At 35.8% G+C, this 144,179-nt stretch overlaps 3 protein-coding genes, 1 long non-coding RNA gene and 2 pseudogenes across 4 annotated transcripts; all 6 read right to left on the reverse strand.

Annotated features, from left to right (window-relative positions):
• Nucleotides 1-1,857: 1,857 nt before the first annotated feature.
• On the reverse strand, nucleotides 1,858-4,431 carry LOC121426546. The gene is made up of 3 exons (XR_005971611.1): nucleotides 4,274-4,431; nucleotides 3,136-3,262; nucleotides 1,858-2,680 (listed from the first exon to the last, which is right to left on the reverse strand). It is a non-coding gene; the product is annotated as an uncharacterized LOC121426546 (long non-coding RNA).
• Nucleotides 4,432-12,913: 8,482 nt separating this feature from the next.
• On the reverse strand, nucleotides 12,914-22,481 carry LOC121426515 (annotated as a pseudogene).
• Nucleotides 22,482-41,135: 18,654 nt separating this feature from the next.
• Nucleotides 41,136-49,516, reverse strand: LOC121426911. The gene is made up of 2 exons (XM_041623323.1): nucleotides 49,390-49,516; nucleotides 41,136-43,026 (listed from the first exon to the last, which is right to left on the reverse strand). The coding sequence occupies exon 2, from the start codon at nucleotides 43,007-43,009 to the stop codon at nucleotides 41,252-41,254; it is 1,758 nt and encodes a 585-aa protein (XP_041479257.1). The 5' UTR covers nucleotides 43,010-43,026; nucleotides 49,390-49,516; the 3' UTR covers nucleotides 41,136-41,251.
• Nucleotides 49,517-63,845: 14,329 nt separating this feature from the next.
• LOC121426846 lies at nucleotides 63,846-65,689 on the reverse strand. Its single transcript, XM_041623246.1, has one exon. The coding sequence runs from the start codon at nucleotides 65,687-65,689 to the stop codon at nucleotides 63,875-63,877; it is 1,815 nt and encodes a 604-aa protein (XP_041479180.1). The 3' UTR covers nucleotides 63,846-63,874.
• Nucleotides 65,690-84,669: 18,980 nt separating this feature from the next.
• LOC121426668 lies at nucleotides 84,670-86,518 on the reverse strand. The gene has a single exon (XM_041623039.1). It carries the CDS (start codon nucleotides 86,503-86,505, stop codon nucleotides 84,670-84,672), a length of 1,836 nt encoding a protein of 611 aa, XP_041478973.1. The 5' UTR covers nucleotides 86,506-86,518.
• Nucleotides 86,519-105,629: 19,111 nt separating this feature from the next.
• LOC121426756 lies at nucleotides 105,630-107,690 on the reverse strand (annotated as a pseudogene).
• Between the last annotated feature and the right edge of the window lie 36,489 nt (nucleotides 107,691-144,179).

Consider the following 144,179-nt stretch of genomic DNA (forward strand, 5'->3'; position numbering starts at 1 on the left):
AAATATGTAAATGAGCATTTGGTCACTAATTAGCATAATGCGCGACCTGATTTAATATCGTTTGTGATTATGACATCATTACACTCATTCATTCTTAAGGTCACGATTATTACTGCACCTTTGATTTATTTTAGCTGCATGTTGCCAGGATCTTTGCGAAAGCAATAACTGGAAACTTTATGGGAGGGAATTTAATTGAGCTTGATTTGCCCTCTTTTCATATAATTTTCTTTCTACTAATTACATTCACTATTACAGAAGAAGATCCCAAAGAAAATGTTGCCATAATATTTTTTCCCCTTAAATCGTGTAAGTGTTCCTCGGTTGACAATAATGGTTGAATGTAATTACCATGGCATCTCTTTATGTTTCTGAAGCCCTTATTTGAAGAGCTCACTTGCAAAAGGGGTAAGGTCCATTTGTCATCAAATTTGATTTTTTTTTCGCAATGTATAGATTTTTAGATGATACCAAAGAAAATTTGAAATTCACATGAAAACGTGAATAAAAGTGGCAAAGAAAAATCATTTTTTAAATCAAAATTGATTGGATTCATTTCAGTATAGTTGCAAAAGGGTTTAGGTCCAAAATGGTAATGTTTTAAAGAATATATAGAAAAAAAATTAAAACAGGTAGATTTCTTTTCTACCCGGCCAACTTTATGTTCACATGATGGGCTAGTACATGACAATTTAGTTGAGTAATGCAATAGGTGAGAATAAAAAAAACCATGGATTTTCTTGGAATGGTAAAAAGTGGACCTAACCCCTTTTGCAACCAAACTCTTCTCTTTTCTTTTTATTTTTAATTACAGAAAACAAAATGAACCTTTATTTCATATATTTTAGATATTATAATTCTAAAAAATAATAAGAACAAATCAAATACTTTTACATAATTATTGTAGTCCCCAATATAGATCCTATTATAGCAGTCGGGAGCACTTAATTTTAAATGGCGACTTCTATGTCATTATATCAATAACCATGACCTAGGTACAATATTTTAGGGGGATTCTCAAAATTATCTAGGCAGGAGAGAAAACCGATCGTAGGGTATAGGATATTTATTTTTTTTATTTTCAACTGGAAATGAATCTGGTATAATTTTTATATTGAAAGAAAAATACATTTTATATAAAGGTTCCAAATTTCGTAGAAATAATTCCCATCCCCGTATATCCATCGTGAACAGTAAGGTCTTATGATTGCTTGTTCTAAAACAAACAACTTTCTCTAACTGCCCCCATCTCCTGCCCCTTCTCTCTCTTTCTCTCTCAGAAACTGACACACACAAATATAAGCAAAAAGGCAATTAATTCTCCTGTCATTTTACATTCTTTCCCACACTTATCCTTATTTCTCTTGAATAATATTTTGATTAACTGCTGTTTGCTCTCATGATGTCACAGTAGTATCACATTTGAGTACAAGGTGCAACATCTTGTGCCATTTGTGCATAAAAAAATTTGGTAGCAATATATCATCACAAATTGGTGATTAATAAACGAAAATGACCAAGATCAGATAATTTAATTCAAAATTAACATGTTTATTACGAAATCCATTTTCTGAAACATTGACAATAACATAACTAGAGTCTACAAGCATTAAATTAGATTTAAAAAAATAAAGGATTTAGTACATTTTCTACACTTAAGTCAAAATATACAATGTTTATTAGAATTTCACTCAAAATATGTTGATGAGCCTAATAATCAATATGAGGGATGTATCCAAGATTTCATAAAAAGAGCATAAAAAATCTGAGATATTCTGTTTATTCTTTCCACACAAGTTTGTCACTCAAAAAAAGAGTAAATTCCTTTTAAATTTGGGAACAAGAAATATTCTACTAATGTGAGAGCACTCCACATAAAAGGGGGGGGGCATAATTCAAGAATCTCCCTAAACAGTGCCTTTCCAAGTCAGTGAATTACTAACAAATTTTGATATTGTCTACTGTCACTGTGGGTAGAATTCAATCTATTTTTAAAAATATAGTCTATTTATATTTGCAGAGGAAACCCATTTCAAAACTTTGAGTAAGATAACAATAAATGCAATTTAATATCCCTATAATTATTGAGCCATTATGATGACGACTTGCAATTATGGTAACTTTGTCCAAGCCCATTGCAGCTACCATAAAGACCTTGATTTCTTGCTCAGCCCTGTTACCATGGTAATTGTCATAGTGACAAGATTACAATAGTAATAACTTGTTTATGGAATGAGGTCCAGGAGTGATACTAAAATTATTTCTTAATCCTCTGATCACCTTTATTAACATTTATCTACGCATGATTTTTATTTCAAAACATAGATTTTTGTCTTGTATACAATAGTCCTTTAAACTGGAAATTATATTTAATTTCACAAAAACTTCTAAGAACTAGTAGAAATATCAAATATTAATAAAAGGTGATACATTTGCCCATTGGAAAAAAAATATTTCTTTCTTGTATTTTGTGTGAAATTTTGTATACTTTAATGTCATTGCCCGCTGATGAACCTGAACTCTTTTCTACAGATGTGCAGTTTAAAGAACATTCACTGCTTTGTTGATATATCTATTCAAATTAATTTGAAGTAACTACTTATTAGCTTGGCCTTCATATATCTCCCGTCTTGGTACTTGCTGTGATACCAGTACTTAAACAGCTTGGGCAGTGGGAAACCTGCATTGTAAAAAATAGAGAAAGAACAAAATGAGCTGCTGATGTAAATCATTTTTACTCATCTAGTCCAGTTTTATTAAGAAGATTTAAACTCTATTTAATACTTTTGTCCTACATCCAGATAAATTGATATATCAATATAACTATTTACAGTATGTTTTGATAATAAAGAGTCCAAATTAATTCAAATAGTTATCAGATGATAACTGTTAATATCATGTTTTTTATGTACATGTACATAGACAGAAGGAATGGTCGGTGAAAATGGAAATACTGGTGAATCTGAATTCAAGCAAATATTAACTATCAATGGAGCTTTAATTGTACATGATATCTTATCTTGATTCAGCTTAATTAGCCATACCCCCTCCCCCCGAAAGAGGGAATATTTATTTATTTAGATTTAGACTTTAGCTTAGATACAGCCTGTATTATTATTAAAACAACAAGCATACCTTGAAATTTTCCAATTCAGATATCCTGTTCCTCATTAGAGTGTAACCCACACTTGCTGATCTGCATGGTTCTCAATTTTGTCCCTCTGACCGGGTGTGAACTGCTAAAATCTTGGTCCTATTGGATCTGCAATAAACATTTTTTTTTAAGTTTGAGAGTACGGTATTAGACATAAATAAACTAACCCCAATATCTACTCTTCTTAAACAATATTTAAAAAATTTCAAGCTGCCCATATCTTTGACCTATTAATATTCCAAAATTGATTATCTGGTCGGTCCAAAAACTTCATTCTCTCTCTATCATAAAGTTTCACAGAGAAGCATACGCATACCAGGTACCCGACTGCTTCTTAAAGTAAAATGATTCCAACCAATATTGCTCCAGCTGTATAGCTGAATCAGGACCTGGTCTATACTGGTCCTGTATATAACTAAAGAATCACAACACATTTGAATGAAGTAAACACTAAGAATTTTTCAGAATACCACCCCAGGCCAGGCCCAGGGCATCCTGTTCAAATGGAAACTTGATTTGCGTCTAAGACATTTCATTCAAATCTAACACTAAATCAATTGGATTTCATTCATGATTACTCTGAAGTAAAAAGTTTTTGAATAAAAGAAGCTGCTGAGAATTACACTTATTCATATAAAGATGAAATAGCGTGACGGACTAGACCTAAACTTCAACTTTCAAGCTTGAACTTAAGTTTGGGCCTAGTCCGTCCCCGCTATTTTCATACCCCATGACTACATCGACAATCTCGCTAGCCGGCTAGCACCGGCGATATCAAGACCGGATCCCGCTCTGACCAAAATCGAGTTTCTCGTTACTAAAACAGGTCTGAAACAAGTCCACATCTACCCCTGATAATTGACAATAAAACTGAAATGCAGGTTTACTTTTTGCCTACATGAAGCATATTCCGATGAAGGTCTACGACAAATGGTAAGTTAGGCCTATTTTTTCTGAGAAACTAACTGACAGATGATTTATTTGGAAGTCAGGCAAAAGAAATGGGAGTGTATGGAAATGGAGGTTTACGTAGTAAAGTAATACGGGATGGGCCCCGAACCCCAGCGAACACATCACCATTGCAAGTGAGATCAAAACATGAAAATGAAATTAACTTACTTTTATTCTTATGGAATGTCATTAAATTAATATTGATGTTCCCTCCAAGATTTTCTGCTCCAGTGAAGTTTACTCAGAAATCACGATTTCGAACATCAATTCTATAAACAGATGATTAGTCGAGCTATTTCATTGTAGAAACTGGAAATCGCAGAGTCCGAAAGAACAACACTTCGCACAGATCTCGTAGGGAATTGTGGGAAGGTAAAAACGTGTTTAATTCATAATATATGAATAAAACACGCATACATTCGTAATTCCGAAGCTTCGTAATTCCGAAGGTTCGGTTATTCCGAAGGTTCGTATTTCCGAAGGTTCGTAATTCCGAAGGTTCGTAATTCCGAAGGTTCGTCAATCCGAAAACGAAATAAGGTTCGTAATTCCGAAGGTTCGTTAATCCGAAAACAAAATAAGGTTCGTAATTCCGAAGGTTCGTTAATCCGAAAACGGAATAAGGTTCGTAATTCCGAAGGTTCGTTAATCCGAAAACGAAATAAGGTTCGTTAATCCGAAAACGAAATAAGGTTCGTTAATCCGAAAACGAAATAAGGTTCGTTAATCCGAAAATTAAATAAGGTTCGTATTTCCGAAAATGAAAATAATTCATTTTGGTAACAAAAACGATGTTGTCATTACAAGATTACACGATATTATGCAATGATAGTAATAACGATCGATGATGTGTGTTGGGGCCAAAGCATGTATTTCATTAAGAATGGCGCCATGATCAAGCATAGGCTAATTTCGATTTTATCTGAGCAATTGCTGCCTATAAGCAAACGGTTTAATTAAAGATGCAGGGGATCAAGTGTGTTGGAAGCGTGCGAGCAACCTCTAGATAATAGGATTTGTATTGGAGGGGATGTCATTTTTAATAACAGCTTCTGCTGGTAATAAAAATAAAAATAATACTAATAATGATCCTTGTGAGATGTTAAAGCGCGAATCGCAAGCTGAAACTAGTAGACATTTCATGTAACAAGACGTGAAGTGAGCATTCGGAGCATTTTTTGTAATCGTGAGAAAGATGTGTATCTTTCTAAAGAATTAAAGCGAGGGCGAGTTGTAATTTGTTTATATACTGACCTGGGGCCCGTTGCATGAAACTTTTTACCTGAGAAAACTCAGGTTGTTTTTACAGGAGTTTTTGCCCTGTGCTAAAGTAATTGGCGGAAATCAGACTAACCTTAGTTTTCAGTTTTTACCAGAGTTTCTCAGGTAAAAAGTTTTATGCAACAGGCTTCAGTAAGTAATCTTTTAAGGACTGCATTTAGTGACTCATGAATAGAATATATATCTCACGAACTAAATAATGAGAGCGCGAACCGCAAGCTTAAAATTTGTGATATTCCAACCTGAAAACTGGACATTTCATACTTCTTTTTTGTAACCAGGAATAGAATGAGTTCCTCAATAAACAATACTTGATGCGAGCGATAAACGTGAGCCAAATTTTTCCGATTTTCCAACCTGAAAACTGGACATTCTATAGCATTCTTGTAAAAAAAAATAATAATAGCTGGGAGAATAGTTTTCAGAACTGAAGTGGCTTCCCTGGGTAAATGATATCTATATCAATATCATCATTCTAGGCCCACATGAAATTTCCAAAAGTTTGAGCACGTGATTCGCTCGCAACATCTCACAAGGATGCCCTTCACAGTATTGACCAAAAAGGTGAATTTTACATCTTCAGATTTGACTTTTTCCCCCAAACCGCTTGCTCTCTACGCTCGCAGAAATGAAACGTAAATATATAACTTTAGCATGTTTAGTGATCAATTTAGTTACTACAAAAACACACAACCTCTTTACACAGATGATAATCTAATGGTGAAAATATCCGTTTGCACCAAATTGCCCCTATTGGCCCCCTTTTTTTTACTTTGCCCCCCCCAAAAAAAAAAATACGTTCCGCCGCCATTGGCTAAAACACGCATCGTCTTCATGGCTAACTGCAAAAAGTTCTTAAAATGTCCCCTTTAGATCAGATCAGAGCTTATATATTTAAAAATTCTGTTCGCGCTTCTTGCTAGCAGTTATTATCTAAATTTAGTTACATAGGCATCTCGCTTTGAAGATCACAAACATATTGCCCATCATATTAACAAAAATATAGCTCGCGCTCGCATTATTTAAAAAGGGTTTATCATGTTATTACATATTTACTTTATTTTATAAGGATAAAGCTAATTATTGACTGTTAGGACTACCCTTTCAAAGAAACAAACAAAAATCAACTTTAAACTGCCGATCAAGGAAAATATGGCTAAAAAAAAATCCCCCCCCCCTCCTCTATTTGACGAAAGTTGGATCCGCCGGGAGGGAGGCAGGGGGCATCAAAAATGGAATAAAAAACAAGGGAATTAATATTTTCCAAAATGGGAAAGTTCCTTTTTCAAAAATAAATATGCCGTTTTTCATGTTTTTTCGAAATAAAATACTCTTTTTAAAGTATACAAGTTAAGTTAAGTTTTCAGGCTGGGATATTGAAAAATTTCAGCTTGCGCTTCGCACTCTCATTCGATTGGTGAAATATGCATCCTAAAGAGGTCACTAAATGCTTTCTTTAACAGGTTCCTTTTCTGGTCAGTATGTTTAAGCTCGCGTTTTGCGCTCGTGTTAATTCTTTAGTTAGATGCACATCTTTTTAATGACAGCAGAAATCTGCTCGGATTTTTAAAAACTAATTTTCATTTTTTATTGAAATAACCTAAAGTTTAGCTTGTGATTCACGCTCGCAACACCTCGCAATAATGCCATTTTAAGAATAACTGACCACAAAAACCGTTATACAACTTCACCTTGGAATTTGTTTTACCAAGCCGCTCGCTCATTATACTCTCTCCCGAAAAATAAAGCCTAAATATACATTTTGCCATAATAAGAAGTCACTTCAAAAAAGTTATTCTCTACTGAATCACTATCAAACAGACAATGACTTCAATCAGATGATAATCTTAAGGTGAAAATATCACCACAGTCCCAATTTTGACGTATGAGTTTCATTTTTTGGCTTTACCCCCAACGAAAATTCGTTCGGCCGCCTTGCCTTCCATCCTCATATGATAATTGAACGGCAACAGTGTCCCCCGCCCCCCTCCCCTTGCCTCTGCCTCTGCTTTCCCGGTTTTCATTTTTCGGATAAACGAACCTTATTGTGTTTTCGGATTAACGAACCTTATTTTGTTTTCGGATTAACGAACCTTATTTCGTTTTCGGATTAACGAACCTTCGGAAAAACGAACCTTATTTTGTTTTCGGATTAACGAACCTTATTTCGTTTTCGGATTAACGAACCTTCGGAAAAACGAACCTTAATTCGTTTTCGGATCAACGAACCTTCGGAATAACGAACCTTTTTTCGTTTTCGGATTAACGAACCTTCGGAACAACGAACCTTATTTCGTTTTCGGATTAACGAACCTTCGGAACAACGAACCTTATTTCGTTTTCGGATTATCGAACCTTCGGAATAACGAATCGTCGGAATTACGCCACAAATGTTCGGATTAACGAACCCTTTTTCGTTTTCGGATTAACGAACATCGAGGTATAGGCAATTTACGTGTTTCGGAATTACGAACCTTCGGAATAAAGAACCTTCGGAATTACGAAGCTTCGGAAATACGAAGTGTAACCAATAAAACATTAGCGTCTTAGCCAATCATAGAAGTGCATTTTGCGTAATTTGACGTCATTTTATGAATAAAACATTGACCCTCCAAAATCACCCTTCAAATTGTCCGCCGGCAGCCATGTTGGCTGTGTACAAAACCTATGGGAAATAAAAACGCGCGAAAAGAGTTACCTCTCTAGCTCCCTTCGGGAGCTTACGTATACGTAAGATCGTATCTCTGTGTTTTCACTCTGAAACAGCCGTGTGCCCCCCTTCTCCTTTACACGCACGCCCAATCACCCACCCACGTATTCACTCACACCCAATCGTGTATGCGCACCAACTCCAGCACACCTGACTTTTTATCACTCTCTATCGTCATCTTGCAATAACGCAATAGCTTTTATACTTTAAAGATAGGGTTTTCGTATTATTGTCATGGGAATTGCAATGAAAATCCACCTATCTCACTTCCGACATCATTCTTTCTCGCGCTATCTCTCTCTCTTCACTGATCTCTCTACCCTTCTCTCTCTCTCTCAATTATCCTCTTTCAATCATTTGTTATCTAGTACTTATAATGCATTTCTCGCTTTCTATTTCCCTCCCCTCTTCTCTCAGTCACCTCGACCTCCCATCTCTCCCACCCTCTCTCTCTCTCTCTCTCTCTCATCGTCTCTCAAATCATTCACAGTATTTTTACTCTTGAAATCACGAGATTGTGTGGCTTCTATTGTGAACAATAAATGCTTTTACTGAAACATGAAAATCATCTAGCGTGAAGAGAATAGAAACCTTGGAATAAAAGGATCTAATTTTTCTTATACAAACATTACTCATGAGTATCCTATTCAGGTTTGACTAAAAGAAGAATCATGTGGTTTTACCTAGCTTTTTCAAAATGTATTCTTGTTTTGGGTTTCCGCTACTGTTTACGAAATTCATGAAAGCAAAAAAAAAAAAAAATAAGAAATGGATTTCGCAATCATTTTAGCACATAGTCAAGTTACAAGGCATTTCATACTTCAATGTTTTATCACCAGTCCGTATAAATAACCATTCTGGGCTGAGTTATTATTTAGCCAATTGAGCACTTTATGTAATGTCGAGTTTGGCCATTCCCATATCGTCTTATATATCCACTTGATCTAACAGCATTTATGGTATATCATTATATGAATTAATTATGGATCACATTTCCATTATGTAAGTACAATATACTTAATAAAAGCTATACCCAATCTGGGCATTACACTAGATGATATTTAAGACCAAGGGATGGTTGTACCAAACTAATACTAGACCACATTGATGGTAGACCAAGTGCATGAAGTGGGTTTGATGATGATCGGAGAATAGAAATACGTCAACTTCACTACAACCCCCTCTCCTGTCTCTCTCCCCTTTCTGCTTGTCACATTCTCTCACTACCCCCCTCTCTCTATCTATCTCTCTGGTGTTCCTTCTCTGTCTCTGAATGTTCATTTGCCATCTCTCCTCTCCCTATATTACTTTCTTTCTGTCTCATTCCTTGAATAAATTCGTCCGATTCTTCATCTCTCCCTCTCTGTCTCTTCCCTCTATTTTGTTTCATGTGTCTCTATTTCTGTCTCTCTCCCTCTCTTCCCCTTCCCCCCTGTTTCCCTTCCTTTTCTGTCTTTTCACTGCTTGCGTCTTTGTTTCCCTGTCTCTCTCCCCCTCTCTTTACCTCTCTCTGCACGTCTCTCTTCCTGCTGATTCTTATTGGTCACATATTAACTTCTGAAATAATTCGTCTTACAGGATTCCTTGAGGAGCGATGAAATTTATTAAAGCGGAAACCAAAGCATGGCAACAATAGACACCCATTTTCATTGTATTTATTATTTTCTCTTTTTTAAGGTCAAGCCCACCCCAAAATAATGATTTGAATCAATGTAGAAAAGTCAAGCAAGCATAACCCTTACAAATTTTTATCAAAATCGTGTTGAAAATAAAAACTGTTATGACATGTTACAGTTTGCTCAGTAATCCCCAAACAGTCATATGCTTAACTCGGTGATATGCAAATGAGAGAGTCAATAATATCCCTCACTAACTTTTATTTTCTTTATTGTTTGAACTTTTACAATGTTCAATGTTTACAGATTTGACAACAATAACAAGCTTGAACGAAATTGACTTTTTTTTTCTCATTTTACCTAAATCTACTTTTTTTAGGTTGAATTTTCCTTCATTAGATATTTAAATTATCTAGTATAAAGTAGATGAAAAAATAAATGTACTTTTAAAACAGCCCCAAAAAAGATGATCGGATAATACGTTCGAATTTTTTTTTCCAACCTTTACTAGTATTCTAACTTAAAAAAAAACTTTTGAAAGCAGATTGAATACAGATTAAAATGATATTGTGTGAGTAATATGTTAATGATCGGTAACTCGGTTACCTCCTGGTTAGTAGTAAAGATAATGTATGAAAATAATGTTAAGAAAGGTGTTTGGATTCGTGTTTGAAAAAAAAATGTATATATATATATATATATATATATATATATATATATATATATTCTAGCTATCGCTAACATCCCAAAATTCTTTTTTTTTAATCTCCTTTGGTAAAACATATATACAGGTTAATGATTAAGTGTAACGTATATGCAATTGTTTTGCTTACTCATGGTTAATAGTAAAATATTCATGTAAACAATAAAAAGACGATCTCAGAAAGCGTTTACAACCCCTTTGCAGACTAATTCGCTAACATCCTACTTCATTTCATGCTCCTAAAAATTAATACAAAATCGTTTCAGTTAGTATGAAACATGAAACGAATTTAATCGAGTACAAACACAACTTTTCAGGAATACTATGTGATAACATATCATCATATTCACAGTACTAGAACATTTTCATAGTGGTTCATACATATTTGAAAATTTAAATTTTATACATAATATTTCATACTGTCATGTTTTGGCGATCCAGCCTTACAGGGTTTTTTCATAAACTCATGGAAAGCCAAGCAATTGATTTTGTATCTACTCACATTTGATGTTTCTTTGTATTTTTATCTTATTTTCAAAATAAAGATTGAATTGAATTTGAATGTAATTATTTAAACAAAATATTCTTGTAAAGTGAATGAAGTTAATGGATTCAAATAAAAATTCAGTTAGACAAGATAAAAGAGTCTGTAAAGCATTTTCCTTGAAAAGAACCAAATAATACATAACTCTAAAATGTTTCCATGATATTTTTTACAGTTGATTTCGATATTAAATTGATTTAGTTGTAGTATATACAAATGATCTTCTCTAATCTTTGGTTAATATTAAAATATGATACATGAAAACATCAAAAGATGATTGAATAAATCATGTTAATAAACAACGACTGTCGCATACATCCCACAGTCCACAGTTTTGATCACCGTTCCCAATCGAGTTCATTTACGTTCTAGATGAAAAGATGTCAAAACAATGCTAAATGAACAAAGAATTGATAGCAATAATTTCTGTAAGCATGGAAAACGATTCAAATCCAACCGATTTCATTTGTTCAGGTGATCGTAATAATGCGCCTGTGAATAAATAATTTCAGCCGTCATTCATAGATTAATGAACATAAATTTCCAACAACACAGTCACTGCCCGATATAGTATTGAAATAAACGTATTTACATCAGCCTACCACAAACATCTAAGTGATCATGTTTTTAAGCGAATGAATCAATCTCTCTATACCTATATATATAAAAATCGACCAGCAATCAACGACACATTTTCTGTTAAACTCTTGTAGATATTCATATATATATATATATATATATAAAACCATATATGTAATTGTAAGCTTGTAAAATAATTAAATTCAACGTTATTTTCTGCTTCTTCATCGACAGCCTGATGATTGCTTCTTAAGCATGAAACTGGCAGTAGCCGTGTTGATTTAACCATCCTACCTCGGATTATATAGATAGATATATATATATATATATATTCTTAAGAAGAAAACATGTAGGCATAACAGTTTCGATTACACAAAGCATTATTAAAACCATTTCAGGAGGATGAAAATTCAGGAAATCAAAAAAAATTGATTAGAGTTATCGTTTTATTGGGCCTGCAACTACATCTTAATTGAACATAAATTTCATAAATATTTTAGCAAGCAAAACAGTCATTGACGTAGGCCTACTTGAATGGAACGTATTAAAAATATCATAAATATGCAACTGTTCATTAAAAGCAATTTAATTTATATATACATGGATATTCACAATATAATAAAAAAGAATCATGTTTAGCTCTTGCAGAAGCACATATTCATATAGTAATTATATAAAAAAATAATAAGCAAAACATTTTCCTGTAATAAAAAAAATAAAAAAAACATAGCTATACATGACCCAAATGTAATAAATTACCATCAAATGCGCATTCTGTTAACAGCAGATCCAGTTTAGTAAATAAACACTGTACTGGTACATTTTGGTTACCAAGTCCCAATTGTAAAATTATACACTACTGCTTATACGTTATGTACAATGTAGGCCCGCTATTTTTTTGCAAGACACAAAGTGCAATTTACCCAAATGTATCGTAATCATTGTAACAGCCCCCTCTCTCGGTAAATCCAGGTGATTATAATCATATCATGATCGAGATCATTCCAGGGCTGTTTCGTATAGCCACATCAAAATACTTCGTTTGTTTATGCTGATCTAATGTTGGAAGTGAAAATATACAAACAAGCAAGCAATGTTTAGATGTAATGCGCATCGAGGTATAGCAAACGTGACCACGATCCGAATCGCAACATTATTATGAAAACAATTATGGTCTAATATAACGTGCTTTCAAAGGAGTCAAAAGTACACAATTTTAATGTAAAGAAGTATAGCGCTTCGTGTAATTTTAATTTTCATTACGGAATCAAGATACCACTGAACATTCATTTAGAGTAACAACTACTGATTCATTGGCATGATAAGACTTTGGTAGCTATAATACACGCGATGGACCTATAAAAGGATGATTTTTTTTAACCAGCATGATTACATAAATGAGGAACATTTTGACTGTTCAGTTTTACATATGGAACTGAGCTAAAATGAAATATACCCGGGTATAGTGATAAAAAGCTTCTATGCAGACATAATTAATATTAATGTTTACTCACGCCAACAAAGCGACGGCGTAGTCTGGTATAAGATATTCTGAGACAACGTGTACAATAAAAGAGCATAACCCTGATAGGTTTCCAATATGACTACGAAGCTTACCCACAATCAAGCCATGGATTACAATGCGTTTCCATCGTTGTTTTTCTTTTCAATTTGAAAGCATATAATGGTAAGATGTAGCAACATTCCCAATATCATTTGTTTGTTCGGTATTATCATCTGTCATGGATCTAGGGGATGAATCGCTTTTTGAATATGAGAATATTATCTCCATCACATGCAATCATATTCCCTGATGACGTCATCATCACTCGAGAAAAGACAAGTTGATTGAATCTATTATATGTATTCGGTCTAGTTGATAAAGGGAATGATGCTACTCTTCTCTTCTTCATATCACCCTCACTCATCACCTGATCAATCACACACGTCTTGTACTCATCATCTGATGTCACGATGTAGAGGTCGTCTGTCATACAATCAACACACACATTCAAGATGACATCACTGTGGGGGATTTCCCTATGATTACCCTCTCTGTCAATGATGAGTGCTCTGCGATCAGGTGGTGAAGGTCGAGCGATGATGTGACCTGATGACAGCACATCATGCATTGCTATCTTCTCTTTACACGTGATGGTGTTGATAATCTCATCATTAGCTGGGTTGATGACGTATATCATAGACTGACTCCCTTCAGCAGCGATGATCATCCCATCCTGATCGATTGCAACGCGCACCCCTGCATAAGTACACTTCGTGTTTCTTGGTATTGTGGCGTCATTGATGTGATTCCACTGTCTGTCGTATACACTGATGCACCCAGGCAGACTGTCTCCTTTACAACCTTTGATGAATCTACCACATACTATCTTGTCATCATTCAGTACTGCACATGAGATTATCCATGATGTACCACTACCGTTGATCACTCTCTGTGTGGTTTTACTGTTCAAATCTAACATGTAGGTACATGTATGCCTTTCACCAACATGACCAATCAGTGCATCTCTGATCATCACCTTATCTTCATCTATACATCCAACAATGCCCGGGCATTTGATTTTATCTGTGACATTGATTGTTTCAATGAGCTTCCACTCTCCATCATACCCATCAATTCTTCCATCACACGTTTCTCTCCCAACACCCTTCACAAACCTCACACCTGATACAACACGATTTATTTATTTCACCTCACCCTCATTCAGTTCCTTCTTTAGTTCCTCGCTCACTGATGCATGCACACGATGTCCATCTGTGACAATATTTTTATCATCTTCAAGAATTCTGTCCAGTGTCTCTTTTGCTTTCTCTGCTGATTTGATGTCGTCTTGCCATGATTTCTCAAGCTCTTCAATCTTTCTCTCGATCTCTTGAGCAATCTTCTGAATGTCATTCTGAAGAATGCGCTGTTTATCAATTATCGTTTTTCGTCTCTTCTCCGCATTTAAACGATTTTCATTGTGTCGCTCCTCTCTCTTCGCTTTGTTCTGTTTAATTTTATCCTGTAGCTTTCGAATCTCATCTTGATGTTGCTCATTTTCCTCATCAACCTCCTTGTCGATTTTATCAGCATCCTCTTTTTCCTTGGCTCTGTCCCTTTCGATCTCCTCTTCGATTTCGGAATCAACCTCATTCTGAATAGTTTTAAAATGTTCGTCTGGGACTTGTTTACCCTGATGAATCTCAATCCCATAAGCTTGTAATAGCTCCAATTTGTCCATCACTGCTTTATGAAGGTTGCTGAGCTTTGCTTTGTTTTCCCGTAGTGCGTCCTCTATGTCCTGCCGTACACAAGGTTTTTCATGATGATCTATCACAGCGCAAGAAAGACATAAAACTTCGCCGTGCGTCTTGCAGTACATATCCATGATTTTCTCGTGTTTCTCACAGAAGAGATTAGGTACACCTCTCCGTACTATTCCGATGCATTCTTTTTTCAAGGCGCAGTCACGACAGAGCTTCTTCTTCTCCTTCACATAGAAGGTGACGTCAGTAATCGATTCGCAGTCGGCTTCTTCACAAACAGCGCCATCTTCATCTGAGCTGAGTTTAGACGCCATCGTGAGAAGAATTTATAGGGATTCAAGGCTGCGGGCTGTAAATAAAAAGGGCATACAAAGGTAGGATTGAGGGCGAGAAGCATTTGGAAAAATATAATATAAATTCATTAGCTAATGTTGTTTTATTCACTGTTATCGGGAAAACAGCATCATTTCATAAAGTAATGCCATGAACAAAGAAATAAACGAAAGACACTGCTGCATTTCAGGAAAACTAGATTACAACATGCATGGTACTTGTTTATCAGTAAAGAAATGTATGAAATATTTGTGACGATCTTAGCAGAAGCCTCACCACCATGCCCGCCAACCATGCATGCATGCAAGCAATTTTTTTTTCTCCCACTTAAGCCAAATTCTAAAATTTGTTTATTTAACATAGAATATGTTAACAGGAAAAAAATGTTTGATGGTGTAATCCTGAAAGTTGTGTTTAAATAGAGTACATTATCTAAATTAAAAAAAGGTAATGATGAATTACTCATCTTGGTCTTGTGATGGCAATATTATCGATTGAGTTGTGTAATGAAAACCAATGTACTAAATTACTTTAAATAGAAAGGGCTACAATGTATTCATCTCTTGCAGGTTCTTCTGTTGTAGGTTCCAGGTTCTAGTAACAGGTGGAATAACACTTAACATTCCAAGACCCGCCCGAGGTATATTGATTGTACAGTCATGGCAGTAGGATCACTTTCACTTTGTTACTCTTTGAGAGAGGTTGTGTTCTGAGGAGCAAGCAAGAAATGACACACAGTTTTAATTAATTTTGGAGTTTTTACTACCCATAATGATGTGAGTCTATTTTATATTTTATCAGTATATTTCAGCTTAAAAAAGAGTATTATTAGATTCTTCAATCTAAAAGGTTATTTTGACTGAATTTTGATCCAGATTTTGTTGTAATAATTCAATCAGCTTGTTTTCTGTTACTTTAATAGGCATAATTGTACGTTGTGAGCTTTTTTATCACTTTCCGGCTTTAAATAATTATCGCAAAAATATTGCAATGAGGGAATGGTTGTATTTCAATATTTTCCAGGAGTGAATTTATGTCAATTTTTCAAGGATTGATACATTTATGCTAATGAATTAATACTATCTAGATATTCTTTTGATGCTTATTAAATTATATGAAAGACATGTATTGATCAAATGATTTATAAATCATTGAAATTTAAAAACTAGGATTGTCATTATATACAATTGGAATTTATTCAATTTTCAAGGGTCCTTTGGTCAGGGAGCTTTTACCAAGGACATCAATTTTATTTTGGGGCTACACCAATAGACGTCTTCAGTTTTCGTCACTCCTGAGCCAAGATCATAATGTCCTGAGTTTTCAACCTGAGTTTTCAACCCTGAGTTCTGCTTAAGTTCTTCTTGACGTCATGCGACAGGTCGAAAGCGCCTAGACATAGGTGACGCCGTTCTTCGACAGACTTCGTGGATCTCCGATAACCCCCGACACACGTCATTCTACAGTCTTCAAGGTCATCGGAGACCCGCTACTCCAGTCGACTCGTCACAATTTTTTCATCGACATCATATGAACTGCATCCACGAATAATCAGGGAGGTCATTTAATTTAATGAACATTTAATATTGTTCGGACAAATTCTTATTTCTCCCATCCACTACATTTTTTTATTCGAAAAATGAAATTCTAAATTGATAAAATCAAATTTAACTTTGTTGTTCTTTTGGAAGTCAGTACCATTTACATTTATAATATATGTATAGTATTTATAGTATACAGGTTAGGTAGAGACATGCAGTCGATATTGTTCAGGAAGGGGAATCGGACGAGCATCTGGTCGAAGAGGAAAGGGACAGAGGCCAGATGAGAGAGGAATATAACAGGATATGGTATAAAATATCACACTTTGAGGTTATTTAGAAAAAAATGTTACACTTTTGTAAGTACTGATAAACTCCCGCCTTCTTTGGACCTTTCATGAGCCTAAATGACATGAAAGGTGACCTTGGCATGTGTTTTATTTTTGTATAAATGTACATTCCATTTTCCATAAGCGTTAGTTTGATACCAAACATGATATGTTAATTTCGTATACTAGATAAGAGATTAATGAGAATTAACAGGCTGACCTATGTGAAAAGGACGGTCAGAAAACGAAGTTGTCCCTGTCAGATTCAAGATTCAAGGAGTTTATTTCATTTCCATGACAAATATAAATCAAATACAGATAACAGTCAAAGTATGAGTTCAAGATGAATTTTACCTCAACATAACTATACAGTGCGTCCCAGAAAAAACGAAACCGAGATTTAGCGATCATTATCATAACTTAATCATAAATAGAATAGACAAATCACCTACCAGTTCAAAGCTTAGAATCTCCTCTTTCATCTGATATTACTTAGATTATTTCTTATTCACGCATGAGTGAGCAAAAACAATTTGAAGAAAGAATTCCAAAAACTCATTTGGCTGGGGGTATCTGGGTTTCAAACGGAAAACCACATTTCTGAAAAGTTCAATATCTGCTCTTTAATTTGGTACCTAAATTACAGAAAATGGTCAAGAAATAACAAAGTTCTGGTCATTTGAAATAAGGCTTGAATTTCAATAATTTCATAAAATGAAGAGGTTCTCCAGGCTGGCTTTCAAACTCACTCGACACGTTTTGTTGACGATCAGCCATGCATTAAATCTTTTGTTCACCATGCGAAAGCTTCTGTGGGAAAGCGGTGAAAACACGTTATCTCATGAAATTATGGAAATGCAAGCCTTATTTCAAATGACCACAACTTTTTTATTTCTTGACCATTTTTTGTAGTTGAGGTACCAAAATAAAGAGCAGATATTGAACTTTTCAGAAATGTGGTTTTCTTTTTGAAACCCAGATACCCCCGCCAAATGAGATTTTGGTATCCTTTCTTCAAATTGTTTTTGCTCACTCATGCGTGAATAAGAAATAACCTTACTAATATCAGATGAAAGAGGAGATTCTAAGCTTTAAATTGGTAGGTCGTTTGTCTATTCTATTTATGATTAAGCTATGATAAATGATCGCTAAATCTCGGTTTCGTTTATTCTGGGACGCACTGTATAATAAAAGTTTGTATAAAATGGTTATAAGCGTGTGGAAATGAAGAGATCCACTAAGACGTATTGATTGTAGAGCGTGGATCCAATAAAGCGAGTTGAAGAAATAATTTGTTTTAAGCAATTGAGAAAAGTAATCAGAGTTAATGAAATGTGGAAATTCATTCGATTTTACAAATGTACAAATATACAATATTATATACTGTGAAAGTAAAATGTGATAAATATAATAGGAAAAATATCTTAAAGAAAAAATGAAACGATATGGAAATGGAAATATGGTGACAGAAGTACGGTACGACATGCACTATTAACATGATTAAAGACGGTTACACTTCGTAATTCCGAAGCTTCGTAATTCCGAAGGTTCTTTATTCCGAAGGTTCGTATTTCCGAAACACGTAAATTGCCTATACCTCGATGTTCGTTAATCCGAAAACGAAAAAGGGTTCGTTAATCCGAACATTTGTGGCGTTATTCCCACGGTTCGTTATTCCGAAGGTTCGATAACCCGAAAACGAAATAAGGTTCGTTGTTCCGAAGGTTCGTTAATCCGAAAACGAAATAAGGTTCGTTGTTCCGAAGGTTCGATAATCCGAAAACGAAATAAGGTTCGTTGTTCCGAAGGTTCGTTAATCCGAAAACGAAATAAGATTCGTTGTTCCGAAGGTTCGTTGATCCGAAAACGAAATAAGGTTCGTTGTTCCGAAGGTTCGTTAATCCGAAAACGAAATAAGGTTCGTTAATCCGAAAACGAAATAAGGTTCATTAATCCGAAAACGAAATAAGGTTCGTTAATCCGAAAACAAAATAAGGTTCGTTAATCCGAAAAATGAAAACCGGGAAAGCAGAGGCAAGGGGGAGGGGGCGGGGGACACTGTTGCCGTTCAATTGTTATGAGGATGGGAAGGCAAGGGCGGCCGAACGAATTTTCGTTTGGGGGTAAAGCCAAAAAATGAAACTCATACGTCAAAATGGACACTGGTGATATTTTCCCTTTAAGATTATCATCTGCTTGAAGTCATTGTGTTTGATAGTGTATAAAGTAGAGAAAAACCTTTTTTGAAGTAATTTCTTATTATGGCAAAACGTATATTTAGGCTTTATTTTTCGAGAGAGAATGTAATGAGCGAGCGGCTTGGTAAAATAAATTCAAAGGTGAAGTTGTAAAACGTTTTTGGGGGTCAATTATTCTTAAAATGGCATAATTGCGAGGTGTTGCGAGCGTGAATCACAAGCTAAAACTTTAGGGTATTTCAATAAAAAATGAAAATAAGTTTTTAAAAATCCGAGCAGATTTCTGCTGTCATTAAAAAGATGTGCATCTAACTAAAAATTAACACGAGCGCAAAACGCAGCTTAAACATACTGACCAGAAAATTAACCTGTTAAAGAAAGCATTTAGTGACCTCTTTAGGATGCATATTTCACCAATCGAATGAAAGTGCGAAGCGCAAGCTGAAAATTTGCAATATTCCAGCCTGAAAACTTAACTTGTATACTTTAAAAAGATTATTTTATTTCGAAAAAACACGAAAAACCGCATATTTATTTTTTGAAAAATGAACTTTCCCATTTTGGAAAATATTCATTTCCCTGTTTTTTTATTTCATTTTGGGGGTGCAAGTGCCCCCTGCCTCCCTCCCGGCGGATCCAACTTTCGTCAAATGGGGGGGGGGGCAATATTTTTTTCAGCCACATTTTCCTCGATCGGCAGCTTAAAGTTGATTTTTGTTTGTTTCTTTGAAAGGGTGGTCCTAACAGTCAATAATTAGCTTTATACTTATAAAAAAGTAAATATGTAATACCATGATAAACCCTTTTTAAATAATGCGAGCGCGAGCTATATATATTTTTTTAATATAATGGGCAATATGTTTGCGATCTTCAAAACGAAATGCCTATGTAACTAACTTTAGATAATAACTGCGAGCAAGGTCGCAAACAGAAATTTTAAATATATAAGCTCTGACCTGATCAAAAGGGGACATTTAAAGATTTTTTTGCAGTAAGCCAAGAAGACGATGCGTGTTTCAACCAGTGGCGGCGGAATATATTTTCCTGGGGGGGGGGGGCAAAGCCAAAAAAGGGGACCAATAGGGGCAATTTGGTGCAAACGTATATTTTCACCATGAGATTATCATCTGTGTAAAGAGGTTGTGTGTTTTGTAGTAATTGAATTGAGCAAAAAAATTAAGTGATCATTGATCGATAAATTATATATTTACGTTTCATTTCTGCGAGCGTAGCGAGCAAGCGGTTGGGGGGGGGGAAGAAATCAAATCTGAAGATGTAAAATTCGCCTTTTTGGTCAATTACTGTTAAAAGGGTATCCTTGTGAGATGTTGCGAGCGAATCACGTGCTCAAACTTTTGGAAATTTCATGTAGGCCTAGAATGATAATAATGATATAGATAGGGAAGCCACTTCAGTTCTGAAAACTGTTCTCCCAGCTATTCAGGTTGGAAATCGGAAAATTTTGGCTCACGTTTCTCGCTCGCATCAAGTATTGTTTATTGAGGAACTCATTCTATTCCTGGTTACAAAACAAATATAAAATGTCCAGTTTTCAGGTGGAATATCACAAATTTTAAGCTTGCGGTTCGCGCTCTCATTATTTGGTTCGTGAGATATATATTCTATTCATGAGTCACCAAATACAGTCCTTAAAAGATTACTTAGGTCACTATATAAACAAATTACTGCTCTCCCTCGGGTAAATTCTTTAGAAAGATACACATCTTTCTCACGATTAAAAAAAACTGCTCAGAATATGTTTAAGTTCACGTCTTGTTACATGAAATGTCTATTAGTTTAAGCTTGCGATTCGCGCTTTCAACATCTCACAAGGATCATTATTATAGTATTATTTGTTATTAACAGCAGAAACTGTTATTAAAAATGACATCCCCTCCAATACAAATCCTATTGTCTAGAGGCTACTCGCACGCGACCAACACACTTGGTCCCCTGCATCTTTAAACCATTTGCTTAGGCAGCAATTGCTCAGATAAAATCGAAATTAGCCTATGCTTGATCAGGGCGCCTATTCTTAATGAAATACATGCTTTTGGCCACAACACATGCATGTATCATCGATCGTCATTGCATAATATCGTGTAATCTTGTAATGACAACACCGTTTTTGTTACCAAAATGAATAATTTTTCATTTTCGGAAATACGAACCTTATTTAATTTTCGGATTAACGAACCTTATTTCGTTTTCGGATTAACGAACCTTCGGAATTACGAACCTTATTTCGTTTTCGGATGAACGAACCTTATTTTGTTTTCGGATTAACGAACCTTATTTCGTTTTCGGATTGACGAACCTTCGGAATTACGAACCTCATTTTGTTTTCGGATTAACGAACCTTCCGAATTACGAACCTTATTTCGTTTTCGGATTAACGAACCTTCGGAATTACGAACCTTATTTCGTTTTCGGATTGACGAACCTTCGGAATTACGAACCGTATTTCGTTTTCGGATTGACGAACCTTCGGAATTACGAACCTCCGGAATTACGAACCTTAGGAAATACGAACCTTCGGAATAACCGAACCTTCGGAATTACGAATGTATGCGATTAAAGACACGCACACACGAAACAAAAAAGAAAACAAAAGAATACAAATTAGAGGATGGAGGAGAGAGTGAAGAAATAGGCTGACCGATAAAGAGGGAGAAAAGAGAGTGTGTGCGACTGGGAGGGAGGCAGAAAGACAGAGATAGATGAACAGACAGACACACATAGGGAGAGAAAGAGAGATTCTAAATATACATGTCCTCAACATAACTATCAGCCAAAAATACATTTAACATGTTTAATGCTCAACTTGTAACTATTCCAAACATTGGAAAGTCCGCACTATATGTTGCATTGCTTACATTTGTGACCTGTGCGTGCGTTCAAGAGTTGTACACGATTTTCTGTCCCATTTAGTCAGAAATCTTTCATAAAAACATGTGGAAGAGAGAGAGAGGAAGCCAGGGGAAGAGGGGGGGGGTGATAGCGGGGTTACTGTTCACTTATATTTAAAGTTCTAAGTACGCGTACCTTCATTTTTACCTACATGTATAATAGATTATCTTCTGATATTCGTTCTTACAAAAAAAAAATGTGCTTCTTACACAAACACGTAAATGTGACCAAAATCACGCACTCTTTACAATTCCACCACATGACGAAAACACTATATCGAACAAACACATACATGACATAAGTGATGTTCTTACCTTTGTAAGTCACATGTGTAGCCGAGCCAGTTAAATAACCGATAGTTGACAATTTGTAGAAACAAAAACTAGTTCAAAGGTACAAGTAAATCTTGCAACAAACATGGAGTCTATTATGATAGTTGTGCCAATGAACTTATCTAGTGACGTGGCATGTAGAATCACTGCACGCTCACAACTGAATCATTTGACATGCTTGAATACATAGTTTGATAAAGTAATGCCATGAGCAAAGAAATAAATGAATAGCACTGCTGCACTTCATGAATATAATAATAATGAAATGAAACTAGATTACAACTTGTCTGGTACGTTCTTTAGCAGTAGCCTCACCACCATGCCAGCCATACATGTTTGGTTTGTTTTCTTGTCTGTTTTGATATGTTTTTAGGCCATCTCTCGTTGGGTCATTCAGCTTATTCAATGAGTATAGATTTTTCTTGAAGACAGTCCTTAACAGTTTACAAAATTTTGAATAATGTTGATACATAACTGCCATAATTATATCAAGTATCATTTTAGTGACAGTGGGGTAAAATGACTGAGTTGACTTGAAATTATATGTTCAAACCTACAAAATTGTATAAGAAATTAATACTATTAAGTTACTAGCTGAAGGTTAGAATGACATGTAAGTATAAACCTAGAATTTCAACATTCAACTTTAAGCCCTTCTAAATTAAATAGTAGAAGAAGAAAAAATAAAAATTAAAGAAGTACTACAAGAAGATGAAAAAGAAGAAAAAAATAACAAGAAGAAAATGAAGAAAATGATAATAGTAATATTCGTAATACTAATAAGAAGAAAGAGAAAAGGAAAAATAAGAAGGAAAAGAGAAGTAAAGAGGTACTACTACCACTACTACTACTACTACAAGTACTAATACTACTACTACTTCTACTGCTACTACTACTACTACTACTACTACTACTACTACTACTACTACTACTACTACTACTAGTACTACTACTACTAGTAGTAGTAGGTGTAGAGAAGAAAGAGAAGAGAATTGATATACAAGGATATATATAGTAGATGGTCGTGGCACCTCAAAAGGTTAAATGGTTTACTAATCACACCAAGGAATTAATAATTACTGTATCAAGCTTATAATATGTAGCATAATTATTCAAACTGAAATAAAAGATTTATGCAGCAATGGGGAGGGGGGGGGGGGGGAATTGGTCTTGATCCTGCTATGCCTCTAAAGAGAAGGGGGTGGATCCATCATTAAGCTTAGAATTAGATAGCTATCAAATCATTCTAACGTCTAAATATCCGTCTATCGCTTTTTGAAAGGGTCAATAATTTCAATCTCATAACTCGGGTATCAGAAGTGTCGGGAAGAGCCGTGGTGTAGTGGTTCTGAGTCTCGCCGTGAAAATAGAGGGTCGTGTGTTCGAATCCCACCGTGGTCTAGTGTCCTCAGGCAAGACGTTAATCCACACTTTGCCACTCTCGACCCAGATGCTGTCATGAATATTATTAGGGGGCCATTGCATCCTTGTCCAGTTGTTATAATTTGAACCTGGAATCGTTTCATTTATCGGGCCCTCTCATGGTGATGTTTGTCATCTTTCTAACGACAGAAAAAAACTCTCCAGCCTTTGTCCGAATGAAAAATGACAATTAGTCTTGTCTCAATAAAAGTAGTGCTAATTACCAACTACATCAATTCTTCAGTTCATTATGTTCATTGATATTCTTAATATTACATTAACATAGGTGTAGGTGTATCCTTGTCCAATCGTTAGAATTTGAATTTGATATCGTTTATTTTATCGGGCCCTCTCATGGTAATGTTTATCATTTTTCTAAAGAAAAAAAAAAAGAACTCTCCAGCCTTCGTCAGAATGAAAAATGTCAATTATTTATTATTATTATTATTATTATTTATATACTGCGCTTTTCCCAGAATGGCCCAAAGCGCTTACAAGAAGAAAAGGAGATTATTACAACTATACAAATGAAAACGTACAATCCTAAAAATCTGGATTGGAAAAAAGAAAGGTTTTAAGTCCCTTTTTAAATGAAGGAACAGATGGTGATTGTCTAAGAGTAAAAGGTAAGCGATTCCAATATTTTGAAGCGGTTATGGTAAAAGTCCTATCTCCAGCCAGTTTCTTAGTGATTTTATATGTGAGACGGAATGGGTCACTGGAGGCTCGTACATTCCTGCGAGGGGTGTATAGGGTCAAACAATCACGCAGATATAAAGGTGCCTGCTTATTGAGAGACTTAAAAACTAACAAAAGTAACTTAAAAACTATACGATGTCGTATGGGAAGCCAGTGTAACGATTCAAGGAGTGGTTTAGAGAAGTGAAATCTTGTTACTTGATAAATTATTCGAGCTGCCCAATTTTGAAGCCTTTGAATGCGATCTACTTGAGTAACAGGAATGTTAGAGAGAAGACCATTGCAGTAATCTAAACGGGACAGAACTAGAGAACGAATTGCATTGTTACAGGCAGATTGAGTAATATATCTTCTAATTCGAGAAATATTCCTTAAATGAAAAGTTACAGTAGTGCATATTTGAGAAACACGGTCAACCATTGACATTTCTATATCAAAAATTACACCAAGATTTTTAACAGTAACTGAAGGGCTTATGGATATATCGCCGACTGTTAACTTCAGATCTGGCAGATTGCGTAGACTGTGTGGAGAGGCCGCTATGAAGAATTCTGTTTTTGAGTCATTTAACTTCAATTTATTAACTGTCATCCAGTTTCTAATATCTGAGATACAGTTCTGAAGTCGAAACAGAGCGACAACTAAATCTCCTGGGATTTTCGGATTAAATGAAATATACAATTGGGTGTCATCGGCATAAAGATGGTAGTTGATACAATGATGTGTAATAATATTACCAACTGGTAGGGTGTATATAGAATACCCGATGGGCCTACTACCGAACCTTGCGGAAGACCAAAATCAAGGTTAGTGGGTTTGGATAGTTTACCAGTAATGTTAACTCTGGAGGACCATCCTGTGAGGTACGACTCAAACCATGACAGAGCTGTAGATCTCACACCTATTCTGCTGTAAAGACGAGATAAAAGAATTTTGTGGTCGATCGTGTCGAAAGCAGCAGATGAATCTAAAAGTGCGATCAAAACAACTCTGTTACAGTCAAGGGAAAACATGATATCATTTTTAACTTTAACCAATGCCGACTCTGTGCTATGATGCGACCTGTAAGCAGATTGAACAGAATCAAACATATTATTGCTTTCGATGTGTTGAACTAGTTGTACGCCGATACCACCTCCTCGAGTACTAGAGATTCTGGGATAACTTATGAATGTATAACCTGGTGGTGTACACTCCCCAATCACTACATCATCTGTTTCACTTAACCATGTTTCGGTAATAAACAGCATATCAACATCATTTTCTTGTACATACTCTGTTATCTCGGTTGATTTGTTACGAATAGAATGTGCATTCCATAGACATACATTATTATTGGATTGTACTACAGAGCTACATACAATAGGGACTGCCTTAAGATTATCACAATTGATTTCTCTTGAAACCAGAGACTTTGGTTTCCTTTGCCTTGTTATAACAACCGGTATAGGTGAAGGAATACAACTAGGTGGATCAAGAGATGTGATGTAGCTATCGGTCTGTGTTCTGACTCTATTCTTTTTCGATCTTTTCTTTCCTCGAAGATGAGCCTGGATGCCTAACTCCTTGATGTTCCTCCATACGTCGGGATGAACCTTTCCTCTGTTCTTTGAAGTTTTATTAACAATCCTTGACAAGTCATAATTATAAGTCATTGGATTCAAATGGGCCCATGCAGGATTGCTTCGAAGCAAAATCGACCTGTCGTACTTAATACTCTCTCTAGTTCCGTCAGAGTTCCGCTGAATAGGAACACTACGACATCTGGTGATGTATTCACTAGTTGGTCCTGGATTAGGACTAACATCGCCAGACTGAAGTATCTTGAGCTGAAATGTCGCAGACGAATTGTAGTAATAAGAAACTCGAAGTTTTGAGTACTTACAGTGAATCTCCTTAGCTGGGTGTCCTGTGTTGTATTCAATTTCACAAGGTAGACTTGCAGTTGACACTTGAAAAGCTAACACAGTGAGAGTGAATAGGCACAGTGTCAATGGCTCCATTGTGCTTCTAATGCAGGCATTCAATAGATAGAAACTGTCCGTTCAAGTTGAGCGACCTTGAATGGTGATAGCTGGACATATAACACACATGTACAAAATGGCTTACAGATTTACAAGCTCAAATCAAAACCATGTACAAGAACATCCAGTAATATCTCATCAATACAAGCAAGATACAGTTGCAAATTTGGCTACAAGTATCCTTGCAAATAACAAACCTATCTGGTACAATTATTAATGAGAAACAATATATGTAAACAGTAGAAATTATACACAGCTCAGAGAGCACCAAAAACCATGTCAGCCACGCAGGGCGACTTACAATAATATATATTAGTCTTGTCTCAATAAAAGTAGTGCTAATTAAAAAACTGCATCAATTCTTCGGTTCAATCTGTTCCTTGATATTCTTAATATTATATTAACATAAGTGTAGGTGCCATTGTATCCTTGTCCAATCGTTAGAATTTGAATTTGATCTCGTTTCTTTTATCGGGCCCTCTCACTGTGTTTTTTTAATAAGAAAAGAACTCTCAAGCCTCTTGTCCAAAAACATAGGCCTATTGGTCTTGTCTCAATAGAAATAGTGCTTAATACCAACTACATCAGTTATTCAGTTCAATCTGTTCATTGATTAGTAGAAAAATGATATTCTTAATATAATATTAACATAGGTGTAGGTGCCATTGTATCCTTGTCCAATCGTTAGAATTTGAATTTGATATCGTTTATTTTATCAGGCCCTCTCACTGTGTTTTTTTTAATAAGAAAAGAACTCTCAGGCCTCTTGGTCTTGTCTCAATAGAAATAGTTCTTAATACCATCTACATCAGTTATTCAGTTCAATCTGTTCATTGATTGGTAGTAAGATGATATTCTTAATATTATATTAACATGGGTGTAGGTGCCATTGTATCCTTGTTCAATCGTTAGAATTTGAATTTGTTATCGTTTCTTTTATCGGGCCCTCCAACGGTGTTTTTTTTTATAAGAAAAGAACTCTCAAGTCTCTTGTCCAAAAACATAGGCCTATTGGTCTTGTCTCAATAAAAATAGTGCTTAATACCAACTACATCAGTTATGCAGTTCTATCTGTTCATTGATATGATATTCTTAATATTATATTAACATAGGTGTAGGTGCCATTGTATCCTTGTCCAATCGTTAGAATTTGAATTTGATATCGTTTCTTTTATTACGCCCTCTCACGGTGATGTTTTTCTTAATTAAAAAGAGAACACTTCAGCATTTTGTTCAAATGACAGATGCCAATTGGTCTTGTCTCAATAGAAATAGTGTTTAATACCAAATACATCAATTACTCAATTCATTCTGTTCATTGATTTAATAGTAGCAAGATGAAATTCTCAATATTTCATTAATGGGATGTGAACGAACTAGTTATGCTGTTTATGTAATTTTGTACTCTAATTGTCGGGATACGTGTTATATGGTTAGTCACGCGGATACCCACAAACAGGTCTTGGATCTTGCTACAAGGCTAGCACGGGTTACAAATAACTCGTGTCAACGGTGTGTCAAGGCACGCAATGGATTAGTCCATGGTACTATGCTAGGCTCAGATTTCAGACCACTTTAATCCTTCTAAGACAAAAATATGAGATTGCGCCTAGACGGAAGATGTTATGTGACTACACCACGTACACGTTAGCCGTTTGGCTGCCGCGGCAACAACAACTTCTCCAATAAATAATATTTTTGATAAAAGGACGCGAATTGGTATATTTTGGACATTATGAAAAATACGAGACATTTGGCTTCCTCCTGCTCGTACGCACGGGCGTCCGTCGATATAACACATGATATTTTTATTAAAATATGCACCCTTTTTCTTAAAAGTTGATGGAGAGGGGGAAAAATTAATCGTATCAAATCGGGGTATTCAGTAATGAGTACAGGAGAAAGTATATTTCACTGATTTTCATGATTCATTCCATTTGATTAACTCATCTATTCGTGTTTTGGGGCTAATCTTTCCCTTACGCATTGCTTTTTGGCAGAAGTTCTATGGAAAATGCACCTTTTTTCACACAAACTTTGAGACACTCTGTATTCATTCCCCCATTGCTCGAGAATGAATGGGAAGTTAACGACGGGGTTAAAGATTTATTGAGGAACGGAATGTATATTTCATGAAAATGAAAGCCATTTCCCCATTGGATGTTATCTTCAATACGTGTTTTTTAGATGAAGTTAGTTGTCGAATAGGCTCTCCTGGCATTTGAGGTCTCTATCGGTGACGTCACTCAGGATCGTCATGCCTGAACCATCGGCCGGGCAGGGGTCGCAATGGTAGTGTGATTTATGCATAATGCACTCGATTATACAATAATCTTGTCCTCCCGTTCAAATGAATGTGAAACTCATATAATTTTCATCAGAGCATTCAACAGGAGTACTGTAGTACACATTTCTTTGTTATAAGTGAATTAAAGTCCCTCCAGTGAGTTTGATCACCCCTATCATGAAAATGTATCACCCCTACATTGAAACACAGTCAGCTGTTTGCACTCAGGGTCACTCCGTGACCTGTGTGTGCGTTCAAGAGTTGTACACGATTTTCTGTCTCATTTCGGCAGAAATCTTTCATAATGTGCATGGGAGTGTAATCGGAATGTCTTTTTTAAATTCTAAATTACATGTAAAAAACATAAGGTATACAACTTAGCTATTTCTCGTCCTTTGCGCTTTTTTCTTCCATTGACTCTCCTATTTCTGATCATTGGCTCAGATTGCCCATGAATGTATGTGATAACAATGTATAAATCTGAAATCAAATATTTTTTTTTCAAAATAACATCACACATGATCGAGCGCGATAAATTGAGCTGGCAAACGTTGCCTTATTATGTTTTTACCATGAATGACAAAGTGCATTTTGTTAAATTCATTTTGATATATATTTGAACCCCGGGGGCCACTTCCAATGACGAGTGGATACCGGGCGCGACCAAAGTAACGCGTAAAAAGGATTTCGTTCTCAAAAATTGGCACGTTACGTATGCAAGAAGCATGATAAGGGTGTCAAAAGCACTAAAATTTTCACAAAAGGGGTATACGTTTCGCTGTTAAAGCGAGCTACGTCAAATTTGGAAGGGTAAAAAACGAGACTAAAATTCTCTATTAAGAAAATTCTCTGTGCCCCAACACTACGTATTTAGAGTCCGATTTGAGCGAGGTGTGGGATCGAGATGTGCGGCGCTAAACCCAATGTACAGTGTAAGTAAAGGTAAAGCCGATGTTCGTCACAAAATAATATTGCAGTACGTGTTTAGGGGGTCGATTCAGGGAATACTTGTTAAGGGTATCGTTTTGTTTTCAATACTTTTAAAGGGTAGGCTTTCATACGCCAAAACTTGTTAAGGGGGGACATTTTCACAAAATGGAAAATACCTGCATGTGGAGGGTGCCTTTTGAAATCTCGCGGTCGCACTTAGTACCCACTCGTCAATGGAAGTGCCCCGTGGAATTTTAGCACAAGATGGGGGGGGGGGGGTGATGATTATCGATGCTAAACCTTTCTATCTTTCGAGACAGACAAAAACCGACCCCGAAATTGCATTGGCGTCTTGAAGTAAAACAAAAAAAATGGATCAAAATCGAAATTTGTTACATTTCAGAGAGAAAATACTGATTACGTTTTTTTTTCAACATGCAGATATAAAAATGCATACATAAATAATAGCCCACATTATACACTATTAAATTTCTCTCGTCACTGCCCCCCCCCTCTCGCTTTTACACACACGCCCACCCACCCACAAACGTATTCACTCACACCCAATCGTGCATGCGCACCAACTCCAGCACACCTGACTTTTTTATCACTCTCAATCGTCATCTTGCAATAATGCAATTGCTTTCATACTTTAAAGATCTCACTTCCGACATCATTTTTTCTCTCTCTCTTCACTGAGCTCTCTCCCCTTCTCGCCCTCTCTCTCTCTCTCTCAATTATCCTCTTTCAATCATTTATTATCTAGGACTTATAATTCAATGAATGCATTTCTCGCTTTCTAGTTCCCTCCTCTCTTCTCTCAGTCACCTCCAATCTCTCTCTCTCTCTCTCTCATCGTCTCTCAAATCATTCACAGTATTTTTACTCTTGAAATCACGAGATTGTGCGGCTTCTATTGTGAAAGATGAATGCTTTTATTGAAACATGAAAATCATCTAGCATGAAGAGAATAAATACCCTGGAATATGTGATCTAATTTTTCCTATACAAACATTACTCACGTCACAGACTATCCTATTCAGGTTTGACTAAAAGAAGAATCATGGGTTTTTACCTAGATTTTCCAAAATGTCTTGTTTACGAAATTGATGAAAGTAAAAAAAAAGCAATGGATTTCGCTATCATTTTAGTACATAATCTAGTTGCAAAGCGTTTCATACTTCAATGTGTTATCACTAGTCGTATGAATAACCATTCTGGGTTAAGTTATTATTTAGCCAATCGAGCACTTTGTGTAATGTCGAGTTTGGCCATTCCCATATCGTCTTATATATCCACTAGATCTAACAGCATTTATGGTATATCATTATATGAATTATGTATCACATTTCCATTATGTAAGTACAATAGACTTAATAAAAGCTATACCCAATCTGGGCATTATACTAAATGACATTTATTTATTTATTTATTGATATATTCATATTCCACAATCATCAAAGTACATTTCGTAATCATGTTTACAATGAAAAAAAATGCATAACATATGCAGGATTGAAACGTAGCAATGAAATGAAAAAAGTGGAGGGGCCTACTAAAAAGCAGAGCTTGTAAAATGTAGACCCCCTATCAAAACTTTATACAAGGGTAGTATGATACAAATAGAGTAAAATAATCAGCACAATTCTATAAAATTATATAGATATAAACACTGTAACACAGATGTATTTACACTATATACAAAAGTAAATATGGACTTTCCTTTTCTGTCTCTTTCACTGCTTGTGTCTTTGCTTCCCCCCCCCCCTCCCCCTGTCTCCCTTTCTCCCTCTAACTAAAGTCTAACTTCTTGCTGATTCTTATTGGTCCCATTTAATTCCTGAAATAATTCGTCTTACATGATTCCTTGAGGAGCGATGAAATTTATTAAAGCGGAAACCCAAGCATGGCAATGATAGAGACCAATTTTCATTTTATTGATTGTTTTTATTAAGGTCAAGCCCACCCAAAATAATGATTTGAATCAAGAGAGAAAGGTCAAGCAAGCATAACGCTTACAGATTCTTTTAAAATCTGATTGAAAATTAAAAAAAAATAAATGACATGTTACAGTTTCTCAGTTTTTCGGAAGACAGTCATATGCTTACATGTAAAATAATAACTCAGTGATATGCAAATGAGAGAGTCAATGATATCCCTCACCCACTTTTCTCTTTTATTATTGTTTGACATTTTACAACTTTCAATGTTTACAGATTTGACAATAACCAGCTTAAACGAAATTGACTTGTTTGCTTTTTCTTATTACGTAAATCTACTTTTTTGTTCGGGTGGACTTTTCCTTTAACATGATGAAGCAGATTAAGATATTAAAATTATCTAATATAAAGTATATGAATAAAATACATTTTAAACAGCCCCAAAATGAAAGAATACCGGATAATACGTTCAATAAACTTTCCCAACCTTCACTAATATTCTAACTTTATTTAGAAAATCTTTTGAAAGCAGATTAAAAAGATGTTAAAGTTAAGTAGTGTGAAGAATATGCTAATGATCAGTAAATCGGTTACCTCCCGGTTAATAGTAAAAAATATATTCTAATTATAGCTAACATCCCAAATTTACTTTAAAAATCTCCTTTGGTAATACAAATATACAGGTTTGTATTGAAATGATTTAGTCTAACGTATATGCAAATATTTTGCTTACTCATGGTTAATAGAAAAATATAATTCATAAAAACAATAGACGGTCTCAGAAAGCGTTTACAACCCCTTTTGCAGACTATAGCGCTAATATCCTATTTTCATTTAATACTGCTAAGTATTGATACAAAATCATTTCAGGGGGCCGTTTCATAAAGTGTTCGTAAGTATAGCAAGTTAAGAGTGACTCTAAGAACGACTGGTGAACTTTTCTTACGCGTTATAAACCATCGCCAATGGTGTTTACCATTTACCAAAAGAAAGGATAACCAGTCGTTCTTACAGTCGCTCTTAACTTACGAACATGTTTATGAAACACCCACCTCGGCCGTCACATGGCAAAACGATGTATCTGAAAATTTTGACTTTTTCAGGTTTTGACATTTGGGGGGGGGGGGGGGTTTTCAGGGAGCTCTTTTCATTTATCTTACTCTCATAATTACAGGTATTTTCATTTTCAAGATAGCATGGGCTATCTGCAGTACTTTTTTCAAATTTGCCAACTCGTTTGATGGTAGAATGATGTATCTTACAGATACACTCCAAAAATGCCGCAGTAGAGCGCAATGTTTTTCGGTAAAAAGGTGTATCTGTTAGTTACACCTTTCTGCCATCAAATGAGTGAGCGCACCCCAGCTTCGTGAAATATGGCAAAAGGGTGCATCTGCAACATACATCTTTTTACCATAATCGGTGAGCCACGAACTTCATAGACTAGTTTATGGCAAAATAGTGTATCTGCAACATACATCTTTTTCCACAAATTGTGCGCCACGAAAGTCAGAGACTAGTTTATGGCAAAATAGTGTATCTGCAACATACATCTTTTTCCACAAGTTGTGCGCCCCGAAAGTCAGAGACTAGTTTATGGTAAAAGAGTGCAGGCGCGGATCCATGGGGGGCCGAGGGGGCCTTGCCCCCCCCCCTTCGGCGAAAAAAAAAGAGAGAGGGAAAGAAAGAGAAAAAGAGGGGAAGAGGGGAAAGAAAAGAAGAAAAAGAAGAAAGGAAGAAAAAAAGAGAGGAAAAGGAGGGAAAGAAAAAAGGAAAAGAGAGAGAGAAGAGGGGGAAAAGAGGAGGGGGAAAGAGAGAGGAAAGGGGGAAAGAAAAGAAAAAGGGAAGAGGGGGAAGGAAGGGAAGGAAAAGAGAGAGGAAAAGGGGAAAGAAAGAGAAGGAAAAAGAGAGGGAAAGGAAAAGGAAAAAAAAGAGAGAGGGAAAGAGGGGAAAGGAAGAGAAGAAAAAGAGAGAGAGGAAAAAGAGGAAAGAAAAGGAGGAAGAGAAGAAAAGAAAGGGGGAGGGAGAGGGAGGAAAGAAGAGAAGAAAAAAGAGAGGGGAAAGAAAAGAAGAAGGGAAAGAAAAAAGAGGGGAAAGAAAGAGTAAAAAGAGGAAGAGGGGGAAGGAAGAGAAGAAAAGGGAGGGGGAGAAGAAAAAAGAGGAAGAGGGGGAAGAGAGAGGAAAAGGAGAAAAAGGAAAGAGAGGAAGAGGGAAGAAAGAAGAGGATAATAGAGAGAGAAGGGGAAGAAAAAGGGGAAAGGAAGAGAAGAAAAGGGAGGGGGAGAGGGGGAAAAGAGGAAGAGGGGAAAGAAAAGGAGAGAGGAGGAGGGAGGAAAGAAGAGAATAAAAAAGAGAATGAGGAGGAAAGAAGAGAAGAAAAGGGGAAGGACGAGAAGAAAAAAAAGAGGAAGAGGAGGAAAGAAATGATGTTCGAACAAAAAGGGCGCTGAAATGATGTTCGAAGGAATGTCAAAATGTTGTTCGAACTGGGGGCAGAATTGATGTTTGAACGGGGGGGGGGGGGGCGAATACATGTTCGACGTAGGGGCGCCAAATTGATGTTGGAACTGGGGGAGCCAAATTGATACTCGAGCTAGGGGTGGGGGGCGAAATGGTATTCGAACTAGGGGCGCCAAACTGATGTTGGACCTACATGTAGGGGCGCCGAATCGATATTCGAACTAGGAGGGCGCCGAAATGATGTTCGAAGGGATGCCAAAATGATGTTCGAACTGGGGGCCGAATTAATGTTCGAACGGCGGGGCCGAAGTGATGATCGTCCTACATGTAGGGGCGCCGAATTGATATTCGAACTAGGAGGGCGCCGAAATGATGTTCGAGGGGATGTTAAAATGATGTTCGAACTGGGGGCGCCAAATTATTACTCGATCTGGGGAGGGGGGCCGAATCGATTTTCGAGCTAGGGGGCGCCTATGATACTCAAACTAGGGGGGCGCCGAATTGATGTTCGAACTAGGGGGGTGCAAAATTGATACTCGAGCTAGGGGGGATGATATTCGAACTAGGGAAGGCAAATTGAGTTCGAAGGGATGCCAAAATTATGTTGGAAGGGGGGGGCAAATTGATGATCGACCTACATGTAGGGCCGCCGAACTGATATTCGAACTGCCGCCTTGTCGTTGGCTCATTGTTCCATATATTGAAAGTTTGAAATGCCTTGGCCTTGAGGTTTTTAGGCATGGCCTTGGGGATTGAAGCCTTGGTCTTGGGTATTAAAGCCTTGGCCTTGGAGGTTTGAGCCTTGACTACAACACTGATGGATATATTGATAAATATTATTTACAGAAATTTTAAAGTTTATTTTCACACACTAAGAAATAAATGTTCAAAATTGAACCCCGAAAGGTTGATGCAAAATCAGCACCCTATGGGTTAAAAAATTGAACCCTGCGGTTGGGGTTCATTTTTGCACCCTGCAGGTTCAAAACTGCACCCCTAAATTTCAAACCCCTAGGAGAATATGCAGAATATATAATTTAGTTATTGCACAACCAGTTTTCATACGCGGCGATACAGGGGCGTCATCCCCGTAAGATTTTTCAACCCCTGAACCATAAAAAAGAAAAGAAAAAAATAATGGGAGTACCCACAAGAACGAAGAATGCCTACAATGCAAGAGAGGTTTCTGTGAGAAGTAACTGAACTAGACATTACCCATTCGGCAATGGGAGTCAATATTTCGGAACGATTATTACTTGACTTGAAATTAGGGAACCCTAAGAAATCCTGGATCCGCGCCTCACTGGCGGCACCTGGCTCCCGCTCACATAATTCTAGCAGAGCCGACTCTGACGAAATTGAAAGCATCAAATGGTTAAAATAGAAATCGCTCGAGTTTCCCGCTCGCATTGATTATTTTTAAAGTGATATTACATTTATTCATGAACACATCATTATAAAACCATTATTCAATTGCCTCTTCTTCATGCATAGGCGGATCCAGGTGGGGACCCGAGGGGTCCGAACCCCCCTATTGGTAGAGCAAAAAAAAGGGGGGAAGAAAGAAAAAGGAAGGAAAAGAAAAGAGAAAAAAGAAGAGGGAGACGAATGAATAAAATAAGATGAGAGGAAGACTTGGACAAAATATTTTATGTCACTATATAAAATTTTCGCTCGCGCTTCGCGCTCGCATTACCTGACATATTTCTCCTTGGAAATCGAACTTTCATAAATTTTTGTGATTTACATATTGATTTTTAAAAAGTGCTCTGTAAAAATGTCAGTTTTATGGTCTGAATATTAACATTTTCCAATTGCGCTGCGCGTTCGCGAATTTTGATTTATCAGGTACCTATTATTTTCATGTAGGACTATTCCATAAAGTTTTCAAAATACCCCTTTTCAGGTCTGATTGTCAAAACGCATCAGCTAGCGCTGCTATGCTTGCATTTTTGATTGGCGGGTTATGTATGTCTCAATATTGATTATATAACAAACTACTTAAAATCCCCTTTTCATGACAGTTTATCAAAAATTTCGGCTCGCGATTTGCGCTCGCATTAATGGTTAAAACTATATCAACTAATTAATGATGCATCCTATTCATGAATAAAAAGGTGCTTGAAATGTTCAGTGTTCAGGCCATAATATCATCAGATTCCGCGCCCTCATTATGCATTAATACTAAGATATCAATTTAATAATTAAATTGTCACTTTTGTTTTATCTCGCGCTTAGCAAGATGAATAGGAAGATATATAGTCATCATATTCAAATGATTACATGGATGTCAAGGTCCTATGTCTCAAAATTAAAGTAATAATGAAACATATCAGCTCTTTATCAAGTGCGATTTATATCCACCTTACAAGTTTCCTACAAACATGACAAAGTGTTTGAAATATCAGATCGGAATATCAAATATTTTAAGCTCGCGCTTCGCGCTCGCTTTTTTTTCATGATAAAAGATTGTTTAGAATGCCTAGATTCTAGGTCTAAATCTGAAACACGCGCGCGCATTTTCATTCAGTTATCCAGTTTCAGATTACAATATCAAAAAAAATCTGCTCGCCCTTTGTGCTCGTATTATTAATGTAGGAAGATCCCCTTTCTCATCCCTTTCATGATTTACAAAACACGAATAGAGTATCCCGTTCAAGTTCGAAATCTCGATTTTTTTATGCTCGCGCTTCGCGCTCGCATTTATTTGATTGTGAAATTTAATGTCTTCATGGCTAAATGCAAGCAGTCCTTAAAAGGCACTTTTCAATCAGTTAAAAACGTGTACAAACATTTTCTGCTCGCGCTTTGCGCTCGCATTATTAATGTAGGAAGATCCCCTCTTACTCATCTTTTTCATGATTTAGGAAACATGAATAGAGTGTCCCGTTCTAGGTCTAAATCTAGAATTTTTCTCATTTATATGTCTTGTCCTGGGCATTCTATTGTGATGTGTAGTGTACTGATATTTATTTTGTATTGTAATGTATTATGTATTTCTTTGTTGTTTATATACGACAGTAAAGTGATGATTAAAGAAAATGTTCTTATTTGTACACTTATTGCACGTATACGTTCTAAATATGACATGAATTATATAAAACATCTCCATTGCTTTAAATGATAATTAATTTCCTCAAATTATTCTAATTTAATCATTTTTTTCATTGAAGAATTTGCCTAATTAATGAAGTTTATTGAAATCAATGAATCAAATGAATGATCATTCCTTCAGTATTTTGAATTTATGTATAAAATGATTATTTACAAGGTTTCCAAATAAATAGAATTAAGGCATTTTAAAGCTCGTGTCTTATTTTTTTCAATTTGTACCAATATTATGAGATATGACGTGAGCGATATGATACTGTTGTTTGAAAATAGGTTACAATTATGTAGAATTGTAGACCAAAGAGAAGAAATGCATTTCGCAACATATCACCTGGGTTTCTCTTAGACCAATCGAAACGTTACGAATCAAACACAGAGGCACACACCAACACGCACACACCCCCAAAAGCACACAAACGCATTAATTCATACAATGAATACACATATATCAAAGCAATAATTATCTGATAAAGAATACTGATCAATTTGGACTAATTACAGAATTTGATATAGTCCTTAATCCCAATCATGAACAAATGATCTATACATCATCACTTTGCCATAGTTCGTCCAAAATGAACGAATGGTGTTTCTGCAGATACACCCTTTTACCATGATTTGACCATGAAAACCAATTGGTGTATCTGCAGATACATCATTTTGCCATGATTCGACCACAGAAACTAATCAATGTATCTGCAGATACACCTTTTTGCCATGATATCGCCGTAGAAACTGTATGATGTAACTTCAGATACACCATTTTGCCATAATCGTAGGACTAATATGGACAGTTGGATATTTTGGCTAAATGCTGTATCTACATAAAAACAGTTATTTTGATGAAAATAACAAGTTAAATATGATGAAAACTATTAAGGAAGATGATTTAAATGACATTCTAATGAATCTAACTAAATTCAATACTGGGAAATTTTCTTTTGAAGAAAGACAAAAGCTGTAACTTCAAAGTGATTTTTCTACGAATGTGCATTTTGCAGATACATCGTTTTGCCATGTAACGGCCGACCTGTTAGCACGAAACATGAAACGAATGAAATCGATTACAAACCAAACTTATCAGGACCCCTATGTGATTACATGTAGGATCATCATAGTCACAGTATAAAAATACTACATCATTTTCTTACTGGTTTATACATATTTGAAAATTCAAATTTCATACATAATATTTCATACTGTCATGTTTTGGCGATCCAGCCTTACAGGGTTTTTTCATAACCTCATGGAAAGCCACGGAATAGATTTTGTATCTACTCACATTTTATGTTTCTTTGCATTTTTATCTTATTTGCGAAAAACAAATTATACAACAATTGCGGCAAAATAATCTCCTTCAAGCCAATGCATCTACAATTATAGGCCATGTTTAAAAAAAATATAGCAGCAATTGATAGATTTTTAGACTATATATTATAGCAAAATCACCTGTTAAATCTACCAAGTTAGATTAAATAGAAGTACAAGTAAAGCATTATCCGTGTAAAGAACCAAATCATACATAACTGTAAAAATGTGTCCATGTTTTTTACAGTAGATTTAGATATTCTAATGATATAGTTGTAGTATGTACAAATGATCTTCTATAATTGTTGGTTAATAGTAAAATATGATACATGAAAACAACAAAAGATGCATGGATAAATCGTGTATAAAACAACAACTATGGCAAACATCCCATATTCCCCATTAAGTTTTGATCGTCTTTCCCAATTAAGTTAATTTACATTCTTTATATATGAAAAGATGTATAGTCACAACAATCTTGAATAAACAAATCATTGATAGAAATAACTTCAGTACGCATGAAAAATGAAAGAAATCTAACCGATTTTAGATCTTATAGGTGATTATAATAAATGCGCCTGCGAATACACAATTTCCTCCGTCCGTGTCATTCATACATAACTGAACATAAATTTACAGCAAAGCAGTCACTGCCCGATATACTATTGAAATAAACGTATTTACATCAGCCAACCACAAACATCTAACTGATCATGTTTTTAAAGCGAATGAATCAATCTTTATTTGAATGTGTTGATGTAAAAACCGACAAGCAATCAGCGAAACATTTTTTTGTTAAACTCTTGCATATATTCATTTAGATTCTTAATAAGAAAAGATGTAGGCAAAACAGTTTCGATTACACAAAGCATTATTAAAACAATTTTCGATAAGATAAAAATGAAAGAAATCCAACAAATTGCAGTTATCATTTTTGAACATAAATCTAATAAACATTCCAGCAAGCAAAGACCCCCATAGTACACCCAAATTTCCGTTCCAAGGCATAGCAATTTTGTCTTATTGAGAAAAAAACAAAGAAAGCCGCTCCAAGGCATAGCATTTTGTTCTTATCGAGAAAAAAAAGAAGAAGGAAATCCGCTCCAAAGCTTCGCACATCTTTCGTTACGCCGTTCCGGTCGTATTGGTCTGCTGTAATTTTGGTGAAAAGCGGCCGCCGAGCGCTGTCCGACCATCGTCTCTGGGCGAGCGCACCCGGCGGAGGCCGCACTAGCTGCATCATGCACGCATACCCGTTCCATAGGGGTGCCTACGCACGTACTCACACGCTGGCGATCCGTTCTAAGGACCCCCGTTTTCACAAAATTGTAGTTCTGAAGCCCGTTCCGAGGACCCTCCTTTTTACAATAAGCCCGCTCCAAGGCCTCCGTTTTTTATCTCGCCCGCGGCACATCCCTACCACTTTTTTGGTCGAGTGCCCCCTGTAAAATGGATATTGGACCAACTGAAAAAATACAATTAGACTAACTAAATAAACACAACGGCTATTAGACCAACTGGCTATTAGACGAGATGGTAATTAGACGAAATGGCTATTGGACTATGTTGATAGTTGACTAACTAATGGTAGACGAAATTATATCAGACCATGCGATAGTGGGGAAAAGACAGTAGACGAAATGGCAATAAAGGGACAAATATCCATACAAAGAGTAATCCTGATTTCAAAATAATTTCATTCTCTTTTTCGTGTCTCAAAATACTAAGTCAAAGCATGTTTTATATCTTATCTGTAGCTCGAGTCCTGAAGAAAATACCGCTGCGACATTATGCGTTGCGACATGTGACATTATGCGTTAGAAAAACTACATTATGCGTTGACTGCGACAAGTATGCGTCGGTTGTAACACCCCCCCCCCCCGGGGGATGTAATGCGCATCAAGATACAGCAAACGTGACCACGATCCTCTTTCAAATCGCAACATTATTATGAGAACAATCATAATTGATATAACTTGTTTTGAAAGTGGTCAAAAGTACACAATATCAATGTATAAAGGGGTATAGCGCTTCCTGTAATTTCAATTATCATTAATGAATCAAGATATCACTGAACATGCATTCATTGTAGCGACTACTGATTCATTACCATGATAAGACCTTGGTAGCTATAATACACGCGATGGACTATTAATTTTATTTTAAACGGCATGATAACGTAAATGGGGAACAGTTTAACTTTTCAATTTAACATATGGAACTGAAATTAAAGAAATATGCACGGGTACAGTAATATAGAGCTGCTATGCAGGTACAATTAATATCAATGTTTACTCAATCGAACAAAGCAACAGCGTATAGTCTGGTATAAAATATTCTGACACAATGAGTATAATAAAAAAGCATACCCCTGATTGGTTTTCAATATAAATATGAAGCCTACCCAAAAAGAAACCATGGATTACAATGAATGTTGCGTTTTCATTTTTTTTTTTCTTTTCGATTTGAAAGCACATAGTAATAAGATGCAGCAACATTCCCAATATCACTTGTTTGTTCGGTATTATTATCTGTCATGGATCTAGAGGATGAATCGCTTTTTGAATATGAGAATATTATCTCCATCACATGCAATCATATTCCCTGATGACGTCATCATCACTCGAGATAAGACAAGATAATTGAATCCATCCCCAGTCTAGTTGATAAAGGGAATGATGCTACTCTTCTCTTCTTCATATCACCCTCACTCATCACCTGATCAATCACACACGTCTTGTACTCATCATCTGATGTCACGACGTAGAGGTCGTCTGTCATACAATCAACACACACATTCAAGATGACATCACTGTGGGGGATTTCCCTATGATCACCCTCTCTGTCAATGATGAGTGCTCTGCGATCAGGTGGTGAAGGTCGAGCGATGATGTGACCTGATGACAGTACATCGCACATTACTATCTTCTCTTTACACGTGATGGTATTGATAATCTCATCATTAGCTGGGTTGATGACGTATATCATAGACTGACCATCTTCAGCAGCGATGATCATCCCATCCTGATCGATTGCAACGCGCACCGCTACATCAGTACGCGTCGTGTTTCTTGGTATTGTGACGTCATTGATGTGATTCCACTGTCTGTCGTATACACTGATGCACCCAGGTAGACTGTCTCCTGTACAACCTATGATGCATCTACCACATACTACCTTGTCATCATTCAGTACTGCACATGAGATTATACATGATGTATCACTACCGTTGATCACTCTCTGTGTGGTTTTACTGTTCAAATCTAACATGTAGGTATGTGTTCCACCAATAGTAAAATCTGTGATCATCACCTTATCTTCATCTATACATCCAACAATGCGCGGATATTTCATTTTATCTGTGACATTGATTGTATCAATGAGCTTCCACTCTCCATCATACCCATCAATTCTTCCATCATACTTCTCTCTCCCAACACCCTTCACAAACCTCACACCTGATACAACACGATTTATTTCTTTCACCTCACCCTCATTCAGTTGCTTCTTTAGTTCCTCACTCACTGATGCATGCACACGATGTCCATCTGTGACAATATTTTTATCGTCTTTAAGAATTCTGTCCAGTGTCTCTTTTGCTTTCTCTGCTGATTTGGTGTCGTCTTGCCATGATTTTTCAAGCTCTCCAATCTTTCTCTCGATCATTTGAGCGATGTTGTGAATGTCTCCATGAAGAATGCGTTGTTTATCAATTATCGGTTTTCGTCTTTTCTCTGCAATCGAACGATTTTCTTCATGCCGTGTCCCCCTCTCTTCATTGTTCTTTTCAATTTTATCCTCGAGCTTTCGAATCTCCTCCTGGAGCTTTCGAATCTCATCTTGAAAATCTTCATTTTCCCCATCAATCTCGCTATTGATTTTATCAGCATCTTCCTTTTCCCTGTCTCTGTCTCTTTCGATCGCGTTTTCGATTTCGGAATCAATATAATTCTGAATAGTTTGTAGATGTTCGTCTTTAGCGTGTCTGGTCTTATGAATCTCATTCCCATAGATGCGACATAACTCTGATTTATCACTCGCTCTATTCTTTAGGATGCTGAGATCTTCTCTATTGTTCTTCAGTGCGATCATGATATCCTCTTGAACGCACTGTTCTCGGCGATGATCTGTCAATGCACATGAATAACATAATGCTACGTTATGTGTTCTGCAGTACAAGTCCATGATTTTCTCGTGTTTTTCACAGAAGAGATTAGGTGCACCTCTTCGTACTATTCCGATGCATTCTTTTTTCAAGGCGCAGTCATGACAGAGCTTCTTCTTTTCCTTCACGTAGAACGTGACGTCAGTAATCGATTCACAGTCGGCTTCTTCACAAACAGCGCCCTTTTCTACTGAGCTGAACTTAGACGCCATAGTGATCAATGTTTTACCTACAGAAGGGATAAGGAAAAGGATAAGCTAAACTGGAAAACAAAAACTGTGTTTCATGAAAAAAATATAAAGAGCGTAGCAAAAACGGTAAAAGGGAAGAAAATGAATTAAGAAGGGAAGGATAACGTGTCTTATTTCCTCGTTATTGATTACTCTCCGCCCCTCCCTATTTTACATTCTGCAGATAAAACTGTATATTCAGATTTGATTAGATTGATTTATTTCCGTTTCACAATTGTTCATAATATGATAAACATAACATAACAAGGTTGGAAATGCTACAAGCAAAAATATAATATGTATTATTATAGAATTAATGAACACAATTCATTAAATAAAGATATCTCAAATGACATTTGTATTAAAAGTAAAACGGAGGGACTTGCTGAAAAATGGAAAGCTTGTATAAGAGGCAAGCACCTTACTTCAATTAAAAATTTATTTCAATCAGTCAATCGATCATAAAAATACAGGTATATACAAATTAGATACAAACATGGGATTGGCAGCCCCTATAAATTTTCATTAAAAAAACCCTGTGGGTGGGGCAACACCGGGTACAATTAAATACAAATTACATACATAAAGAGTGAACAAGAAATAACATTGAAATACAATATACAAAAAAGAAAGAAATAAACGAAACAATGGGCTAATATAGGGGAAATAAACAAACAAGTAAACTAGAAGTAATAATTATAAATCATAGTGACCTACAGTGTGCTATTGGCAGGAGTTTTATACTGAGCGGAAAATTCAACTTTTAAGAGTTTTTTTAAAGTCATGCAGAGTTTTACTTTGTTTAAAGGGGAATGAAACCTTTAAAATAAGTAGGCTTGTGTCGAAACAGAAAAATCAAAGAATAAGAACAAAGAAAGTTTGAGAAAAATCGGACAAATAATGAGATAGTTATGAACATTTGAGTATTGCATTCATTAACGCTATGGAGATCCTCCCATTGGCAATGTGAGAAGGATTTGATGACTACAATAATACTATTGTAAACTGTGAGAAAGAAATTCGGGTACCCGAAAACATTCCAGAGCCAAATTTACAACAAAAAAACTCGAAGGATTCAAGTTTACTTTATCAAGATTTTGAAAACATATTTGCTGTAAAAGGTCTTCACTTTGTACATCTAAATGTTAGATCTATTCTACCAAAAATTTCAGAACTTTTCAGACCCAGGTGAGGTGAATGGGTACCCGGTAGAATTAATTCCTTGAATGCATGAGCGCTGAGAGGCAGCTCGAGCTAAAGCCGGGGTAATAATAATAATAACAACGCGCCTCGGAATAGAATATTTCTAGATAGATGGCGCTATATAAATGCCTATTATTATTATTATTAACTTCGAATTCTTTTTAAGAGAAAGAATCTTGCAGTCATTGCTTTCACAGAAACATGGCTAAATGACTCGGTGAACGATGAAGAAATCAATATAGATGGATACAAAGTAATACGCAATGATAGATTATTAGGCTCTGGGGGTGGTGTATGTTTTTATGTCAGAAATGATATTGCATTCAATATCATAGATGTTTTAAGTACAAGTGATTCTGAATCACTGTGGATTAATTTGCTTCTACCAAGATCAAAACCAATTATTGCTGGCGTCATTTATAGGCCTCCGAAAAGCAATCAATTTATTGAGAAGATGTCAAATATTCTCGATACATTAAAGAAAGATGATGAAATTATACTTTTAGGCGATATGAATGTTTGTCTATTTCAGAAATCTCCACTGGCAAAAAAATATACTGACTTATTGAGTCTTCATGGATTTAGCCAACTCATCAAAGATGCAACCCGTGTCACACACACATGTTCTTCTTTATTGGACCATGTGATTTGTAATAACGAACAAAAAATAAGTCAAAGTGGTGTTATTGATCTTGGTATAAGTGACCATTCTTTTACTTTCTCTACACGAAAGAAAATTAGGCTGGCTATAGGTGTTCACAGAACCACTGATATTAGATCGTTGAAAAAATATAGCGAAGAATCTTTCAATCTTAAATTGTCTGCCGTTGATTGGTCAGATTTAACCCAATGCACTGACGTAAATAAGGCTTGGTCAATTTTTCAAAATACTTTTATTTCAACGTTGAATATGATAGCGCCTCAAAAACGGATTAGACTTAAACAGAGATCAGAAAACTGGATGACTAAAGATATTATTTCTCTTATTCGAGAAAGAAATGTGGCGTATAGAAAAATGAAGAAAAATCTAAGCGATCAGGATTATGACACGCTTTCCAAAAGATACAAGAAATTAAGAAATATGGTTCAAAGAGAGGTGAAAAAGGCCAAATTAGAGTACCTTCAAAATAAAATAGAAGAAAATAAAAATGATTCTATAAGACTTTGGCAGAATCTAAAAAGTTTGGGATTAAAAAAGAAAAATGGAAAGGACCAAGAATTAGTCGTTTCAATTGATGGAGAATTATGTCATGATAAGATAACTATTTCCAATGAATTCAATTCCTATTTTACAAATGTCGCAGCTACGTTGGTAGATAAACTTCCATCTTGCAAAGACATTTTTAGTGCAGACAGAGAAAAGATTCGTGAATTTTATGAAAAAAAAATATAAGCCAAGATAAATTTGAATTATTACCTGTTAGTGATCAATTCATTTTTAATGAGTTGCGCAAATTAAATGTATCAAAAAGCACTGGTTTAGATTTGATACCTGCTAAATTTCTAAAAGAAGGAGCAAAGAGTTTGTACAAACCATTAAATTTCTTGATAAATCTATCTATCTTTACTAGCACTTTCCCAGAGGATATGAAAATTGCAAAAGTAACTCCTATTCATAAGAAGAAAGATAAAACTGCTGTTGAAAACTATAGACCTATCAGTGTTTTAAGCATAGTATCCAAAATTCTTGAAAAGGCGGTATGTGTTCAGATCGAAAAATATTTTAAAGAAACTGATATGATTTACGAATATCAGTCAGGTTTTCGACATGACTATTCGACCGAGACATGCCTTATTCACTTGACTGATTATCTGAGAACAAATATTTCTAAGGGACAATTCGTTGGGATGGTACTTCTAGATCTTCAAAAAGCATTTGATACAGTTAATCACGGCATCTTATTAAAAAAATTACAAATATTGGGTTTTAACCAGGCTACTGTAGCATGGTTCAAATCCTACTTGTCGAATCGACATCAAGTAGTGGCTATTCGCGATATTCGTTCCAAAATTATGCCTATAACGTGTGGAGTTCCATAGGGAAGTATTTTAGGCCCAATCCTATTTTCAACTTATATCAATGACATGTCTATTTGTATAAAAGCTGGCTGTAAATTATTATTGTATGCAGATGATAGCGTACTACTTTGTTCAAATTCCAACCCAAAATTTGTTGAGGAAAAACTTAGCGAACAGCTGTCTACATGTGTCGATTGGATGACTGATAATAGATTATCGTTACACTTAGGCAAAACCGAAAGCATTCTGTTTTGTTCTAAAAGTAATCATAAAACTTCATTTGAATTTGAAGTATCATACAATAATAAGATAATTCAGAGGAAAGAATCTGTAAAGTATTTAGGCATTGAGTTGACTAGCTCCCTTTCATTTTCATCTTTAATAGAATCAATCGTAAAAAAGGCGAATGCCCGTTTGAAATTTTTGTACAGGTATCAAAGTTGTATGGATCAAAAAGCAAGGCGTATTCTCTGTTTTGCACTTATTCAGAGTTTATTTGACTATGCTAACCCTGCTTGGTATAGTGGCATAAGCGAACTCGATAAAAAGAAGTTGAAAATTATACAGAATAAAATTGTTTGATTCATTAACTGTTCTGGTCCCAGAACCCATGTTGGCTATACCGAACTCACTGGAGCAGGTTTTCTTGAAGTCAACAAAAGATCAAAGCAGCTTATTTTGCACCACGTGCATAAAATCTATCACAATAGATCGAACCATTACATTGGATCAAACTTTAATCTCGTTACCGAAATACATAACTATAATACAAGAAACAGCCATTTCAACTTTTGCTTACCAGAAAGGATAGGGAGTATTGGTAACTCATTTTATTACAATGCTATAAAACATTGGAATTCCCTTCCCAGTTATATAAAGGAAATAGGAAACTTTTTGCATTTTAAGAGGAAATTGAAAGAATATCTTTCACTTGAGAGTCAAAAAGAAGATGCAAATGATATGTTATACGGTTGATTAAGCCTGAATACTGACCTAGGTCTTTTCTCTTCTCTACCAGGTATTATTATGTATTTTACATAGTGTGATTGAAGCTTCGATATGTTCTTTCTTCTATTTCTATTTCTTTTATCTCTTCCTATTCTCCTCTTCGTGTTGTTATTGTCGTCAACGTTTTTGCTGTTGTTCTTCTCCTTATTTTCTTCTTCTTCTTCGTTATATTCTTGTATATATCTAATTTATTGTCTATATATATTATTTATTGGTAATACTAAATTCTGATTTTTTTCCGTCATTTTTAATATGTAAATAGTATAATTGAACCATTTTATTATCTTAATTCAGGACCCCACTGGAAATAAGCTTTCGAGCTTTCGTGGGTCATCCTGTGCAAGCCTGTTGTTTTAATGCTACTGTATATATGTTATGGTGACTTGCCAAATAAAATCAATCAATCAATGTGTAATGTCACATGTGATCAACTTTCCCTTTGATGAACTATAAAATACCCTCAAAATTCCTGCTTTTTCTTGTGGTGATACAAACTCTTTATCCATGATGTATTCTTTAAAAATATGTATTACACGCCCTCCTATATAGAAGAACACATGATCAACTGATATATGTGATAAAAGGGGCAATTTAAGGGAAATATATACTAAAGTAATGGGGAGAATTGTTCACGAGTGATATCACACATCTTTGTCGCATTGCCAATTTGAGGATCTCCATAGCATAAGTGATCGCAACATTCAAATGCGCATAACTTTCTCATTATTATTTTATTTCTCAAACTTTCGTTGATCTGTTTCTTTGATTTTTCTGTTTTCACACAAGCTGTCTTGTTCCAAAAGTTTCATTCTCCTTTGATATCACTATTCAAATGATTCCACAGCTTAATAATTCCTCTACAACGTAAATAATTTTGGGTGATTTCAGTTTTTGGAAGATATTGGTGAAGATCTGCTGGATGACGCGTAAAGTATGAATGGAAAGAGGCATTTGTATTGAAGAGATTTTTCAGTGCATTAAAAATTTACAACAAATAAATATTGGGTCTTAATGATAATTTTGTTTAAAAATAAATACAAAAAAATGTTGTGCACTTGAGAAAAACGTAACCGATGGATCGTGTGAGAAAATATTACTTTTACGATATTATAAGAGATGTGGAGGTGAGACAGGAGGGACAGAGGAGTGCAGTACACTAAGTAGAAAGAAAGAAGGCGGGCAGCAGGAGCACATTGGCTAATTGCAATTTTAAGAAGAAAAAATAATCAAACAAAGCATGACTATGTATATGAATGTAACGTCTTCTTCCTTTCGGATGTGCGAGATCTTGTAGTATAATTTTAAGAGGGGAGGTGTGTGTGTGCGTGAGAGAGAGGGATAGAGGGGGGGGGGGGGGGCTGTAATACCTACATTGCCATCACTACATTCTATTTAATTGTTTCGTGTATGGATATTTTGATATTTTTCATATCAATAAAACTTGCACCGAAATATAGTCTCATTACAATATAACAGTCGAGTTTATTAGCACGGTAAGATATGCCCATATTCATGATGTTCACTTGAAAAGCTTTATAGATGGAGTTGCATCAACATGTTTTCAAGATCTTGCCATGCCTAATACACATCATCAGCTCAGACCATGACACCAGGGGCCTATTGCATAAGACTTTTAACCTGAGAAAACTCTGGTAAAACTGAAAACTAAGGTTAGTCTGATTTCTACCATTGAATTTAACACAGGCCAAAAACTCCGGTAAAAACAACCTGAGTTTTCTCCGGTAAAAAGTTTTATGCAACGGGCCCCAGCTTCTTCGTAAGACCCCACATGATTAGCCCTTAACAGTGAATAGACATTCTATTACACAACAACAAGAGTATGTTAGGGTGAGTGAGCTTTCTTTGCAGGAGCACCTTCTCTTACTAAACATTAAATTCAAGAATCATTTCATCATAAGGAATGCTCAAATTATACTGATCTTTACTACCAGTTATTGACACTGAGACACTCGTCCAAAAACTCTCGCATTCTTTATTTTCTCGTCTGCGCCTCGAAATGGTACATTTCGAGATGGATCGCGATATACAAAGGCACGTTATCGTTATTACTGCAATCTCGATTATAATTATTCTAAATTCTAATGACGTATACACTTTAGATTTATTCTTACCCTTTTCTTATGTAAATCCGATCTGAAATTGCGGATAGTTGGTTCTTCCAACGCCTGTTGAAATAGCAAAGGCTGACAACACCCCCAGATACTAATCACGATGACATGATCATACCACTCAACCTTATATTGCACTTTGACGTCTGTTTAATCTTAATTTGCATACAATTTATTTCGTTATGCACAATTTTATTAACTATTAATGCCAAAGGTGTGTATACTCTTCACGTATAAATAAGATATATCAAAATAGAATAAATATTAATATCATCGAACAGGATTTAGATGCAATAAACAAGCCCTTTGGACATTGTCGTAATCTTGGTAGGAGATGCAGGAGGTAAATTAGTGGGCTGAGGGTAGAATATGTAAATATTAAAGATAGCAATATAAATATACATGTATATTTACATGACATAAATGCAATAAACAAGCTCTTTTGATAGTGTCGTTATCTCGGAGAGAGAGAGAGGTGAATTAGTGGGCTAAGGGTAGAATGTAAAAAAAAAATCCGTATAGGGGTTGGGGTGGGGTCGTCATGGCAATTAAATGGTGGGAGAAAGGCGGGCAGCAGCACCCAAGAGCTGATGATATTTTTGAAATTATTTTTCTTATCAAGCAATTGTGTTTATAGATGTCCAGCAATTTATGTTTTTTTTCTTTTGTCTTCCCCTTCTTGTCCAATCATCTATCTTTAATTAAATTTTTCTTCTTCCTTTTCCCCTTTCTATTTCCTCCCTCTTGTCCTGTTTTATTTTCATATCACATAAAGAAATCTTAAAGACGTTGCCCCAACCCTCTTTGCATGGTTCCTCTTCCTCTTTTTCTCTGGGAGGAGAGGGGGGGGGGGGGGGGGGGGGGGTCGTGGTCTAGTGGTTACCACTCTAGCAAAATATTTCATTCCGGAATTTGCATAAAGGTTGTTCCTACATGTACCTCAAATCGTAAAATGTGACATTTTGCGAAATGTCACGTATATGACATCCTAGTTGAAAAACAAGCCATTTCTCAGGAGGTTTTTCATGTAGGAATCTGATATGGCTCCTACATAATCCTGATATATATTCTTTTTTCATGTGAAAGGGTTCAAATGAGATAAAAGACACCTTTTAAGAGGTTTATATCATGATTTTTCCTCGAAATAGGCTGAAAAATCCATGTTTTTTGCATTTACAATAGAATCGTTTAGATTTCCGTGAATTTCCGTCTAAATTCTATAAGCATCACTTTAACCATGTCTAAGCGTTAAGTCGATACCAAATTTAGCTGCCCGTTTTTGCCATTTTTTATGTAAAAGCCGATTTTACTTGCCACAACACCCCAAAAACCTGTTCGAAAACGGTAATTTTTTATACCTCGCAGTCATCGCAGCGCACCGCATGTGGGTACATTGCCGTTCGCTTTTGCACGGCGAGTACGATTCCCCTTCAACTCCATGACAGTGACATGAATTCCGGGCATAATGTAAAGAAAAATGGTTGCTAAGGAAATAAGGGCTATACCCACAACTTTTCCAGGGATAAAACTGACTTGTAGAATAATCTCAGCCCCAAATCATCTTCACAGTGATACATTCATGGTATTATATATTCTGCGTTTTACACATGTCAACACAGCGCAATTAGATAAAGAGGAAACTACAGACGATTTGAATAGGTTGTGAGACATTTATTGATCGTGGCAGAGTCGCCGCATACATATATGGGAAGCCACTTGTGGTGGCACAATTAAACTATAAACCATAATGGCGTGATTACGTTTCATTCTTTTCTCTCTTTTTTTTCCTTTAAACAGATCCAAAGTCAAGCTTCAATTTGACTGTATGAAATCATATTCAAAACGTATGAACACCAATAAAAATATTCAAGTAACAGAATAACATAAGTAAACAGTAGGTATATCAAAAATGGCCATAACTGTTTCAGTCTAAATATGATTTGTGCAAATGATAAGGATCAAATCCATTCCCCTATACGAATAATTAATAACAAACCTCAAATAATAGCCATATACGTATAGTATGGATAAAGGACATATAACAATTCCACTATACAGGTCATTAATATAAAACCTCAAAATATATTAAAACAATACACTAATCCCAACTACCTTCGCTTTGTTTTAAACAATAAAAGAGAAATTGACTGCCTGGTCAAATTGCGTACATAATGTACAACAGCACGCATACATGCCACTTCTAACAAATCAAAGGCATAAATAATACCACAAAAGCACTCTTTAATCACGACCATATACAAAAAAACAAGAAAAATGTGACCAAATGAAACAAGTCATGTGGATTCACTACTGAATATAAAAAACAAAAAAAGGCTTGTTTCCAAATATGGTCAGTACACTACTAATAATCTTAAACGGCCGAAAGTATGCACACACGGCATAAAAAAAAATTACTCAAAAACGAAACAAAGACTATAGTATGCCGTAATACAAATTTACCCAACGTCCTGCATCCAATCAGTGTAGTAACACATTGATATTTGTTGTGTGGTAAAACCATGACAAATTTAAAACCAACTGCAACTTGTATATACCTATAAATAAAAAATAAGCACAAAAATAGCGAAACCATACCTGTATCCCCAAGCAAAACATGAGTAACAATACAGGGAATGAATAATAAAAAACATAATACAACAGTGGTAAAATGTAGACACTTTATACATTATTGTCACTCCTGCAGATATTACCAAGGGACACGGGGGGGGGGGGGGGGGGGGCTGTGGGCCACCGTGCATGCTGAAGTGGGAAAAAAAACTTAAAGCCACGGGGCAGTCACCAAACACGGCGAAAATCGTTGTGTGCGAAGTCATCAGATGAGCCTGAAAGAGTCCAGAAAGCCAAGGTCGCATGACAACCACACTCCGACCAGAAAAGTGAGTTTCATCAGGGGTTGGGAATCATGCGAGGTACATCATGGGATTGGGGATCATGCGAGTTCCATCAGAAAAGGGCGACGGTGGGCGAGGTCCACAAGTCCATAGAAGCCAATCCTGGTGTTCAATGGTCGCGACGCATCTAGGCCAAGATCCAACGGGGGGTTGGATCCTCAAGGGCTGATCAACAACAGCAGGGGTACGGACTGGGTCGGACACCGGTAATACGGTGCGTGACGAACTTCCGTGAACATGGAGTAAGGGTGTGCTACTGTGGGCCGCTTTTCCGTCCTCAAAGAGCCATGAGGTGGGAAGACTAGTCATGACATCATATGCAGAGGACTGGTTACCAGAACAGATGTAGTCACACAGGTAAGATAGCAGCAAAATCACATCAGGATCAGTAGCGTGATGGACAACAGGCAATATCAATCGATCAGCAGGATTCTGTAGGAGAGTAGGCGTCTTGGGACTAAGGCAAGGTGCCAAATCCTTGTCTATTGTACTATAAGCTATACAGTCCATGTAGGGCGACCAGATGATACTAGCTACAGAATGCATGTAAGCTGTGCATCCATAGAACACCTCATAAGGTAAGAGACTCGTATAGTGATGGTTACTATTGATGAGAGAGGAACACAGCGCAATATCAAGGTAAGCGTCTGTGCGGTGACACGGCTCACCACAAACATGCCGGGGCATATCATGATCGCGTGTACAATGAACGAAGACGAAATGCCGAAAACGATCTGTGTTGCAGACACCACAAACATGTCTGGGCATATCATGATCACGTGTACAACGAACGAAACCGAAATAACGATTTGTACTGCGGATACTCTCATTGATGTACTCTATGTCTGACGGGTAGTCAGCGGTTCGGTTTTCAAGCCGATCATGGATTTCGCGAATACTGTTCTCTACTGTAGCGAAAGGAGAATAAAGGTCATGCGAAAGCGATCGAATGATGGCACATTGCTCTATTGAAGTGATGTCAGCACTGTGTATATAACCTACAACAGCAAGGCTAGGCGCCGCTTCCGAAACATGAGTAGCGATGAAACAAGAGCATACTACCACTAGAGCTATGTTCACGACAAGACACAAGAGAGCTAACGCAAGGCTCATTACCAAGACACTACAGGAAGCCTTAGTATTAGAGCTAAGCTCAGTATCAGGAATGTCAAAGCTTGGCTCGTTACCGGGAATGCCAGAGCTATGCTCAGTACCGGGAACACCAGAGCTAGGCTCAGTATCAAGAACGCCATAGCTACATGTAGGCTCAGTGTCGGGAACAACAGAGCTAAGCTCAGTATCAGGAACGCCAGAGCTAGGCTCAGTATCAGGAACAACAGAGCTAGGCTCAGTACCAGGAACACCAGAGCTAGGCTCAATATCAGGAATGTCAGAGCTACATGTAGGCTCAGTACCAGGAACACCAGATGCAGAGCTAGGCTCAGTATCAGGAACACTGTAAAATTGTGTATGTTGGTAATTTTCCTGATTGTTGTTATGTGACCTAATTTCACCTACGACCTTTACACACGATAGGTCACCGCTGCAACTAATATCATGTTCATGTCGATGTTTTACCTGACAATTGTAATGTGACCCAACTGCACCTACTGTCTTTACGCATAGCTTAGCGCGATCACAGCAATTATCGTCAGTACTCACAGCAGGCTTACAGCTTTTGGATTCTGTGACTGTCACTATCTCAACGCTTTCACTCAACGTCTCACCAATCTCACCATCCATCTTCGACTCACGTAGTGGTGACGTAAATCCCAAGTCTGGGTTTCCAACATCATACTCAGTCATAACACTTTCAGTCTCCACACTGGTCATCAATCCAAACTCACTGTGCATGTTAATGTCATTGAACTTGTGAATGTGTGGATGGTCAGCTTCATTCCCATTCACCTCTACATTACACTCAACATCCATGACCTCATTGTGTATGTTATTGTCATTGGACTTGTGAATGTGTGGATGGTCAGCTTCAGTCTCATTCACCTCTACATTACACTCAACATCCATGACCTCATTGTGTATGTTATTGTCATTGGACTTGTGAATGTGTGGATGGTCAGCTTCAGTCTCATTCACCTCTACATTACACTCAACATCCATGACCTCATTGTGTATGTTATCATTGTCGCTAGACTGGTGAATGTGTGGATGCTCAGCTTCAGTCTCAGTCACCTCTACATTACACCCAACAACCATGATCTCTCTGTATACTCGAGAACAGTCATGTAGTGGGAGAGTGTGTTTACACTCACTGTCAAATCCAGGATTAGTGTGTTTGCACTCACTCTCAGATCCTTGCATTATCATACCCACTGCACAATCCAGCTCATCTAACTCATTCATACTAGTGGGATTAGATTGGAATTGATCAGATGATGGCATGTAAGAAAAAGTATGGTAGTCCCCAAACATGATTTGGCGTTTAGAAGGTCGAATGGAAACATCATTCTTCTCCATAAAGGGAGCCCCAGCCATCACATCAAAGTTCACCACACTGTCTTCAACCACGAAACCATCATAATACAACTCACATCCATCATAGAAAAGAGAAAAAGATGTAATGCCAACAATACCAGATGGTAAGGCAAACGACACTTCAGGGTCAACATAGTCACTGTAACCAAACGTATCGATTACAACTTCAAGGCCAAAGAAATCAGCAGTAGACTCACTTATCAAATTCAAAGGAGAACCACTATGCAATTCCACTGTCAACTGTTCGGGGGTTCCCCTAACACTGGCAGGGAAAAATGGGGTGTCATTCTTAGATTTAGTCACGATAGACTCATGCTCTACAGCAGGAGGACACCTACGCTGAGGTGCCTCAGCGACGGCTACACATCTCTGTATAGATGCAAGCCCGACGCGGGTGGGCTCCGCCACGACCGTGCATCGCTTCGTCGATGCGGCGCGCATTGCAGTACAGTACATAATATATATGGGACTACGTACGCTTTATAAATACTCAACTCTGTATGCCTACCCAAACTATCACACCACATTTAGACCTGGTGAGCGCCTGTCCCCAAGTTTCTGAGCGAGATTTCCTCCAATCCGGATTCTTTGTTCCTGGCAGCGAAAGTTAGCCGCGGAATTCTGATCACACCGTAAGCCACCACGCAATTAGATAAAGAGGAAACTACAGACGATTTGAATAGGTTGTGAGACATTTATTGATCGTGGCAGAGTCGCCGCATACATATATGGGAAGCCACTTGTGGTGGCACAATTAAACTATAAACCATAATGGCGCAGCTTGATAAAGCACGGTTAATATTTTTTAGATTTTGAAGTTTATTTTTTGATAAATGTAATTAATGATAATTTTGATTCAATAAAAATATTTTCGGCATCTCATAAACACTTTTTAGGTATAACCAAACATTCACTCTGGCCAGTTTTGAAGTAGCACATAACCCAAAGTTTATAGACTACACAATTTGCTTCGCGTAATTTGTCTTTTCACAGATATTTTAAGTAGCCAATCAAAATATGATATCAAGGTGACGTCATATCGGCTTTAGATTATGTTCAGTCGATTCTACGCCCAAAATTACCCATAATCAACATGTTAAGGTAAAAATCTAACACGGAATATAATTTTGGCGCACTTTCAACTCATTGTGGCCCACTGTGCGTGGGTTCAAAACCCAGCCATAACGTGTATTCCTTCAGCAAGAAATTTACCCACATTGTGCTGCACTCAACCAAGTTTGGGTGCTGGGGCAGCTCGGGCTATAGCCGGTGTAATAATAACAACAACAATGCAACTCGGTATAGATTATTTCTAGATAGATGGCGCTACCATCTTTATTCTATATCAGTGATTAACCTACATACATGTGTGCCATTAATGAAATTGCTCCTAAATCACTGGTAAAGAGCATAAATGGTCTATGAACGGGCAACGTTGTCATCGTTGTGTGAAAATGCTAACGAAGTGTTTTGAAATAATGCCCGAATTTAAATCATGAAGATACATGCTGAGAAAGCTCTCCTTGTATTGAAAGAGTGGAGTTTATATCAAGTGCCCCCTCTTTGATTTTCTTATCTTTTGTTAGGCCTGTACGTCAGAGAATGGTTTGGAAGCTTATAGTAAAGACAATGTATGCGCACGTTCATATGAAACTAATGAGAGAAAAAAAAGCCTCTATTTTCCTATGACATTTTTATGCTGAAGGATCATAAAAGTTACAGATTGGTTGAGGGGGTTGTCCTGTATTCCTTTTTTTATTTCCCCTCCTCCTATTAGAGATTAAAATATGCACTGTCTATGAGCAGAACACTTATCTAAACCAATGTCCACGCAGATGATAAGACAAAATTCTTGTGCAAGCAAGAATAAGATAATAGTAAACAAATAAAATGATTTTATATCACGCTTCAAAGTTCAGGACGCTACGGTGTTACGATTTGTTATTTATAATGTTAAAGCAAAATGAAATCTGATGATGAAAAGGTTAATTCTAAAGAAAAAGGGGAAGGAATGGGTTAAGAAATGAAAACGAATGGAAAGTTTGAACGTTTTGATATACTTTCCATGGTATTCCTCGACTGGCTAATAGGGAGTTTACAAACGTTTAAATTACCTAACCGTTTTTTTTATTTGTATAGGCCTACCTGTAACTCTCTATTTATTTCATATTTTTATCCCATGTTTATTAGAAATAATGATAAATTCAGTCAGTGGCGTACCTTACACAGTTCGTACAGAAATTACAAACAAAAAAAAGGCCATCACGATTATGTCAGGGGACACCCCCCCCCCCTCCTCCTCAGCTACGCTGGTAATATTGACATGATTGAAGTCCGATGTCGTGTCGGCTCATGGTCGTTATGATGTTTATGCTTAATTAAAAAAAATGATATTTGATTTCATGATGCTTGTGAATATAGGGTCATCCCGATAATATGCCAGAGTGATTTCCAACCACACTATTTCACTCGTTCTCAAACTGATTTTTTTTTCAGTTCAGTGATTACATTTTAAAAATATGTATTTGTAGTGTCGCTTTCAAGCGAACATGTTTATCTTTTCACAATCGGTAAGGAACATTATAACGGCAACTTTACAACTTTACGTTTCCATTCACCCTTTCTTTCTCATCGTCATTCAAATCACTCGCAGTATTTATCTCATGAAATCACAAGACTGTGGCGATTCTTTTGTAAAATAATGAATGAATTTATTGAATAAATCAAAAGCTTCTAAGCATGAAGAGAATAAACACCATGAAATGTGTGATCTAATTCTACCTATACAAATATTAATCACGTCACAGACTGTCCTATTCAGGTTTTACTAAAAGAAGACAAAATTGGTTTTTACCTAGCTTTTCCAAAATGTATAGATGTTTGGGGTTTCTGCTACTGTTTATAAAATTCATGAAAGCAAAAAAACATAAGCAATAGATTTTGCTATCTTTTTAGCACATAATTAAGTGGCAAATCGTTTACTAGTCAGTATCCGGCCGAGGGCAGGCATAGGGGAACGTGGATCAAAATCGAAATTTGTTACATTTCAGAGAGAAGACACTGATTACGGTTTTTTCAACATGCAGATATAAAAATGCATACATAAATAGTAGCCCACATATACGCTATTAAACTTCTCTCCTCAGTGCCCTCCCCCCTCTTTCTCTCCTTTACACACACGCCCACCCACACATTCACTCACACCCAATTGTGCATGCGCACCAACTCCAGCACACCTGACTTTTTATCTTGCAATAATGCAATTGCTTTCATACTTTAAAGATAGGGTGTCTTCGTATTATTGTCATGGGAATTGTAATGAAAATCCACCTATCTCACTTCCGACATCATTCTTTCCTCCGCTATCTCTCTCTTCACTGATCTCTCTCCCCTTCTCTCTCTCTCATCGTCTCTCAAATCATTCACAGTATTTTTACTCTTGAAATCATGAGATTGTGCGGCTTCTATTGTGAGAGATGAATGTTTTTATTGAAACATGAAAACCATCTAGCATGACGAGAATAGGTACCCTGGAATATGTGATCTAATTTTTCAGATACAAACATTACTCACGTCACAGACTATTAAGATTTGACTAAAAGAAGAATCATGGGTTTTTACCTAGCTTTTCCAAAATGTATATTTGTTTGGGGCTTCCGCTACTGTTTACGAAATTTATGAAAGCAAAAAAAAAAGCAATGGATTTCGCTATCACTTTTAATTAGCACATAATCAAGTTGCAAGGCATTTCATACCTCAATGTGTTATCACTAGTCCGTATAAATAACCATTCTGGGCCAAGTTATTATTTAGCCAATTGAGCACTTTATGTAATGTCGAGTTTGGCCATTCCCATATCGTCTTATATATCCATTTGATCTAACAGCATTTATGGTATATCATTATATGAATTAATTATGGATCACATTTCCATTATGTAAGTACAACAGATAACAGATAATAGACTTAATAAAAGCGAGACCCAATCTGGGCATTAGACTAGATGACATTTAAGACCAAGGGATGGTTGTACCAAACTAATACCAGACCACATTGATGGTAGACCCAATATGCTTTTCACATTGCATTTCCTTAACCCCATACTATCTTTTTTTCGATTCACACTGTCTTTCTCAACCCCATACTATCTGCCCAACCGTGGTTAATGCCTTAACCCCGGACTATCCCTCAGCTCATGAATACTAAGCGTGGTTAACGTGCAATTCGACTTCTGTGATTGGTTAATGCTTAGCCCCACTTTCCTTAGCCCTGTTTCGTTTTCACACTGCATCTCTTAGCACCACAATAAGCCGGCTAACCCTGCTTTTTTGCAGGGCTAGATAGTACCGTACTATTTACCGTGCAAGCCCACTTTGCTAAAACGTAGTGTGAAAACGAAGTGGGCTAAGCTTAACCCCGGGAAATTGGTGGGGCTAAGACCCCCCCCCCCCCCCCCTTAGCCCCACCAATTAAGGACAAAAAGTGCAGTGTGAAAAGCATACAAGTGGGTTTAATGATGATCAGAGAATAATAATACGTCAACTTCACTACAACCCCCTCTCCTGTCTCTCTCTCTCCTTTCTGCTTTCCACATTCACTATTCCCCCCCCCTCTCTATCTATCTCTCTGGTGTTCCTTCTCTGTCTCTTAATGTTCATTTGCCCTCTCCCCTCTCCCTATATTTTACTTTCTTTCTGTCTCATTCATTGAATAAATTCGTTCGATTCTTCATCTCTCCCTCTCTGTCTTCCCTTCCCTCTCCCATCTATTTTGTTTCATGTGTCTCTCTTTCTGTCTCTCCCTCTCTTCCCCTCTCCCCCTGTTTCCCTTCCTTTTCTGTCTCTTTCACTACCTGTGTCTTGTTTCCCCGTCTCTCCCCCTCTCTTTACCTCTCTCTGCAAGTCTCTCTTTTGCTGATTCTTATTTGTCACTTATTAACTTCTGAAATAATTAGTCTTACAGGATTCTTTGAGGAGCGATGAAATTTAATTAAAGCGGAAACCAAAGCATGGCAATGATAGACACCCATTTTCATTTCATCAATTGTTTTTTAAAGGTCAAGCCCACCCAAAATAATAGCAAGCATGACGCTTACAAATTTTATCAAAATCGGATGAAATATAAAAAAAAGGTATGACATGTTACAGTTTCTCAGTTTTTCCGAAGACAGTCATATGCTTACATGTAAAATAATAACTCAGTGATATGCAAACGAGAGAGTCAATGATATCCCTCACCCACTTTTCTCTTTTATTATTGTTTGACATTTTACAACTCTCAATGTTTACAGATTTGACAATAACCAGCTTTAACGAAATTGACTTGTTTGCTTTTTCGTATTTTACGTAAATCTACTTTTTTTGCTCGGGTGGAATTTTCCTTTAACATGTTTAAGCAGATTTAGATATTAAAATTATCTAATATAAAGAATATGAAAAAACAGCCCCCAAAAAGAAAGAATACCGGATAATACGTTCAATAAACTTTCCCAACCTTCGCTAATATTCTAACTTTATTTAGAAAATCTTTTGAAAGCAGATTAAAAAGATGTTCAAGTTAAGTAGAGTGAAGAATCCCGGGGGGCCACTTCCATTCACGAGTGGATACCATGCGCGACCATGGGGTCTCGAAAAGCACCCTAAACACGTAATTTCCATATTCTGAAAATGCACCCCTTAACAAGTATTGGCGTGTGAAACCCTACCCTTAACAAGTATTGGAAACAAAACGATACTCTTGGCAAATATTCCCTGAAATGAACCCCTAAACAAGTACAGGAAAGTTTTATTGTCACGGGTCCTTCGGTCGTCGGCTTTACCTATTTTGGTTTAGTACGACCCCACCTTCTACACCTCGCGCAAAAGGACATCCTTTATAAAACATTTAATTTTGTTTTATCATCCCCGCAAATTCGACCCTAAACACGTAATTTTCCTAGCGAAATAGATACCCTTTTTTCATTATTTTTGTGTTTTTGACACCCTTATCACGTTACGTACGTAACGTGCCCTATCGTGAAAAAGACATCCTTTTTACGTGTTTTTTTTGGTCGCGCATGGTATCCACTCGTCAATGTAAGTGCCCCCCCCCCCCCGGGTGAAGAATATACTAATAATCAGTAACTCGGTTACCTCACGGTTAATAATAAAGATAATGCATGAAAATGATAATAAAAAAGGTGTTTGGATTTTTGTTTGAAAAAAATATACTCTAATTATCGCTAACATCCCAAATTTACTTTTAACAATTCCTTTGGTAATACAAATATACAGGTTTGTATTGAAATGATTTAGTGTAATGTGATATGCAAATATTTTGCTAACTCATGGTCAACAGTAAAATATAATTCATAAAAACGACAATAGACAATCTCAGAAAGCGTTTACAACCACTTTTGCTATAGCGCTAGCATCCTATTTTCATTTTATACTCCTAAGTATTAATACAAACTCATTACAGGGGGCCGTTTCATTAAGCTGTTCGTATGTATGGTGACTTAAGCGTGACTCTAAGAACGACTGGTGAACTTTTCTTACGCGCTAGACCATCGCCAATGGTGAATAACATTTACCAAAAGAAAGGATCACCAGTCGTTCTTAAAGTCGCTCTTAACTTACGAACAGGTTTATGAAACACCCACCTGTTAGTACGAAACATGAAACGAATTTTATCGATTACAAACAAAACTTGTCAGGACTCCTATGGGATTACATGTATGATCATCATAATCACAGTATAAAATACTACATCATTTTCTTACTGGTTTATACATATTTGAAAATTCAAATTTCATACATAATATTTCATACTGTCATGTTTTGGCGATCCAGCCTTACAGGTTTTTTCATAACCTCATGGAAAGCCACGCAATAGATTTTGTATCTACTCACATTTTATGTTTCTTTGCATTTTTATCTTATTTGCAAAAAAAAAAATACAACAATTGCGGCAAAATAATCTCCTTCAAGAAAGTGCATCTACAATATAGGCCATGTTTAAAAAAAAATATAGCAGCAATCGATATATTTTTAGACTATAGCAAAATCACCTGTTAAATCTACTAAAATAGAAGTAGGCCTATAAGTAAAGCATTATCCGTGTAAAGAACCATATCATACATAACTCTAAAATGTTTCCATGGCTTTTTTTTTACAGATCTTCAAATGATATATTTGTATTATGTACAAATGATATTTTTATAACTTTTTGTTAATAGTAGAATATGATACATGAAAACAGCAAAAGATGCATGAATAAATCGTGTATAAAACAACAACTATCGCAAACATCCCAGATTCCCAATTAAGTTTTGATCCTCTTTCCCAATCAAGTTAATTTACATTCTTAAGATGAAAAGATGTAGTCAAAACAATCTTAAATGAACAAATCATTGATAGATGTAACTTAGTACGCATGAAAAATAAAAAAATCTAACAGATTTTAGATCTTTAGGTGTTTATAATAAATGTGCCTGCGAATACACAATTTTCCTCCGTCCTTGTCATTCATACATAACTGAACATAAATTTCCAGCAAAACAGACACTGCCCGATATAGTATTGACATAAACGTATTTACACCAGACTACCTCGAACATCTAACTGATCAGTGTTTATTAAATCGAATGAATCAGTCTTTATGTATGTGGATGTCTTGATAGAAAACCAACCAGCGATCAACGACAACTTTTCTGTTAAACTTTCTGTTAAATATTCATTCAATTCTTAAGAAGAAATAATGAAGTCAAGACAGTCTCGATTACACAAAGCATTATTAAAACCATTTTCGGTAGGATGAATTTTTTTTTAAATCCAACAAATTGCAGTCTTGTTTTATTGTACCTGCAAGTAAATCGTAATTGAACATAAATTTAATAAACATTCTAGCAAGCAAAACAGTCATTGACGTAGGCCTACTTGAATGGAACTTATTAAAAAAAAAACGTCATAAATAAGCAACCGTTCATTAAAGGCAATATAATCTTTATACACGTGGACATTCAAAATCAAACCAGACATCATTTTCATTAAATTTCCAGTTCACTCTTGTCCTGTTATGGACCAAAGAAAATATAACATAGCTATACGTGACCAACATGTAATAAATCATTTTCAAATGCGCATTCTGGTAACAACAGATCCCGTTGGGTAATGTGCACTATACTGGTTACTATACTGGCTACGAATTCCCAATTGTGAAGTTATACACTACTGCTTATAAATGTATGTTATGTACAATGTAGGCCCCCTGTTTTGTTTTTGCAAGAGCAAAAATAATCATTGTAACAGCCCCCTCTCTCAGTAAATCCGGTTGATTATAATCATATCATGATCGAGATCATTCCAGGGGCTGTTGTAGCAACATAAAATACTTTGTTGATTTATGTTGATCTTATGTTGGAAGTGAAAATATACAAACAAGCAAGCAATGCTTAGATGTAATGCGCATCGAGGTATAGCGAACGTGACCTCGCAATCCTCTCTAAAATCGCAACATTATTATGAGAACAATTATAATTTAAACGTATAACGTGTTTTCAAAGGAGTCAAAAGTACACAATTTCAATGTATAAAGGACTATATAGCGCTTCTTTTAATCTTAATTTTCATTACTGAATCAAGACATCACTGAACATTCATTTGAAGTAACAACTACTGTTTCATTAGCATGATAAGACTTTGGTAGCTATAATACACGCGATGGATATTTTTTTTAACCGGCATGATTACATAATGAGGAACATTCTAACTGTTCAATTTAACATATGGAACTGAACTCAAATAAAATATGCACGGGTACAGTAATTTAGAGCTGCCATGCAGACACACTTAATATTAATGTTTACTCACGCCAACAAAGCGACGGCGTAGTCTGGTATAAAATATTCTGACACAACGTGTACAATAAAAGAGCATAACCCTGATAGGTTTTCAATATGACTATGAAGCTTACCCACAATCAAACCATGGATTACAATGCGTTTTCATCGTTTTTTTTTCTTTTCAATTTGAAAGCATAATAATGGAAATAAAAATCTACATTCCCAATATCATTTGTTTGTTCAGTATTATCATGTCATGGATCTAGAGGATGAATTGCTTTTTGAATATGAGAATATTATCTCCATCACAAGCAATCATATTCCCTGATGACGTCAACATCACTCGAGATAAGGCAAGGTAACTGCTTGCATACTCAAGACTAGTTGATAAAGGGAATGATGCTACTCTTCTCTTCTTCATATCACCCTCACTCATCACCTGATCAATCACACACGTCTTACCCTCATCATTTGATGTCACGACGTAGAGGTCGTCTGTCATACGATCAACACACACATTCAAGATGACATCACTGTGGGGGATTTCCTTATGATCATAGTCTCTGTCAATGATGAGCGCTCTGCGATCTCTTGGTAAGGGTTGAGCGATGATGTGACCTGATGACAGCACATCGCGCATTACTATTTTCTCTTTACACGTGATGGTATTGATAATCTCATCATTAGCTGGGTTGATGACGTATATCATAGACTGACCCGCTTCAGCAGCGATGATCATCCCATCCTGATCGATTGCAACGCGCACCGCTACATCAGTACGCGTCGTGTTTCTTGGTATTGTGACGTCATTGATGTGATTCCACTGTCTGTCGTATACACTGATGCACCCAGGTAGACTGTCTCCTCTACAACCTGTGATGTATCTACCACATACTATCTTGTCATCATTCAGTACTGCACATGAGATTATAAATGATGTATCACTACCGTTGATCACTCTCTGTGTGGTTTTACTGTTCAAATCTAACATGTAGGTATGTAATCTACCAATCATCCTATCTGTGATCATCACCTTATCTTCATCTATACATCCAACAATGCGCGGGTATTTGATTTTATCTCTGACATTGATTGTATCAATGAGCTTCCACTCTCCATCATACCCATCAATTCTTCCATCATACTTCTCTCTCCCAACGCCCTTCACAAACCTCACACCTGATACAACATGATTGATTTCTTTCACCTCACCCTCATTCAGTTGCTTCTTTAGTTCTTCACTCACTGATGCATGCACACGATGTCCATCTATGACAATATTTTTATCGTCTTCAAGAATTCTGTCCAGTGTCTCTTTTGCTTTCTCTGCTGACTTGGTGTCGTCTTGCCATGATTTCTCAAGCTCTCCAATCTTTCTCTCGATCTCTTGAGCGATGTTCTGAATGTCATTCTGAAGAATGCGCTGTTTATCAATTATCGGTTTTCGTCTCTTCTCTGCGTTTAAACGATTTTCATTATGTCGCTCCTCTCTCTTCGCGTTGTTCTGTTTAATTTTATCCTGGAGCTTTCGAATCTCCTCTTGATGCTGCTCATTTTCCCCATCAACCTCCTTGTCGATTTCATCAGCATCTTCCTTTTCCTTGGCTTTGTCTATTTCGATCTGTGCTTCGATTTTGGAATCAAACTCATTCTGAATAGTTTTCAAATGTTCGCCCGGGACTTGTTTACCCTGATGAATCTCAATTCCATAAACTCGTAATAGCTCCAATTTGTCCATCACTGCTTTATGAAGGTTGCTGAGCTTTGCTTTGTTTTCCTGTAGTGCGTCCTCTATGTCCTGCCGTACGCAAGGCTTTTCATGGTGATCTATTACAGCGCAAGAAAGACATAAAACTTCGCCATGTGTCTTACAGTACAGATCCATGACTTTCTCGTGTTTCTCACAGAAGAGATTAGGTGCACCTCTTCGTGCTGTTCCGATGCAATCTTTTTTCAAGGCGCAGTCATGACAGAGTTTCTTCTTCTCCTTCACATAGAACGTGACGTCAGTAATTGATTCGCAGTCAGCTTCTTCACAAACAGCGCCCTCTTCATCTGAGCTGAGTTTAGACGCCATCGTGAAAATAATTCAAAGGGAGTTAAGGCTGGGAGCTGTAAAGGCATTAAAAAGGCACAAAAATGGGATTGAGGGCGAGTGGCATAGGAAATCTCACAATATTAATTTATCAGGGGAGCGTTTCATCAACATTTTTGTCTGACAAGTTGTCAGGTCTGACAACTTTTCTTGATGATTGGCTGAGAGACTCCATTACCATAGTAACTTTCGGATAAAACAGTACATGTTGGATAAAACGTCTGACAAGTCCTTTCATGAAACGCTTCCCTGATAATGTTATTTTATGCACTGTTATATGGAAAACTGCAAGCGAGAGAGAGAGAGCTACAGAGAGGGAGAGATGGGAAGGAGGGCACATTGCAGACTATAGGGTAGTAGAAAGGTCAAGTCCACCTCAGAAAAAGTTGTTTTAAATCAACAGGGAAAAATCAGACTAGCATGATGCTGAAAATTTCATCAAACTCTGTTGTAAAATGAGAAAGTTATGACATTTTGAAATTTTGCTTATTTTTCACAAAATAGTTATATGCACAATTTAGTGACATCCATATGAGAGAATCGATGATGTCCCTCACTCACTTTTTCTTTTTTTTATTGTTTGAAATTATACAATATTTCATTTTTTACAGATTTGACAATAAGGACCTCCTTGACTTAACCATATAATTATAAGCAATGGTAACTCCACATGTTTAGTGAGAAAAAGAATGTTTCACAGGAAAATGATGAGAAAATTAGAATTTTTCATATTTCAAATAAAAAATACAAAAGAAAAAGTGAGTGAGTGATGTCATCAGTTCCCTCATTTGCACACACAGGATGTACATATAACTATTATGTGAAATTAAGCGAAACATACAAATGTCATAACTTTCTTATTTTACTTCCGATTTTGATGAAATTTTTAGTTATGCTTGTTGGATTTTCCTCTTTTTATTCAAATCAACTTTTGGTTGGGGTGGAGTTCTCCTTTAAGATAGTCTAGGAGATTCAGATTTATTTCCAACAGAAATAACATACATGTAAATATTGATACAAATCATTTTCATAGATTTTAACAAATATTTACAATACATTAATAATTATCATGATAACATATAAAAAAATAATCCAAAATATTTTATAGACAAATAATATATAGTTTGGATCCATCCTACCCAGAAAAGTATCTGTGGAAATGGGGGATTCACTAAAAAGCATAGCTTGTATAATATGAACCCCCCTAAAGGAAGAGAATAGAGGAGAGAGGGAGAAAGAGAGAGGGACGCAATGGTTGCTATTTGCCTACGGAGATTTACTGAATAGATAAAAAAGGAACAGGATAACTCACAGAACAAGACAAAACGAAAATAATAGAATAAAATGAAAAAAAAAACAAAGCAGGACGACAAAAGGAGAAATAAACATAAAATAGAATCAGGACAATTTACGACCGAATAGAGAGGATAAAACAAAATGATAAAGACTAACAAAAATAACTTGAAGTCTGGGAGGAGATGAGCGGGAAATAGTTATGAAGACCTCGGTAGGATTTAAGTAAGACGTTTTTAAGTTTTCTTTTAAAAGAATGTATGGAAGGGCTGTTTTTATGTAATTTTCGAGGGAGTTCTAAAATCTAGGGCCATCGAACATAAATGTACTCTTTGCCAATAAAGTTCTAAAACGGGGTAAATGAAATTCGTTAGATTGCCTAGTAGGGTAATATGAAAATATCGATTAAGAGGAAACATATAGAATCAAATACACGTGGAAGTGTGTTTTTGTCAAAGTTAAACATAAATTGTCCTAAATGAAATAAATATAGGTCGCTTATCTTCAGCAATTTGCTATCAAAAAATAGTGGGTCAGTGTGTGAGCGAAAAGCTGAATTATGAATAACACGAAGGGACTTCTTTTGCAGTAATAACAGTCTATCTAAAATGATTTGATGGGTGCTGCCCCAGGCAAGTATCCCATAATTCAAGTAAGGCAAGATCAGGGAAGAATATAGCATTAAAAGTGATGACGACGAAAAAATATATTTCAGTTTATTGATAATGCCAATATTTCGCGAAATAATCTTACATATACAATCTATGCGGTATTTCCAAGAAAGCTTATTATCAACGGTAACACCGAGAAATTTAATGAATGTGGCACTTTCTAAATTAGTGTCATCTAAAACAATGTCCATGGGAAGTGTATCAATGGGGGCTTTATTCAGAATATTTGATGGGGAAGGTTTGATAGGCTATTCCGAGTTAAAATTATGTACTGATTCTAAAAATGTCAGTCGTATTGACCGTATTCACGACATTTTAGCCATTTTGGCCAATTTTTGACCAAAAATGACAATTTTGACCACTCTTTGGAAAATGGTCCCTTAACAGAATACTTTTGTAACCACATCCAATTAAAAGGGTCTATCCTAGGTAAAAATGCACCCAGATGCCAAGATAAAGTGATTTCATTTGCCAAATCACAATAGAAGTGGCCACTTTGGCCATGTTTTGGAATCAGCACACAATTTTACCCCAGAATAGCCAATCCTTCCCCACCAAAATCTCCCAGACTGAGAGCGTTCTTCTCTTATTCTCACCCTTGAAGTCTCAATTACGTTTGTCTCAATATTTTCCTCATACATTATCTTCTCATATTCTCACAAAAAACATATAAATGTGGCCATAATCACGCACTGGTTACAATTCATGTTTAAACAATCTCATTTCCGTGTTGACAAAATAACATCAAATCCATCGCATCAAACAGACAATACTAATGTCCAACCTACACGAATGTGATGTTCCTGTCTTCGTACGTCAAAGTTTTAGCTGACTTGGAAAAAATCTCCGATAATTGACAACTTTTTGTAGAAAAAGCCACTTCAAATGTTAAACTTGTAAGTAGATCTTTGAACCAATATGGAGTCTTGATGTTCCTATGAACTTATCTAGTAACGTGTAGAATCGCTGCACGTTCACAACTGAATCATTTGACATGCTTGAAAGCACATTTTGAAAAAGTATGCCATGAGCAAAGAAATAAACGAAAGACACTGCTGCACTTCATGAATATAATAATAATGAAATGAAAACTAGATTACAACATGCAAGGTACGTTGTTTATCAGTAAAGAAATGTATGAAATATTTTTGATGATTGTCTTTAGCAGTATAGCTTCACCACCATGACAGTCACATTGAAAATGCATTTTGTTTTATTTATTAATTTTTCCGTTTTAGCCCACACAATTTAACCATGTACTAGAGCTAAGGTAGCAAAGAGACATGAATCTTTCTTTTTATTTTCTAATGACCAGTGCTTCTTTAATTTAGGTTACCATCGCGATCGATGACTTGGTAATTGAAATAGTTTTTCCAGGGCGTAATCTTTCTCTGCCTTGCCTGGATAGTTCCATTTAGTTTCCTTTTTTGTCCCAGGCAGGGATCCCATAGTTTTGACCAGCTGCTTTGGATTTTTCTGGACAAGAGTATGTGTTCAGTAGCCTTCCATTTAGCTTTTTTGGAACACATCATCTCCATACTTTGGTGGGCACACAGTCCGTGCATTTTTTTTCGAGCCAGCCAGAAGAAAATCACCTGTTAAAAGCTTACTTCCGAGCAGCTATATTTTCCTGATATTTGAGCTGCTAAATTTTACTACCTCCATGAGGTTAGAATACATAAAACCAATTTTACGCCCGTTTTGCTGAACGTGAGTGAAGAAAAGACTAATCATTCTCTTTTTTCTTTTAAAAAAAATGACATGTTAAAGATGATAAGATGTCAAATATATTGTGAAAGTTTTTGTGGAAGATTAACATGACTTTTCATTCTCTTTTTTTATTGAAAAATGACATGTTAAAGATGATATGATGTCAGATATATTGTGAAAGTTTTGTGGAAGATTAGCATGCATTTCCTATATTGGTATAAACTTATGTAATTCTGAAAATATATTTTGATGCTGATGCTAGTAGGTAGTTAAAAGTTTGAACAGTGAAATGAATAAATGTTTGTAATCATGATAGTAAATTCAGAGAAGTTTGAATTTGGATGTTTGTGTGATTGAATATTGATTTAGATATCTGCAATTGAAAAACAAAATTGTTTTAGATTTTAGAATACATTGTCGAAAGGTTATCGTTTTATTTCAATTTATAGATGGTACCGAGGTGGGACGTGTTTCCCCGCAGACTAAATGGCCACTGGAGCCGAGAGGAGTCGAATGTCGCCGGAGGATGTCGAGATTCGCCGCTAGTCACCGAGAGTAACCGAACCCAAGTTGGCAAGACATACGGTCGGCTATAATGACGTATAGGCCTACGATTTGATAATTTGATGTCGAACTGAAGACATGTTGGATAGAACAATGTACACTGAAAAGATATATATTTTCTGAGGGACAAAATAGTTCAGCGATTTGGATACTGATTTTTTTAATAGACGGTGAGAATTTTCAATTGATATTGTTCGTTTTGTTTTAGTCCTTGACTGATGTTGCAAATTGTCGGTTGATTTTTTTATGATGGATCAGTACAAGGTCTTCAGGTGATGTTTGTTCTGAGATGAGTTAAATGATGAGAAAAATAAATACTGATAATAAAGATAAGAAAATAGTTTTAGGAAAACGTTGATGATACAAGAAGTGAAGTTGATGTTATATCTAAAGTTATGGTGTTCGATTGTAAAAGGGCAAACTGGAAATGCAAAATAAGTGAAAATGAAATGATATCTATCGATATGTTGTTAGTGTCGAAGAAGTTATTCTGAATATTGAGTATATTATATTCCAATGTTATTTAGTTGGTTATGAGTGGATCAGTACAGGATCCCTCATGAGGAAGAAGTTGTGATCTGGAAATACAAACCAAGATCTTTTCTATGATGTAGTGGAAATAAAAAAATGAAACGTTGAAATAGGTCGAACAAAGGATCATTTAGTTGTGAAGAATTGTATTTATTTGGGTGTCTCGAGACAGGATTAATTTGAAGTTGGAACGAGTAATAGAGTTGAGAACTTACAATGCATTTTTTTTCTCATGGTCTTAATTGGAAAGAAGCATTTGTTTTATTTCTAATTTTGCAAACAAATCAAATTCCACTGGAATAAATTGTACATAGTCTGATATTGAATGGCACAAGTTTGGCTGAGTCTTATTTGAGTATATCCATGTGACAATGACCGCCATGCATGTTTGGTTTGTTGTCTTGTCTGTTTTGATTTGTTTTTAGGCCATCTCTCTTTGGGTCATTTGGCTCATCCAATGAGTATAAATTTCTCTCAAATACAATCTTTAACTGTTTACAAAAAGCTTAATTATGTTGATACATAACGGACATATATCAAGTATCATTTTAACGAGAGTGAGGTAAAAGGACTGAGTTGACTTGATTATTCGGGAATATATCCAAACCAATAACATTGCATAAGTAACTTACTGACTGAACATTAAAATGGCATGTAAGTATATGTCTAGTGCTTCAACATAAACTCTTAGAGTACGTTTTTAACCATGTCTAATAGCTCCATGTTCAAACCAACAAACGGTCTTGGATCGTGCTGCAAACCTAGCACGAGTTGCAAATTACTCGTTCCAACGTTTTCAAGGCATGCAATGGATTAGCCCGTGGTACGTACTATCCAGGATGTCAAATTGTGCGGGAGCAGGGAGCACCGCTCCCAGGAAGCAACAGAAGAAATTGAGGAAATTGTGCCTTCATGAGAAAAAATAAAAATGGGAAAAAGGAGAAGAAAAAAGAAGAGGAAAAAGGAGAGGAAGAGGAAAAGAAAGAAAAGAGGAAGACAAGAAAGGGGAAGAGGAGGAGGAAAAAAGAAGAAAAGAGAAAACTTAGAAAAAAGTGCCATATTTTCATTCATTTAGTTACATCTAGCATGTCTAGACGAGCTTGCAAAACGTAGCAGAGTAATTCAGTAATACTGAGCACACTTAATCTGGACTTTTTTATACATATTTTACCTTGCACAGTGCCAGTGAGACTAAGAAAAAAGTGCCATATTTTCATTCATTTAGTTACGTCTAGACTAGCTTGCAAAACGTAGCAGAGTAATTCAGTAATACTGAGCACACTTATTCTGATATTATATCCCTTACTTAAGATTGTTGTATTGAGAGTGTACACAAGGAGAATAAGAATAGTTTTACTACGATAAACGTTTGTCGTGATATAGTTCATTTTGATGTGCTAGTTACCGCCTACATGATATAACACGCACTGTAAGTTCCTAAGGACCATGTAAACTCTACCAGTGCAAAATAAGTATTCTTAGTCTGTAAGTTGTAACAACACAGAAGTTGTATGATGTTAGAGATAAGCATTAGCAAGCAGTACACAATATATACACTCTTAAAATATTGGGTAAAAATGCTCCATGATGGTAATTATGTATCCAACCAACATTGGGCATTTCTTTTGGGCATTATTATTTATCCAGTGTGATGAAAATTTGCTCATTCTAAAGTAATTTCTGCTTATTTTTTAACCATACTGGACAATATGCTTCCCGCATTGTGTAAAATACTGCCCAAAATTGGTTGGATACATAATTACCCTCGTGCTGGTTAAAATTTTGCCCAATATTTTTTACAGTGTACGATTACAGCTGTACAAAATTGCAAGGCTTATTTAAGCATAAAGCAGTACAGAATAAATACTGTAAGTTTGTATCAGTAAGAAGTCCTAACGTCCAGGCTGGAAAGGTGTATTGTACCTCTAGGTCTAAACGACCCAACTCCATCATTAAACTAATAGTTTCTGATTGGGAATGGATCTTTCATCCATTTAGATGCTCAATTATATGCACTACCTGTAACAGTACAAAGCCAAAGTGAGTACTGAAAGTCTATACATAAGTTATCAAGTATTATTGGGGTGACTTTGTAACAGTACAACCATGTGAATATGTAACTCATGTTGTATCTTTCTTCACAATGTGCAAAAATGTAGACATTTCAGAATAATGTTGATTATGAAAAATCAACCACAAGTGGTTGTTTTTTACCAGCTGATTGAGGAAACTTTGAGCTTCAAAACTTGCTCCTGAGGAAGAAAAAATAATTTGACGCCCTGCGTACTATCATGACTATTTTTGCGTTTAAACGCAAGTCAAAAATCAGTTGCAGGTCCAAAATGCGTGCTTTTGATTGGTTGAAAAACAAGTTGCGCATGATTTTTAGAGTTGCGATTGATTGCAACTCTTTCTGCAACGGACCCATGTACGCGTTAGTCTGTTGCAGCGACACCAACAACAAGGGCCCCAATAAGAGCCGCCGGGTGTTTAGGGGTGCATTCGGTAGGTCTCTCTCCCCTTGTACGCGCTCTTCTTTCTTCCCTTCACTCTCCTCTTTTACATTTATTCCCGACCATTGACACAGACTGCCTATGAATGTATGCAGATATCCGAAATCAAATGTACTTCAAAATAACATCACACTTGATCGAATGCAATAAATCGAGCTTGCAAAGTTTACCTTATTACGTTTGACAAAGTTCATCGCCGGCTTTTTGTTCAAATAATATTTAAAGATCACATTAGTCATGGGTGTCAATGCACTTTTACCGGTGAGGGTGCATGTGTGTGCGGGGGTGGGGTGGGGGTGCTGTTAATCAATGCTATATTTTGTTAAGCTCTTGAGAATGCGAAACGACCTACCCGGAAAATACAATAGCGTCTTGAAGTAAAACCAGACAGATTACTTTCGTAATTTGTTAAATTTCAAATAAAGGATTACCGATATGGGCTTCGCCAATACACATCAAGACTTTACAATTTCAAAAATAAACCGATGGCCTCAAATTACGCCATTAAACCGCATAGAATGTGAAAGTGTATGGAGGAATGATATATAATAGGGTCGAATTAAAAGTAAAATAAAAGTATTTTTTTAAATGAAATATCCAGTGCAAAATTAAATTTCATTTTATTCTATTCATTTTGTTTTCGACTCATTTGTCTTGGTTGAACTTGATCTTGAATGTCTGCCCTATAACCGCTCTGATATTTACGATAATACGTGCCAGAAGAAATAAGAGGTCATGCAAACAGAAAATAGCAGGTCAGGAAAATAAGAAGATAGACAGCAGAAACTGCCCTCTATTGTTTTTCTTTCACGCACACAACATACACACCCGCATGCGCCACCCACATCCACACACCCTCGCACAAACACATGGACTGTGTATTTTTGTCACTCGTCATCTTACTATAATGCAACGATTTATAATATCAGAAAATAGGTCTGCCATTATATTCATTAAAGGACAAGTCCACCCCAACAAAAAGTTGATTTGAATAAAAGGAGGAAAATGCAACAAGCATATCACTGAAAATTTCATCGAAATCGGATTCAAACTAAGAATGTTATAATATTTTGAAGTTTTGCTTAATTTCTCAAAACAGTTATGTGCACATCCTGGACGGTATGCAAATGACGGAACTGATGACATCACTCATTCACTATTTCTATTGTATTTTATTATATTAAATATGACATATTCTCATTTTCTCCTCATTGCCCTGTGAAACAAAGTTGTATTTCTCCATGAACATGTGGAATTACTATTGATTAAAATTTTATGGTTCAGTCAAGTTGGTCCTTTTGTCAAATCGGTAAAAATGTAAATATTGTATAGTTCAAACAATAAAAAAAGAAATAGAGAGTGAGGGACACTATAGATTCTCTACTAGGCATGTTACTAAATTGTGCAAATAACCATTTTTTGAAAAATTAGCAAAAATTTAAAATGTCGTAACTTTCTTATTTTACATCGATTTTGATAAAATTTTCTGCATTATGCTTGTCTGATTTTCTGTATTTATTAAATATTTTCTGAGATGGACTTGACCTCTGATTTTTAAAATCTACATAATAATCTCAATCCCGACAGATCCATTTCCTATTAAGTTTCATTCATACAAATAATTATTTCCATGCCTAGGCCTATATGTTTCCTTCTTTAAAAAATAACTTCCGAAGCTTGTCAAATAACAATTCCTCACTGATTTTATTGTTTAAGAACACAACAACAAAGTGTCTCCCGTTCAAATTGTTGAAAATTGATATTGTTTAAATATAGAATTAACAATTAAAAGTAATTGTGTTCATTCTTAACGAAGGTCAAGTCATCTGTAATGATGAAGATGCATTCTGACCAGTGAACTGAGATGAAAATAGGGCAATTCGTGATCTACGCTTCGTATAATATATTTGATAATAACTTTTCGCGTTCTCAATGTCTTAGTTTTAAAGGGAGCAACCAATACCAATCCCGAATGAAAGACTACACTCAAAGACATGCGCAGAGGAATGCTCTACCGGCATGACCGGAGGTGAAGGCCGCACGCACGCCACTAGGTTCCGGTCATACAGGGGAGCTTAATCCCTCACCCGCTTCCGTATATGACGTCATTCATATAAATAAATTCATGTAAAATCCATGATACATTTCTGAGAAATTTTTATCACATTAAGATGAATTATGATTATTACTGCTTCAGATAAGTAAGGTAATATTGCTTGATCATTTCAGTATTTGATAGGGACGTTGTTATTTCCCCGAACTGAAAAACATACCATCATATTATTAGAAAATGAAGGATATTTTATTATTTCTAAGTGACAAAGGTATGAATCGTGTCCGTATAAACACTTATTTTTGTGGTTTTATCAGTTCTCATGTTTAGCACATGAGCCTATGGATAGTTAGTGGTGTGTTGCCTGAACTAAAACGCTGAAACTAAAGATGTCTGTTTGGGGCGATATCGTCAAGTATCGTCTACGACCACTTGGTCTCATTCATTGTATTATTATTTGATATTTAAAGAGTTTAGTTGCAAAAGGGGTTAGGTCCACTTTGGACCATTCCGAGAAAAACATGTTTTTATTCTCACTTATTGCAATATCCTTGTGAGAAACTAAATTGTCATGATGTACTACCCTATCATGTGACCATAAGATTGGGTATAAAAAGCAAATCTACCTGTCTTCGATTTTTTTATACATATTTTTTAAACAACATTGTGGACCTAACCCCCTTGGCAAGTAAACTGAAATGAATCCAATCTCTTTTGATTAAAGAAGTTATTTTTTCTTTGCCACTTTCATGTACGATTTCATTTGAATTTCAAATTTTCTTTGGTATCATCAGAGTGACTAAAAATGTAGAGGTTTAGTGACAGAAAACCATAAAATTTACGAAAAATGGACCTAACCACTTTTCACAAATGAGTTCTTCAGAAGAGTTTGGATGCTAAAGGGGTTAGGTCCACTCCAAGAAAATCAATTTGTTTTCATTCCCCATATTGCAATATTTTTATGCGAAACTGAGTTTCCATGATACCCCACCATGAGAACATAAAATTGGGTATAAAAGAAATGTACCTGTCTTCATGTTTTCTAAGATATTCTTTTCCAAGAAAAATATATATGTGTCGACCTAACCCATTTTGCAACTAAGCTGAAATGGACCTAACCCCTTTTGAAAAAAAAGAAGTTATTTTTCTTTGCCATTTTAGTTCACTTTTTACTAGGAATTTAAACTTTTCTTTGGTATCGTCTTATAGAGCTACTAACCATCTATACATTGAGATATAAAAATCAAATGTGATGAACAATTGACCTAACCCCTTTTACAAGTGAGCTCTTCATATGCAGACTTTTAATCCCTCTCAATCGCCATCTTGCAATAAGCAATGTCTTTCATACTTTAAAGATTATCATCATGGAAATTGTAATGAATATGCACCATCTCTCTTCTGACATCATTCTTTCCCGCGCTCTCTCCCCCTCTCTCTCTCTCTCTCTCTCTCAATTATCCTCTTTCAAACATTATATTATCCATGACTTATAATTCAATCAATGTATTTCTCGCTTTCTAGTTCCCTCCTCTCTTCTCTCTTACTCAGTCACATTGACCTCCGACCTCTCTCAACCTTTCTTTCTTTCTTCCTTTCTTCATTCTCAGAATTCATTCATTCACTGTGTTTTTACTCTTAAAATCATGAGATTGTGCGGCTTCTATTGTGAGAGATGAATGCTTTTATTGAAACATGAAAATCATCTAGCATGAAGAGAATAAATACCCTGGAATATCTGATCTATTTTTTCTTATACAAACATTACTCACGTCACAGACTATCCTATTCAGGTTAGACTTTGTCACAATACAGTATGAAGTATCATGGGGTTTTACCTTGCTTTCCCAAAATATATTCTTGTTTGGGGTTTCCGCTACTGTTTACGAAATTCGTGAAAGAAAAAAAAAGCAATTGGTTTCGCTATCATTTTAGCACATAATCAAGTTGCAAGGCGTTTCATACTTCAATGTTTTATCACTAGTCCGTATAAATAACCATTCTGGGCTGAGTTATTATTCAGCCTATTGCGCACTTTGTGTAATGTCGAGTTTGGCCATTCCCATATCGTCTTATATATCCACTAGATCTAACAGAATTTATGGTATATCATTCTATGAATTAATTATAGATCACATTTCCATTATGTAAGTACAAAAGATAATGAGACTTAATGAAAGCGATACCCAATTTGGGCATTATACTAGATGATATTTAAGACCAAGGGATGCTTGTAACAAACTAATACTAGACCACATTGATGGTAGACCAAGTGGATTTGATGATGACCGGAGAATAAGATACGTCAACTTTACTACAACCCCCTCTACTGTCTCTCTCACATTATCTCACTATCCGTCCCCTCTCTCTCTCTATCTATCTCTCTGGTGTTCCTTCTCTGTCTTTGAATGTTCATTTGCTATCTCCCCCGTCTCTCTCCCCTTTCTGCTTGTCACATCTCTCACTATCCCCCCCCCCCTCTCTATCTATCTCCCTGGTGTTCCTTCTCTGTCTCTGAATGTTCATTTGCCATCTCCCCCGTCTCTCTCCCCTTTCTGCTTGTCACATTCTCTCACTACCCCCCTCTCTCTATCTATCTCTCTGGTGTTCCTTTTCTGTCTCTGAGTGTTCATTTGCCATCTCCCCTGTCTCTCTCCCCTTTCTGCTTGTCACATCTCTCACTATCCCCCTCTCTCTCTATCTATCTCTCTGGTGTTCCTTCTCTGTCTCTGAATGTTCATTTGCCATCTCCCCTCTCCTATATTACTTTCTTTCTGTCTCATTCCTTGAATAAATTCGTCCGATTCTTCATCTCTCCCTCTCTTCCCCTTTCCCCTGTTTCCCTTCCTTTTCTGTCTTTTCAATGCTTGTGTCTTTGTTTCCCTGTCTGTCTCCCCCTCTCTTTACCTCTCTCTGCACGTCTCTCTTCTTGCTGATTCTTATTGGTCTATTAACTTCTGAAATAATTATTCTTACAGGATTCCTTGAGGAGCGATGACATTTATTAAAGCGGAAACCCAACCATGGCAATGATAGACACCCATTTTCTCTTTTTTAAGGTCAAGCCCACCCAAAAATGATGATTTGAATCAATATAGAAAAGTCAAGCAAGCACAACCCTTACAAATTTTTATCAAATTCGGATTGAAAATAAAAACTGTTATGACATGTTACAGTTTTGCTCAGTAATCCCCAAACAGTCATATGCTTAACTCGGTGATATGCAAATGAGAGAGTCAATGATATCCCTCACTAACTTTTTTTCTTTATTGTTTGAACTTTTACAATGTTCAATGTTTACAGATTTGACAACAATAACAAGCTTGAACGAAATTGACTTTTTTCTCATTTTACCTAAATTTACTTTTTTTTTGTTGAGGTTGAATTTTCCTTATAGATATTCAAATTATCTAGTATAAAGTAGATGGAAAAGATACATGTACATTTAAAACAGCAAAAAAAAGAAGATGATCGGATAAAACGTTCGAAAAAGAAATATTTTCCAACCTTCACGGATATTATAACTTTATTTAGAAACTCATTGAAATCAGATTGAATAGAGATTAAAATGATTTAGTGTGAGGAATATGTTAATGATCGGTAACCACTCACCTCCCGGTTAGTGGTAAAGATAATGTATGAAAATAGTAATAAAAAAGGTGTTTGTATTGTTTATATATATTCTAATTATAGTTAACATCCCAAATTTACTTTTAAAATCTCCTTTGGTAATACCAATATACAGGTTTGTATTGAAATGATTTAGTGTAACGTAGTATGCAAATATTTTGCTAACTCATGGTTAATAGAAAAATATAATTCATAAAAACAACGCGATCTCAGAAAGCGTTTACAACCCCTTTTGCAGACTATAGCGCTAACATCCTATTTTCATTTTATACTCCTAAGTATTAATACAAAATCATTACAGGGGGCCGTTTCATAAAGCTGTTCGTATGTATGGTAAGTTAAGAGTGACTTACGCGCTAAACCATCGCCAATGGTGTATAACATTTACCAAAAGAAAGGATCACTAGTCGTTCTCACAGTCGCTCTTAATTTACGAACAGCTTTATGAAACACCCACCTGTTAGTACGAAACATGAAACGAATTAAATCGATTACAAACCAAACTTTTCAGGACCTCTATGTGATTACATGTATGTTCATCATAATCACAGTATAAAAATACTACAGCATTTTCTTAGTGGTTTATACATATTTGAAAATTCAAATTTCATACATAATGTTTCATACTGACATGTTTTAGCGATAAGTTTTTTCATAACCTCATGGAAAGCCACGGAATAGATTTTGTATCTACTCACAATTGATGTCTCTTTGTATTTTTATATCAGTTGCGATACAAAGATTGATTTGAATTGGATGTATTATAAAACAAAATATTCTTGTCAAATGAATGAAATTTATAAATTTAAATTATATATTCAGTTAGACAAGATAAAGAGTCTGAGGCGGTATTTAGAAAAAAAAACCCATATTTACAGCAGTTTATCCACCATTTGAGGCAGAATAATCTCCTTCAATCAAATGCATCTAAAATATAGGCCCTGTGTTTCAACAAATTATACCAGCAATCAATAAATTCTTTGAGACTATAGCAGAATCACCTTTTAAATGCACTAAGTGAGAGGAAATAGAAGTATAAGTAAAGCATTATCCTTGTAAATAAACAAATAATACAAAGCTCTAAAAATGTTTCCATGGTGTTTTTTTTTAAAGTTGATTCAGATATTCAAATGATTTAGTTGTAGTATGTACAAATGATCTTCTATAATTTTTTTATTAAAATATGATACATGAAATCATCAAAGAATGATTTGATTAACCGTTTAAAAAAGAACATGTCGCATACATCCCACATTCCCAATTAAGTTTTGATCATCGTTCCCAATCAAGTTCATTTACGTTATTCAGATGAAAAGATGTCGTCAAGCAATTTTTGAATGAACAAAGAATTGATAAAAAAAACATTTCTATAAGCGTGGAAAACGATACAAATCTAACAGATTTCAGTTCTTTAGGTAATCATAATAATGCGCCTGCCAGTATATAATTTCCTTCATCTTTCATAATTGAACATAAATTTCCAGCAACACAGCCACTGCACGATATAGTATTAAAATAAACGTATTTACATCAGCCTACCACAAACATCTAACTGATCTTATCTATTAAAGCGAATGAATCAATCTTTATGTATCTGGATGTTTTGATATAAAAACCGACCAGCAATCAGCGACAAATTTTCTGTTAAGCTCTTGCAGATTATCATTTATATTCTCAAGAAGAAGAGATGAAGTCAAAACACTCTCGATTACACAAAGCATTATCAAAACCATTTCCGTTTGGATGAAAAAAAAATCCAACAAATTGCAGTTATCGTTTTATTGCACCTGCAACTAAATCGTAATTGAACAAAACTTTTATAAACATTCCAGCAAATCATTAATGCAGGCCTACTTGAAAGGAACACGTCAAACAAATATTATAAATATGCAGCTGTTCATTAAAAGCAATTTAATCTTTTTACACATTGACATTCAAAATAAAATTTAAAAATCCTGTTTGACTCTTGCAGAAGCACATATTCATATAGTAATTAGATCAAAAAGCAATAAGCAAAGCATTTCCCGTTCATGAACTCGAAAAACAAAAACAAACATAGCTATACATGACCAAAATGGAATAAATCACTTTCAAATGTGCATAACAACAGATCCCGTTTAGTAAATAAACACTGTACTGGTACATTTTGGTTACCAACTCCCAATGGTGAAGTTATACACTACTGCTTATATATAAAGTGGTATGTTTTTTGGCCAAGAGTACAAAATGCAATTTACCAGGTCTCACAGGCCTAATTCATTCCCCATAGACTCATGTGTTAAATTGGCACTTTAAAAAATTCATAAAAAATAAGGATGAAATTCGGGGGTCGAATGTTTACTACCAGTGGACAGGATTTATATCTGGCAATCCATATCTGACCAGAAAAGGGTCCCTCGACAGGCTCATTTAAAAATAAATTGGCGTGTTTGAAGACATCGTCGGGGGGAGCAGATTCATCACCTCAAACAGCAAAATGGCCCTAATCCTTCCGCCAGTCAAAATATAGTCCAAAATTGGTGATATTTCTTCCCAATTTGGGAAAAGGAAGTTCAGTAATTACCAAAAATAGAATCAGTGTTAGATGGACAATCATATGCATACACTTTGTCAATCAGCCATATCAAAATAAAAAAAAAATAGCAATGGGTTGGCTCGAATGAATATCTATGGCCTGCCACTAGTGATTAGGCCCGTGTAACCAAGATTTATTGTAATCATTGTAACAGCCCCCTCTCTCGGTAAATCCAGGTGATTATATCATGTCATGCTCGAGATCATTGCAGGGGCTGTTTCGTATGTAGCCACATAAAAATACTTCGTTGGTTTATATTGATCTGATGATGGAAGTGAAAATATACAACCAAGCAAACAATGTTTAGATGTAATTCGCATCGAGGTATAGCGAACGTGACCACGCAATCCTCTCTAAAATCGCAACATTATTATGAGAACAATTATAATTTAATATAACGCGTTGAAAGGAGTCAAAGGGGTGATTCCATACGTGTCGTACGGGACATTTAGAGAACATTTGACAGTTTTTCACAAGAAAAAACAAAAAATATTCCAGTAACTATAGGTGGTCATCAACTACTACCAGAGTGTAAGAAAAACCAAGACTTAACATGACTTGAATTCACATCCTGTATAATACAGATCAAAAATAGTAATGTGTCGTACGGACGCAGAAAAAGTGGCTTTTTAGAAACCTCAAGTTTGTACTCAAAAGTCTGTGAGTTGGGCAGATAAATTTCATAGAAACTGAACTCAAATTGACACTCAATTACCCAAGAACAAACACATTTATAAAAGAAAGCAAAATAAACATTCATGAATAAATAAAGCAAATTATAATTTTCGAGAACATTGTGGCGTACGGGACATTCAAAATGTGTCGTACGGGACATCTCTAAATTAAAGCCAAACTTTCTTACTTTATGTCACTTTGACTTCTTCAATCACATTATTTGGCTGATGATAATGATAATCCCATCAAACTAAGACATTCATTAGGTTAGAAACCGCTATTAGGTGAATATTTCTGTCAATATATCATAAACAAAATAATGTGTCGTACGGGACAATTGTGTGTCGTACAGGACACTTGTGTGTCGTACGGGACACTTGTGTGTTGTACAGGCACTTGCGTGTTGTACTGGGCAGCCTGAATAAATAAACATGAACTTTTTATCAATCAGAAGGAGCATTACCCCTAAATTCTTGCTTATTTATGAATAATCTTTTAATAAGCAGTCATTCAGGACAATACAAAATAATAAGTAACCTCAATATATAAAATTGGGAGCAATATGTTATAATTTTTTTCATGATGGGAAATGTACAAGTGTTCACAGCATTTTTACGAGCTGAAAAACTTCAGGTTTTGTGTGAAGTTATATTTTAGGGAACTAATTGATGATTTCCAAACACTATTTAAACAATAAATGAATGAAACTTTGTATAAATTATGGGGCTAAAATGATGATGTTATGATTTTTTTTATATAAAATGTATATCTACATGATATATGTCACAACTGTCACTTTTTTTTGCTTTTTTTGGTCACAATTTTTTTTTCTAAAGAAATGCGGTTCTACTTTTTCAAACCCATCTGCATTTCATGAAACCATATGGTTTGTCTTATTTTCCAGATTTTTTTACAACTTGAAAAAAGTAAGGAGTTTCAATACTGTATATAAAAAATAGTGATCATCAAGGGAAGTCCAAATAGATGATCATGATGATTGATATGTATTTTTTTTTACATCTTATAATAATTCCACATTAGCATGCAAGAGGGAGTCATCTTCCAGGCTAGGTTGAAATAATTGTAAGTTTTCTTTTCATGCTCAATGAAAAGAAATTAACCTGCTCTGATCAGTGAAAATCACCAGTTTAGCTGAAGGGATTCACAAAAGAATAAGCCTACATGAAATCAATTAAAATGTTTAGAATCACCTATTTCATATTCTGTGGAGATAAACAAAGTACTTTTTCAGTTCACTTTATGTTAAATCAATTAAATGAATTTAAATATGCCTACTATTTATGGTTTCTGAATCCAAATCCTGCAATTAAATGCATTATTATAATGTGTGTCGTACGGGACATGTCCCGTACGACACAGCGTGTGTCGTACGGGACATTTTTTAATAGGACAATAATTGAAAAATGAAGGGCAGTAATTAGATCCTTATGGGATAAATCGATCACCCATGGGTCAAACAAAGAGAAACTCATTTTATGAAATTGCATCATCAAAAATAAAATTGTAGGAAAAACTTTTGCATTGTCATGTGTCGTACGGGACATTGCCAAAAATAGGTTCGGAAAAATCAGGGCTGCCCCTATTATGGATCATGAAAATGTTGTAGATATTATTTGGAACCATCAATGATATATTATTCTATTGACCTGCAATATTTTCAATCTTCTCTTGCTTTGCAAATAATTGTTTCAGGTGGAATTTGTACTTGACTATTCAATGAGCAAAATTATTGAAAATTTAAAATTCCATTGTTCTCCCCAAAAAAAACTATATCTGTCTTCACTTTTGGTTAAAACTCATAATTTTCATAAAATTTAGGTATCATAGTAAAATATTACACTACTTATGACTTATTGAAAGCATGTTGAAATTTATGATATTTTTCAAGTTCTAGTGTGGAATCGCCCAAAGGTACAATTTCAATCTATAAAGGGGTATAGAGTTTCATTACTGAATCAAGATACCACTGAACAATTATTTAGAGTAACAACTACATGTACTGTTTCATTAGCAGGATAAGACCGTGGTAGCTATAAAACACGTGATGGACTATTAAAAGGATGATTTTTTTTAACCAGCATGATTACATAAATGAGGAACATTTTAACTGTTCAGTTTTACATATGGAACTGAGCTAAAATGAAATATACCCGGGTATAGTAATAAAAAGCTTCTATGCAGACACACTTAATATTAATGAGGGGTCCACATTATACAAGCTGTGCTTTTCAGTGGACCCCTCCATTCTTCTTATGATATAAAATTGCATTGATTTAATTATATTTAATGATATATTGATTGTATTGATTTGACTTGACATGTATGTTAATTTATATTTAAATTAATTTCAAATATGTATTTTTTTCCAATATTGAATTTTGTTCATGCTATTGTTTATTCAGATTGAATCAATCTATCTTGTACTTATTTGTATCATTTTGAAGAATGAAAGTAAATTTGAATTTGAATTTAATGTTTACTCACGCCAACAAAGCGACGGCGTAGTCTGGTATAAGATATTCTGACACAACGTGTACAATAAAAGAGTATTAACCCTGATAGATTTTCAATATGACTATGAAGCTTACTCACAAAGAAACCATGAATTAAAATGAATCTTGCGTTTTCATTGTGTTTTTTTTCTTTTCAATTTGAAAGCATATAATGGTAAGATGTAGCAACATTCCCCATATTTTTTGTCTGTTCAGTAATATCACGTCATGAATCTAGAGGATGAATCGCTTTTTGAATATGAGAATATTGTCTCTATCACATGCAATTATATTCCCTGATGACGTCATAATCACTCGAGATGCGACAAGATGATTGAATCTATTCCCCAGTCTAGTTGATAAAGGAAATGATGCTACTCTTCTCTTCTTCATATAACCCTCACTCATCACCTGATCAATCACACACGTCTTGTACTCATCATCTGATGTCACGACGTAGAGGTCGTCTGTCATACGATCAACACACACATTCAAGATGACATCACTGTGGGGGATTTCCCTATGATCACCCTCTCTGTCAATGATGAGCATTCTGCGATCTCTTGTAAAGGGTAGAGCGATGATGTGACCTGATGACAGCACATCATACATTAATAACTTCTCTTTACACGTGATGGTATTGATAATCTCATAATTAGCTGGGTTGATGACGTATATCGTAGACTGACCATTTTCAGCAGCGATGATCATCCCATCCTGATCGATTGCAACGTGCACCCATGCATCAGTACGCGTCGTGTTTCTTGGTATTGTGACGTCATTGATGTGATTCCACTGTCTGTCGTATACACTGATGCACCCAGGTAGACTGTCTCCTGTACAACCTTTGATGCATCTACCACATACTACCTTGTCATCATTCAGTGCTGCACATGAGATTATACATGATGTATCACTACCGTTGATCACTCTCTGTGTGGTTTTACTGTTCAAATCTAACATGTAGGTATGTGTTCCACCAATCCCCCAATCTGTGATCATCACCTTATCTTCATCTATACATCCAACAATACGCGGGTATGTGATTTTATCTCTGACATTGATTGTATCAATGAGCTTCCACTCTCCATCATACCCATCAATTCTTCCATCATACTTCTCTCTCCCAACACCCTTCACAAACCTCACACCTGATACAACACGATTTATTTCTTTCACCTCACCCTCATTCAGTTGCTTCTTTAGTTCCTCACTCACTGATGCATGCACACGATGTCCATCTATGACAATATTTTTATCGTCTTCAAGAATTCTGTCCAGTGTCTCTTTTGCTTTCTCTGTTGATTTGGTGTCGTCTTGCCATGATTTTTCAAGCTCTCCAATCTTTCTCTCGATCATTTGAGCGATGTTGCGAATGTCTCCATGAAGAATGCGTTGTTTATCAATTATCGGTTTTCGTCTTTTCTCTGCAATCGAACGATTTTCTTCATGCCGCTTCTCCCTCTTCTCATTGTTCTTTTCAATTTTATCCTCGAGCTTTCGAATCTCCTCCTGGAGCTTTCGAATCTCATCCTGGATATCTTCATTTTCCCCATCAATATCGCTATTGATTTTATCAGCATCTTCCTTTTCCCTCGCTCTGTCTCTTTCGATCGCGTTTTCGATTTCGGAATCAACATCATTCTGAATAGTTTGTAGATGTTCGTCTTTGGCGTGTCTGGTCTTATGAATCTCATTTCCATAGACGCGACATAACTCTGATTTATCAATCGCCCTATTCTTTAGGATGCTGAGATCTTCTCTATTTTTCTTCAGTGCGATCATGATATCCTCTTGAACGCACTGTTCTCGGCGATGATCTGTCAATGCACATGAATAACATAATGGTACGTTATGTGTTCTGCAGTACAAGTCCATGATTTTCTCGTGTTTTTCACAGAAGAGATTAGGTGCACCTCTTCGTACAATTCCGATGCATTCTTTTTTCAAGGCGCAGTCATGACAGAGCTTCTTCTTTTCCTTCACGTAGAACGTGACGTCAGTAATCGATTCACAGTCGGCTTCTTCACAAACAGCGCCCTTTTCTACTGAGCTGAACTTAGACGCCATAGTGATCAATGTTTTACCTACAGAAGGGATAAGGAGAAGGATAAGGGTAAGCTAAACTGGAGAACAAAAACTGTGTTTCATGAAAAAAATATAAAGAGCGTAGCAAAAACGGTAAAAGAGAAGAAAATGAATTAAGAAGGGAAGGATAACGTGTCTTATTTCCTCGTTATTGATTACTCTCCGCCCCTCTCTATTTTACATTCTGCAGATAAAACTGTATATTCATATTTGATTAGATTGATATATTTCCGTTTCACAATTGTTCATTATGATAAACATAACATAACAAGTTTGAAAATGCTACAAGCAAAAATACAACATGTATTATTATAGAATTAAAGAACACAATTAATTAAATAAAGATATCTCAAATGACATTTGTATTAAAAGTAAAACGGAGGGACTTGCTGAAAAATGGAAAGCTTTTATAAGAGGCAAGCACCTTACTTCAATTAAATTAGATACAAACATGGGATTGGCAGCCCCTATAAATTTTCATTAAAAAAACCCTGTGGGTGGGGCAACACCGGGTACAATTAAATACAAATTACATACATAAAGAGTGAACAAGAAATAACATTGAAATACAATATACAAAAAAGAAAGAAATAAACGAAACAATGGGCTAATATAGGGGAAATAAACAAACAAGCAAACTAGAAGTAATAATTATAAATCATAATGACCTACAGTGTGCTATTGGCAGGAGTTTTTATACTGAGCGGAAAATTCAACTTTTAAGAGTTTTTTAAAGTCATGCAAAGTTTTACTTTGTTTAAAGGGGAATGAAACCTTTAAAATAAGTAGGCTTGTGTCGAAACAGAAAAATGAAAGAATAAGAACAAAGAAAGTTTGAGAAAAATCGGACAAATAATGAGATAGTTATGAACATTTGAGTATTGCATTCATTAACGCTATGGAGATCCTCCCATTGGCAATGTGACAAGGATGTGTAATGTCACATGTGATCAACTTTCCCTTTGATGAACTATAAAATACCCTCAAAATTCCTGCTTTTTCTTGTGGTGATACAAACTCTTTATCCATGATGTATTCTTTAAAAATATGTATTACACGCCCTCCTATATAGAAAGAACACATGATTAACTGATATATGTGATAAAAGGGGCAATTTAAGGGAAATATATACTTAAGTAATGAGGAGAGTTGTTCACGAGTGATATAGGCCCTATGCAACCATGCATTATGTGACTATACCACGTATATCCATTGTGGCACCACCCTTTGGTTGTACATGACATTATGTGCTAATTTATCATCATTTTCACGAACTATCCTTCTTTCAGAGGTCATGAACCAATTTTGAGAAACTTGTGTTTAATTTCTAGCTTTTAGAATTTACTTTATTATTTTGAATACCAACACAAGTGATCGATCATGAAAAATAAAAGACTCTGAAATTTAACGAGATATTTAACAATTTGCATCTCATTAGAAATTAACAAATTAAAATTTTTCTTTGATTCTGGATTGACTCAGACCTCTGAGACACTTCGTGATGCCGATGACCAATTATATCAATATATATAAATGTATATTTTATCGATAGGATCGAAACCTTTATTTTGTATCCTTATTATTACAGTGCCACTGATATTTCGTGTTTAAAAGGTTCCTTCATATACAAATCATGGCTGAGACACTCAGAAATAAGAGTGTTCGTTACATTTCGATTATGAATATTCATCAGATTCCGGTTGTAGGATTTGAATTCTCCAATCATCAACTCCATCATCATTGTCATCATTGTCATCATTTTCATCATCATCATTATCACCATCATCATCATCATAATCACCAACAGCAAATTCTATTTCACATTCATTCATTTTTAGTTTTTTTAAACTTCATCCTCTCTTCATCTCATCACCATCTTGCTGTCACGACACAGAAAATTTACACACAAATCACATGTCATACCAATAATCTTAAGTTTTTGGTAATATTAAATATTCCTCCTGAGTAATGACATGGAAATTTTTTCTATTTTCAATACAAACAATATATCATCTGATAATAACTATTACTCAACTGAAGATTTTACTTCTAGATTTAGAGACATGGAACATAAATTCAGTTTGCTTCATATTAATGCTCGAAGTTTGAACAAAAATTTTGAGTCATTGGAATCATTACTTTTCACTTTAAACAATTTCAAATTTTCCATTATTGGTGTCACGGAAACATGGCTTCACAATACTTCACCTAACATATTCAGTTTGCAAAACTATAATCTCATTAGGCGTGACCGGGAAGAACAAAGAGGAGGAGGTGTAGCATTTTACATCAGTGAACATTTACAATTCAAAGTAAGGAAAGAAATATCATTAAAACAGAGTGAAACTTTATTCATAGAAATCACGAAGCCAAAAAGCAAAAATATAATTATTGGATTGATTTATAGACCCCCTCATGATAAAGTAAATTTATTTTGTGAAGACCTTGAAACATGCCTTCATACTATTAGAAAAGAACAGAAACAAATATATTTAATGGGAGATTTTAACATCAACCTGTTATCCCAAAATAATGAACACGATTTATTCCTACACACAATGCATTCATTTGGCTATTATCCCCATATAAATAAACCGACCAGAATTGATAACCATTCATCAACACTTATCGACAACATTTTTTCAAATATATTAAACAGAGATATTACCAGCGGATTGTTAATATCTGATATATCGGATCATTTGCCGGTTTTTTCATTTTGCGATAATGATATTCCAAAAGAAAATATACTCAAATCGACAATGTATAGAAATGAATCTCAAAATAACATTGAATCGTTTAAAAGGGATCTTGCAATTGAAGAATGGTTGGATGTATTTCATGAGTCTAATCCAAACATTGCTTACACAAATTTTAACAATAAATTGCAGACATTTTACGAGAAAAATTTTCCCCTGATATCACAGGTCAAAAGAAAGAAGGCAAAAATGCCATGGATTTCTAAAGCAATTTGAAGATCCATACGTACCCGAAATAAACTTTACAAGGCATTTTTAAAGAACCCTTCTATTCAAAACAAAAATAAATACAAGACTTATAGAAATAGACTAACCAATACAATTCGAGCTTCTCGCAAATTATATTATTCCGAGAAGCTTTACAAAGTCAAATCAAACATGAAAGCAACATGGGAGATTATAAATGATTTGATTGGCAAGAAACCCAAAACATTACCCAAAGATAATTTCACAGCTCATAATCTTGCAATAAATTCAGAAGATGTAGCTGATACCTTTAATTCTTTTTTTTTGTTAACTTAGGACCCTCCTTGGCAAACAAACTTGACAGAACTGATGAAAATTTTGGAAAATTTCTTCCCACACCCATTAACTCTTCTTTATTCTTTAACCCAACAAATGTTCAGGAATTAATTGAAATAACAAAAAATCTAAAATCAAGCAAATCACAGGGAATTGATAGAATTAGTACTTCCCTTCTTAAGCAGATCATACACTATATTGCCTCTCCTTTGTGTCATATTTTCAATCTCTCAATTAGCACTGGAATATGTCCTGATTTCCTAAAAATTGCAAAGGTAAATCCTGTTTTTAAAAAAGACAATCCGCATGAAATAACAAATTACAGGCCTATTTCTATTCTTCCCAGCATCTCCAAAATATTAGAGAAGATTATCTACAATAGACTTTATAAGTTTCTAGATACTTTTCATTTTCTAAATTCTAACCAATATGGGTTCAGGAAAGGACATTCGACTGATCAGGCGTTAATACAAATATATGATAAAATTACAAATGCAATGGCAAATAAAGAACATATAATAGGTGTATTCATGGACTTAAGTAAAGCCTTTGACACTCTTGACCACCAGATATTACTTAAAAAACTTGAAAATTATGGAATTCGCGGAATTACACTATCTTGGTTTAAGAGTTATTTGTCCAATAGAAAACAATATGTAATTCACAATAATATTTCTTCTGATTTTCAGTTAATACAATGCGGAGTTCCACAAGGATCAATCCTAGGCCCCTTGCTCTTTTTAATATATATTAATGATTTGACTTCTGTAACACCTTTATTATCATATGTATTATTTGCAGATGACACCAACATTTTTTGTTCACATAATAGCTTAGAAACTTTAGTAGATATAATTAACTGTGAGTTACCAAAACTATCTTTGTGGTTTAAGTGTAATAAGCTTTCACTCAATATAGACAAAACAAACTTTATATATTTCAAGCATACACACTTACATGGTAACGAATTTCCTTATAATATAAACATAGACAATATTCCTCTCAAAAGGAAAAGAGAAACAAAGTTTTTAGGTGTCACAATAGATGAAAATTTAAATTGGAATGAACATGTACGTTGTATAACTACTAGTATTTCTAGAAACGTTGGTATACTTTACAAAATGAAGAAAATAATTCCACATACAACTCTTGTCATACTATACAATTCATTAATATTGCCTTATATATCGTATTGCAACATAGTTTGAGCAACATGTGCAAAAACTAAAATTAATACAATATACTTATTACAGAAAAAAGCAATTCGAATCTGTACTGATTCCCAATATTTATCACACACAAATCCATTATTCCATAAACTAAAGACTCTAACAGTATTTGACATAAATACTCTTCAAAGCTTACTACTTATGTTTAAGTACGTAAATAACATGCTCCCACCTTCATTCCACAATTTTTATACTCTGAATACATCTATTCATTCATACCCTACCCGTAACTCTTCAAATTTCCATTTCATTAACCCCAAATTGCTTATTGCGCAGAGATCCATAAGACACCATGGTCCAGATTTATGGAACTCTCTACCAGAGCCTGTTAAACAATGTTCGTCTCTTCACTCATTTAAGGCAAACGTTAAATCTATGTTATTATCAGAATACTTGAAGTAAAATTTCTGTGTCGTATCCTTTTTATCGTGAATTTATTCCTCCTTCGTTTTAGTCATTACCAATATCTTCATCTTGACCATCATCATCTCCATGGCCTTCATCATCATCATCATCAACATCATCATCATATCACCATCACCCTCAGCTATTTGAAAGAATATGCCCATTCTGCTTTATCAATGTTAAAAATGTATTAATTCAATTAGTATAAGTTTGGGATTGTCATTTTTTTCAAGCAATCTGCTTATGATGACAATCCTTCTCCTGCAAATTGTGAACATCATATAGTTAATCATTTTTTGTCTGGAATTAAATTTAGTAATCTTTATTTACAATTTATGCCAAAAATGCTAACATATTATGTTTATTATGTTATGAAAAATGTATTATACAAATGTTATGGATGCAGAAGAAAACAATAAATCAAATCAAATTATCACACATCTTTGTCGCATTGCCAATTTGAAGATCTCCATAGCATAAGTGATCGCAATATTCAAATGCGCATATCTTTCTCATTATTATTTTATTTCTCAAACTTTTGTTGATCTGTTTCTTTGATTTTGTCAAGCTGTCTTGTTCCAAAAAGTTTCATTCTCCTTTAATATCACTATTCAAATTATTCCACAGCTTAATAATTCCTCCACAACGTAAAGAATTTTGGGTGATTTCAGTTTTTGGAAGATATTGGTGAAGATTTGCTGAATGACGCGTAAAGTATGAATGGAAAGAGGCATTTGTGTTGAGGAGATTTCTCAGTGCGTTACAAAATTTACAACAAATAAATATTGGGTCTTAATAATAATTTTGTTTAAAAATAAATACAAAAAAATGTTGTGCACTTGAGAAAAACGTAACTGATGGATCGTGTGAGAAAATATTACTTTTACGATATTATAAGAGAGGGTGGAGGTGAGACAGGAGGGACAGAGGAGTGTAGTACACTAAGTAGAAAGGAAGAAGAAAGAAGGCGGGTAGCAGGAGCACATTGGCTAATTGTAATTTTAAGAAGAAAAAATAATCAAACAAATAATATACATCACTATGTATATCAATGTAACGTCTTCTTCCTTTCGGATGTGCGAGATCTTGTAGTACTTTTAAGAGGGGGAGAGGTGTGTGTGCGTGAGAGAGAGAGATAGAGAGAGGGGGGTGTAATACCTACATTGTCATCACTACATTCTATTTAATTGTTTCGTGTATGGATATTTTGATATTTTTCATATCAATAAAACTTGCACCGAAATATAGTCTCATTACAGTATAACAGTCGAGTTTATTGGCACGGAAGTATATGCCCATATTCATGATGTTCAATTGAAAAGCTTTATAGATGGAGTAGCATCAACATGTTTTCAAGATATTGCCATGCCTAATACACATCATCAGCTCAGACCATGACACCAGGGGCCTATTGCATAAAATTTTTAACCTGAGAAAACTCTGGTAAAAACTGAAAACTATAAGGTTAGTCTGATTTCTGCCATTGAATTTAACACAGGCCCCCGGGGGGCCACTTCCATTCACGAGTGGATACCATGCGCGACCATGGGGTCTCGAAAAGGACCCTAAACACGTAATTTCCATATTCTGAAAATGCACCCCTTAACAAGTATTGGCGTGTGAAACCCTACCCTTAACAAGTATTGGAAACAAAACGATACTCTTGGCAAATATTCCCTGAAATGAACCCCTAAACAAGTACAGGAATGTTTTATTATTACGGGTCCTTCGGTCGTCGATCGGCTTTACCTTACCGGTACTTTGGTTTAGTGCGACCCCACCTTCTACACCTCGCGCAAATAGGACTCTAAACACGTAGTGTTGGGGCAAAAAGGACATCCTTTATAAAACAGTTTAATTTTGTTTTATCATCCCCGCAAATTCGACCCTAAACACGTAATTTTCCTAGCAAAATAGATACCCTTTTTTCATTATTTTTGTGTTTTTGACACCCTTATCACGTTACGTACGTAACGTGCCCTATCGTGAAAAGGACATCCTTTTTACGTGTTTTTTTGGTCGCGCATGGTATCCACTCGTCAATGTAAGTGGCCCCCCGGGCACAGGCCAAAAACTCCGGTAAAAACAACCTGAGTTTTCTCCGGTAAAAAGTTTATGCAACGGGCCCCAGCTTCTTCGTAAGACCCCACATGATTAGCCCTTAACAGTGAATAGACATTCTATTACACAACAACAAGAGTATGTTAGGGTGAGTGAGCTTTCTTTGCAGGAGCACCTTCTCTTACTAAACATTAAATTCAAGAATCATTTCATCATAAGGAATGCTCAAATTATACTAAAGTCTTATCTTTACTACCAGTTATTGACACTGAGACACTCGTCCAAAAACTCTCGCATTCTTTATTTTCTCGTCTGCGCCTCGAAATGGTACATTTCTAGATGGATCGCGATATACAAAGGCACGTTATCGTTATTACTGCAATCTCGATTATAATTATTCTAAATGCTAATAACGCATACACTTTAGATTTATTCTTACCCTTTTCTTATTTAAATCCGATCTGAAATTGCGGATAGTTGGTTCTTCCAACGCCTGTTGAAATAGCAAAGGCTGACAACACCCCCAGATACTTTCACGATGACATGATCATACCGCTCAACCTTATATTGCACTTTGACGTCTGTTTAATCTTAATTTGCATACAATTTATTTTGTTATGCACAATATTTTTAACTATTAATGTCAAAGGTGTGTGTACTCTTCACGTATAAATATAACATATCAAACAGAATAAATATAAAAATCATCGAACATGATTTACGTGCATTAAACAAGCCCTTTGGACTTTGTTGTAATCTTGGTAGGACATGTAGGAGGTAAATTAGTGGTCTGAGGGTAGAATATGAAAATCCGAAGGAGGGGGGAGGGGGTGGCCGTCATGGCAATTAACTGGTGAGGGAAAGGCGGGTAACTGCACCTTAGTGCTGACACAATTATTGGGGTTATACTTCAAATGTCCAGAAATCTATTTTTAATTACCGTCTTTTTTGCCCCTTTCTCTCCCCCCCCCCCTTCTTCTCTTTGCATGGTTCCTCTTCCTCTATTCCTCTGAGGGGGGGGGGGGGCGTTGTCATCTAGTGGTTACGACTCTCGTCTTTCAATTAGAGGGACGTGGGTTCAAAACCCAGCCATGACGTGTATTCTTTCAGCAAGAAATTTACCCATATTGTCCTGCATGCAACCCAGGTGAGGTGAATCGGAACCCGGTGTGATTAATTTCTTGATGGCACTGAGCGCTGAAAGGCACCTCGGGCTAAAGCCAGTGTCATAATTACAATAACAATACGCCTCGGTATAAATTATTTCTAGATAGATGGCGCTATAATCTTCATCAGTGATTAGCCTGCAGATCGCTCCTAAATCACTACTAAAGAGCATAAATGGTTTATGAACGGGGAACGTAGTGTGAAGTTGTTAGCGAGGTTTTGACATAAATATATGCATGCCCGAATTTAAATTATAAAGATTACATGCTAAGAAGGCTATCCATGTATCACAAGAGTAGAATATATATTAAGAGCCCCCCTCTTTGATTTTTGTATCTTTTGTTCGACCTGTATGTCAGAGAATGGTTTGAACGCTTATAGATGGAAGGGGGATGGAATGGGTTGCGAAATGATAAAGTAATAAAAGATTCATAGTTTTGATTTACATTCCATGGTGAGACTCTAATGGCTAATAGGGAGTTTACAAACGGTTGAATTACCTATCCATTTATTTTTTTTCATGTATTTATCTACCTGTGATTATCTATTTATTTCAGATTCTTATTCAACGTTTATTGAAAATAACGATAAATTCAGTCAGTGGCGTTCCTGAATCATTTCGTACAAAAATTACAAACGGAAAAAGGGCATTGCGATTATGTCAGGGGACACCCCCCCCCCCTCCTCAGCTACGCTAGTCATGCTAGTACTATTGACATGATTGAAGTCCGCTGTCGCGTCGGCTCATGATTAGATAGTCCACGTCCTGGACGATTTTTACTGATTGGGCAAACCATAACCAACACACGCCCGGGCCCGCGCCCTCCACTGATTCACTTACCCCCAGTGATTCACTTTACCCACTGATTCACTTTCCCCGAAAAAAAAAATCATTTGACTATTCAGGGTGTGTGTATGCGTGTACTGTTATGGGGTTGTAGTGTGCTGGGTGTTTGGTAGTCGTGTCGTACAAAATAACAACAGTCCAGGAGGTGGACTAATGATTAGATTTTTATGTTAGTGTTTCATGATGCTTGTATTAGTACTCCCTGTAAAGGGTCCATCTCAATAATTTGCCAGAGTGATTTCCAAGCACACTATTTTCTCTCGTTCTCAAACTGATGTTTTTTTTCAGATCAGCGAATATTTATTTGCAGTTTCGCTTGTTTATTTTTCACAATCGGTAAGGAACACGTTAACAACTCCACAACCCCCTCTAACACCTTTTCTATTCCACAATATCTCTCTATCTCTCTTCACTGATCTCTCTCTCAATTATCATCTTTCAATTATTTATTATCTAGTACTTATAATTCAATGAATGCATTTCTCGCTTTTTAGTTCCCTCCCCTCTTGTCTCAGTCACCTTCACCTCTCATCTCTCCCACCCTCTCTCTCTCCTCGTCTCTCAAATCAATCACAGTATTTTTACTCTTGAAATCACGAGATTGTGCGGCTTCTATTGTGAAAGACGAATGCTTTTATTGAAACATGAAAATCATCTAGCATGAAGAGAATAAATACCCTGGAATATGTGATCTAATTTTTCTTATACAAACATTACTCACGTCACAGACTATCCTATTCAGGTTAGACTTTGTCACAATACAGTATGAAGAATCATGGGGTTTTACATTGCTTTCCCGAAATGTATTCTTGTTTGGGGTTTCCGCTACTGTTTACGAAATTCATGAAAGCAAAAAAAGGGGGGGTGAAGAGAAGGAGAGAGACAGAATTAGAGACACATGAAACAAAGTAGAGGGGAGGGGGGAGGGGAGAGAGAGGGAGAGATGAAGAATCGGACGAATTTATTCAAGGAATGAGACAGAAAGAAATTAAAATAGGGAGAGGGGAAATGGCAAATGAACATTCAGAGACAGAAAAGGAACACCAGAGAAATAGAGGGGGGGGGGGGGTAGTGAGAGAATGTGACAAGCAGAAAGGGGAGAGAGACAGGAGAGGGGGGTTGTAATGAAGTTGACGTATTTTATTCTCCGATCATCATCTAACCCACTTGGTCTACCATCAATGTGGTCTAGTATAAGTCTGTTACAACCATCCCTTGGTATTAAATGTCATCTAGTGTAATGCCCAAATTGGGTTATATCATTTTAGCACATAATCAAGTTGCAAGGCGTTTAATACTTCAATGTGTTATCACTAGTCCGTATAAATAACCATTCTGGGCTGAGTTATTATTTAGCCAATTGAGCACTCTGTATAATGTCGAGTTTGGCCATTCCCATATCGTCTTATATATCCACTTGATCTAACAGCATTTATGGCATATCATTATATGAATTAATTATGGATCGCATTTCCATTAGGCAAGTACAACAGATAATAGACTTAATGAGAGCGATACCCTATTTGGGCATTACACTAAACGACATTTAAGATCAAGGGATGGATGTAACTGACTTGTACTAGACCACATTGATGGTAGACCAAGTGGGTTAGATGATGATCGGAGAATAAAAATGCGTCAACTTCACTACAATCCCCTCTCCTGTCTCTCTCCCCTTTCTGCTTGTCACATTCTCTCACTACCCCCTCTCTCTCTCTCTATCTATCTCTCTGGTGTTCCTTCTCTGTCTCTGAATGTTTATTTGCCATCTCCCCTGTCTCTCTCTCCTTTCTGCTTGTCACATTCTCTCACTACCCCCCCCCCCCCTATATCTATCTCTCTGGTGTTCCTTCTCTGTCTCAAATTCAAATTCAATTCAAATTCAAAATTTATTGATTATAATCACAAACATGTTGGATTGTTCTCAACATTATACAATGAAACACAAACAGAAACAAAATAGTTTAAATGATATACATAATATTACAATAATACATACATAAAAATACATAATAGGCATATACCTGATATGATACATAATAGGATATAGCACACTTTTTTACATAATAATATACATAATAAACATAAACATAATACAGTATGTGGAGTCTTAGGTCACATGACCTACTGAAATAATACATATTTACATCATAATGAATTAATACAAATTATAATAAGTATATTGTGATATTTAAAGGAAGAAGGGGAGCTTGAAAAGAATGGTAACAATAATAACAACAAAAATAATGACAACAACAATATTACATGTAAAACATAAGCAGATCAATAATAACAATTTTTTTCTACTTTTATCTATTAGCCATATTCAGGTGAAAAAAATAAAATAAAAGGGTAAAGGTAAGGGTAAATAATTACAATGTAAAGCACTTAAAAACCTTGAGTATTAGGCGCTATAAAAAGTTAAATTATTATAATTATTTATTATTATTGTTATTGTTATTACTATTATTATTGTTATTATTATTATCACTATTATTATTATTATCACTATTATTATTGTCATTATTTTTATTATGAATACATTACTTATTATGTTGCAAGAGCTCCAGACGTTTATCAAACATTGCACTTATTCCCTTAACTATTATTGCGTTTAAGTCTATTTCGGAATTCGACATCATTAGTTTAAATTTATCATTATTGTTTAAGCTTTGGAAATCCGGTAATATTTCATTCAATTTAGAGTATAGTTCTAACCTGGGCTCTTTTAAACATGAGCAGGTGACAAGGAAGTGAGGTTCATCCTCTATACCGGCCTTGCATAGAGGACATATTCTTTCTTCTGGTTTTAGTTTCTTATATCTTCCTTCTTCAATCATAAGATTGCTATTACTTATTCTGAGTTTAGTGAATTTAGTTACATGTGACTTTTCTATGTCTAGTGATAAGTAATTTTCCATTTTGTATTCTAGTTTAAAGGTTTTATATGTTTGCAGTTTGGTGGAGTATTCGGTACTTTCTTCATTGCAGAGAGCGTCTTTCCATGATTTAATGTATCTGTCTTGTAGTTTGCTGTGTATAGCTTTTTTTAATCTGTTAATCGAAAACGTATTTTGGTTTTCCCATACATGGGAGAAGCTCAATGAGCTTAGAAAAGATTCAATATATTTGCAGTAATTTATGTTTGTATTTTTGTCCTCAATGTACGATTTATTTACTAGGCTTTTACATGCGGAGTTAGTCATGTGGTGCCAGAATCCGATAGTAACTTTCAATGAAGTGAGGGCAAGAGGGAATCGTCCGGTTTCTGCTAGCATGGAGCTATTCATTGCCGCCTTGTTCGTACCCAAAATCACTTTTAGAAATTTTGATTGTAGGGCTTCAGGGGGGAATGTTTTATAGCAAGTCTCAATTAACTTTTTTTCTTTTATTAAATATTCAACAGCCCAAACTTCTGAATTATAGAGGGCAATTGGTTTTATACAAGAGTCAAAAAGCTTAAGGTGAGCTATAAGGGAGATTCTGTCTTTTGGTAAAATGTTTCGTAAACTGAAGAGGGCTTTTTTTGCTTTGTTGAACAAGTGTTTTATAGCATGAGTAAATGTGCACGATGGTTTAAAGATTATTCCTAAATATTTATATTCGTTAGCAATTTCTATCTCGGTATTATCAAAGAAAAATTTATTCTTATTAAGTGTTCTACCTGCTTTATTAAAAATTATTATTTTGGTTTTCTTTGTATTTATTTCTAGGTTCCACTTTATACAATATGTCTTTAAATGGTTTAATGCTGTTTGAAGCCCAAGTTCATTTTCGGAAGTGATAACAAGATCATCGGCATAGAGAAGACACGATATCTTTTGACCTGAATTCAGTGTTACTGGATGACAATCATCCCCAAATGAATCAATAATATCATTTAAGTAAATGGAAAAAAGGGTGGGGCTTAATACGCAACCTTGTTTTACTCCAACCGAAGTGGGGAATGATTGTGTTATTTTATTTTGTAATTTAATGGAAAAACGTACATCATGGTACATATTTTAAATTATATCATAGAACGGGCCAGAGATGTTGTAGTTTTTTAGTTTAAAAAGAAGAGCGTTTCTGTTCACAGGGTCAAAGGCTTTCCGAAAGTCAACGAAACATACATATAGATATTTATTCTTTTTAAACATTTTATTTATCATCGTTTTTAAAGTGAAAATATGGTCACTAGTTCTACAGCCCTTTCTAAAGCCTATTTGGTTAGGCTCAATTATGCTATTTTCTTCAAGGTACTTATGGAGTCTATTGTATAGTACTCTTGAAAAGAGTTTAGCTAGGGTGCTTGTGAGGGCAATTCCTCTATAGTTATCAGGATCATTATTGTTCCCCCCTTTAAAAATTGGTTTGATGAAGTTTTCTCTCCAGGTTTCTGGGTATACGCCTGACTTGAGTATGGCATTGAATATATCAACGTATGTATTAATGTGAATGCTGCCGGATGTTGTTATCATTTCATTCAATATATTGTCAAAGCCACTCGCTTTTTTCTTTTTGAGTGTTTTAATAGCATCTAGTACTTCATTTACACTTATACTACAATTAAGCTTTCCTGGATCAAATGTTGTGCGTTTGAAGTCTGTAAGGGTATCAAAGTTATCGGTATAATTTTTGTTCATTAGTTCTTTAAAGTGATCGTACCATTCTTTAGCTGATATATTGACTGAGGGGTCATCCATCCTTTTTTTCTTTCATTTTGTTTATAATATTCCAAAAGGAAGTTGTGTCTTTGTTGTCAAGAGAGTGTAATTTGTAAAATATCTCTCTTTTATAAGCTCTATGATTTTTTCGACTTAATCTACGAAGGGCTTTTTGTTCAGTTAGTACTTTAAGTCTAAGTTCATTATTCCATGGTGTTTTTTTAAGCTCTCTACAGAGTTTCCTTATCAGGCGTAGTTTGGTTCTACAGCAGGAATTAAACCAAGGTTTATTTTTTTTCTTAACCCGAGCTGTCTTATGATTAGTGTGGTTACCAGCAGCGACCCTTAATGTCTGTGAAAAGTTGTCAACCATATGGTTTAGCTTTTGTTTTATATCAATATCCCTGTCACCTTTCAATATATCAGTCGCATCTGCCCTGATTTGTTCGAAGTTGTGTTTTTGTATTGAATCAATAAATTTGTCTTCAATCTTTTTAGACCATTTGCATGGCTGTATTGTGTGTAATTCCATGTCATTTTGGATATATTGAAGTGACTGGATAGTTACAGTTATTGGGCAATGATCTGATAAAACCGGGCAAAATTCTTCAACTACAAATGATAAAACATTGCTAAGTAAAGAAGCGCTACATATACAATAATCGACTATTGAGACGCCTCTTGTATTAAAGAAAGTCGCTCTTCCCTTGGTATCGCCAAGAGTGCGACCATTTAGTATCCTAAGTTGAGCGGCTATACAAAGATCTATGATTTGTTTTCCGTAATTATTTGTGGTTTGTTTGATGGACATGTTTCTGCACTGGGGAGTTGTATCGGCAATATATGCGTTTGGTATGGAGTTTATTGATTGATCAGTAGAGTCTAAATTGATATAATCACGTTCATTTTCGCTTATATGTGCATTAAGGTCTCCCATGATAATAATTTCACCTTTTGCATTCCATATTTCTATATTCTTTTCGAGATTTTCAAAAATATCTTTATCTATTCCCGTCCTAAGTGTAAAAGTAGAGTTAATCGGCGGAATATACAAAAGACATAAATAGATATCTTTCCTAAAGCCAAAAAATGTGCGACTGAGTTTCAGCCATATACTTTCGCTTGAGGATTTATCTACAATTGTGATACCCTTTACAAAAGACTGTCTGATGAGTACACCTATATAATCCTCCTCTCAGCCTGCTTGGTCTCTGGTCTCTGTCTCTGAGTGTTCATTTGCCATCTCCCCGTCTCTCTCCCCTTTCTGCTTGTCACATTCTCACTACCACCCCCTCTCTATCTATCTCTCTGGTGTTCCTTCTCTGTCTCTGAGTGTTCATTTGCCATCTCCCCCGTCTCTCTCCCCTTTCTGCTTGTCACATTCTCTCACTATCCCCCTCTCTATCTATCTCTCTGGTGTTCCTTTTCTGTCTCTGAATGTTCATTTGCCATCTCCCCCGTCTCTCTCCCCTTTCTGCTTGTCACATTCTCTCACTATCCCCCTCTCTATCTATCTCTCTGGTGTTTCTCTCTCTCTCTGAATGTTCATTTGCCATCTCCCCCGTCTCTCTCCCCTTTCTGCTTGTCACATTCTCTCACTACCCCCTCTCTCTATCTTTCTCTCTGGTGTTCCTTTTCTGTCTCTGAATGTTCATTTGCCATCTCCCCTGTCTCTTTCCCCTTTCTGCTTGTCACATTCTCTCACTACCCCCCCCCCCCTCTCTCTATCTATCTCTCTGGTGTTCCTTTTCTGTCTCTGAATGTTCATTTGCCATCTCCCCCGTCTCTCTCCCCTTTCTGTTTGTCACATTCTCTCACTACCACCCTCTCTCTATCTATCTCTTTGGTGTTCTTTCTCTGTCTCTGAATGTTCATTTGCCATCTCCCCCGTCTCTCTCCCCTTTCTGCTTGTCACATTCTCTCACTATCCCCCTCTCTATCTATCTCTCTGGTGTTTCTCTCTCTCTCTGAATGTTCATTTGCCATCTCCCCCGTCTCTCTCCCCTTTCTGCTTGTCACATTCTCTCACTACCCCCTCTCTCTATCTTTCTCTCTGGTGTTCCTTTTCTGTCTCTGAATGTTCATTTGCCATCTCCCCCGCCTCTATCCTGTTTCTGTTTGTCACATTCTCTCACTACCACCCTCTCTCTATCTATCTCTCTGGTGTTCCTTTTCTGTCTCTGAATGTTCATTTGCCATCTCCCCTGTCTCTCTCCCCTTTCTGCTTGTCACATTCTCTCACTATCCCCCTCTCTATCTATCTCTCTGGTGTTCCTTTTCCTCTGTTTCTGTCTCTCCCCTTCTTTTCCTTCGTTTCTGTCTCTTTCACTTCTTGTGTCTGTTTCCCCGTCTCTCTCTCTCTCCCTCTCTCTCTCTCTTTATGTCTCTCTTCGTGTTAATTATCAGTGTTAACTCTGAAATAATTAGTCTTACGTGATTCTCTGAGGAGCGATGGAATATAATTTAAGCGGAAACTTTAGCATGACAAATACAAACACCCATTTTCATTTTATTTCTTAAATATTTTCTTAAAGGTCTAGCCCAACACCCTCAATCAATGGAGAAAAGCCAAGCAAGCAAAGCGCTAAAATGTTATCAAAACCGGATTAAAATAAGAAAGTTATATCACATATTACAGTTTCAGTTATTTTCCCCTCATAACAGTAATAATGCTTAACTCAGTGATATGCAAATGAGAGAGTCAATATGTCCCGTACTCACTATTTCTCTTTTATATTGTCTGACATTATAAAATTTGCAATATTATAGAGATTGCCAACAATTTCCATAACAATAACCTTGACTGAACTTGACTAGTTTGATTTTTCTCACATTATGTAAATCTACTTTTTTGAGGATGGACTTGTCCTTTAAGCAAATTTAGATATTCTAATTATCTAGCATAACGTACACTCTTAAAATGAAATGCTAATTTAGCTCTGACAGAGCGTGTATATATAGTGACTGCACTTCGGAGTGCTGATTTGTCTCGTTCAAATTTGAACTAGACAAATCAGCACTCCGAAGTGCAGTCACTATACACGCTCTTTAAGAGCTGAATTAGCACTTCATTTTTTAGTGTATAGGCATAATTATCTAGTATATACAAGCGATACATTAAATAAAGCTTTGCAAATGGATAGTACGTTCGAAAAACCTATTTTCATACCCCTGCTAATATTTGAACTTAAATTTAAAAATCGTTTGAAAGCAGATTAAATAGATATTGAAATGATTTAATGTAAAAATTTGCTAATGATCAGTCACTGGGTTAACTCCCGGTTAATATTTTTGAAAACTTATATTTCATAACAATATTTCATGTTATTATTTCTGTATAAGACAAACTATTCTTGTCAAGTGAAACTCATTGATTCAAACTATCAATTCAATTAGGCATGATAAAGATTCTTAGGCGGTATCTTGAAAAGAAAAAAAAATATTTATATATATATATAATAAATATATATCAGTTTGTTAAAAAAAATGCAGCACAATATTTTTTTCACGCAAATACATCTACTATATAGGTTATGTGTAAAAAAAAAATTATACCAGCAATCCCCTGATATTTTGTTTACACTAGCAGAATCATCTATGAATGTAGTAAGTTATAAAGTAAATAGTAAAGTAAAGCATTATCCTTGTAAAGTACCAAATAATCTCAAAAATGTATCCATGTTTTTTTTAGATTTAGATATTCAAATGATGTAGCTGTAGTATATACAAATAATCTCATATAACTTTTTGTTAATATGATAAAAGAAATCAAAAGATGATTTGATAAACCGTTTAAAAAACAACAACTATCGCATACATCCCACATTCCCAATTAAGTGTTTATCATCTTTCCCAATCAAGTTCATTTACGTTACTCAGATGAAAAGATGTCGTCAAAACAATTTTGAATGAACAAGGAATTGATACGATACAAATCTAACCGATTTCAGTTCTTTAGGTGATCATGATAATGCGCCTGCAAATATATATGATTTTCTTCATCATTCATACATAATTGAACATGAATTTCCAGCAACACAGTCACTGCACGATATAGTATTGAAATAAACGTATTTACATCAGCCTACCACAAACAACTAACTGATCATGTTTACTAAAGCGAATGAATCAATTATGTATCTGGATGTTTTGATATAAAAACCGACCTGCAATCAGCGAAAATTTTCTGTTCAACTCTTCCAGATATTCATTTAATTCTTAAGAAGAAATAATGTATCAAAATACTCTCGATTACACAAAGCATTACCAAAACCATTTCCGTTTGGATGAAAATAAAAAAAAATCCAACAAATTGCAGTTATCGTTTTATTGCACCTGCAACTAAATCTTAATTGAACAAAAATTTAATAAACATTTCAGCAAGTCATTGATGCAGGCCTTCTTGAATGGAACATGTCAAACAAATATTATAAATATGCAGCTGTTCATTAAAAGCAATTTAATCTTTATACACATGGACATTCAAAATAATATTTAAAAATCCTGTTTGACTCTTGCAGAAGCACATTTTCATGTAGTAATTAGATCAAAACGCAATAAGCAAAGCATTTCCCTTTCATGAACCCCCCAAAACAAAAACAAACATAGCTATACATGACCAAAATGGAATAAATCACTTTTAAATGCGCTTTCTGGTAACAGCAGATCCCGTTTAGTAAATAAACTCTATAGTGCTACATTTTGGTTACCAAGTCCCAATTGTGAAGTTAAACACTACTGCTTATATATAAAGTGGTATGTTTTTTTGGCCAAGAGCACAAAGTGCAATTTATCAAGATGTATTGTAATCATTGTAACAGCCCCCTCTCTCGGTAAATCCAGGTGAATATTATCATGTCATGATCGAGATAAATTCAGGGGCTGTTTCGTATGTAGCCACACCAAAATACTTCGTTGGTTTATGTTGATCTGATATTAGAAGTGAAAATATACAAACAAGCAAGCAATGTTTAGATGTAATGCGCATCGAGGTATAGCGAACGTTCGCGATTTTAGAGAGGATTGTGTGGTCACGTACAGTACGTGACCACGCAATCCTCTCTAAAATCGCAACATTATGATGAGAACAATTATAATTTAATAAAACACGTTGAAAGGAGTCAAAGGTACAATTTCAATCTATAAAGGGGTATAGCGTTTCATGTAATGTAATTTTCATTACTGAATCAAGATATTACTGAACAAATATTTAGAGTAACAACTACTGTTTCATTAGCATGATAAGACCTTGGTAGCTATAATACACGCGATGGACTATTGAAAGGATGATGTTTTTAACCGGCATGATTACATAAATGAGGAACATTTTAACTGTTCAGTATTACATATGGAACTGAACTAAAATGAAATATACACGGGTATAGTAATAAAAAGCTGCTACGCAGACAATATTAATGTTTACTCACGTCAACAAAGCGACACCGTAGTCTGGTATAAGATATTATGAAACAACATGTAGAATAAAAGAGTATAACCCTGATAGGTTTTCAATATGACTATGAAGCTTACCCACAATCAAACCATGGATTACAAGGAATCATGCGTTTTCATTGTGTATTTTTTTCTTTTCAATTTGAAAGCACAAAATGGTAAGATGTAGCAACATCCCCAATATCATTTGTTTGTTCGGTATTATTATCTGTCATGGATCTAGAGGATGAATCGCTTTTTGAATATGAGAATATTATCTCCATCACACGCAATCATATTCCCTGATGACGTCATCATCACTCTAGAAAAGACAAGGTGTTTGAATCTTTTATTCAGTCTAGTTGATAAAGGGAATGATGCTACTCTTCTCTTCTTCATATCACCCTCACTCATCACCTGATCAATCACACACGTCTTGTACTCATCATCTGATGTCACGACGTAGAGGTCGTCTGTCATACGATCAACACACACATTCAAGATGACATCACTGTGGGGGATTTCCCTATGATTACCCTCTCTGTCAATGATGAGTGCTCTGCGATCTATTGTAGAGGGTAGAGCGATGATGTGACCTGATGACAGTACATCGCACATTACTATTTTCTCTTTACACGTGATGGTATTGATAATCTCATCATTAACTGGGTTGATGACGTATATCATAGACTGAGCCGATTCAGCAGCGATGATCATCCCATCCTGATCGATTGCAACGCACACCCCTACATCAGTACGCGTCGCGTTTCTTGGTATTGTGACGTCATTGATGTGATTCCACTGTCTGTCGTATACACTGATGCACCCAGGTAGACTGTCTCCTGTACAACCTTTGATGCATCTACCACATACTATCTTGTCATCATTCAGTGCTGCACATGTGATTATAAATGATGTATCACTACCGTTGATCACTCTCTGTGTGGTTTTGCTGTTCAAATCTAACATGTAGGTATGTGGTCCACCAATCAGTGCTTCTCCGATCATCACCTTATCTTCATCTATACATCCAACAATGCGCGGATAATTGATTTTATCTGTGACATTGATTGTATCAATGAGCTTCCACTCTCCATCATACCCATCAATTCTTCCATCATACTTCTCTCTCCAAACCCTTCACAAACCTCACACCTGATACAACACGATTTATTTCTTTCACCTCACCCTCTATCAGTTCCTTCTTTAGTTCCTCACTCACTGATGCATGCACACGATGTCCATCTGTGACAATATTTTTATCGTCGTCAAGAATTCTGTCCAGTGCCTCTTTTGCTTTCTCTGCTGATTTGGTGTCGTCTTGCCATGATTTCTCAAGCTCTCCAATCTTTCTATCGATCTCCTGAGCGATCTTCTGAATGTCAGCATGAAGAATGCGTTGTTTATCAATTATCGGCTTTCGTCTTTTCTCTGCAATCGAACGATTTTCTTCATGCCGCTTCCCCCTCTTCTCATTGTTCTTTTCAATGTTATCTTCGAGCTTTCGAATCTCCTCCTGGAGCTTTCGAATCTCATCTTGAAAATCTTCATTTTCCCCATCAATCTCGCTATTGATTTTATCAGCATCTTCCTTTTCCCTCGCTCTGTCTCTTTCGATCGCGTTTTCGATTTCGGAATCAACATCATTCTGAATAGTTTGTAGATGTTCGTCTTTGGCGTGTCTGGTCTTATGAATCTCATTCCCATAGACGCGACATAACTCTGATTTATCAATCGCCCTATTCTTTAGGATGCTGAGATCTTCTCTATTTTTCTTCAGTGCGATCATGATATCCTCTTGAACGCACTGTTCTTGGCGATGATCTATCGATGCACATGAATAACATAATGCTACGTTATGTGTTCTGCAGTACAAACGTATTAATTCGTCATGTTCCTTACATAAGACATTAGGTACACCTCTTCGTACTATTCCGATGCATTCTTTTTTCAAGGCGCAGTCATGACAGAGCTTCTTCTTCTCATTCACGTAGAACATAACATCAGTAATCGATTCACAGTCCGCTTCTTCACAAACAGCGCCCTCTACTACTGAGCTGAATTTAGACGCCATCGTGAAAATAATTTAAAGGAAGATAAGGATGGGAGCTGTAAAGAAAAGGAAGAGAGAGAGAAAGATTGGATATTGCAAAAAGCAAGAGGAATAATAGATAATAAAATATTTTTTTTTGAGAAAAACTCCCTTGCAAAAATAAATAGCATGCGAAAGAGAGAGAAAGAGAAAGCCAGGGAAGATGGGGGGGGGGGGGGGTAGCGGGCTTACTGTTCACTTACATTTAAAGTTCCAAGTACGCGTACCTTAATTTTTACCTCATAGATTGTCTTCTGAGTTTCGTTCTTACGAAAAACATGCTTATTACAAAAAAATGTAAATATGACCAAAATCACGCACTCTTTACAATTACAATTATCATTCTATCACATCAAAAACACGATAACACTATCAAACTAACACAAAGGTGATGTTCTTACCTTTGTAAGTCACAGGTTTAGCCGAGTCGGTTAAATCTCCGATAATTGACAATTTGTAGAAACAAAATATAAGTTCATATATACAACTTGGCAGTAAATCTTGCAACAAACATGGAGTCTATTATGATAGTTGTGCCAATAAACCTATCTAGTGACTTGGCATGTAGAACCACTGCACGCTCACAACTGAATCATTTGACATGCTTGAATACATAGTTTGATAAAGTAATGCCATGAGCAAAGAAATGAATGAAAGACTCTGCTGCACTTCATGAATATAATAATAATGAAATGCAACTAGATTACAACATTCAAGGTACGTTGTTCATCAGTAAAGAAATGTATGACATATTTTGACGATTTTCTTTTGAGCAGTAGCCTCACCACCATGCCAGCCATACATGTTTGTTTTTTTTTTTGTCTGTTTTGATATGTTTTAGGCCATCTCTCGTTGGATCATTTAGCTCATTCAATGTGTATAGATTTCTCTTGAAGACAATCTTTAACTGTTTACAAAAAGCTGAATTATGTTGATACACAACGGGAGAAGAAGATGAAGTAGAAGAAGAAGGGGGAGTAATAGTAGTAGTAGTGGTAGCAACGGCAGCAGCAGCAGCAATAGTAGTAGTAATAGTGATAGTATACAAGTAGTAGTAGTATAGTAGAAATAGGATGAGTAGTAGTAGTAAAAAAAAAGTAGTAGAAGGAAAAGAAAAGTGATATACAAGATTAGAAGTGATAGTAGATGGCCGTGGCACCTCAACCACATAAGGGAATTTTAAAAATTTTAAAAATTAAATATTTACACCAAGGAATTACTAATTACAGTATCAAGCTTATAAGATGTAACATAATTATTGAAAATGAAATAAAATGCTCATGCAGCAACGGGGAGGGGTCAAAATTGGTCTTAAGTCCGCTTTCCTCTAAAGAGAAGAAAGTTGATGTATCATATCAATTTCAATTACTATTATCATTATTATTCTTATTATTATCACTAAGCTTAAAAATTGGATAGTTATCAAATCATTTTAATGTCCGTCTATCGTTTTTTACATAATCAATGACTAGAATCTCATAACTCGAGTATCTTCTAACATTGGGTACATTTGCACATAAGTGTAGGGAAAAGCCGTGGTGTAGTGGTTCTGACTCTAGACCTGAAACAGAGGGTAGTGTGTTTGAATCCCACCGCGTTAACAAGGCGTTAATCCACATTTTGCCACTCTCGACCAACGTGCTAAATGGGGACCCGGTAGGATGCGAAAGCCTATGTAGTATGCATATAGCAATTGAGTCTTAGACCCTTATGGAACAAACACAGTGTTACCACAGTGTGTACCACAGTGTGTAACACAGGGTGTACCACAGTGTGTACCACAGTGTGTAACACAGTGTGTACCACAGTGTGTAACACAGTGTGTACCACAGTGTGTTCACAGCGTGTACCACATGTGTTTAATATATTATTTTGGGACGTGTGGTAACACTGTGTTTACAACACTGTGTAACACAGTGTTGCCACACAGTCGCCACATAGTCCGAAACACATATTAAACACACTGTGTACCACACGTTTATAACCACATAGTCCTTTACACTGTGGCATTCACCACATAGTCCACCACACTATGACATACACCACATAGTCCACCACACTATGACATCAACCACATAGTCCACCACACTATGACATATACCACAGAGTCCACCACACTATGACATATACCACAGAGTCCACCACACTATGACATGCACCACATAGTCCACCACACTATGACATACACCACATAGTCCACCACACTATGACATATACCACATAGTCCACCACACTATGACATATACCACATAGTCCACCACACTATGACATATACCACAGAGTCCACCACACTATGACATATACCACAGAGTCCACCCCACTATGACATATACCACAGAGTCCACCACACTATGACATACACCACATACTCCCCCACACTATGACATACACCACATAGTCCCCCACACTATGGTGCTCATCTTACTGTGATGTCTACCACACAGTCCACCACACGGACATTGACTACACAATCCACCAAACTGTGGTATGCATGTGCCACTAGCTCATTTACCACATGCAGTCCACTACATACCCATGCAGCACATACCATGTAGACCACTGCAACATAGACCAACTGGAACGAAGCACAGTGTCCCGCAATCTTGACCACAAAAGTATACCATCATTGCCAATTAGTGCTGATCTCAATAGGAGTGGAAGCTAATAATAGTGTCACCAATTCAAATCAAATTTTAGAATATATCTTTCATCATTTTGCATACCCAGTTGTAAAAAAAGAAAAAAAAAATCAACACTAAAAATTTCCATCTTCCTGATCACAACATAATTGATTTGAGAATTTGTCTGTTGTCACTGGCTGTAGGTACTTGGGTGGTTGTATCATGGTAGACATTGTGCTTTGGTCCCAATCTGAAGAGTAGGGAGAGCAATCCACAAGACACGAGAAAATATAATTAGAAATAAAAAATGAAAAATTTCATTTCGTTCAGTTTAATAAACAGTAATAAAATAAAAGCAACATGAAAATAACTGGGTCATAAATACCAGCACAGTGAATACAAACATGAATTTTTCTCCTCGATTTTCACAAGTAAACATACGTTGTGGAATGAAATTGTTTGGGAAAACAAGCCTGGTATGAAATATTTCTTAAATGTAAACATATTAACGGGGTACTCCAGGCTGACATAATACAATTTTAACAAATAAAGTAAAATGAGACAAACAAAATACTGAAAATTTCATAAAAATCTGACAAGGATGACAAAGTCATTACATTTTTAACTTTTGCATTACTAGGGCAAAACAGTGCTATGCATGTCTTCATGAATATGCAATGAGCAAGCTGATGATATCCCCACGTAATCTTTTGTATTTTATTTCAAAAAATTATATTTAGTCAAATTTTGTCACCAAATATAATTACAAAAATTGGATTGACAACTGATTTAGTTTGTAAGAAAATCATTGTGCCAACTTATTTTGTTACAAGGGAGACATGTCGTGTACACATGTAGGAAAATATGAAATGATCATGATTTTATTAAATAAAATAAGAAAAAGGAAGGTGGGGACATGACATCATTAGTCAACCTATTGCACATTCATGATGACTTGCATATGACTATTTTCACAAAATATTGCTAAGCTTGAAATTCTATAACTTCACTATTTGCTGTCAGATTTTCAGCGTTTTGCTCGGTGGATTTTACTATATTTATTTTGATATGTACCCCTTTAAGGTATCTAACATTTATGAGTCTATATTCTGACAAATTTATCTTTGAGGTTGTTCTTTCATTCAAATGCAAGTATCTTCATTCGAAACAAGATTTGCAAGGTTACAAGTGATGAAAACACCGAACTAAAATAACCTGTTTAACCTTTAAAGAAAAGGTTACTTGAAAAAAAAAAACAAGTGGAACGCCTCTGACAGTCTCGCCTGCGTCACGCAATTCAATATAGCAACAATGCTGACTTTGAATAAAAACAGTGATACTTGATTACCCTAATGTTCAAGTTTACTTTCAAAGTTATGAAGACATTTCTAAAATTACTCCCAACATAGTCAAAGTTAAATGACATTTGACCTTAATCATTTGACTAAAAACTAGTGCAAGACTATCAATGATACTTGATTACCCTTATATCCAAGTTTCATGAACCAGATCCATAATCTTTCAAAGTTATGACATTTAAAAAAATATCTCGAGCATGGTCACAGTTCATTGACCCTAAGTGACCTTTGACCTTAATCATGTGACCTAAAACTCATGCAAGATGATAAGTGAAACTTAAAGCTTGTGTATAGTTTTGGTAAATCCACCAAAATGCACCTATCACTATTCCAATTCATTGCTAGCTAATATGAATGGATATGCCCTATAACAGTTATGATGTGGAGGATATGAAATGAAAATGTGTTTTACAGGATAAATTTTGCAATTTTACATGGAAATTTAACTTGATCGGGTCACCCGATCAAATTAAAATATCTGTGCGTTTTTGTCTTTCAATTAAATCCTATTCCAAATCATGGAATCGGCTTAAACTTTCAAGATATGTTCTTTGTCTGTAACTTTTGGATATCTCATCACTAAATTTATAAAATAAGCGCTTGAATGCCCATTTTTTAAATTTAAAACAAGCATCGCCGAGAGAGGGCGCTATATATCCAAGATTTGAATATTTGAAATTTTCTCAGAGAAGTGCAGTTGGAAAAATATCTAACGGTCTCTACGCTTCAGTAAGACTGTCATATTAGATGATATTCGATTATCAATCACATTATTGACCCTTTACCAAAGCTATACACAGGCTTTAAATACTCATGTCCAATTTTCCTAAACTAGGTCGATAAAATTCCAAAGTTAAGATGACATCTCAAAAACTTTGGTTAAAGATTTCAATTTTGATAACCAAACATGGTCAAATTTTATTGACCATAAATGATCATTGGCCTTGACAATGTGACCTGAAACTCATTGTCAGTGGTACTTGATTACCCTTATGTTCAAGTTCATGAAATAGGATCATGATGATGACAGTTAAAAAAATTAACAGTTCAGGTTTCAGTGCTGTGACCTTTGACTTTGATCATGTGACCTGACAGGCTGACACTAATGTAAGATTATCAGCAATTTAACTTTTGTACAAGTTTCATAAAATAGGCCCTTATATTTTTAAAGTTGTGACATAAAAAAAACTTAGACCCTAAATGAACTTGATCATTCAACCTGGACACTCATGCAAGATGATCAGTGATACTTCGTTACACCTATGTCCAAGTTTCATGAACTAGGTCCATATACTTCCTAACTCCTAAGTTATGACATTTCAAAAACTTAACCTTGGTTAAGATTTCAATGTTGACGACGACGCCGCCGTAGTCGGAAAAGCAACGCCTATACATGTAGTAAAGCAAATCCCTACCATCACAGAGAGTTGTGAAATTTCGAAACAGGAACAAGTAACCAACATTTATTTTTCAAAAATAAGAACACTTTGCATATATTTTGCCTTTTCACACCTATATACAAATATCAGAAAAATATGAACAAGAGCCAAAAAATGTCCACAAATCTCTTGCATGAAGTGCATATACTAGCGTCCATATAGCTGCATATAAGTATTCCTTTGTATTAGTTGGAACTTGGAAACAGTATCAAACGGAAGGCACATGGCAAGAAAATGATTTGTCATAGTATAAATATAAAAATATATCGATCTGAGTTTGATGAATATCACAAGGTGATAAAGCAGGAGTTGGCATGTCATGATAAATTTTGAAAGCACACACTATATAAACCTGAGTTGGCTGTATTAGCAGACATGTCATAATACATGAAAGACATTTTCGTGTAATATATACCCATGATCAGAATAAAATGGGTTTTTTAATGACTCGAATGAGGCAATATTAAGGCTTATTTCCAAACAAAAAAAAGGTATCACACTTAAACCTGCTTTTCTGCACGTCTTCGAGATGCACGGACATCTTTCAGCTTCTGGCCCATGCGTGCACGTACTTGGCCCGTGGAAGTGCAGGGAAATTGTTGTCATGCTTGTTGTGTGTGCTGAATATAAGAAAATGAAAGGACACAAAAACTGGCTCAAAGTCTCAAACTTTTATCAAAGACTCTACATCATATATAAATATTAATTAAAGCCAAGTCAAGTTCCGTCTGTTTGTGACTGTTGGTTACTCAGCTGCAGTGGAGTATCTAAGAGTCACAAACACAACAAAAAAAACATGCATACCCATGAAACAGGATTATAATATTAGGGGCGGATAAGTTAAAGCAAGAAAATCAAGATTTCAGGCTCGGTAATCTTATTTCTATAGTCCTACTTGATTGAAAATATCTTATGAAATGACAAGGAAGTGACTTAAAGGAAATTAAGTTCTTAAACTGGTTGATTGTCTAAGCCTTTGACTCTGTGAATTTCTAATTTTTTTGGTCCGCCGCTCTGGAAGAAATTGCACCGGTGACAGGCAGCATCATCGTAAAATGTAAAATGACAAGACATTTGTGAAGATCAATCACTTACTTAAAACATTAAAATGTTTTCTATGGTTACGTAGATTCAAATCAAAGTCGGTGTCCTTTTCCTCCGTTTTCTGTTAGTTTGTTTTTGTTTCCACATCAAAAACTTATTTTCACCGTAGATTACCATTTGGAGAGACTGTGCTATTCTAGTACATGTAGTTTCTCTTTCAGGGAGATTCACCCTAACCCTCCGCCTTGAAATTATTGACAAGCTTGGTAATATGAGAAATTACAGAGCATCTTCCTATTTACAGTAATTGTGATATTCTGAATTCATTTGTAGATTCACGCAGAGACAATCATTCTTGGCAAAATACACAAGAAAATGTAAAAGCTATCAAAGGGGAAGTTCACCCTGGTGAATAATTGGTTGTAATAAGAAACAAAAAAAAATTGAGAAATATATCAGTGAAGGTTTGATAAATATCATTAAAGAACAGAGATTTTTTTAGAATATGATTTTATGACATCACAGACGATATGAATTGGCCAAAATGCAATTTTTTCAAAAATTGAAAGTGATTTTTTTATTTTTGCGGTGGATATATCCTCAGACACATCATTTCATAGCCCCTTCTACTAGAATTTACCATAACGCAAATCTGTGTGTGAGACACAGTGTTATTTGTGAATGTTGATATGCCAGGGCTAGCAATGGAAATTCATCCATTTAGAGTGCCAATATCCTACAATGATATACCAAGAGAGTCAGAAAAAACTTTAACATTTAAAAAAATCACCAATTTAATGAAAAAGCATGTCCGGAAAACATAACTCTCATCTCATATAGATGTATGTCCTGAAAGAGCATCTACTCCATCATAATTTCAGATACAATTTTTATGTGGTATATGTTTAACCTTCGATAATTAAGAGGTATTCTTTGTTGTGATGTAAAATTCTATTTGCACCAAAGCATGAATGCAATGCTCTGGAGAAGATACTCTTTCTGGACATATGAGAATTTTGTTTTCTGGTCATAATTTTTCATTTAATTGGCCACAGAATCTTGCCGTAAATAATAAACTTTTAAACTGACCTTTATGGTTCCGCTGGTCTTCAGTCTTTTTCTTCTTTAGAAGCTCTGCCATAGCAGATCTGTCAGCTTTCCCAACCTGCAACCAAAAATGGAAATAAAATATGAACAGATATGGAATATGTTTAGAATTTTTAAAATTAAAATTTAATGTAGCCCCCCTCCCCCGCTCAACATTTTTCAAGACCATCCAGCTACGATTTTTTGGGGTGACCGCGCCGCGCCACTCACATTTAAGTCTCGCATATCTTCTGAGTTCAAATTTGCGACACCTGGGTACGCGGTCATGTGCAAATCCAATGCAATTCTGTATCTAGACTAGGAATCCAGACAAAATTCATAAGTGTATCATTATTTTTAGTTTTTCTAATGAATTTTCTTTTATTGAAGTAGTACCACCAATACTTTCCAATTCCATCAATTTTTTTTTCAAGTAGAAATTTAAGAGCAATTTTTTGAATCACCACTGGCAGCGATATCAAGTTATGTATAAGTCATTTTTTTTTTTGCAAATCACAGAATAAAGTCTGGCCTGCTTCAGGTAAACACTTATCACTTTGGACTAAATTTCCTGGCTAGTATGCTTCAAAATTTCCTGATCCATGCACGTCTCAAAAATTTAAGTTGAATGTAAAGTTTCAACGTACCCTCTTTCTCACATCTTTTTTTGAGGTTGAAGCCTCATCCTCCATGTCCTCATCTGTGGCATCAGACTCATCCATAGCCTCATCTACTCTGGTTGCGGTGTTTAGGAACTCCTTCTCTTTCTTTAGTACATCAGCTTTTTTTTCTGTAAGGGACAGGCACATTAAGGACAGACATAAATAATCAGAGTAATTTCAAAGAGCCATTTATGAAATGCATTGTAAAAATGGGGTTTTAGCATTATTAGAATTATTACTACAGAGTATAGACAAGTTATCAAATCAGAATTCAGACACCAGTTTTTAAGTTATAGACGTAAATAATTTTATCTGAATTCTGTACACACAAACTATTTTGAGTTGTAGACATATTTTTCAGTAGATCTCAATAAGATAATTATTATTTAAAAACTAGTAAGAATCTTTCACATCATTAAATTTGTCCCCAAATTTGTTAATTAGCCGATGTAATGCTAATCCAGTCTAGCCAGGAGGCTTCTAGAGAGTAAAAATCATTTACTAACGTACATGTAACTTACTCTCATACGAAGCCAGGACTTTTTGCATGTAGGCAGCCAAAACCTGAAACTTTTGCCCCCGAGATTTCTACTTTCTCTCTAAAAGATCTAGCCCTAAATCATGTACCTGGGATACAACTTCATTTCCGACATTTCTATGCTATGGATTTTATTTTTAGACAAGAATTCATAAAAAAAATGAAAAATTGTCATGAAAAAAAAAGAGACTTGCCCGATGTTTACACCGCCATCTTGTTTTCTATTGTTCTTCACCCACAATACGGACGCTTGAGTCGCGTAACGTGGGTGAGAGTAGCCATAGGGTTAACCCTATAGTAAAAATCATTTACTAACGTAAGGTTACTCTCATACGAAGCCAGGTCTTCCTTCTCATAGACGCGTGCGTCGGGTAACGTTGGCGAAGAACAATAGGAAGTAAGATGGCGGCGTAAACATCGGGCAAGTCTCTTCCGTCTTTTCACAATATTTCTCTCATTTTTTTTGATGAATTCTTGTTCAAAAATAACGAGAGCGTAGAAATGTCGGAAATGAAGTTTTTTCAATGTACATGATTTAGGTCTAGATCTTTTCTATTAAGGAAAGTAGAAATCTTGGGGGTGAAAGTTTCAGGTGGTTTGGCTTCCGTCGTGTGGGTCAATGAGAAGGAAGACCTGGCTTCGGATGAGAGTAACCTTACGTTAGTAACTGATTTTTACTCTCTAGAACTAGAAGCCGCCTGGCTAGGTGAGAGTAAGGCCGTGTTTATGCTTCCAGTTTTCAGGCCAGAATCAGCGTTTCCAAACGTGATTAGTCCAAAACACGGTTGCGTCCATGCTTACTTTCATTTAAACGCTGTTTCAAAACGCCGATAGTAAACTCACAAAAAGGTGCGTTTGTAAACGTTGTTTGACCAGAATCAGGCTTTCTGGGGAAGTATAAACAGAACCACGATCATAAACGTGTTTAAATGACGTCATTTGGTACATGCTTCCGGTGAGATGAAAATCCGCGGGCAAATACAGTCGTATTGCTCCTTGTTATCTCTACGTAAAAACAACAATCGGAAAAAAAAAACTTTTGAAAAAAGGCGCGCCCAATTTGACCTCGCTTTACGATGCGAAGCCAGCTGGAGATCATGATATGCTCTGAAAAGTTAAGCATAAACAGCACTCCCAGAACCACGTTTACGATCGGCGTTTTGAATCGACGTTTGAAATCGCTGATTCTGTCCTCGCAATGGAAGCATAAACACACCATAAGATACGTTAGTATTAGTCTTGAGGACGCAATGATGATGATTTTTTTTAGATATGTCATATACTTCTTCATCATTGACGTCTTGACACTCTCTCCATAGTGTCTTAAGCGAAGGACCAAAACAAAGATGGATTTCCCCAGAAAATCCATCTTTTTAAACCAAAATCACAAGAATTCTATTCATTCTTACATCTTCCTACGCCTAATGCGTAGGAAGGTTTTAAATATTATTATAAAAAATATAAAAAAATGAAGATTTCTTACCTAACTGATGCCGCGTAGACCCCCCGTTCCACATGTAAACAATGGAAATACAATAGCGTCGACCCTTGAACCGCTTATGTATGACGTACTTCCGGAAAGCAATCCCGTCTTAACAATTTAGAGATGAAAATTCTTATTTAACAAATCATTAACTAACCCATTAAAATTTATATTTTCATTATGAATAATTCATATTAATATATATAAATTATTTATGATCACGAAATAAATTTTAAGATTTGTTGAATAAGAATTTTCATCTCTAATTTCTATCTCTAAATTTTATATTTTTAAATAATAATATTTAACACCTCCCTACGCATTAGGCGTAGGAAGGTGTAAGAATGAATAGAATTAATAGAATTCTTGTGATTTTAGTTTAAAAAGATGGATTTTCTAGGGAAATCCATCTTTAAATAAAATAAATTCATGATCACGAAATAAATTTTAATATTTGTTAAATAAGATTTTTTATCTCTAAATTGTTCGTTAAGACGGCATTGCTTTCCGGAAGTACGTCATACATAAGCGGTTCAAGGGTCGACGCTATTGTATTTCCGTTGTTTACATGTGGAACGAGGGGTCTACGCGGCATCAGTTAGGTAAGAAATCTTCATTTTTTTACATTTTTTAAAGTAATATTTAAAACCTTCCTACGCATTAGGCGTAGGAAGGTGTAAGAATTAATAAAATTAACAAAATTCTAGTCAGTTCGGTTTAAAAAGATGGATTTTTTGGGGGAATCCATCTTTGTTTTGGTCATTCGCTGAAGACACTATGGAGAGAGTGTCAAGACGTCAATGATGAAGAAGTATATGACATCTCTAAAAAAATCATCATCATTGCGTTCTCAAGACTAGAAACTCCCGCCCGCTACGCGGACGGGAGTTCCCTGGGTTAAATTAAAGGCAGTGTATACAGCCACACGCGTGTGTCTTTACCATCCAGCCACACGCGTGTGGTTATATCCAGAACACCTATCTGTGGATACCGCCACACGCCGCCAGTAATAACAGTAAAACGCGTATGTAGGTCTGACCGTCTATATCACGATCAAAATAACCTCATTTCTTCATTAAATTCTTACATTCTAAACCACTCTGATTTCTTTAAATCGTTTCAATTTCATTCTCACCGTCTTCTTTCCTTGCTTTTCTTGTCTTGTTACAAAAGGCCGCCTGTTAAATAGCAAATTTCCACACTTTTTCTACTTGTGTCGATTCTCTACTGACTCTAGGCTATGTGCGTGTACGTGCGTACGTACGAAACTCGGGATTCGTGCATGCTTAACGCTTGGTACGAAAATTATTCGTACCAAACGTAAACGTAACCCAAACTGTGTATGTGTCTATATACTGCGCTGCGCTAACGCTGTATGGGTCTGCCACCGTACCGCGAAGGAAGCCAGAATCGACACAAGTAGAAAAAGAACGCGTGTGGCTGTATACACTGCCTAAATTAAATCATGACTTTCAGTTTCAGTTTCAGACGCCTCCAGGCTAGTCGAGCACCACATAGCCTATAGATCTATATACATACGGTTCTTCGGCAATTACCCCTGGACAAAGGGAGAGCATAAATAATTACATATTAGGTACAAATCAGGATATAATAATGTATATTTACCACTGGCCACTAACACCTTGGCCTTCCACATCCCAGCCAATGTTTCGGCCGTTTCTCTGCGGGGTTCCGGACTCCACCCATGCCACCAGGCCCTCAAACTTCGGGTCCACCAAGTTGACCGACATCTTTTTGTTTGTTACAAAATCGCTAGAAGTAACAGTTCCTTGTTTCCACCCAGTGTACTAAGACGCACATGGTTGATATCCTTATCAATTCAAGAAGATTAAGACAAAGTGCAGTAAGATCAGATTCTAACGGGCGTAAATATTGGATGAAACGATAAACTGTAACGGGCGTCGGTGAGCTTTAGCGAGTGAATTTGAAACGCACATGTACGGTATTACACTTGCGCGCTAGCATGCCTCGCCGAAAATAGATTTCCGAGGCCGAGATTTACCGAAGAGTTCCGGATATCTAGTATAGATCTATAACTCTATTAACGTTATAGCCATTACTGATAGTTTATCCATTGCGATGATGATCTTAAAAGAAAATAAAAAAATCATCAAATATCAAAATTACCGGCAAAATTTCAGTGTAAATTAAAAACTAAATGGAGATTGTATTGGGAATAGTGCATCAAACAATTTTTCAAGTTTAGTACTCCTCCCTGCTCCCCCCCGCGCTGCGCGAGCTTGAAGACCCTTGTTCTTGCTTGTTAAATTTTTCTCGGGTATGATTGAAGAACTTACTGTGGTAACACTGTGTTTGTTACCCAACTATGTGGGCAATTATGTGATTAACAATGTGATCTGAAGTCTAACACTGTGACCACATAGTTTACACATAGTCAACTATGTGAACACACTGTGGTAACACTGTGTTTGTTACCCAACTATGTGAGCAAAATTTGTGATTAACTATGTGATCTGAAGTCTAACACTGTGTCCACATAGTTTACACATAGTCAACTATGTGAACACACTGTGGTAACATTGTGTTTGTTACCCAACTATGTGGGCAATTATGTGATTAACTATGTGATCTGAGTCTCACACTGTGACCACATAGTTTACACATAGTCAACTATGTGAACACACTGTGGCAACACTGTGTTTGTTGCCCAACTATGTGGACAATTATGATTAACTATGTGATCTGAAGTCTAACACTGTGTCCACATAGTTTACACATAGTCAACTATGTGAACACACTGTGGTAACACTGTGTTTGTTACCCAACTATGTGGGCAATTATGTGATTAACTATGTGATCTGAAGTCTCACACTGTGACCACATAGTTTACACATAGTCAACTATGTGAACACACTGTGGTAACACTGTGTTTGTTACCCAACTATGTGGGCAATTATGTGATTAACTATGTGATCTGAAGTCTCACACTGTGACAATACTGTGACAACACTGTGACCACATAGTTAACACATAGTTTACACATAGTCAACTATGTGAACACACTGTGGTAACACTGTGTTTGTTACCCAACTATGTGGGCAATTATGTGATTAACTATGTGATCTGAAGTCTCACACTGTGACAACACTGTGACCACATAGTTAACACATAGTTTACACATAGTCAACTATGTGAACACACTGTGGTAACACTGTGTTTGTTCCATAAGGGGAACTCTTGTTGGAATGCTCCCCTGGGAGTGGAAAAGGTGCATACATTGCATGCAGGCATGCAAGGATCAGATGACCGGGGTAATAATATGCTGTAAAGCGATTTAGGCAATTATGGGAAAAGCGCTATAAGAATAGCTATTATGATTATTATTAGGGGCCATTGTATCATTTTCCAACCGTTAGAATTCGAAATTGGTATCGTCTCTTTTATCAGGCCCTTTCACGGTGATTTTTTTTTCTTAAAAAAAAAACAACTCTTCAGCCTTTTGTTGAAATGACAGATACCAATTGGTCTTGTCTCAATAGAAATAGTGCTTAATACCAAATACATCAATTATTCTTTCCATTCTGTTCATTAATTAGTAGCAAGATGATATTCTTAATATTTCATTAATGGGATATTGATGAACTAGTACCTTAAACTAGTAAAGAAGAAAACAAGATTTCATAAATATTTATGCAGGTTATGTAATTTTGTACTCTCATTGTCGGAGATACGTGTCGTATGGTTCACCGTTCGGTATATTGTCTGCATTTCATTTCATGTTTCCTTTCCAATAAACACTTACAATACGTTTTGTTACATACATATTGATATTATTATAATCTGCATTCAATGTGACACTTTAACGAACAACCAACAAACCGGTCTTGGATCTTGCTACAAGGCTAGCAAGAGTTAGAAATAACTCGTGTCAACGGTGTGTCAAGGCACGCAATGGATTAGCCCATGGTACTCTGCTACATGTAGGCTCATAATTCAGACCACTTGAATCCTTCTAAGACAACAAAAAAGGGATTGTGCCTAGACGATAGACCTGACTTCACCGTGTACACGTTAGTCATTTGGCTGCCGCGGCACTAACAACTTCCCCAATCAATAATGATAAAGGGACACGATTTGGTATATTTTGCAATGGGGTGTATTCGGAAGGTCTCTTTTATTCTTAATTACATGTAAAAAAAAATCATGTATTAAACAACCCATCTTTCTCTCTTTCTTTACTCTTCTTTCTTCCATTGACTCTCCTATTTCTGATCATTGGCTCAGACTGCCCATGTGTGTATGTGATGACAATGTAAATATCTGAAATCGAATATATTTCAAAATAACATCACACATGATAGAACGGGATAAAATGAGCTTGTGAAAGTTGCCTTATAATGTTTATAATATTATTGACAAAGTTCTTGGCTTTTTGTTTGATTGAAGAGAAAACAGTCAAGGGTGTGAGGGTGTACATGTATGTGTGACTGTGTGACGGAGTGTGTGTGTGTGTTTGTGAGAGGTATGTATGAGTGTCTAGTGGTTAGGATTCGCGGTTTTCACCCACGCGGCCCGGGTTCGATTCCCGGCACGGGAGGCTTTATTTTTGGTGGGTATTCCACCGGTTACTTTAATGTAGAAAGAGGGGTCAGACAAGGTGACCCACTTTCGCCCTATTTGTTTTTGATTGCAATAGAATTACTGGCACATGAAATAAGAAGGGACAGAATTATTAAAGGGATAAGTTTGGGGGAGCATGAAATAAGACAGGTCTTGTATGCCGATGATATGACAATTTTTTTGAAAGACATGGATTCAATAAAAAGGTTGCATTATATTTTTGAAGAATTTGAAAAAGTCAGTGGCTTAAAGGTAAATATGGATAAGACACATTTTATGTACATGGGAAAGGAAAATGGAAAAACAAATGACCCTGTATATGTATTTGGCAAATATGTTAGGGAAGTTAAAATTTTAGGAGTAATATTTTCAGTTGACTTTAGATTAAAAGATGATCTGAACTATAAAGAAATATTAAGTAAAATAAAAAAGCTTTTAGGTTGGTGGAAACAACGAGACTTGACTATTATGGGAAAAATACATTTATTGAAAACATATGCATTGACAAAGTTAAATTATGTTTCATCCATCCTTGTTGTCCCCTCATGGGTGTATATAGAAATCGAGAAATTATCATTTGATTTTATATGGGGAGGGAAAGATCGTATTAAAAGAAAATTATGTATCAGAATTATAATTGTGGTGGGGTTAAAATTATAAATTTTTAAATATTTGTTAGAACGCAGCGTATAATGTGGGTAAAAAGACTTTTGTATGGAGAAAGAAATCTGGGGTGGAAGTTATTTTTTGATTATTCCCTAAGTTCAGTTGGAGGAAGGTTAATTTTTCTATGTGATTATGAAATGAAAAAGATAAAAAGTAAGTTGAATATTCCATCTTATTATTTGGAAATGCTAGATGCTTGGCAAAAGATTGATAATTTAAGACATTTCAATGGTTCTAAAAATCCAATCATTTTCAATAATAAGAATATTTGTATAAAAAAATAAAATGATATTTGATAAAGATTTATTAGAACGAGGGTTAATTAAGGTTGAACATATCATTGACAATGGACATGTTAAACCAGTCGCATATTTTTTGAACCTTGGTATGGGAAGTGATCTTTTGTTTATAATAGGTGAAATATATCATGCAATTCCAAGTGATTGGAGAAATGATTTAGGTTCGATACAATTTTGTGAGATAGACTTAATTAATTATAATATAAACTTGCTTCTGTTGGGGAGGGAAATTAGCTTTAAGGAGGTATTATCAAGAAAAATATATGAATATTTTATTAAAGAATTGCAAAAGTCATATGATTTACAGATAAGAGATGGACAAAATAATTATAATTATACAGAGAAAGAAATTAGTGAATGTTTTTTTAGACCAAGAATAACATTATTAATTGGAAGACAGAGGGAATTTCAATTTAAACTTCTGCATGGGGCAATTTACACTAAAGTTAATTTGTTTAGATTTGGATTTGTTGAAGATAATCTCTGTTCGTACTGTAAACTGGAAACGGAAACATATTCACATATATTTTTGTCTTGCTTAAAGGTCAAACTGATATGGGAAACTTTGATACAGCGATTTGAATTAGATGAAATAAAGGACTTGACTTGGCGGGATATATTTGTTGGTTTGTCAGGCAATACAAATAGAATAAAAAGTTGTAATACTATTATCTTTATGGTAAAATATATATTATTTATATTTAGAAAGGAGGGGGTTTTACCAACCATTGACGATATACATAAACTTATTTTAGAATATAAGGATCAAGAAAAGAAAATAGCTATTAAAATGGGGAAATTAGGGCGGCACTTGCAAAAATGGGAAACAGTAAAATTGTGACAAGGTTAAGTTGTAAGTCTTTATTTACTTTCAATATATGTAATGCTTCTCCCGTGAGCTTGTTATATTCAAAATTTTTCATCGAATTGTTTACTTTTAAACATGATTTATTTATAATGAGTGTGAGCAGATCTTCTGGGCAGTGGTGTGTTGGGTGTGTGTGTGTGTGTTTTGGGTGTGTTTTTGGTGGGGGGGAGGGGGAAGTTTGGTCTTTAAGCATTTTTATAATAACTGATTTCATTGTTGATTTTTTTTAAAGATATATATGACTCATGATTTTGTTAAGTTAGTGGAAAAAAGTGAAAATATGAAGTGTAAAGTATTATATATGATTTGAAATGTTAAATTGAAATGTTATGTTCATGAAATCAGAATAAAAACATTATTCAAAAAAAAAAAGTGGGTGTGTGTGTGTGTGTGTATGTGGGGGGATGATTGGGTACCATGATCAATGCTATGCCTTTCTACATGTTCTTATTGCTGACGCAACAGAAAACCCGACTTAGACTATTGAATTGAAGTCTTGAGGCTTAACCAGGGTGATAAGAGTTTGTAATTGTTAAATTTCCAATATAATCTTACTTCTATGATATATCCAAATGATTTTACGCTTTCAATGCTTTGAATAGATGATAATCAACAACTTACGGCATTAAGCCGCAGAACGTATGAAAGTGTATAAAGGGTTGGTATTCAGTAGAAAGGAGGGTCGAATTAAAAAAAAAAGATTGTGAATAAGCGTGTAAAGTTTGTACAAATAGGAGTTGCATGACATGCCATAAAAATCTCGATTTGATGTAATAGTTATTTAAGGTATTTTAAAGGCTTTGTTTCAATTAATCAAAGTTTAATCTGGAGTGACTTTATCATGTACACTGATGTACATGACTTGGAATGTTGAATACTAATGACATAATGAGTGGGTGTCATCATACTCTAAGCATGTTATTAAAAAATACTCGGTTTAACACAATGTAAACACATAATCACCTTTGAAGGGCGTATGAAAGGCTCAGTATGACAGGCCGAATGCCATTAAGAATATAATGCCCATGGCAGCCGAAAGAGACCCTTCCCTCACCCCATCACCAATTATTTCTCACACAAACAGCAAACACATCCACACGCACACACATGCCCCAGTTTTCTACATGTATGTTTTTTTTTTAAAGATTTCATCAAGAATAAATTAAAGGTTTTATTATAACTTTATTTTGTTGTGTTGCCGACAAAAGTCTACAAACATCAACCACTGAAGCAAATAATGATGGAATGAAATGCCCAAAAATACCAGCACCAATTTTTCGTGGGCTTTGGTTGAAAACTTTTTTTTTGGTTTTGCTTGTCGAATTTTCCTCGGGAAAATGTCCCCCCCCCCCGGCCCCCTTGGAAAATCCTGGATCCGCCCCTGACTGGTACACTAATGACAAGTAAACTATAATCCCTGAACCTCAATGGAGACCTCACAATATGACAATCAATATCAAAAAATGATTTGCTAAAATCACACTTCAACATTATCATCGCACATCGTACTCAAGCAGGCTGCCGCAAACAAACAAACATGTACATTAACATATTATACAATTGATTTTTTCGCCAACTACCCCCCCCCCCCCAATCACCTGATTAACCTTCACAGACTTTTTATGGTCTCTTATATTGAATATTGGCATGTTTTTTTTTTCAAAATCTGACATCTCCCTTCCCCATTCTCTCTTTCAATCACACACAACACACAAACTCTCCCACACACACCCTCTCTTCACCGTGAATGACACAGTATCTTCACAGTGTGGAAAAAAGTGAAATCATCTGTGTGAATCACATATTAACGTAGTATATTATATGTTAACACGCTGTGAACAGTAACACCGTTGATGTGTAAAATATATTTAACCTGGTTGAAATTGAACATTTTAACAGTGTGAATAAATTGTCAAATAAGTTAACCCACTGTTATTTCCAACAGCTATTTTTTATGACCAAAGATTCAAATATACATGTATCGCGTCATGCTCTCTAAAATTCCCCGATCTGTTTTGTTCTCAATCACCCCCACCCCCTGCCTCTCGTCCCCCCCCCCCCGTGTCTCTCTCTCTCTCTCTCTCTCTCTCTCGTCGTCATCTCAAATCATTCACTAAGTTTACTTAAGAAATCGCGTGACTGTGCACCTATTGTAGAATTATGAATGTTTTTATTGAAAATTGAAAACCCTCTAAGCATGTATAGTATAAACGACCTTTGCTCTGTGATCTGATTTTCACTGTACAAACAGTAATGACGTCATACTCCATCCTATTCAGTTTAACTGACTCATGATCAGTACAGCATGAAGGATAATGCGGGATTTACTACCTAGATTTCCCAAACTGTATAATTGTGTATGTGCTTCCGCTATCAAAGCAACAAAATTACCATTGGCATTCGTTACCTTATGCCCCACAATCAAGTAACAAACTATTTCAGACTTCATTTTTTTATCCATATAATTGATGTACACTCTAAAATATATTGGGTAAGAGCGCTTCATGAGGGTAATTGTGTCCAACCAACATTCTTTGGAGCATTTTTATTTATCCAGTGTGATGACACTGAATTCTGCCTATTAAGTAATTGCTTCATTTTTTAAACCTTACTGGACAATGATTATGCTTCCCACATTGGGCAAAATACTTCCCAAAACTGGTTGGACACATAACTACCCTCGTGGTGGAAAATATTACCCAATATTTCTCACAGTGTATTCAGGCGCAAATTCGTGGAGAGGAAAGGGAGGCATAGTGGAACGCGTTCCCTGTCCCTAAATTTATTGCATTTATTTTTGATGGTAGGCCCATTTTCCCTCTTGAAAACTCATTTTCGGAGTATCAAATAAAGATTAATTTAGGGGACTTGTCAAAATAGCGATCTCTCACCAATTGCTATTCGTTAAAACATAACAAAAAGTGTCACCCTTGTAAATCGTTGAATAAAATGCTATTGTTCAAATATAAAAGTTAGAACAATGTGTGTTCTTTAAGATCGGTCTCCTCATTCTGTAATGATAAAGATGCGTTTCAGTGATCTGAGATGAAAGTAAGGAATGTCTTTATCAACACTGGATAAATCAAATGGATTTATAATTATCAGCGTTCCTGAAATTGTATTGCAATTAATAATTGTATTCATGTATTTGTATTTATGCATTTTTTATTTGTATGTGAAAATGGAAAGAAAAGAAATGAAATAAATCAATGAAAAAAAAAATTAAGCAACCCATATGCCTACCAATCCCGAATGAAAAAATCTACGTCACTATGATCATAGCCATGCGCAGAAAAGTGCTTCTGTCTTAAGTGGTTTATTTTCTTTTTAAATCGACCATCAACTGGTAATTAATAGTTGGTCTACTATCCTTACTAATCTGTTTTATCTCATTTACTGTATTTCAAAAACATTTTGTAGTAAAGTATGTCGGTTGTAATAATTATGCAGATAAATTAGATTCACTCAAACTCAAAGTGGACTGAGGATAGAGTGGGTAAATATTAGAGATAGCAATATTCATATATAATCACATCACACAAATGCAATAAACAAGCCCTTCGGGTAGTGTCGTCATCTCGGAAAAGAGAGGTAAATTAGTGGGCTAAGGGTAGAATGTAAGAAAAATCCGTATACGGGGTGGGGGTGGGGTCGTCATGGCAATTAAATGGTAGGAGAAAGAAGGGCAACAACACCCAAGAGCTGACGACATTTTGAATTATTTTTTTATCAAGCAATTGGGGTTATAGATGTCCAGCCATTTATGTTTTGATTTTTTTTGTTTTGTCTCCCCCCTTCTCGTCCAGTCATCTATCTTTAGTTACCATCTCCCTTTTCTATTTCCTCCTTCTTGCCCTGTTCTATTTTCATATTACATAAAGAAATCTTAGAGACGTTGCCCCAACCCTCTTTGCATGGTTCCTCTTCCTCTTTTTCTCTGGGAGGGGGGGGGGGTCGTTTAGTGGTTACGACTCTCGTTTTTCAAATAGATGGACGGGGGTTCAAAACCTAGCCATGGCGTATTTTCCTTCAGCAAGAACAAATCTACCCACATCGTGCTGCACTCAACCAAGTTTGGGTGCTCGGGCAGCTCGGGCTAAAGCCGGTGTAATAATAAAAATAACAATGCAACTCGGTATAGATTATAGATGGCGCTATCATCTTTATTTCATATCAGTGATTAACCTATATACATGTATGCCATTAACGAAATTGCTCCTAAATCATTGGTAAATAGCATAAATGGTTTATGAACGGGCAACGTTATCATCGTTGTGTGAAGATGTTTACGAGGTTTTGAAATAATGCCCGAATTTAAATCATGAAGATACACGCTAAGAAAGCTCTCCTTGTGTGGAAAGAGTCGAGTTTATATCAAGTGCCCCCTCTTTGATTTTCGTATCTTTTGTTAGGCCTGTACGTCAGAAAATGGTTTGGAAGCTGATAGTAAAAACAATGTATACGCACTGTCATATGAAACTAATGAAAAAAATACCTCTATATGGTATTTTTATGCTGAAGGATCATAAAAGTTACAGATTGGTTGAGGGAGTTGTCCTGTATTACTTTTTTTGTATCTCCTCCTCTTTTTACAGATTAAAATATGTATGAGCAGAACACTTATCTAAACCAATGTACACGAAGAAGATAAGACAAAATTATTGTGCAAGCAAGAATAAGATAATAATAAACAAATAAAATGATTTTATATCATGCTTCAAAGTTCAGGACGCTACGGCGTTACGATTTGTTATTTATAATATTAAAGCAAAATGAGATTGGATGATGATGAGGTTAATTCTAATGAAAGAGGGGATGGAATGGGTACGAAATGAATAAGTATGGAAAGTTCGAACGTTTTTATTTACTCTCCATGGTGATTCTCTAATGGTCAATAGGGAGTTAACAATTAACTATCCGATTATTTTTTCATGTATTCATCTACTTTTATCTATTTATTTCATATTGTTATTCCATGTTTATTAGAAATAACGATAAATTCAGTCAGTGGCGAACCTGACACAGTTCGTACAGAAATTACAAACGGAGAAAGGCCATCACGATTATGTCAGGGTACACCCTCCCACCACCTCCTCCCCAGCTACGCTAGTACTATTGACATGATTGAAGTCCACTGTCGTGTCGGTTAATGATCATTATAATAATATCCATGTTTCATGATGCTTGTGAATATAGTTAGAACGCCCTCTATAGGGTTCATCCCGATAATTTGCCAGAGGGATTTCCAACCACACTTTTTTCACTCGTTCTCAAACTGATGATTTTTTTCAGTTCAGTGATTACATTTTTAAAATATGTATTTGTAGTGTCGCTTTCAAGCGAACATGTTTATCTTTTCACAATCGGTAAGGAACATTATAACGGCAACTTTACAACCCCCTCTGCCCCCCCCCCTTTCCCCCTCGGTTCACCTCTGTCTCAACATTTCTCTTTCTTTCCCTCTCTTTCTCTTTCAAATGGCTTCCTACAATAATTATTTATATTATTATGAATCACAATTAAAATAAAATTTAAAAAAAGAAAAAAAGAAGAACATTTTCTTGTTTGACAATTCCCTTCCCTCTTTTCTATGTCGCTTCCATCCATCATTTCTTTCTCATCGTCCAAGGGCGCCGGAAGCGGGGGAGGGGGGGCAGGGGGGCACTTGCCCCCCCCCCCAATAAAATTGTGGGGGGCAAAAGGAGATTTTGCCCCCCCCCCCAATGTGCCCCCTGAAAGTAGAAAAATGATAAATTATTTAAGGACAAAAGCAAACGAAGGCACTTTTCTGACTGAAAATTGTCATTTTCATTGTCAAAAATGAAAAAAATTTGCCCCTGACGGGAAAAATACATTATCATAGTAAGCCTTTCGACGAACAGTACCTCTGTGAAACATACCTTTAATAAGCCCCTTCTCCATCTTATTACAGTGTGATAACGTTTAACCTTTCAATGAATACATTTCATACTGGCAAATTGATAGTGGTCCAACAATGATTAGGTTTATAACTCTATGATGCTGGCTGTGTCGTCTGACAAACGCGCGGTCGCCCAGAAACGCTCAGACCGGACCCGATATCACAAACGCACGTGAACACTACTCGAGCAACATATGGAATCTACATGTATGTCATAGCTGTCAAGCCCAGAAACCATAATATCTCGAGAAACTTGTTTCAATTATTTCATTTTCAGCTAAATATAGATTGAGTTAATACAGTGCTTACAAGTCAGTGCCCTAAAGAAAATACCAAGGTCATTTCAACTCAATGTAGACATGTTATCAGAAAAATACACGCAGAATAATCATGTGTAGAGGATTACAATTTATAATTTGTGAAAATGGTGAATCCCACTCGAAAGCAACTTGAGATAATGTTTAGACATGAAAAAAATAAAATCATTTGTGAAAGTGTTTTCTTGACCGGACTCATATCATCCGAGATATGAATAAAAATGTAAATAAAGAATATAAAAGAAAAACCTAAGCGTTACAGTACTGCTCTACTATAAAAAAAAAAATCTTAAGATATTTCCACAGCCCCGTATTTTCCTCTATTCCTTTTCATTGGCATGATTGGAAGGCGTTTTGTCTGATACTATTTCAGCTCATATGATATAGCACTTATGTATTTTAGATTCCAAAACTTCTTCCCAATACCTGTTACTAATCACATCGAGATGGCAGCTATGTTCTCTGGTTCATCCCAGCTTTTGTTATTCATGGACGTTTGCAAAATAAAAAAAAAAACAATCCGGGAGTGGGTGGGGCTGCAAGACCTAAATTTTCGAAGAAACTTAAGAGCAAGGGGGTTTGTGATGGGGGAGCTTGAAAATTTTCTAGAATAAAATTGAAGGATTTTGTGCACACTTTTGGTGAATTTTGCCCTCTCGATCGGCGGCCCCCGGCTGCGTACGGTCATGTTTGTCATCTTAAAGTCTTTAAAAGGCCTATATTACATTGGTTTGAAACAATTTCGTTTGCAATAAGGCTCGTAATTTGCTGGAACTGCGACCCTGATCATGAAGAAACACCAGTCTGGTTCAGAAGGGAGGAAACAGGAGCAAAAAGAACTCCAAGACTGTTTAATTCTCAAGAAATTTATTTCCAACTTTTATACTCCATTTTAAACAAAGTCCTTACCGTGGGGGGGGGGGGGTCCAAAGCCTCTCCCGCTCGATCGCTTCGGTATCTCACACTGTCAAAAATATTGTGCCCCCTTCGGGATTTTGCCCCCAAAAAACGAAAGTGTTCCGGCGCGCCTGTCATCGTCATTCAAATCACTCGCAGTATTTATCTCATGAAATCACAAGACTGTGGCGATTCTTTTGTAAATTAATGAATGAATTTATTGAATAAATCAAAAGCTTCTAAGCATGAAGAGAATAAACACCATGAAATGTGTGATCTAATTTTACCTATACAAATATTAATCACGTCACAGACTGTCCTATTCAGGTTTTACTAAAAGAAGACAAAATAGGTTTTTACCTAGCTTTTCCAAAATGTATAGATGTTTGGGGTTTCTGCTACTGTTTACGAAATTCATGAAAGCAAAACATAAGCAATGGATTTTGCTATCTTTTTAGCACATAATTAAGTGGCAAAGCGTTTAAGACTTTTATCACTAGTCAGTATCCGGCCGAGGGCAGGCATAGGGGAACGTGGATCAAAATCGAAATTTGTTACATTTCAGAGAGAAGACACTGATTACGGTTTTTTCAACATGCAGATATAAAAATGCATACATAAATAGTAGCCCACATATACGCTATTAAAACTTCTCTCCTCACTGCCCCCACCCTCTCTCTCCTTTACACACACGCCCACCCACCCTCACACGTATTCACTCACACCCAATCGTGCATGCGCACCAACTCCAGCACACCTGACTTTTTATCACTCTCTATCGTCATCTTGCAATAATGCAATGGCTTTCTACTTTAAAGATAGGGTGTCTATGTATTATTGTCATGGGAATTGTAATGAAAATCCACCTATCTCCCTTCCGACATCATTCTTTCCCCCGTTATCTCCCTCTTCACTAATCTCTCTTCCCTTCTCTCTCCCTCTCTCTTTCTCCCTCTCAATTATCCTCTTTCAATCATTTATTATCAATGAATGCATTTCTCGCTTTCTAGTTCCCTCCCCTCTTCTCTCGGTCACCTCCACCTCCCATCTCTCCCACCCTCTCTCTCTCTTCATCTCTCTCCCCTTCTCTCTCTTTCAATTATCCTCTTTCAGTCATTTATTTTCTGGTACTTATAATTCAATAAATGCATTTCTCGCTTTCTAGTTCCCTCCTCTCTTCTCTCAGTCACCTCCACCTCCCATCTCTCACACCCTCTCTCTCTCTCCTCTCTCATCGTCTCTCAAATCATTCACAGTATTTTTACTCTTGAAATCACGAGATTGTGTGGCTTCTATTGTGAAATATGAATGCTTTTATTGAAACATGAAAATCATCTAGCATGAAGAGAATAAATACCTTGGAATATGTGATCTAATTTTTCTTATACAAACATTACTCACCTCACATAGTCCTATTCAGGTAAGACTTTGTCACAATACAGTATGAAGAATCATGGGGTTTTACCTTGCTTTCCCAAAACGTATTCTTGTTTGGGGTTTCCGCTACTGTTTACGAAATTCATGAAAGAAAAAAAAAAGCTTTGGGTCTCGCTATCATTTTAGCGCATAATCAAGTTGCAAGGCGTTTCATTCTTCAATGTGTTATCACTAGTCCGTATAAATAACATTCTGAGCCAAGTTATTGTTTAGCCAATTGAGCACTTTATGTAATGTCGAGTTTGACCATTCCCATATCGTCTAATATATCCACTTGATCTAACAGCATTTATGGTATATCATTATATGAATTAATTATGGATCACATTTCCATTACGTAAGTACAACAGATAATAGACTCAATAAAAGCGATACCCAATTTTGGTATTAGACTAGATGACATTTAAGACCAAGGGATGGTTGTACCAAACTAATACTAGACCACATTGATGGTAGACCCAACATGCTTTTCACATTGCATTTCCTTAACCCCATACTATTCTTAACCCCGGACTATCCTTGACCCCATACTATTTTTTTTTCGATTCACACTGTCTTTCTAAACCCCATACTATCTTTTTTTCGATTCACACTGTCTTTCTTAACCCCATACTATCTGCTCAATCGTGGTTAATGCCTTAACCCCGGACTATCCCTCAGCTCATGAATACTAAGCGTGGTTAACGTGCAATTCGACTTCTGTAATTGGTTAATGCTTAGCCCCACTTTCCTTAGCCCCGTTTCGTTTTCACACTGCATTTCTTAGCACCACAATAAGCCGGCTAACCCTGCTTTTTTGCAGGGCCAGATAGTTCCGTACTATTTACCGTGCTAGCCCACTTTGCTATAAAAAAAAACGTTGTGTGAAAACAAGTGGGCTAAGCTTAACCCGGGAAATTGGTGGGGCTAAGACCCCCCCCCCCCTTATAGCCCCACCAATTTAGGACAAAAAGTGCAGTGTGAAAAGCATACAAGTGGGTTTGATGATTATCGGAGAATAAAAATATGTCAACTTCACTACAACCCCTCACCGTCCTGTCTCTTTCCCCTTTCTGCCACATTCACTATCCCCCTCCCCCATCCCTCTCTCTATCTATCTCTCTGGTGTTCCTTCTCTGTCTCTGAATGTTCATTTGCCATCTCCCCTCTCCCTATATTTTACTTTCTTTCTGTCTCATTTCTTGAATAAATTCATCCGATTCTTCATCTCTCCCTCTCTGTGTCTCCCTTCCGTCTACCCTCTATTTTGTTTCATATGTCTATATTTCTGTCTCTCCCTATCGTTCCCTCCTGCCCTGTTTCCCTTCCTTTCCTGTCTCTTTCACTGCTTGTGTCTTTGTTTCCCCGTCTCTCTCTCCCTCTCTTTAGCTCTCTCTGCACATCTCTCTTCTTGCTAATTCTTATTGGTCACATATTAACTTCTGAAATAATTAGTCTTACAGGATTCCTCGAGGAGCGATGAAATTTAATCAAAGCGGAAACCCAAGCATGGCAATGACAGACACCCATTTTCATTTTATCAATTGTTTTTTAAAGGTCAAGCCCACCCAAAATAATAATTTGAATCATTATAAAAAAGTCAAGAAAGCATAACGCTTACAAATTTTATCAAAATCTGATTGGAAATAAAAAAAAAGGTACGAAATGCTTACAGTTTCTCAGTTTTTCCCGAAAACAGTCATACGCTTACATGTAAATAAGAACTCAGTGATATGCAAACGAGAGTCAATGATATCCCTCACCCTCTTGTTCTATTTTATTATCGTTTGACATTTTACAAGCTTGAGAGAATTTAATTGTTCGCTCTTTCTCATTTTACGTAAATATACTTTATTTGTTGTGGTGGACTTTTCCTTTAACACGTTTACACAGATTTAGATATCAAAATTATCTCATATAAAGTATATGAAAAAGATACATTTAAAACAGCCAAAAAAGAAAGAACACCGGATAATACGTTCAAAAGACGTATTTTCAAACTTGCACTAATATTCTATATTTATTTAGAAAATATTTTGAAAGCAGATTAAAAAGATGTAAAAGTAAAGTAGTATGAAGAATATGCTTATGATCAGTAACACGGTTACCTCCGGTTAATCATAGAATGAAAAAATAACAAAAAAAAAGGTGTTTGGATTTGTGTTTGAAAAAAATATATACTCTAATTATCGCTAACATCCCAAATTTACTTTAAAAATCTCCTTTGGTAATACAAATATACAGATTTGTATTGAAATGAGTTAGTGTAATGTATATGCAAATATTTTGCTAACTCATGGTTAATAGTAAAATATAATTCATAAAAACAATAGACGGTCTCAGAAAGCGTTTACAACCCCTTTTGCAGACTATAGCGCAACATCCTATTTTCATGTTATACTCCTAAGTATTAATACAAAATCATTTCAGGGGGCCGTTTCATAAAGCTGTTCGTATGTATGGTGACTTAAGAGTGACTCTATGAACGACTGGTGAACCTTTCTTACGCGCTAAACCATCGCCAATGGTATAACATTTACCAAAAGAAAGGATCACCAGTCGTTCTTAAAGTCGCTCTTAACTTACGAACAGGTTTATGAAACACCCACCTGTTAATTAGTACGAAACACGAAACGAATTAAATCGATTACAAACGAAACTTTTCAGGACCCCTATGTGATTACATGTATGTTCATCATAATCACAGTATAAAAATACTCCATCATTTTCTTAGTGGTGTATACATATTTGAAAATTCAAATTTCATACATAATGTTTCATACTGTCATGTTTTGGCGATCCAGTCTTACAGATTTTTTCATAACCTCATCTCATGGAAAGCCACGCAATAGATTTTGTACCTACTCACATTTGATGTTTCTTTGCATTCTTATTTTATTTGCGATTTAAAGATTGAATTGAATTGAATGCATTATAAAACAAAATATTCTTGTCAAATGAATGAAGTTTATAAATTTAAATTATATATTCAGTTAGACAAGATAAAGAGTCTGAGGCGGTATTTAGAAAACAAAAAAACATATTTACAACAGTTTATACACCAATTGAGGCAGAATAATCTCCTTCAAGCAAATGCATCTAAAATATAGGCTCTGTGTTTCAAAAAATTATACCAGCAATCAATAAATAATCCTTTAGACTATAGCAGAATCACCTTCTAAATGCACTAATTGAGAGTAAATAGAAGTATAAGTAAAGCATTATCCGCGTAAAGAACCAAATCATACATAACTCTAAAAATGTTTCCATGTTTTTTTACAGTAGATTTAGATATTCAAATGATATAGTTGTAGTATGTACAAATGATCTTCTATAATTTTTGGTTAATATTAAAATATGATACATGAAAACAACAAAAGATGCATGGATAAATCGTGTATAAAACAACAACTATCGCAAACATCCCATATTCCCCATAAGTTTTGATCGTCTTTCCCAATTAAGTTAATTTACATTCTTTATAGATGAAAAGATGTAGTCACAACAATCTTGAATAAACAAATCATTGATAGAAATAACTTCAGTACGCATGAAAAATGAAAGAAATCTAACCGATTTTAGATCTTATAGGTGATTATAATAAATGCGCCTGCGAATACACAATTTCCTCCTTCCGTATCATTCATAATAATTGAACATAAATTTCCAGCAACACTGTCACTGCCCGATATAATATTTAAATAAACGTATTTACATCAGCCTAGCACAAACATCTAACTGATCATGTTTTTAAAGCGAATGAATCAATCTTTATCTGAATGTGTTGATGTAAAAACCGACAAGACATCAGCGAAACATTTTTTGTTAAACTTTTGCATATATTCATTTAGATTCTTAAGAAGAAAAGATGTATTCAAAACGGTCTCGATTACACAAGGCAATATTAAAGCCATTTTCGCTAGAATAGAAATTTCAGATATCCAACAAATTGCAGTTATTCTTCTAATGCGTCGGCAACTAAATCATGATTGAACATAAATTTTATGAACATTCTTGCAAGCAAAACAGTTGCTGGCATAGGCCTACTTGAATGAAACGTGTTAAAAAAATTATCACAATACGCAACTGTTAATTAAAAGCAATCTTTATGAACATGGACATACGAAATCAAACCAGCCATCATATTTTATTAATTTTTTCTGTTTCACTCTTGCAGAATCACCTATTAATATAGTAATTCGATTTAAAAGCAATAAGCAAAACATTATCCTGTAAATGGACCTAAGAAAATATAACATAGCTATACGTGACCAAAATGTGATAAACCACTTTCAAATGCGCACTACGGTAACAGCAGATCCCGTTTGGTAAATGTGCACTATACTGGTTCATTTTGGTTGCCAAGTCCCTCTGCTTTCATATTATGTGTAATGCATTTTTTTTTGGGGGGGGGGGTGGGCAAGAGCACAAAATGCAATTTACCAAAACGTATCGTAATCATTGTAACAGCCCCCTCTATCGGTAAATTCAGGTGATAATATCATGTCGTGGTCGAGATCATTCCAGGGGGCTGTTTCGTCAGTAGTCGCATCGAAATACTTTATTGGTTTATGCTGATCTGATGTTGGAAGTGAAAATATACAAACAAGCAAGCAATTTTTAGATGTAATGCGCATCGAGTAACAGCAAACGAGACCGCGACCCTCTCTAAAATCGCAACAATATTATGAGAATAATAATGATTTTACATGGTTAATATATCGTGTTTTCAAATGAGTCAAAAGTACACAGTTTCAATCTATAAAGGAATATAGCGCTTCCTGTAATTTTAATTTTGATAAATGAATCAAGATACCACTGAACATTTATTTAGAGTAAAAACTACTGTTTCATTAGCATGATAATATCTTGGTAGCTATAATACACGCGATGGACTATTAAAGTGATTGGTTAACATTGGTTTGACTTTTAAAAAATCTGAGCTAGAAGGTCACACTTGTCACCTGTGTCTGTGATATGTTGCAAAAATGAAGCCCAGAAAAAATTGTGTTCAAAAATAATTATTTAGTGCTTCAAAAATTGAAATATAAAGTGACCGGAAACACCATCTTAATTTCATCCCATACACTTACGTGTACTATTTAGGCGTCTATAAGACGCCCATTTACAAAATCGGGGTTTGCCTTGTAGTTTTAGCCTTTCATTCTCAATAATGGTTGTTTTCAGGGTTTATTAGTTCTAATACATGCACTTGTACACATGTTTCATCTTGGTTTGAGAATTTTTTAAATCGGCTGCTCACAAAGTTAAACAATACTATTAAAAGGATTTTTCTAACCGGCATGATTAAATAAAAGGGGAACATTTTAACTGTTCAATATTACATATGGAAATGAACTCAAATGAAATATGCACGGGTATAGTGATAAAGAGCTGCTATGGAGACATAATTAATATCAATGTTTACTCAATTCAACAAAGCAACGGCGTAGTCTGGTATAGAATATTCTGACACAACGTGTACAATAAAAGAGCATAACCTTAATATGTTTTCAATATGAATATGAAGCTTATCCATAAAGAAACCATGAATTACAATGAATCATGCTTTTTCATTGTGTGTGTTTTTTTTTCAATTTGAAAGCATATAATGGTAAGATGTAGCAACATTCCCAATATCACTTTTTTGTTTGGTATTATTATCTGTCATGGATCTAGAGGATGAATCGCTTTTTGAATGTGAGAATATTATCTCCATCACATGCAATCATATTCCGTGATGACGTCATCGTTATTCGAGATAAGACAAGGTGACTGAATCTCTTCTTTCTATCCAGTCTAGTTGATAAAGGGAATAATGCTACTCTTCTCTTCTTCATATCACCCTCACTCATCACCTGATCAATCACACACGTCTTGTACTCATCATCTGATGTCATGACGTAGATGTCGTCTGTCATACGATCAACACACACATTCAAGATGACATCACTGTGGGGGATTTCCCTATGATCACCCTCTCTGTCAATGATGAGCGCTCTGCAATCAGGTGGTAAAGGTCGAGCGATGATGTGATCTGATGTCAGCACATCGTACATTAATATCTTCTCTTTACACGTGATGGTATTGGCAATCTCATCATTAGCTGGGTTGATGACGTATATCATAGACTGACTCCCTTCAGCAGCTATGATCATTCCATCCTGATCGATTGCAACGCGCACCCCTACACCGGTACGCGTCGTGTTCCTGGGTATTGTGACGTCATTGATGTGATTCCAATGTCTGTCGTATACACTGATGCACCCAGGTACAGGTAGACTGTCTCCTGTACAACTGTTGATGAATCTACCACATAATATCTTATCGTCATTCAGCGTTGCACATGAGTATATAATGGACGTATCACTACCGTTGATCACTCTCTGTGTGGATTTATTGTTCAAATCTAACATGTAGGTGTGTCCATCAATCTTCCAATCTGTGACAATCACCTTTTCTTCATCTACATCCAACAATGCCCGGGTATTTGATTTTATCACTGACATTGATTGTATCAATGAGCTTCCACTCTCCATCATACCCATCAATTCTTCCATCATACTTCTCTCTCTCAACACCCTTCACAAACCTCACACCTGATACAACACGATTCATTTCTTTCACCTCACCCTCATTCAGTTGCTTCTTTAGTCCCTCACTCACTGATGCAATCACACGATGTCCATCTATGACAATATTTTTATCGTCTTCGAGAAGTCTGTCCAGTGTCTCTTTTGCTTTCTCTGCTGATCTGGTGTCGTCTTGCCATGATTTTTCAAGCTCTCCAATCTTTCTCTCGATCTCTTGAGCGATGTTCTGAATGTCCTTCTGAAGAATGCGCAGTTTATCAATTATCGGTTTTCGTCTCATCTCTGCGTTTAAACGATTTTCATTGTGTCGCTCCTCTCTCTTCGCGTTGTTCTGGTTAATTTTATCCTGGAGCTTTCGAATATCCGTTTGATGCTGTTCATTTTCCCCATCAACTTCCATGTCGATTTTATCAGCATCTTCTTTTTCCTTGGCTCTGTCTCTTTCGATCTCCTCTCCGATTTCGGAATTAACCTCATTCTGAATAGTTTTCAAATGTTCGTCTGGGACTTGTTTACAGTGATGAATCTCAATCCCATAAACTCGTAATAGCTCCAATTTGTCCATCACTGCTTTTTGAAGGATGGTGAGCTTTGCCTTATTTTCCCGTAGTGCGTCTTCTATAGTCAGCCGTACGCAAGGTTTTTCGTGATGAGCTGTAAATGCATCGGAATAACATAATGCTACGTTATGTGTTCTGCAGTACAAACGTATTAATTCGTCATGTTCCTTACAGAAGAGATAAGGTACACCTCTTCGTGCTACTCCGATGCATTCTTTTTTCAATGCGCAGTCATGACAGAGCTTCTTCTTTCCTTCACATAGAGCGTGACGTCAGTACTCGATTCGCAGTCGGCTTCTTCACAAACAGCGCCCTCTTCATCTGAGCTGAGTTTAGATGCCATCGTGAAAATAATTTAAAGGGTGTTAAGGTGGGGAGCTGTAAGGGCAGAAAGAGAAATGAGATTGAGGGCGATTGGCATAGGGAATCTCACAATGTTAATTTATCAGATAATGTTATTTTATACATTGCAATAGGGAAAACCGCAAGAGAGAGAGAGAGCGAGCTACAGAGAGAAAAAAGAGGGAGAGAAAGAAAGAGGGGAAAGGAGGACACAGAGCGCTCTTCACTTATCTTACCCTTGAAGGCTCAATTACATCTGTCCCAATATTTTCCTTTTACATATACCTTCTTCATATTCTCACCAAAAAAAAACAACATACAAATGTGGCCATAATCACGCACTGGTTAAAATTCATGTTTAAACAATCTCATTTCCGTGTTCACAAATCCACATAAATCCTTCCACCAAAAACACAATACTAATGTTCAACTTACACTAATGTGATGTTCCTGTCTTCGTACGTCAAAGTTTTAGCTGACTTGAAAAAAAATCCGATAATTGACAACTTTTGGTCGAAAAAAGCTACTTTAAACATGTTAAATGTTAAACTTGTAAGTAGATCTTTGAACCAATATGTAGTCCAGTTGTTCCTATGAACTTATCTAGTAACGTGTAGAATCGCTGCACGCTCACAACTGAATCATTTGACATGCTTGAAAGCACATTTTGAAAAAGTATGCCATGAGCAAAGAAATAAACGAAAGACACTGCTGCACTTCATGAATAAAATAATAATGAAATGAAACTAAAATAACAAAGTGCAAGGTACGTTGTTTATCAGTAAAGAAATGTATGAAATATTTTGATGATTGTCTTTAGCAGTATAGCTTCACCACCATGACAGTCACATTGAAAATGCATTTTGTTTTATTTATTAATTTTTCCGTTTTAGCCCACACAATTTAACCATGTACTCGAGTCAAGGTAGCAAAGAGACATGAATCTTTTTCTTTTTATTTTCTAATGAGCAGTGTTTCTTTAATTTAGGTTCCCATCGATGACTTGGTAATTGAAAAAGTTTTTCCAGGGCGTAATCTTTCTCTACCTTGCCTGGATAGGTCCCTTTAGTTTCCTTTTTGTCCCAGGCAGGGATCCAATAGTTTTGACCAGCTGCTTTGGATTTTTCTGGACAAGAGTAAGTGTTCAGTAGCCTTCCATTTAGCTTTTTTGGCACACATCATCTCCTTACTTTGGTGGGCACACAGTCCGTGTAGTTTTTTTCGAGCCAGCCAGAAGAAAATTCATTACATTATACTTACCTGTTAAAAGCTTAATTCCGAGCAGCTACATTTTCCTGATATTTGAGCTGCTAAATTTTACTACCTCCATGAGGTTAGAATACATAAAACCAATTTTAAGCCCGTTTTGCTGAACTCATCGGTGAGTGAAGAAACGACTTATCATTCTCTTTTTTCTTTTTTAAAATATGACATGTTAAAGATGATAAGATGTCAGATATATTGTGAAAGTTTTGTGGAAGATTAATGACTTTTCATTTTTTTTTTTATTGAAAAATGACATGTTAAGATGATATGATGTCAAATATATTGTGAAAGTTTTGTGGAAAATTAGCATGCATTTTCCTATATTGGTATAAACTTATGTAATTCTGAAAAGATATTTTGAAGCTGATGCTAGTAGGTAGTTAAAAGTTTGAACAGTGAAATGAATAAATGTTTGTAATCATGATAGTAAATTCAGAGAAGTTTGAATTTGGATGTTTGTGTGATTGAATATTGATTTAGATATCTGCAATTGAAAAACAAAATTGTTTTAGATTTTAGAATACATTGTCGAAAGGTTATCGTTTTATTTCAATTTATAGATGGTACCGAGGTGGGACGTGTTTCCCCGCAGACTAAATGGCCACTGGAGCCGAGAGGAGTCGAATGTCGCCGGAGGATGTCGAGATTCGCCGCTAGTCACCGAGAGTAACCGAACACAAGTTTGCAAGACATACGGTCGGCTATGATGACGTATAGGCCTACGATTTGATGTCGAACTGAAGACATGTTGGATAGAACAATGTACACTGAAAAGATATATATTTTCTGAGGGACAAAATAGTTCAGCGATTTGGATACTGATTTTTTTAATAGACGGTGAGAATTTTCAATTGATATTGTTCGTTTTGTTTTAGTCCTTGACTGATGTTGCAAATTGTCATTTGATTTTTTTATGATGGATCAGTACAAGATTTTCAGGTGATGTTTGTTCTGAGATGAGTTAAATGATGAGAAAGATAAATAATGATAATAAAGATAAGACAATAGTTTTAGGAAGACGTTGATGATACAAGAAGTGAAGTTGATGTTATATCTAAAGTTATGATGTTCGATTGTAAAAGGGCAAACTGGAAATGCAAAAGTAAGTGGAAATGATCTGATATCTATCGATATGTGGTTAGTGTCGAAGAAGTTATTCTGAATATTGAGTAAATTATATTCCACTATTATTTAGTTGGTTATGAGTGGATCAGTACAGGATCCTTCATGAGGAAGAAGTTGTGATCTGGAAATACAAACCAAGATCTTTTCTATGATGTAGTGGAAATAAAAAAAATGAAACGTTGAAATAGGTCGAACAAAGGATCATTTAGTTGTGAAGAATTATATTTATTTGGGTGTCTCGAGACAGGATTAATTTGAAGTTGGAACGAGTAATAGAGTTGAGAACTTACAATGCATTTTGTTTTCTCATGGTCTTAATTGGAAAGAAACATTTGTTTTATTTCTAATTTTGCAAACAAATCAAATTCCACTGGAATAAATTGTACATAGTCTGATATTGAATGGCACAAGTTTGGCTGAGTCTTATTTGAGTATATCCATGTGACAATGACCGCCATGCATGTTTGGTTTGTTGTCTTGTCTGTTTTGATTTGTTTTTAGGCCATCTCTCTTTGGGTCATTTGGCTCATCCAATGAGTATAAATTTCTCTCAAATACAATCTTTAACTGTTTACAAAAAGCTGAATTATGTTGATACATAACGGACATAATTATATCAAGTATCATTTTAACGAGAGTGAGGTAAAAGGACTGAGTTGACTTGATTATTCGGGAATATATCCAAACCAATAACATTGCATAAGTAACTTACTGACTGAACATTAAAATGGCATGTAAGTATATGTCTAGTGCTTCAACATAAACTTTTAGAGTACGTTTAAAGCATGTCTAATAGCTCCATGTTCAAACCAACAAACGGTCTTGGATCGTGCTGCAAACCTAGCACGAGTTGCAAATTACTCGTTCCAACGTTTTCAAGGCATGAAATGGATTAGCCCGTGGTACGTACTATCATGACTATGTTTGCGTTTAAACGCAAGTAAAAAATCAGTTGCAAGTCCAAAATGCGTGCTTTTGATTGGTTGAAAAACAAGTTGCGCATGATTTTTAGAGTTGCGATTGATTGCAACTCTTTCTGCAAAGGACCCATGTACGCGTTAGTCTGTTGCAGCGACACCAACAAGAAGGGCCCCAATAAGAGCCGCCGGGTGTTTAGGGTGCATTTGGTAGGCATGGTAGGTCTCTCTCTCCCCTTACGCCCCAGGACCAAAATCCAGTTAAAACCAATTAGAGCAAAACCAATTGAAACCAGTTGGCCAACTGGTTTCAATAGGGAAATTGGAACAACTGGTTCCAATTGAAAACCTGGGGGCGTTTCATGAAATGACTTGTCAGACGTTTTATCCGACAAGTCCCATGTTATCCGACAGTTACCATAGGAACAGTGAATCTCAGCCAATCAAAATCACGGAAAGATTTCAGAACTGACAACTTG

This window comes from Lytechinus variegatus, chromosome 13, assembly GCF_018143015.1.
Source record: "Lytechinus variegatus isolate NC3 chromosome 13, Lvar_3.0, whole genome shotgun sequence".
NCBI classification, from domain to species: Eukaryota; Metazoa; Echinodermata; class Echinoidea; order Temnopleuroida; family Toxopneustidae; genus Lytechinus; species Lytechinus variegatus.

Coding starts and splice junctions, on each gene's coding strand:
- LOC121426911 (XM_041623323.1), bottom strand. CDS start 43,009: ATGGCGTCTAAGTTCAGCTCAGTAGAAAAGGGCGCTGTTTGTGAAGAA.
- LOC121426846 (XM_041623246.1), bottom strand. CDS start 65,689: ATGGCGTCTAAACTCAGCTCAGATGAAGAGGGCGCTGTTTGTGAAGAA.
- LOC121426668 (XM_041623039.1), bottom strand. CDS start 86,505: ATGGCGTCTAAGTTCAGCTCAGTAGAAAAGGGCGCTGTTTGTGAAGAA.